The sequence below is a fragment of the Choloepus didactylus genome, chromosome 4 (genome assembly GCF_015220235.1).
Source record: "Choloepus didactylus isolate mChoDid1 chromosome 4, mChoDid1.pri, whole genome shotgun sequence".
Classification (NCBI taxonomy): domain Eukaryota; kingdom Metazoa; phylum Chordata; class Mammalia; order Pilosa; family Megalonychidae; genus Choloepus; species Choloepus didactylus.
Genome location: NC_051310.1, coordinates 178,017,203 through 178,161,381, shown reverse-complemented (window position 1 = coordinate 178,161,381; position 144,179 = coordinate 178,017,203). Strand labels below are relative to the sequence as shown.

General features: G+C 36.3%; 1 pseudogene; it reads left to right on the top strand.

Moving 5' to 3' along the window:
• Positions 1-72,339: 72,339 nt before the first annotated feature.
• On the top strand, positions 72,340-142,594 carry LOC119533019 (annotated as a pseudogene).
• The last annotated feature ends 1,585 nt before the right edge of the window (positions 142,595-144,179 follow it).

Below are 144,179 nucleotides of genomic sequence, written 5' to 3'. Positions count from 1 at the left end.
ATATTGTTTTTTTTAAGGATGTGTGCAGCTTGCTCTCATATGTTCAAAAGACAGAGCAATAGATGATGGATGATAGGGAGGGAGAGACGGAGGGAGGGAGGGAAAGAAAGAAAGAAATGATGGTGTGACAGGATGTTGAAGGTGGTGGATCAGGGTATCAGGGGAGGCTGGTCAGGGTATGCTGGAGTTCTATGTATGGGGTTTGTATTGTTTTTGCAACTGTTCCTGTAAGTTTGAATTTATCTCAAAATAAAATTTCTTATAAAAAAATGAAGGAGAGTTTAAAATATTTACAAATAAACAGACACTACAAGAGTTTGTGAATAGGAGAACACCTCTACAGGAAATACTAAAGGGAGTGCTACAGACAGATAGGAAAAGACAGGAGAGAGAGGTTTAGAGAAATATGTAGAAATGAAGATTAGTAGTAAGGGTAACTAAAAGGGTACCCAGGTTATCAGGAGAAAGAAAGAGGGTAGAGATTTGGCATTTAATGATGAAGGAGTAGAGAATGTTCAACAGGATTGATTGTATAGATCCAGAAATGGATAGCACAATACTATGTGATGGTAGCACAATTTCTTAAGTATACTGAACAAAGATGACTGTAAGTATGGTTGAAAGAGGAAGGTTAGGGGCATGTATAACACCAGAAGGAAAGAGAGGAGATAAAGACTGTGACTGTATAACTTAGTGAAAACTGAAGTGGTCAATGATCATGCTTAAAAGTATAAATATAAGAATGTATTTTTCATCAGGAAGAACAAATGATTGTCAATTTTGCAAGGTGTTGAAAATGGGATGGTATTGGGGAAAAATACAATCTATGAAAACTAGCATCTATAGTTAATGGTAATATTGTAATATGCTTCCATTAATTTTTACAAAGGTAAAATAACAAAGCTAAATATAAATGAAGGGACATAAGAGAGGGGTGTGGGATTCTTGGTGGTGGAGTTGTTGTCTGAACTGTTTATTGGACTTTATTTTTTATTTTTATTTTTTCTTTTATTTATTCATCATTTTTATTCTTTTTCTTTTTTTTTCTTTTTTCTTTTTTCTCCTCTTCCTCTTTCTTTGTGGAAGAAATGGTAATGTCCTCATATAGATTGTGGTGGTGAATGCATAACCATGTGATTATACTGGAAATCACTGATGGTTTACTTAGGAAGGAATATATTGTATGTGAATAAAACTGTTTAAAAAAATAAACTGAGGGATACAAGTTCTGGAAAAATGTGGAGAGAGGGATATACCTATTCATTCTTGGTGGGGAAGTAGCATGGTGGAGCCCATCTGGAGGGAAGTATGGTGGTTCCACAGGAAGCTACATGGTCCCCAAACCCTTTTGGGGGGTAAATATTTGAAAGAACTGAGAGCAGGACATGAATGGACATTTGCACACCAATGTTTTGGTGGCAGTATTCATGATTCGCAATGGATGGAGATGCCTAAGGGTACATTGACTGTGGAATATTGAGTGGCTGCAAGAAGGAATGAAATTGTGAGGTATGCAACTAGGTGAATTGAACTTGAGGAGAGCTTGTTGAGTGAAATGAACCAGAGATGAAAAGACAAACATTATAACACCTGACTAATATGGACTATCTATAATGTGCTAACTCTGAGAATTGAATCTGAGAGCATAGGTTATCAGGGGAAGGCTTATGGTAAGGTTTCCTAGATTGTGATCTATTACAGGAGTTGCATCTATTCCTGAATTGTAATGGTTATTTCTAAATTCTGAGATGCTGAGCTCTTTGTGTATAACCTGGTCAGTCCCTGGAACTTCAGGTATCTGTGTGACACCTGAGACTCAGAGAAAGAGCTTGGCAGTTATGAATGCCAGCATTCCCCCACACAGCAAATGTTAAAGAAGATGAAAAAGAGATCAGACTTCAATTAGATGTATGAACAAAATGAATTTGGTTAGGACTAAGGTAAACCAGACTAAAGGCTAAAGGATAATATTGACAGTGTTTTAAAACTTCAACTTCTGTGTGAGACCAAAGAAAGAATGTTTATTCAGTGCAAAATCTATGTTTTCTGTAGCATACTATACAATTTAACTTGTATGGTCAGTTAGTTCAAGCACTGTAATTACATGGAACTTTGAAAAGGGAGTGAGATATGGTTGGTTTGAACAGGTTAGTGTGAAGCCCTGATACATCTTAAAGTAACCTGGGCAGAGATTAAAAATGTATTTGCCAAGCCCCATTGAGGGACTGGGGGAAATGTGGAAATAATAAACCTCTCCATCTGGGGAATTACTGATAATCTCACAAGCATTGGGGGCTACCAATTAAGAAGGCCAAACCCTCAGTCTTGAGGCTTGCCCTCATAAACTTGATACTGCAAAAGAGAGGCTAAACTTACTTATAATTGTGCCTAAGAGTCACCCCCAGAGAACCTCTTTTGTTGCTCAGATGTGGCCCCTCTCTCTAAGCCAACTCTGCAGGTAAATTCACCCCTCTACATGAGACATGACTCTCAAGAGATTAAATCTCCCTGGCAACATGGGACATGACTCCAGGGGATGAGCTGGGTCTTGGCATCATGGGATTTAAAAAGCCTTCTTGACTAAAACAAGGAAAAGAAATAAAACAAAATAAAGTTCAGTAGCTGAGAGAATTCAAATGTAATCAAGAGGTTATTCTGGAGGTTATTCTTATGTGTTATACACGATATCCCTTTGTAGTTTTTACTGTATTGGGATAGCTGGTAGGAAATACCTGAAACTGTTGAACTGCAAGCCAGTAGCCTTGATTCTTGAAGACAACTGCATAACTGTGTAGCTTACATGATGTGACTGTGTGATTGTGAAAACCTTGTGGCTCACACTCCCTTTATCCAATGTATGGACAGATGAATAGAAAAATGGGATAAAAATTAAATGAATGATTGGATGGGTGATGGGAAGTATGGGGTGTTCTTTTTCACCTTAATTTTTATTCTTTTTTTTTGAGAAATGAAAATGTTCAAACATTCATTGTGGCAATGAATGCAAAACTATATGATGATATTGTGAACAACTGATTGTACACTCTGGATGATCATATGGTATGTGAATGTATCTTAATTAAAAATAGAAAAAAATGTACACAGTAACAAACATTTGAAGAGTTAAATGGGGGTATATTTAAGCACTTTCCATCATATAAAACTGTATTAACTAATTAATCTAATAATCTCACACTGGTCACAGTCTTTCATTACAGTAAAGGGCCCAATGTCAAGTGATCACTATTGTCCACCGTAGAAGCATATACCATTTCAGAAGAGTGGCAGTGGTAAGCATGAGGAGAGCAAAGTAACAAGAGTTGGATAAAAACATTTAGGAGAAGGGGATATATATTAAGATTAGATTAATTCCACTCCAACCCAGCATTGTGTTCCAAAGCCTCAGTCTAGGTAGCAAGCTCCAAACAGCTGAAATTGTTATCAGTTGAAGTAGTTGTCTGTGCTTACAGAGAACTAGTACATATCAGGACAAGTGACTGGTGGTAGATATGGTGATAGATGTTTCTTTGAGGAACGACATCAGTACTCCTTTTGCCTGAAACACCGAGATTCTATGAAAAATAATTGGAAGACACATATGTAAATGTTATATTTGTTTCCCCAAATTTTAATCGAATGAATTGATACCTTCAGAATTTCAATACTTTCTTCTTGAAATCATTCCTCAGGTCTAGAAACTGTTTAATTTGGAAAGCCAAAGAAACTCTGTATTTTCTAAGCAATGTATAGGTATTAAGACAAACTGATAAATATTTATGTAAATTTTGATCCAATAATTTCTTAAGGAAATATGTCTCTGGAGTTAAGGTAATTTGAAGTCATCTATGAAAGCATAGTAAAATATTTTTAAAATGTATAGTAGTTTTTAAAAAAGTTTATATGGAGAATCCAGTCAAATTACCAGTTACACAGTTACATGTGACCTTCATATAATAATGCATAAAATAGTTAGAAAACATGATGAGAGAGTGTAAATGGTTTTTAAGCATCCTGCAGCTGAGGTGTGGTTGCATGCATTTAAGATATTAATCAGAAACTTGTAATAACATTTATTCTAAAACTGCTTTTTTACATTGCCTAAGGAGTTCTAAAACTCATCCAAGCATTAACTAACCTGACATTTTTCCATAGTCATTCTGGATCTGGTAATTTTACAAAAAAGAAAAATGTTTTTTGGACAAACTATTAGAATTTTTCATTTAGAGCATTCATTAATCACAGATAAGGAAAAAGAAATGGCAAATGCAAAATTTAAAAGGAAAAAGAAATACATATAACAAGCGAAGAAAGCCATAGATACCAAAGTTAATGACAATCTTCTATGGAAATACTACAAGCATCTCTATGGAAATATGGATGATTTCCTACAAAATTGGTCAAAGAATTTACAAATCTTGTATACATCTATTACTTCTGTAAAGTTTGGACTTGTTATTAGAGCTCTTCCAATGTATCAGACTTCAGGGCCAGACAGGTTCATAATTTAATTTTCATACACTTAAAAACTGCAATCTCATTTAAAATTTGCAGGTCATATAAAAAGAAGAAAAGTCCAAGTTCATTTTACAAAACTATCAAAACCCTAGAAGTAAAAACAAATACTTATTTAAACCAATATTAATCTATAGGTCAATATCTCTAATCAATTATTTCCTCTTCCATCTACCTCAGCTACTCATTAACATGATCTGCAAATACTCCTAAATTCCACTTCAATTGAAATCCCAATTTCTAAACAAACACTTGCTCAAGAACCCCAACTACAACAGTCCTTTAAACCTACCAGAACCTGTAAATCATTAACCCTACCAACTATATCCTAACCCTCTCAAGCCCCTTCAGTATCTTACTTTTACTGTCTTCCCAGCTCTACTTACATGATAAATCACATTATTTTTACTCTCTGTATTCATCTTTAACTGCTTTTCACTTTATTTTTCTCCCACAGCAAATTATGACTGCTGTTAAATTCATCTCTTTGATCATTTGGTGCCTGAATCCTACATGAACTTAGAGAAATATGCACTGTAAGGCTAACTGGACTCACTTAAATCTCTTGAGCACAAACCTCAGCCAAATCTTTAAAGCTGACCAGCCATCATGCTACATTTCCTTAAATTGTTTATTCTCCCTCTCCTCTGGGGGAATACTTCACAACTGTTCCTCTTTTCTCCAACTTCCATACCTACCCTATATCTTCGCTGTTAGCAAATGACCCTGTTCAAAAGAGAGCTTACATAAAATGTACCACCACGTTTACCCATCTGCTAGTATCCTTAGCCACATACAATGCTTTTCTTCCCTTTGCCTCTTTCTAAGGCTATACACTACTCATGTAGTAGATTATGCCATACCTACTCAAGAGTTGTCAAAGAGGACAAACTGAAGATCACCAGGAACACACCTTCAGTAAAAGTTAGGTTTATTGCCTTGTTGCAGGAAGGGAGAACACACAAGGGACACCTGGAGTATCTAAGTAAGAGGACGTTTGGAGGAACTTCTTATAGGCTTTGTGTTTGTGCTATGTGATTTTGGATGAGCTTAAAGAAGCAGGATCTGTTATGGACTAAGTACTGTCAGGAAGTAAGGGCAATTCAATAAGAGGGTATCTTAATTCTTGTCTAAGAAGCAGGAAAAATGCAGCAGGACTAGGGTTGTCCTTGAAAAGGAGGCAATAGTCACTCATGAGAGCCAGAAGTGGGAGATATTCAGTTAATTTAATAGTTGCATGAAGTCTAGATTCAGTCATCTTTACAAGCGGTCTTTGTTTCTGTCTTGTTCTGCCATTGTCACAGAGTGATACCATCTTTAAAAGATGTTTATGTTTTGTGGAACTTGTTTCTGCTCAGTTGGAAGCCCTATCACTTGGTCGTTGTTAGCTGCCAGCTGACAAGACCAGTTTCTTATTTTTGAATATCTTAGGCCTTGCTTCAGCAATACTTTCCTATCTCCTAATATCACTAATTATCCCCTTCTAGTGGATCATTCCTCATCAAATAAACATTGCTATTATTTTTCTCTTCATGTAAACAAACATTTTTAAAAATCCTGTTTTGACCCCACTTTTCCCTTTAGCTATTGTACCATTACTGTTTTCCACTATAGCTAATTTTACTGAAGGATATATCTATCTTTGCTGTTTTCTAATGTTCTTCTTATTCTTCTTAAGTTCATTCAATTGTTTTCCTCTAATACATCACCGAATTTAGTTTCCTCAATGATCTCTAAATCTATTGGTCATCAATTCCCTTGATCCATCAGCAGTATCTGAAAAACTTGCTCATTCACTATACCTGAAACACTATTTGGTTTCTAAGAATTCAGTCTATGGTTTCCCTCCTACTTTAAAAGTAGCTCCTTTTTAGTTACCATTGCTAGCTCTTCCTCTTCGCTTTGACTACTAACTTTTGGAATACTTCAGGACTTGGTGTTTTAATAGCATTTCTTCTCTACCTACAATTTGCTTTAGAGAATTCTGTTTTATAAATTTAAATATTATTCCTGTGCTGACAAATTTCCTATTCACATCTCCAGCATAATCTTCTTTCCTGAATTTCAGACTCTTTAATCCAACTAGCTATTCAACATCACTCAGATGCTATAATAATTATCATTTTCAGAATTTAACTTCTGATACCTATTTCCCCAAACAAAACAAAACAAAACAAAAAATCCTGCTCACTTCTCAGTCTTCCATATCTCAGTAAAAGGCATACCCCCTTCTAGTTGTTTAGGACAAAAATCTTGGGGTGACCATTAGCATTTATCTTTCTCTTTCAACCTACATCTAATCGACCATTACTATCTGTTTGTATATATTCTGATTCCCATAATGTTTTACCACCTCAACAGTGAACACTCTGGTCCAATCCACCATCATCTCTTTCTTGGATATTCAGAGTAGGGTCCCAGTGGCCCCTCTGGTTGGACTCTTGTCTATTTATAGTCTACTTTCAATATAGTAAAAATCACAGTATTCTTCTCACAACCATCACCTTTGCACTAAGGATACAAGCCAAGGTCCTCTAGATGACATGGAAGGTCCTGTATGATCTGCCCTCTTTCTTCTCATTATCTCCCTGATTTCATTTCCTATTCACTCTCAGCTATACCAGGATACATCAGGTGCTTTCCAACCTCATGGTCATTCACCAGCTTTTCTGTTCCTTGAAGTAGCCATCTCTAAAACCTTATGTTAAAAAAATGAAAGGCTGAGTCAGTGAATGGACAGCGAAGATCAACAAAAGGAATGGACTAATAGAGCACATAAAAGGATATAAAACACTACAAATTCAGCACAGAATAATAAAGATTTGATGTCATGACAGAGAAAAAACACTCACTCACATTTTACAAATAAAGTTTTTTGTCAATACTGTAGTAAATTTAATACTAACATAGACATGTTTTGCAAAATATACACATATACCTGTAATATGTAATTTATTATTATTTATATGGGCATGTATGTATTGTTTGTAAAATTATATAATTTTATCTCATAGAGTGTATTTCATTATTTCAATCAGCCTGGTATTTTTTAAAATATCCTGATTTTTTTTAAAAATACGAAACTTAAATTTGTGTTAAGACTACCCTGACCAAATGCATCAAATAACTTCTACAGTAATTTCACTCTTACCATGCTTAGGAAGATTTTTAAGGTTTATTCTTGCAAACTCAGTGTATTTCTTATCATTAAAAATACTTTGTGTTCCCCTTCATATGTGGATTTCTGAACCAAATTGGACTCTCTTCATTTCCAAAGTCATTTATTATTTTGGAGAAGAATTTGTTTTAGTGAACTCTAAATTACAAAAATTCCACATATGTATATATATATATATGTGGCAATCTCAGTATTTTTAGAACTCAGAAAGACACAAGATGATTATATTCTGAAGACATCAGTTAAATGTATTTTCTTTTAATTAACCTGATACTAAAATAATTAGCAAGATGGAGTACTTGCATTTAATCATCAATGTACAGCATCATAAGTCTTGCTGTTTAGGTAGTTGATTTATTACAAAACACATAGATTGCAACCAAAACTTTCATACTCAAATAAAAATTTCCCTAATACAATGAGCACACCTGGATAGCCACTTTTGCCTATTTCACGAATGATTAATTGGCTGTACAAAAACAAAAGCTCAGAGCTATTAAGGTTCACATTTAAACTCATAGGCAAGTAATTTGAAGTCAAAGAGACTCTTACTTCTCCTTCCTTCTCTGTTTTTCTCATATATTACAATTATGCAGGCTGAACATTTATTGACACTGAAAAATGTTATCCACCCGCTGACAAAACTTCAATGACCATCCATTGTGTGTTCATTTGAATGGGCTCCACAACTAATCATTCATTGTCATAGAAAGCTAAAATTTGACTTTGCATCCCTATTTCCACTATTAACTTCCATGTGCTTAGTATTCATTGAACATATACCACTTATTTCAGTGTTTTCATTTTGCATGTGGAATTACTTAATGGAATTATCTCCTTCTTTTCTGAACCTAACCCCACCTATCCTTGAAGCAGCGTCTAACATATGATTTCTTTCAAGAAGCTCTTTCTTTGTCCTTTGTCCCATTGCCCCTTATTGACAACTCCTTTTTATTTCCATAGAACTACGTTTCACTTCTCTTAAAGCATGTTTCATATTTTGTTATTCATTCCAACTATCAGTGCAATTGTTCCAGTTCACCCTAACTGTACTCTAGCTCTTTGAACAAAGTTACTATATTTTATATATGTTGGCAACACTCATAATAAATGTTTATCAAGACTAACAGTGACACATATTCAAGAACACCAACAAATATCTGGGCAGGAAAAAGATGAATGGACATCAAGTAAATGTTCTGAGTTTCTCACTGTGAAAAAGGATTAACTAGAATTTTTCTTATAATTGATCTATTTTCTATTTTAGAGAAGTTGTGAGTTTACAGAAAAAGTATATACAAATTACAAGATTCCCAAATACCACTCCACAACAACAACTTGTATTAGCTTAGAATATTTGTTACAATTTATGATAGTACATATTTATAATTTTACTGTTAATTAAAGCCCATGGTTTAATTTGGGGTTCACTGTTTGTATAGTGTAGCTCCATGGATTTTTTTTATTTATTTATTCTGTTAATATAAATGCAATCTAGCATTTCCCCTTTTAATCATATTCAGATATAGATTTCAGTGCTGTTAATTGTGTTCACAATGTTGTGCTACCATCACCACCATAGCAGTTTAACATGTTATTACAGTGAAAAAAAAAAAACATTTATATTGGCATCTATAAGAAGGTAGACATTGCCTTAGAAGTGCATTCTGTTAAATTTGTATATTGGTGCTCACAGAAGTAATTTTCTGTGAATTTAGTTCAACAGTTGTAAGCAAATTTGAGTGCTATTACTGTGTCAGAGGTAAAATAAGGGAGGATACAGGGTAGCTGTGCTGGTTTGAATCTATTATGCCCCCACAAAAGCCATGTTCTTTAATGCAGTCTTGTGGGAGCAGACTTATTAGTCTTGATTGGGGTGGGACATTTAATTAGGTTGTTTCCATGGAGATGTGACCCACCCAACTGTAGGTGAGACCTTTTGATTAGATCATTTCCATGGAGGTGTGACGCTGCCCATTCCAGGTGGGTCTGAATTAGATCACTGGTGTCCTTTAAGAGAGCTAAGGAAGAGAACCTGAGAGACACATTTTGGAGAGAAGCTAACATACGTAATCCAGAGTTTGTCCTGGGAGAAGCAAGGAGCCACAAGAGCTGACACAGAGAGAGACACTTAGAGAGAAAGCACTCAGAGACACTTTGGAGACAGCCATTGAATCCAGACATTTGGAGTTGCTAAGCTAAGAGATGAAGCCCAAATTTTGCCCTGAAGAAGCTAAGTGAGAACCCACAGGTGCTTAAAGAGAAGGTCACTGGAATCAAAGGACAAGCAGATGCCATCCACATGCCTTTCCAGCTAACAGAGGTGTTCTGAATGCCATCAGCTATTCTTCAGTGAAGGCATCCTCTTGTTGATGCCTTAATTTGGACATTTTCATGGCCTTAGAACTGTAAATTTGTAACCTAATAAATCCCCTTTATAAAAGCCAGTCTATTTCTGGTATTTTGCATAATGGCAGCATTAGCAAACCAGAATAGTAGCCAAAATGAACCCTGAGGTGACCAGGGTACCATATAATGAAGAATTTAAATAAATTTAAAATTGTTACCAAATTATACATATTTTAAATTTTAATATTTGATACAGATATATACATGAAACACACATATTGCAGAAGTAGGGGGAAAAATATATTAAGTAGCATGACAGACTCTAGAACAGGTTTGATATATTTTTCTTATTTGAGCTTCACAAGAATTCTATGTGAAAGGTATTTTTGCTCCTTTTGCAGATGTGGTAAAAAATAACATACCCAAGGTCACACAAATAAACAGTGACAGAGCCAGGACAAGAACCCTAGTCAAAATCATGCCAAATATCTTCTTGTGATTATCGAAATGCCTGACCTATACCAAGAGTGGCTCCATTTCTTTCAGGTCTCAAGTTGACCACCCCTTAATCAGAGAGATCTCCCTGTCTTTGCTGTTTAATACAATCCTTAACCTCCACCCTAATTGCTGTCTATCTTAGGACCATGTGTCCTTCTTTCACAGTACTTATCACTATCATTATTCTGCTTACTTTTTAGTTATTGTTGTCTATAGCTCTCCATGAAGTATAATATCTATGAGGACAAAGCCTTTTCCTTGATCATTGTCATATTTGCAATGCCTGGACCAGTGATACTCAAAGTGAGGTTTCTAAATCATCAGTATTAGCATCACCTGGGAACTTATTGAAAATGCAAATTCTTGGGCATCACTCCAGACCTACTGAATCAGAATTTCTAGGATTTCTAGAATTTCTTGTTTTATCAAGCCCTCCAGGTGATAGTGATGAACTCTGAAGTTTAAGAATCACTGGTCTTGATTGAAGCATTCCATAAACATATGATGACTAATAAATGTGTATGAAATAATACAAATAACATACAAATTTAAAATTTATACAGCAGAATAAAATAAATGTGACTATATTATGAAAATAACACATAAAATAATATAAAGTTAATAAAACCATTTATATATAATTAATTGAAATGAATGATATAGCCATAGGCTTGCTCGTTTTGTTTATTTCTTTCTCTTTGGCCTCTAGGTATCCTGAGAAAAAGCTCTGACCATTATAAGTTATCAATCCCAACTGGAATAGAAAAAAACTATTTAAACTTTTAAATTCTGTCCTCATTCCTTGTTCTTTGTTTTCTCTTAAACCTCAGGAAATATGGATAGTTACGTGCTGCAGTATAAAGAATGTGAAAAAGCGAATAAGGACTTGCTCTCTGGCCATCCCATAGCTTGGCACTTGAAAGCCCCCTTCCATGAGAAAATTGAAGAATTAGAAAGGAATAACTGTATCTGCCTTCTGGAAACCTAAATTTTGATGAAGGGTAAAATTGATTAAATATCTTGATTCAATAGAGATTTAAATGATTTATGTGGCTCTCTTCTGAAGTAGCAGATTCCCATTAAGACAAAATTAGTTGAATTTCAAATTAATCAAGCAGGTCAATTATAAGACCATAGGATCTGCTGATCAGCCCCATTCTTGAGCAGGAAGTATAATGAAGTTAGTTTTATAAGTGATAAGGAAAATGGTGAAATATTTCAGTTCTGACACACAGAGTCTCGGAGTGCTTTTCTCTGCCAGTGTGTCTTTTCTAAACAATACAATGTTGTGTAATTATTTTCCACTTAAATCAATGCTATAAAAGAGCTTATTCCTCCCACATATGGTATAGGATCTTAGGGTAGAGCCTCAAAATAAAAAAGAATCAATGTGTCAGGATTTTAACCCATGTTTGTTTGTTCCTCAGGAACTGTCTGGCGCAGTAAATTGTAAGCAAAGAAATAACAAAATAAAAGGGAATTCAGAATTTTAATCTTCAATTTTCACAGTGGAATGCAAGGTAACCAGGAAACAGTAATGTAAAGCTCTGAAAGCAGTGACACAGACAGATAATCGCACACTGATGTTCATAGCAACACAATTGCCAAGAGATGGAAACAATCCAAATGTCCTTCAACAGATGAGAGGATAAACAAAATGTGGTATATACACACGATGGAATACTACGCATCAGTAAGAAAGAACGAGGTCATGAAACATATGAAAATATGGATGGATCTTGAAGACATAATGCTGAGTGAAATAAGCCAGGCACAAAAATAGAGATGTTGTATGTTACCACTAAGGTTAACTCTGTGAAAAATGTAAAATAAATGTTTTATAAATTGTAGAATGTAGGGGACCTAGTGATAGACAACAAATAATGAAGGGGGAATGGTAAATCTAATAACAGATAAGTTATGGAAGGCAATCTTAATGTTATGGGGATGACCAGGAATGACTATGGTTTCTTAATTTTTGGGGGATATTGTAGGAATATGGTTGAAGCACTGTAGTTATTTTAGGTTGTTTTTCTTACTCCTTTGTTTTGGTTTTGTTTGAAATGTTTTTTTTTTTTATTGTTTATTTGTTTTTAAAGTTTTTGATAAATAAAGTTAAAAAGTAAAAAATGGGGTCAGTCTCTGGAGGCAGATTATCCAGATACATATACTGATTCTGCAACTTGTCAGTAATATTTTTAAAAGTTACTTTAGCTCTATATGTTTATTTTCCCTCATGCATAAAATAGAAATAGTGTGAGTATCTTTCTTCAAGGTTTCTTGTGAGGTTTAACTAAAGCAATCCACATAAAGCACTTGGAATAATGCTTGTCGCCTAACAAGCCATAATAAAAGTGAACAATTTATTGTTGTCGTGGTGGTGGTTATTACAAAACTGCTATTCTTGACCTCCTAATGGCTTTGAATAAATAGTCAATTATGATGGCAGTCTATTCTGAGCAAAGTAACCTTGAAAATTATTTTTCCAGCTTTTACTATTCCAAGACTTTTTAGAAGAATTCATTTACAGCAAATGAACAATAACTGTTTTTGAGAAAAAGATGCTCCTCTTTTAGAATAAAATTCAAAGAAACTTGGGCCAACTAGAAAATGAAAATAGCACCTTTAGTCCAAATTAAATTGGCCCCATATAATTTAACAATGTTTATTTGTTTCATATCAACCAAAAATATATCCAATGCCTATACTGAATGTATGGTTTTAAATACATAATATAGAAAAGTATATTTTATTTACATTTTATTTGCATGACCATTTAAGGCATAAAATGTATTTCCAAAAACAAAATCCCAAGTTATAGTGTGGTTCATAACAGAAATAGATTAAGAAATAAATTCAAGTAATGATTAAATTATAAAAATGAGGTAGCCTATGTGTCTATTAAAGACATTGATTGTCTATATAGCCCAGTGAAAAATCTCTGTTGACTTGGTAATTCACCTATTGACAAATTCCTTGCAAGGTTTATTCCATAATAAACAAGCAAATTCAATTGCCTTTTTCAATAAAGAAATTATATATAATTATAAGATTCTATGAATGAACCACATTCAAGTTTTCTTGGGTAGTAAAAGAACAAAAAATACTTTAAGACTAAATTTGGTAGCTCTGAGGAATGGAATGAAAACAGCAAACCACTCTGCAAAATATTATGAAAGAAAAATATTAAAACCCCATCAGTCATTATTAAGAGAAAAATAAAAAATATACTGAGACCAATATAAAACTTAAAGGAATAGGTAGAAGATAGACATTTAAATCAATGGTATTCTTTTTTATATTTTTTAACTTCTAAATAAGATACTCATTGGAATCAGTCTGGATTTCACTGTTGTCATAGGTTTGAAAAAGTGCAATGTATACCCTTTTATTGAAGATAAAATTAGAAGTTGATACACGGACATAAATATGGGTGTACATATGTACTGTATTGATATCTACATGTGTGTATCCTATTTTCTCAAGTTCTAGGAATAAAATAGTTTGATGAAGGAAAGGCTAAAACATGGACTTGATTTTTAAGTAAGTTTCAAAGACGGTAAGCATTTTAGCATAGAATATGATACACTACTTAAGTTTCCCTGATTGTACAGGGTGGGATGCACTTTATTACAGAATAGAGACATTTTGGCTATGTGTGAAAAATTTCTTGTTAAATTCTGGAATAATCTCCAAAGAAAGTTATCTGGAAGTCTTAAAAGTTAGTTTATCACTTTTTGAATAATTAGGAAGCAAATCAAGAGAATAGATTATGAAAACTGAAATATTTTCTTTCTTGACACTAATTTTCACAGCTTTTAACATGCTATTATGATATGAAATAGCTTAATTGCATTTTTTTAATTTCACTGTTTTGGTACCTTAATGACATAGCCTTATTTTATCTTTCTGGAGGTAGGTATTAGAAGGATAGGATAACATGCAAACACGACATTATGAAAAGAAAGAAAAAAACAGGTGCTAAAAAATGTTAATGTTCAAATCTCCATCCAAAAAACATTAGGATAAATTTACTTAATGATTTGTCTTAGAGGAAAACAGTCTCCATGCCATGTTCTACATAATTTTATATGATGGTAATGATTTTCATGCATTTAAGGTGTCTTAATGGAATGTTTTTATCATCCTTTGCAAAGCAAAAATTTAAAAAACACTCAGTTTAGTTAATAAGAGTGAGAAAAGAAATACAGCACGTGTGTCCTTTGGCAATAAACTACTTAGTAACCTAAACAGTAATCTCTTGAAAAGAATGTGCTGGAGAGTTTCTGTGTATTTCGGCAATTTCTACATATTTGATTTTTTAAGGGTTTGCTTTCTCCTAAGATCTGTTCTATCTTGGAGGGCTCCCAGTTTGCTGGAATGTGGACCCCCTACCTAACTGCACCAACCAGCACTCTTTTAACATGCCCATATCTCCAACATCATGAATAACCTCAAAACCCCAAAAGGCATGCATCTCCATTTATATCACAGTGACAGTGTCTGAAGAAGTTTGAGAAAATATTTTATTGTAAAAGGTATCATCACAATTTTTCTCTATTTCTAACACCAAATATATTTTCACTGTTCTTAATAGTTTTATTGTCATCTAACATTTGTTTCTCACTAATTCATTTTATTCTTCATCAAACATGTAATTTCTGCATGTACACCCACTCAGTGACCAATTTTTATATTCCTTACATACTGAGCCAAGTGGAGTGGGCTACTGGAGACAATAGGACCTTAGGCCAATTTAAGGATAACACAGAAGTAAATGAGCTTGTTACTTTCTGAAATGCTATACTGCCCATTTTTATACATTGAATATTTTTTTATGTTAGTCCTTGCTAGACTATTTGCAAATTGATAACTTGTAATAGAATGTTTTCATATTCAATTAAATAAATTTAACTGAGCAATTTGCTGTCAATTTTAACACTAATAAGAGGAGAATCTGAATCATTTGTCATAGATTCATGTTCCAAAATGAATAGTCAAACAAATCTACCCACTTACCCTAAATACATTAGAATTGGAAGCAAGACACTTTGGAAAACAGTGATTGCCTCTCAGGGATACCAGAAACAGGCAGAGACACTTTTGTTGGCCTGATATTCATGAGCTGAGGGAAGAAGATGTTACCTCAAGAACAGGTGGACCATGTGGTCCAGAAAACAGGCAAACTCATATACAATTTAGGAAAGTTTTCACATGCTGAGAGAGAGGTGCAGGCACAGAAGAAAAGTGTAACGTATCTAGCATTGCACAGCACAAATAGAAGAAGCAATGGGTTGCATAAAAGAGGGTAGGAGGGAGGAAAAGAGTATTAGAGTTCTAGATAAATGAGAAGAATTCAGATCAAAGATCTGTAATTAGCAGCAGACTAGAATTCCAAGTAGAGCAAATATGGCACAGGAAAAAGTAGAGATTTCTATTTTATCCAGAAGTAATAGATTGCTATTTGATCCAGAACTGATAGATCTGGATATGATTTTCTGAGCTTAATTGTATTTGATTGATCTTCCTTGATCTATCAAACACCAAAGAACTTCTTTCTTGGGGGGGGGGGTTATATATATATAGATAGATAGATAGATAGATAGATAGATACAGCTATATATACACACACATACATATATATACTTACACACACACACATACACATATAAAGTCTATTATTTTTAGGTTATTTTGTTTTTTATTCCAGTGAATTAATATTGTCATGGTATCTTCAAAAAAATTACAGCAGTTATACTAGTTGTGAAGTACTTGGACAGGGGATGTTTTGACAGGAGATTACTTCATCTATCTCAGTACCAACATGGAAACACACACACACACACACACACACACAGAGAACATACACATATATACATACCCACATGGTTTAACCATTCCTACCACTCTCTGGAAGGCAGGCTAGGCACATTGTTTTGTCATCTGTGGGAAAGATGCTGCCTGGAACAGTTATGTTATTCTTTCAAATAATGATTAAAGGTACACCTACTACTGCAAACAATAAGAAAACTTTGATAATTAAATTCCAAATCAAAATACTGCACTTCAAAATTGATTTTTTTCAAAATGATCTAAACTTCTGGATATGGCTTTAAAACATAAAAGTAAAATTTATTTGGGCAACCAAAAAAAAGCAAAGAAACGAGTAGAGAAATTTGATGTAACTGAATTAGCAACAAAATATGTGAAGTCCAAAGATACATTGCTTTACTATCCTTCAAAGAACTTTATTTAATACTTATTTCATATCTACTTGTACTATGTATCATGCAAAGTTCAGGGGATACAATGATGATAAAGATTCATAGGATTTCTTCTCTCATTAATCTTATGGCCTAAATAAGAATGAGAGAATCACTAGAATAGTTTTCTAAGTATCTCTGTAGGGGAAGTAGATGGTGCAATTAAGAGCAATGTCAATTCAGTATGAAATGCCTAGATATTTTACAGTCATATTGCAACACTGGGGGACAACTTTCAATGAGACTTCTGTTTAAGATGATGGAATGGACAAATGGAAAGAACCTGTGTATTGTACACAGTTGAGTACAATACTACATTTCATATTTGTTTAAGCCAGACTGAAATGGAGTAGATTTTTACTAATCTGAGCTCACAATGTATATGTTTACACACATTTAAGAAATAAATTCAGAATTTTCAGAACAAAAACTAGGGAGAATTTGTATACATTGCAAAAATGATTTTTTATGCCATTGAGTTATCCAATTAATGATATATTTAACCAAACTCATTATATATACTTATATATTTAAATATGACTCCTCATAAAATCATTAAAGGGTGATACGCCAGGAAAGATTATGAAACTATAATCTTTCAAAACCATTTCAGTTCTATTTGAGAAATAATCTTTTAATAAGAACATATTAAATTGTCAAAAAGAGAAATTGCATAAAATGTAAATTATCCTCCTTTATTTCTTTGATTTGAGTCCAGCTACTTAGGTTTGCAGAGAAAAGCTGATGTAAATGAGAAAAGCCTTTCCACAAATACTAGTTCAAATAAGGGTAGCTTTCTTTATCCAGTAATGCTAAACAATTATCATGAGAAAAATGTTCAAGCATCTACAGTGGAACAGGAATAATACTGTAAAGCCTAAATGAAAGAAGCCTATTTCTTTTCAAAAAGCATACAGAAGAGTGAAAAGAAAAAAGCAAACAGTAATAGGAGGAAAGCCATAGATCAGTTTCCCAGTCTCACTATGAAGTGTTTGACAAAAGAACAAGTTATCTGTAAAAAGCATTTTTCATGTCTCATCTCTTTTCTCATCTATAAATTGTTAGGATAGCTGTAAATGATAGGGCTTTTGCAGAAAGCAATAAATGCAAAAGTATTTAGAACAATATATGATGCAAAGCAATGACTATTTGTTGAGGATTTAATGAATCAAGCAATATCCATTTTTCATCTTTCCTATCAGAAACATGGCTTATTTTAGGGTACCCATATCCCCCCGCTGCTCACCTTTGATCATTTGCTTCCGAGAAGACTATTCCCATTCTTAATCTCATGGGAAGATTTCTGATTGATCTAAGGAAACTTCTATTTCCCCTGCCAACAACTGGTATAGCTATGAGTGGAGGACACAATTATGGCCAATAAGATGTCAGTGTGATTCTGGGAAAAGTTTGCTCACTCTTAAGAGGAAACTCTGGAAATGATTGCTTCTGAGCAATGTCAATTCAGTATGAAATGCCTAGATATTTTACAGTCATATTGCAACACTGGGGGATACAACTTTTAATGAGACTTCTGTTGAAGATGATGGAATGGACAAATGGAAAGAACCTGTGTATTGTACACAGTTGAGTACAATACTACATTTCATATTTGTTTAAGCCAGACTGAAATGGAGTAGATTTTTACCAATCTGAGCTCACAAACAATTGAAGTAATGCATTAATATAAAATGCCTACAATGCACATGAAAAATTATAGCCACATATAGCAGGCAGATTTTATAGCCTTCACATAAATCACACATATTCATACTGGGATGCCATAATCCTTAAAAGAATAGTATTACTAAAACTATTTAAAATGTTTATCCATTTTAAATATATTCAGTTCATAGTGTGGAAACTTCTTTTTTTTTTTAAACTTTACTTATCAAAACTTCTTTAAAAGTTCAAAAAAACCCTATTGGAAATAATTCTCCCTTACCTCTAAACAGCATAATTCTAGCTTTTGTTTTTGTTTTTGTTTTTTTAATCTAAAAATGAATTATTATCATTGAATGTGATCTTTTTAAATAAGGAAGCATTGGGACTTCTGATTGAGAACTGTATGGACTGGATCTAAACTGTGCAATACAGACCTCAGATAATTTATGGCTAGAAAAAAAAGCACTAGGCCTCTTGATCAGGACATGAACTGCACTAGGACTAACTTAAATCTATGCAAGTAGCAGGCCTAACAAAGCAGTGGGACAGAAAAAGTGAAATGTGCTTTTTCTTTCTTTCAGGGTTCTGTTTCATGGAATTCTCTTGGATGATTTCTACCTGTTCCCTCTCTTGTGCATGTTAACTGACACTCAGTTTTCCTTTGAGAGACTGTACTAGAGGCTACTCATTCTCCAACCCTACACATTCTTCCAGAGCAGAATACAGGATTAGTGTCTTCTCCACTTCCCAGTTCTACTTCTGAATGATTATTTCTCTACCCCTTTGGAAACTTCTGATTTGAGACTTCACTTCAGTAAAGATGAAGTAGCTCACTATAAGTCAAAGCTCCCAGTGAAAACAGCTAGAAAAGCTGCATATAATTACAAAAACAATAACTAAATAGCTCAATACATGGGAGAGACTCTGAGGCTACCAGAACCTGAGAGGACAGAATCCTGAAGAACAGGGAACCATGCAAAGGTGAGTCAACATTCTGTAGCCATTGTTTCCCCTCACAGCATTCTCCAATTCTGGGCATGAGGCAAGCAGCTGAGGATCTGGGCAATGAGCCCAGGGAGAAGGATTATACTAAGAGGCAGAGAAAACAGCAGAGCTTTTGGCAGTGGCACAGGGCAAAGAAGACAAAAACGAGAGCTTTGAAAGGTCAGGATCATGGTGGAAAGGGAAGAGAGGACAACTGTGCACAATATCCAAATGATTTTCCAGTATTGAATTCTGAAGCTGCATGAGGCACAAAGCTAAAAAGCCAAAGAGAAAGGCATTAATGAGCAAAGTAAAAATTTTGGCAGTCTTGTGATACTAGGGAGTCAAATAAAAGAGTTCAGTCAGATTTTTTGTAGATGTTCTTTATTAAGTCAGGAAAGTTCCCCTGTATTCCTAGTTTTCTGAGAGTTGTTACCACGAATGGGTGTTGAATTTTGTCAAATGCTTTTTCATGAGGTTTTTCTTGTGTAGCATGTTAATATAGTAGATTACATTTTAAAATATTCAAATATGGATCCAGCCTTACATCCTTGGAGTAAACCTTACTTGGTCTTAACAGAACTCTTGATATATTAATGAATTTAACGTGTAATATTTTGCTGAGGATGTTTTCATCTATACTCATTAGGGATATTTGTTCATAGTTTTCTTTCTTTTTTTTTTTTTTTGTATTGTTTTTGCCTGGTTTTGGTATCAGGGATATAGTGACATCATAAAATGAGTGGGCAGTGTTCCCTTTTCTTGGATTTCCTGGAAGAGATTGTAGAGAATTTATAAGGAAATCTTTAAATATTTGGTAGAATTATCATGTGAAGCTGCCTGGGCCTGGATGTTTCATTTTCAAGATTAAATTATGACTCCAATTTCTTTAGTAGGTATAATGCTATTGAAGTGCTCTTTTTCCAATTGAGTGAGTTAAAGTAATTTTTGCTTGTCAAGGAATTGGTCCATTTCAGCTAAGTTGACAAATTATATTGTGGAGTTGTTTGTGGCATACCCTTATTATCTTTTTCATGTCTATTTTATCTGTAATGATATTCTCTGTTTCATTCCTGATATTGGTGATTTGTGTCTTCTATTCTGTTCTTGTGTTAGTCTTGCTAGGGGTTTGTGAATTTTACTGATTTTTTAAATAACCAGTGTTTCATTTCACTGATTTTTCTCAATTGTTTCTCTGTTTTCAATTTCATTTACTTGATTTCTGCTCTTTATTATTACTTACATTTCCTTTTAGATTTCATCTTAGCCCTTGGGCTATACAGAAATATGTTTAGATTGCAAGAATTTCTAGATCTTCCTGTTATTTTTCTGTTATTGATTTCTACTATGATTCTATTTGGTCAGAAAACACACTGTGTAATTTCAATTCTTTTAAATTTGTTGAGGTTTGTTTTATGGCTTAGGATATGGTCTATCTAGGCAAATATTCTATAGGTGCTTAAAAATATATCTATATTCTGTTTGGTAGAGTGGTCTATAAATGTCTATTAGATCCTGTTCGTTGATGGTTGTAAGGTCTTCAGTATCCTTGCTGATTTTCTGTATAGTAGTTATGTCAGTTGCTGAAAGAGGCGTGTTGAAGTCTCCAGGCCTCATTGTGAATTGTCTATTTTTTCATTTGGTTTTATCAGTTTTTGTCCACATATTTTCAGCTTTCTTTTCAATACATACACATTTAGGATTGCTATATCTTCTTGATGGATTGACCGTTTAATCATTATGTAATCTCCCTCTGTGTCCCTGGTAATCTTCTTTGTTCGGAAGTCTAAGTCATCTGATATTAATATAGCCATTGCTTTTTTTTGATTAATGTTTACATGGTATATCTTATTAATATAGTCATTGCTTTCTTTTGATTAATGTTTACATGGTATATCTTTTTGTATTTTTTTACTTTTAACCAACCTATGTCATCATATTTGAAGACAGTAGATAGGCTACAGTTGGGTCATGTTTTGTTTATATTTTTAATCTAATCTATCAATCTCTGCCTTTTAATTTGTATATTTAGACCATATACACTTTCTGTAATTAATGATATGTTAGGGCTTAAGTCTGCCATTTTTTTTAATGTTTGTTTCCATGAAATTTTTTTTTAATTAAATTCAGTTTTATTGAAATACATTCACACACCATACAATCATCCATGATATACAATCCACTGTCCACAGTATGATAACATAGTTATGCGTTCATCACCACAATCTATCTCTGAACATTTTCCTTACATCAGAAAGAACCAGAACAAGAATAAAAAATAAAAGTGAAAAAAGAACACCCAAATCATCCCCCCATCCCACCCCATTTGTCCTTTAGTTTTTATCCCCATTCCTCCACTCATCCATACACTAGATAAAGGGGGTGTGATCCACAGGGTCTTCACAATCACACTGTCACCCCTTGTAATCTACATTATTATATAATTGTCTTCAGGAGTCCAGACTGCTGGGTTGGAGTTTGGTAGTTTCAGGTATTTACTTCTAGCTATTCCAATACATTAAAGCCTAAGAGGTGTTATCTATATAGTGCATAAGAATGTCCACCAGAGTGACCTCTCAACTCCATTTGGAATCTCTCAGCCACTGAAACTATTTCGTCTCATTTTGCATCCTCCTTTTGGTCAAGAAGATACTCTCAGTCCCACGATGCCGGATCCACATTCATCCCCGGGAGTCATACTCTGCGTTGCCAGGGAGATTTACACTCCTGGGAGTTGGGTCCCACGTAGGGGGGAGGGCAGCGAGTTCACCTGTCGAGATGGCTCAGTTAGAGAGAGAGAGGGCCACATCTGAGCAACAAAGAGGTACTCAGGGGGAGACTCTTAGGCACCATTACATACAACTTTAGACTCTCCTTTGTGGTAATGAGCTTCATAAGGGCAAGTCCCTTGCTCGAGGGCTCAGCACATCAAACCGCCAGTCACAATGTTTGTGACAACATCAACACCAGTCCAGGTGAGGATGTCCAACACATCTGCACCTTCCCGCAGATCCCCCAGAATTTTGTTTCTGTTTCTTCTTCCTCCATTATAATGGGCAACTTGAATATATTTTGGAATGCAATTTTGATTTATCTATAATGTTTCTGAATGTATCTTTCTTTATAGATGTTTTAATGGTTCTAGGAATTACAGTACACATACATACCTTATCACAATCTACTGCTGTAAATATTTTGCTAGTTTGAATGGCATGTAGAAACCTACCTCCCTTTACTCTCTTCACCATCCTCCATTTGTAATATAAATGTCTGAAATATTTTGGATACATACACAGAATATCATCTTAGACAATGCTATAATTTTTGCTTCTGTCATAAAGCAAAATTTAAAACTTAAGAGGAAAAGAGAATCTATCCTATTTGCTCATATTCTTACTTTTCCTCTTGTTCTTTATATCTGGTGAGAAACAGGATGCCATAGAAGTAATGTTCCTATATCCCTGGCTGATTTCAAGATCTTTTTCTACATATTTGTTTTTCAAAAGTTTCTTTATGATGTGTCTTGACTTGGATTTCTTTGGCTTTTTTTTCTTTTTGGGCTTCACTCAGTTTTTTGCATGTTTAGGTTTATATGTTTTGCCAAATTTGGGGAAATTCCAACTGTTTATTCTAGCACATTTTTGGCCTCATTCTTTTTATCTACTCTTTCTGGTACTTCAGTGACATGAATATTAGATCTTTTGTTGCTGTCCTACAAGTCCCTGAGTCTCTGTTTTTGTTGGTGTTGTTTGTATGTTTGTTCATTTTGTTTCACTCTATTTTCTCTCTGATTTCTAAGATTGGGTAACTTCTGTTCTTTTATGTTCAAATTCTCTAATTATTTCCTTTTTCCTCTCCATTATGCTGTTGAGCCCAATCACTGCATTTCTTTTTCTTATTGTTTTTCAGTTCTAAAATATCCAGTTGGTTCCTTTTTTTTTTTTTTTCCTTGCTGAGACTTTCTATTTTCATTTTTCACATTTGATTTTTTTCTATTTTTATTTTTTTCAATTGCTTTGATATTGCCAGTTGAGGTATTTTTACTAAAGCTGCTTTAAAATCTTTGTCAGATATACTAATATATGTGTTTTCTTGGTATGGTTATCTGTTCAGTGCCTCTACACATTAAAATTGAGATTTCCTAATTTGCGGTGTTTTGAGATTTCTATTGCATCCTGGACACTTTGGGTATTAAATTATATGACTTTGGATTTTATTTAAATATTCTGTTTTAGCAGGCCTCTTCTGACACTATCCTGTTGGGTGGAAGGGACTCTGCCTGTTTATGGTAGAAGGGGTGGTAGAAGTCCAGGACCCCTTCTTACTGCTGGGCTTGGGTGGAAGGAAGTTCAGGTTCCCAACTACTGTTTTACAGACACCAACCTGGAGAATGGGGAGAAGCACCCCATGTGGTTTTCAAAGACACTGAGTTGGGAGAGTGTCTTCATTACCCCATGAAGGAAATGAAAGTAGTCTCCTCTGACTTCACTCAAACAGGCAGGTGAAGAGTACCTCTTTGCTAAGGAGTGGTAGTGGAAATCCAGGATCCCTACGTGATGGATGCTGACACTTTGGGGATGGGTCTCATTACCACCCATACAGGATAAAGGCCATGGAGCCCCACTCAGCCTTCTCTGACACTGTACCAGTGGGCAGGAAAGGCATGTCAGGGTACAGCTGGGTGAGAATCAATGTCCTTGCTCTCCATTTGTTCCTGGCTTATGGAGATGGAAATGCATTTGTTTTGTGGTGTTTTGCTGTAATAGAGCTGTTATTGTTTAAATTATTTCTGTCTTGCTAGGTTGCATATTTCCTAGTTGTTTTGCTCTAGAGAGAGGCTTTTGTGGGGTTTATTTTCTCTGTATGTGTGGGCATTTCTAAGTTGTCAGCTTCTCCAGCACCAAGTTCAGGAAATAAGTGGCAAAAGGAAAACACAGGAAACTGACTGCCATGTTATTCTGTGGGTCAAAATGTCCCTAATTGTGCTGCTTCCTTTGGCTCCCTTCTTCTCTCCAACATTCATTGTTATGTTTTTACGTAGAATGTCCAGGGATTTTACCTCGGCAGATATTTAGTGGAAGAACAGAGAGAAGTGTTTCTACACCATTTTGTCAGGAATAAGAAGTTCTTTAACTGTTTTTAGCATCTGTTTTGATATATCATATTTTTAGAGAAATGTGTGAATCCTCACCCATTTATTTCAATATATTAGCAAAAATATATTCATAATATCATGCTATATTCTTATAAAAATATCTACAATACCTATATTGATGTCTTCCTTTTCATTCCTGACACTATTTTTTCTTTTCATTTTTAATTTTACTTCATCAATCTGATGGAGGTTTGTTAATTTTATAATTCTTTTCAAACCAGAAACCTTTTTTGGTTCCTGCCTCATATATGTTTATCTTCTATTTCATTGATTCTAATACTTATCTTTATTTTCTTCCTTATACTTCCTTTGGACATTTTTGTATTCTTTGTCCAATGCTTAAGATGACTGCCCAATTAATTAACTTCCAACCTATTCTTTCCTATGTGCATTTATGGCTATAAATTACTTTCTAAGTGATTTTTAAACAGTTTTATTGTGATATATTCACATATTGTACAATCCATCCAAAGTGTACAATCAATGGCTTTTAGGATAATTACAGTTGCGTATTCATCACCACAATCAATTTTAGAACATTTTCATTACCCCAAAAAGAAAAACCTCATACCCCTTAGCAATTACTTCTAATCCCTATATCCTTTCTCAGCCCTACATAACCACTAATCTAACTCTGTCTCTATAGATTTATTTACATTTACATTTTATATAAATGGAATCAAACAATATGTAGTACTTCGTGTCTGATTTCTTTCACTTAGAATATTTCATTTTAAATTATTGTTACTTTTTAATTAGAGAAGTCACAGGTGTACAGAAAGGTCATGTAAAAAAATACATTTCCATATACACCCCTACTGATGACACATTGCATTAGTGTGATACCTTTGTTACAACTGATGAAAGAATATTAAAATATTATTAAAATATTATTAAAATATTACTATTAACTCTACTCCATAGTTTACATTAGGTGATTTTTCCCATATACCATCCTATTATTAACTTATTGCAATAGTGTTATTCATTTATTATATTTCATGAAAGAACATTCTTATATTTATACTATTAATCACAGTCTATTGTCCACAACAGGGTTTACTGTGTGATACAGTCTGATGTTTTACCATTGAACATTTCTTCATTAACATACATGACCAAAAACTTCCCTTTTCAACTACATTCACAAACATAATTCAGCACTATTAATTATACTCACAATAATGTACTATCATCACAAATATCCATTTCAAAATATTTATAATAAACCTAAAGAGAAATTCTGCACAAATTAAACATCAGCTCCCTGTCAGCTACCCCCATTATATCTCCTGGTAACCTCATTTGAGATTCTAACTCTATGAGTTTGCTTATTATGATTAGTATATATCAGTGAGAGCATACATTTGTCCTTTTGTGTGTGGCTTATTTCACTCAATGTAATGCCTTCAAGGTTCATCCATGTTGTCACAAAAAATGACTGTTCCTATGTCTCCACATCCTCCTCAACACTTGTAGTTTTCTGTTTTATTGATAGTGGTCATTCAAGGTGTGAAATGATATCTCATTCTAATTTTGATTTACATTTCCCTAATAGCTAGTGATGTTGAGCATCTTTTCCTGTGCTTTTGAGCCATTTGTATTTTCTCTTTGGAGAAATGTCTATTCAAGTATTTTGGCCATGTATTAATTGGGTTGTTTGTCTTCTTATTGTTGAATTGTGGGATTTATTTCTATATTCTGGATATTAAACACCTATTGGATATGTGGTTTCCAAATATTTTCTCCCATTGAATAGGTTGCCTTTTCACTTTCTTGACAAAATCCCTTGAGCCACAAAAGTTGCCTTCCACAAGATCTTGAAGATGCTTCCCCACATTTTATTGTAGGAGTTTTATAGGGATGGTTTTTATTTAGGTCCTTGATTCATTTTGAGTTAATTTTTGTGTAAGGTGTGAGACGGGGGTCCTCTTTCATTCTTTTGCATATGGATATCCAGTTCTCACAGCACCATTTGTTGAAGAAACTGTTCTGTCCCAGTTGAGTGGACTTGGCAGCTTTGTCAAATACAAATGGCCATAGATGTAAGGGTGTATTTCTGAACTCTCAATTTTATTCCATTGGCAAATATATCTATTTTTATGCCAGTACCATGTTGTTTTCACCACTGTAGCTATGTAATATGATTTAAAGTCAGGAAGTGTGAGTCCTCCAACTTCATTCTTCTTTTTCAAGATGTATTTGGCTTTTCAGGGCCCCTTACCCTTACAAATAAATTTGATATTTAGTTTTTCATTATCTGCAGAAGAGGCTGTTGGAATTTTGATTGGGATTACATTGAATCTGTAAATCAATTTTGGTGGAATTTACGTCTTAACGATATTTATTCTTCCAATCCATTAACATGGAATAACCTGTTTATTTGGGTCTTCTTTTATTTCTTTGAGCAATGTTTTGTAGTTTTATATATATAGGTCCTTTACATTATCTGTTAAATTTATTCCTAGATATTTGATTCTTTTAGTTGCTATTGTAAATGGAATTTTTCTCCTTGATTTCCTCCTCATATTGCTGATTACTAGTGTATAGAAGAATTACTGATTTTTTTCATGTGGTTCTTGTATACCACCACTTTGCTGAACTCGTTTATTACCTCTAGTAGCTTTGTTGTAGACATTTTGGGACTTTGCATGTGTGTAGGATCAAGTCATCTGAAAGTAGTGAAAGTTTTACTTCTTCCTTTCCAGTTTGGCTGCCTTTTATTTCTTTTGCTTTTCTAACTGCCTTAGATAGAACTTCTGGCATACTGTTGAAAAACAGAGGTGACAGTCTTGTTCCAGATCTTAGAGGGAAAGCTTTCAGTTTTTCACCATTGAGTACAATGTTAACTGTGGGTTTTTCATATATTCCCTTTATCATGTTGAGGAAGTTTACTTCTACTGATATCTTTTGAAGTGTTTTTGTCAAGAAGGGATGTTACTCCCCTATGTGGGACCTGACTCGAAGGGGTGGAAATCTCTCTGGCAATGCAGGATGTGATTCCCAGGGATGAAACTGGACCCAGCATTATGGTATTGAGAACACCTTCTTGACAAAAAGGGGGATGTGAAATGTAATTAAGTTTCAGTGGCTGAGAGATTTCAAATGGAGTTGAAAGTCACTCTAGTGGACATTCTTATGCACTATATAGATAACACTTTTTAGGTTTTAATGTATTGGAATAGCTAGAAGTAAATATCTGAAACTATAGAACTCCAACCCAGTAGCTTTGACTCTTGAAGAAGATTGTATAACAATGTTGTTTACAAGGGGTGACAGAGTGATTGTAAAAACCTTGTGGATCACACTCTTTTTATCCAGTGTATGGATGAATGAGTAGAAAAACAGAGACAAAAAGTAAATGAAAAATAGGGTGGGATGGGGGGATGGTTTGAGTGTTCTTTTTTACTTTTATTTTTTATTCGTATTCTGATTCTTTCTGGTGTAAAGAAGATGTTCAAAAATAGATTGGGGTGATGAATGCATAACTATATGATGGTACTGTTAACAGTTGATTGTTCACCATGGATGACTGTATGGTATGTGGATATATCTCAATAAAACTGAATTTAATTTAAAAAAAAAGAAACTAAAAAAAATAAAAGAAAGGCTGCTAGATTTTGTCAAGTGCCTTTTCTGTGTCAATTGAGAAAATCATGTGTTTTTCCCCTTTCAATTTGTAAATGCAGTGCATTACTTTAATTTATTTTCTTGTTTTGAATCATCTTTGTATTCCTGGAATAAAACCCATTTAACCATGATGTATAATTCTTTTGATATTCTGTTGGATTTGATTTGCATACATTTTGTTGAAGATTTTTGCATCTATATTCGTTAGAGACATTGTTCTATAATTTTCCGTAGTATCTTTGTGTGGCTTTGGTATTAGGTGATGCTAGCTTCATAGAATAAGTTAAATAGTGTTTCCACCATTAAAATTTTTGGAAGAGTTTGAAGAGCATTGCTATTAATTCTTCTTGGAATAATTGGTAGAATTCTGTGAAGCCATTCGGTCCTGGGATTTTCTTTTTCTGAGAGGTTTTTGATGACCAATTCAATCTCTTTACTTGTAACTTGTCTGTTGAGGTCTTCTTTTTCTTCAAGAGTCAGTGTTGGTTGTTTGCATGTTTCTAGGAATTTGTCCATGTCATCTAAGTTATCTAATTTGTTGACATAAAGCTGTTCATAGTATCCTCTTATGATCCTTTTTACTTCTGTGGGGTCAGTAGTAATGTCCCCCTTCTCATTTCTGATTTTATTTTTTTAAAGTTTCCCTCTTTTTTTCTTTGACAATCTAGCTAAGGGATTGCCAATTTCATTGATTTTCTCAAAGAATCAACTGTTTGCTTTTTAGATTCTATTATTTTTAAGCTCAATTTCATTTATTTCTGCTCTAATCTTTGCTTTTTCTTTCCTTCTGATTGCTTTGGGATTAGTTTGATGTCCTTCTCATTCCTCCAGGTGTGTAGTTAGGTCTTTGACTTTAGCTTTTTCTTCTTTTTAAGTGTAGGTGTTTAGGGCTATAAATTTCCATCTTGGCAATACCTTTGCTGCATCCCGTAAGTTTTGATTGATGTGTTCTCATTTTCATTCATCCCAAGTTATTTACAGATTTATCTTGCAATCTCTTTGACCCACTCTTTCAGTTTGCCAAAGCTGCCAGAATGCAAAATACCAGAAATGGATTGGATTTTACAATGGAGGTTTATTAGTTTAGATATTTACAGTTCTAAGGCCATGAAAATGTCCCAGTTAAGGCATCAACAGACTGATACCTTCTCTGAAAAAAAGGCTGATGGTATCTGGGGTTCCTCTGGCTCTGCTGAATCTTCTTTCCTGGGTTTCATTGCTTTCAGCTTCTGATTCCGGTGCCTTTCTCTTGAATATCTGTAGGTTCTCATTTGGCTTCTCCCATGGCAAACTTTGGGCTGCATCTCTTAGCTTAGCATCTCCAAATGTCCTTTTGTCTTCATCTCCAAGCATCTGGATCTGTGTCAGCTCTGAACTCTTGTTCTCTCTCCCTGAGCTTTCTTAAGGACTCCAGTAACTAATCAAGATCCACTTTGGGCAGAGTCCATGGAAATAATATAATCAAAGGCCCCAACCACAATTGGGTGGGTCATATCTCCATGGAAACAACCTAATCAAAAGATCCCACCCACAATAGGTCTGTCCCCACAAGGGTGGATTAAAAGAATATAGTCTTTTATGGAGGACATAACAGATTCAAACAAACACAACCACTGATTGTCTAAGCATGTGTTGTCTAACCTTTATATAATTCAGAATGTTCCAGTTCTCTGCATGTTATTGATTTCCAGCTTCATTCCTTTATGATCAGAGAAAGTGCTTTAATTTTGATCTTTTAAAATGTATTTAAACTTGTTTTTTGAACTAACCTATGGTCTATGCTGGAGAATGATCCAGGAGCACTTGAGAAGAATGTATATCCTGCACTTTGGCAGTGCAATGTTTTATATATGTGTTAAGCCTCATTCATTTATCATTTTGCATTTAAAGTATATTTTGTCTGTTATTAGTGTAGCTACCTCAGCTCTTTTTTGGTTACTGTTAATGTAGAATATCTTTTTCCAATCTTTCACTTCAAATCTACTTATGTCTTTCAAATTCTTCTTTGTGCTCACCCAGTGTCTTAATATCCTTGATATCTTTAGCCATATTTACCTGCATCTCCTTGAATTAATTTAGGACATTTGTTTGATGATCTTCAATTAGTTGTTCCAAATTCTGTAGCTTCTTCTAAGTTTGAAATTGTTTCTTTGACTGGACCATATCTTCCTGTTCCTTAGTATGGCTTGTCACTTTTCACTGATGTTTAGGCATCTGGTTATCTTGATGAGTTTACTCTGAAGGTCAGTTTCTCTCTCTTGCTCAGGGTTTTATTGTTGATTGGCTTTGTGTTAAGACTCTTCTTTGACACTTGCTTCAACATAGTGTAGATATTTAGAATTCTCCATATTTAATTCATCAGATTTTTCTCATCTCTTCATCTGATTCTTGCCCTATTTATGATACAATTTTTGAGATTGCACTATTTGTACAATTGTTTCATCCCCAGGAGAAAGCTACCTTTCCTTGGCTCTTTCTTTGGGAATCTTGTTCTGTTCTGTTTGTTTTTATTTTACCTCTATAGTTTTGTTTGTTTGTTTGTTTGTTTTTTAACATTTCTCCCATTGCCTCTAGCTGCTTTTGCCTGAAGGGCAAATTCTAGGAAGAGGGTCATCCCGGGGAGAACTTTCCCAAGTCAGTATTTTCAAGACAAAACACAACCAGGAACCCATGAAGGGGGCATACACCAGCTCCTAAAATCTCTGGGAAGAGGGTCAGGAAAGATGCCAAAACCCTTTTTGACAACTTCCTGAAGCTGTGCTTTCCTGGCCTGCCAAGTAGTTGGTGCTCTTCAGCAAACTCTTACCCACAGTTCTATGGATGCACTGTATATTCAAACCTCCACCAATCCACCCCATCAGGGCAGGATTGAAACAGTGGCTGCTTCTGTGCCTTTCTTGTGTGGGCTGAAACAGCAGCTCAGAGCCAGGACCCAGCAATCAAAATTCACCAATCAAAAGCCATTATCAGTGCTCAGCTGTGCCTGTACTCTGTTCTTCAGGAAGAGGATTTCCATTACTTCTCTGTCAACAAGAGTCAACCAGGGACTAAACCCTAAAGTGGCCCACCTTGAGAGTCAAGTATGGGCATTGGCAGACACCAGAAAGTGACCTACTGAAAGTTCTTCACCACAGTTTCTGAGCCTCTTCCTCCTGTTCTTCCCTGGGTGCTGTACCATGTTCTTCTGGCCTCCACAGTCACAGAAAAGTTGTTTCACACCATTTCTGCCTGCCAACTAGCTGTTTTTGAGGAGAAATGAGTCCTGGAGCTCCCTACCCTGCCATCTTCCCAGGAAGCCCCCTGCCAACTCTCTAAGTGATTTTAACCTCTACTATCTTGATGACTTTATAGGAAATAAAAGCATGAGGTAGTGGGAGTTCTCCAATTTTATTTCTCATTTTCAAAAATTTTTGGTTACTTTAGTTTATTTGATTTTCTGAATAATGTATAGAATCAAGATTTAGATCAGTAGTGCAGTAAATCTATCAAGAATTGGAGTGATTTCCAATCTTGTTAATTTTGAGTTTTTGGAATGGTGAATAAAATATATCTATAAATTTATTTAAATTTTCCTGATCTCATCAGTACTTATAATTTTCAGCATACAAATCTTCCACATATGTGTTTATGTTTTTAGTCCAATTTAAAATTGTAGTTTTTGTTTTCATTTTCCAATTGTTTGTTGCTAGTATATAGAAATATATTTAGTTTTTATATATTGACCATGCTAAACTCACTTGTTAGATCTGTAGACCTTTTGTATATGCTTTAGGATTTTCTAGTTGACAATCATATGATCTGTAAAATATTTTCATTTCTTCCAAAGTGAATGGCTTTTATTTCTTTTACTTGCATTATTGTACTGGGTAGGAACTTCAATGTATGATTGATACAGTGAGAGCAAACAGGTATACTTTGTTCCTGCTATTAGAAAGAAAAATCAGTTTTTCACCATTAACTATGTAATAACTGTCACTTTTTATTTTATTACATTTATTCATTTTTAATTGTGGTAATACAATTTACACAAAATCATTTTAACCATTTTAAGTGGACAATTATTTGGCAGTAGGTACAATGACAATGCTGTGTAACATTCACCACTTTCTTCAGACTATTTTCATCATCCTAAACCAAAACTCATTTGGCAATAACTATTTTCTTTTATTCCTAGTTTGCTGAGATTTTCTTTAATCAGTCAATAAGGTGTATTGAATTTTGTCATCTTTTTCTACATTTATTGATGAAACTTTTTTTTTTTTCTGTTTTAGGCCGAGGTTGCTGTTGTGTTACATTGAATTGCTTACAAAGAGTGAATCAACTTTGCATTGCCTTGATTAACTCGCATATTCATGATCTACTTTCCTTTTAAATCCTTTGATCTGTTAAATTTTTTGAGGATTTCTGTGTCTATGATCATGAAGGATGTTGGACTTCAGTTTTCTTTTCTTGTGATTCCTCTTGGATACTATTTTTAATCCTTTAGAAATGGCCAAGTAATATAATTAAATAATTACCCAATGTAAGTAATATAAACTTAATTATTTTGCTAATTGGAGAAATCAATTTTATCCAGAAACTTCCTCAATATGATAAAGGGCATATATGCAAAACCACACAGCCAGTATAGTACTCAATGGTGAGAGAATGAAAACCTTCCCCCTAAGATCAGGAATGAAACAAGGATGCCCACTGTCACCTCTATTTTTCAACATTGTGCTAGAAGTTATAGCCAGAGCAATTCATCAAGACAAAGAAATAAAAAGCATCCAGATTGGAAAGAAAGAAACAAAACTCTCATTGTTTGCAGATGATATGATCTTATACTTGGAAAACCCTGATAAATTGATGACAAACCTATTTGAGCTAGTAAACAAATTCAGCAAATTGGCAGGATATAAGATTAATGTGCATAAGTCAGTAATGTTCCTATACAGTAGAAATGACATAACTGAAGAGAAACTCAAGATAAAGATTCTATTCTCAATAGCAACTAAAAAAAAATTAAGAACCTAGGAATAAACTTAACCAAGGATGTAAAAGACCTCTACACAGAAAATTATATAACTCTATTAAAAGAAATAAAAGGGACCTAAAGAGATGGAGAGATATTCCACATTCATGGTAGGAAGGCTAAACACCATTAAGATGTCAATCCTACCCAAACTGATCTATAGATTCAATGCAATTCCAATCAAAATTCCAGCAATCTACTTTGCAGACTTGGAAAAGTTAGTCATCAAATTTATTTGGAAGGGAAAGATGCCTCAAATTGTTAAAAATATTCTAAAAAAGAAAAACAAAGTGGGAGGACTTATACCACCTGACTTTGAAGACTAGTATAAAGCTACAATAGTCAAAACAGAATCGTATTGGCACAAAGATAAACAGAGTGATCAATGGAATTAAATTAAGAATTTGGAAATTGACCACCAGTTATATGGTTGACCGAACAGGCCCCAAATTCCACTGAACTGGGACATAACTGCCTCTTCAACAAATGGGACTGGGAGAACTGGATATCTATATCCAAAAGAATGAAGGAGGACACCTACCTCACACCCTATACATGGATCAAAGGTCTCAATATAAGAGACAGTACCATAAAAATCCTAAAAGATAATGTAGGGAAAATCTTCAAGACCTAGCATTAGGAGGTCACTTCTTAGATCTTAAACCTAAAGCACAAGCAACAAAACAAAAAATAGATAAATGGAAACTCCTCAGAATTAAGTTTCTCTGCCTCAAAGGAATTTTTCAAAAAGGTAAAGAGGCAGCCAACTCAATGGGAGAAAATATTTGGAAACCATGTATCTGATAAAAGACTGATATCTTGTATATATAAATAAATCTTACAACTCAATGACAATAGTACAAACAACCCAATTATAAAATGGGCAAAAGATATGAAAAGACATTTATCTGACAAATGACTAAAAAACACATGAAAAAAATGTTCATCTTCGCTAGCTATTAGGGAGATGCAAAGCAAGACACAATGAAGTATCATCTCACATCAATAGGAATGGCTGCCATTAAACAAACAAGAAACTACAAATGCTGGAGAGGATGTGGGGAAATTGGGACTCATTCATTACTGGTGGGACTGTATGGTTCAGGCACTCTGGAAGACAGTTTGGCAGTTCCTCAGAAAACTAGATATTGAGTTACCCTATGATCCAGCAATTTCACTTCTCAGTATTTACTCAGAGGATCTGAGAGCAGTGACAAGAACAGATATTTGCACATTGATGTTTAGCATTGCCCACAATTGCCAAGAGAAGGAAACAACCTAAATGTTCTTCATCAGATGAGTGGACAGACAAAATGTGTTATATACACATGATGGAATACTGCACAGCAATAAAAAGGAATGAGGTTGTGAAACATATGAAAACATGGATTAATCTTGAAGACATAATGCTGAGTGAAATAAGTCAGACACAAAAGGAGAGATACTGTATGTTACCATTAATGTGAACTCTGTGGAAAATGCAAAATAAGTGTCTTATATTGTAGGATATAGGGGACCTAGAGACAGACAGCAGCTAGTAGAGGAGGAACTGAAAAGATACTGAGGGTGATCTTAATGATATGGGAATGCTCAGGTGTGACTATGGTTTGTTAATTTTCTTTTGATATGGTAGGAGTATAGTGGAAGGAATGAAGTTATCTCAGGATATTTGTTTTTCCCATTGCTTTGCTTTGTTTGGTCTGGATTTTTTTTTTTAAGTTGATAAAGTTAAAAAATAACTTGTCCTCATAGGTATATTTTTTATATTTCTTGAGCAAATGATATGAAAAATTACGATCCTAAAATATGTCTCATTTTGACAAATATTATACTGGTAATCCTAGATTATAAATCGATAAAGATAACTTTCACCTTAACACTGGGTATAAGTTTATTCTATATTTAAACTAATTTCTGTGTCAGTATGAAAACAAAGAAGCAAAATCTAATTCATTTCTATCAAAAGATTTTCAAAACAACTCTTTTAAAAATAAACATCAAATTCTAACTTTAAAATTGCTACCATGATTTTAGAAAAAATAGAACTATGAAATAATTTCAGTGATAAAACTGCTATTTAAGCACATTCAATATATCAAAATATTTTAAAATGCCTACAACATTCAGGACTCTATGAGATATATAATGAATAATAATTTGTTTCTGCCTTAAAAGATTATATTAAATCATGTTTATTCCTCATACACATTACCTGCATCCATTTCTCTATCTGTCCATTTCTGTACTAACATCACTCATATAAATGTCTGCAATAGCTTTCTGACAGGCTCCACTGGTTCACTATTATCTATTCTTCATACAGTAGTGTCCTAGTTTGCTGATGCTGCTGGAATGCAAAATATCAGAGATGGATTGGCTTTTATAAAAGGGGGTTTATTTGGTTCCACAGTTACAGTCTTAAGGTCATAAAGTGTCCAAGGTAACACATCAGCAATCGAGTACCTTCACTGGAGGATGGCCAATGGTGTCTGGAAAACCTCTTTAGCCAGGAAGGCACGTGGCTGGCGTCTGCTCCAAAGTTCTGGTTTCAAAACGGCTTTCTCCCAGGACGTTCCTCTCTAGGCTGCAGTTCCTCAAAAATGTCACTCTTAGTTTCACTTGGGATATTCATCCTCTCTCAGCTTCTCTGGAGCAAGAGTCTGCTTTCAACAACCATCTTCAAACTGTCTCTCATCTGCAGCTCCTGTGCTTTCTTCAAAGTGTCCCTCTTGGCTGTAGCTCCTCCTCAAAACATCACTCACAGCTGCAGCTGCACTGAGTTTCTTCTGCTTGTCAGCCCATTTATATGCCTCCACTGATCAAGGCCCACCCTGAATGGGTGGGGCCACACCTCCATGGAAATATCAGAGTTATCACTTATAGTTGGGTGGGGCACATTTCCATGCAAACAACCTAATCCAAACATTCTGACTTAATCCCCACTAATATGTCTGCCCCATGAGATTGCATCAAAGAATATGGCTTTTTCTGGTGGACATAATACATTCAAACCAGCACAAGTAGTAAGAATATTCTTAAAAAAAGTAGGAATTCAGCTTATGTCACTTCTTTGACTCTTTGACCTAATCCTAGGAAAGGTTTCATATTTTATTTAAATTAAAATCCAATATCTTACCCCTATTTCACACTCCATACAAAAATCAACTCTAAATGGATCTAAGTCCTTAATATAAGAGCTAGAACTATCAAACTTCTAAAGGAAAATGTAGGGAAGCATCTTCAGGAACTTGTGTTAGGCAGTGGTACTCAGACTTTGCACCCAAAGTACAAGCAATGTAACAAAAAATAGATAAATGGGACCTCATCAAAGTAAAATATAAAAAAAATCATTCCTCAAAGGACTTTATTTTGAATGTAAAAAGACAACTTACATAATAGGAGAAAATATTTTGAAACCACATATCCAGTGAAGTACTAATATGTAGAATATATAAAGAAATCCTTCAACTTACAAGAAAAAGACAATCCATTTTATTTTTATTTTTTTGCCATTAAAAATTTACTGTGATAGTATATATACTACATAACATTTCCTATTTTACCCACTTTCAAGTATACAATTCAGTGGTGTTACTTACAGTCACAATGTGGTGCTACCATCATAACGATCCATTACTAAAACTTTTTCATCACCCCAAATACAAATTCTGTACCATTAAACATTAACTCTCCTTTCCCCACCCCAGCCCTGTTTCACCACCCATTTTGAGCCCATGAGGGAGATATCTTCCACACACCAAGGATGTCAGAGTGAAAGGCCTTAGTCTGGGTGACCTCATTGAGTCACTGCACCAATCCTGATAGCTCCTATTGCCAGCTTCCATATGTGAATTAATGAAGCCTTTTTTATTTAAGCCACTTTGGTTGGATATATTGTTGCTTGAAGCTGAATCCATCCTAACTGAAAGAGCTGCCCCCTATAAGAATCACCACTAGATAAGCACGTGGCTACCTGAACAAAAATTGAGTTCCATGAGCCAAGAAAGATTAGGAATAACTGTAGGATAGGACCACTTCAGGTCTTCTGGAGACATTTCATATTTCTGTCTTCCTAGTATACCTTGCTTTTGGAGAAATGCTCCTCCTGAACTTCAAGTGATCCTGGAGAGCTGTCAATCACAGTGTTACACCCCCTCACTACAGGGGCAGGCACTATAGTCCAGAGATGAGCCAATCAGACTTTATCTCCTGAGAATTCAAACCTTGTATGGAGACATGGGACAGGAACTTCCAAGATGATGGGCATTCTGGAGGACCAGCTAGAGGTGTTGGGTGTTCAGGAGCGGGGAATGGAAAATCTTCAGGGCTATTCAGAGCAACTGCTTTGTGCCAGGCACTTCTTGGGTATGACCAAGCCTGGGAAACAAGCATGACTCTTCCCCATTTTATGGTTGAAGAAACAATGCTCAGATGGATTAGGTAACTTGTCCCAGGTTGCACAGCTAGACAAGGGTAGGACCTGAAATTTTCCTCCTTTTTAAAGCCCCTTCAGCCTCAACTCTATCCACCTCTTCTGTGATGTACTACTCAGAACTTCAGGAATGGAGGTTTATTCCTCTGGCTGCTGGGAACCATTTTATTTTTTAATAAAAACTGGGCAAAAGACTTGAACAGACATTTCTCCAAAGATATACAAATGGACAGAAGCACATGCAAACATGCTCAACATCATTAGTCATCAGGGGAATGCAAATCAAAACCACAATGAGAAACCGTTTCACATCTATTAGAATGGTAGTTATTTTCTTTAAACAATGAAAAGAAAAAAACAGGTGTTGGAGAGGATACAGAGAAATAGGAACACTCATTCTTTGCTGGGGGCAATTTAAAATGCTGCAGCTGCTCTGGAAGACACTTTGGCAGATCCTCAGAAAGCTAAGTGTAGAACTGCCATGTCACTCAGCAATGCCACTTCTGGGTATGTACTCGAAGAATTGAAAGCAGAGGCTTGAACAGATATTTGCACACCATTGTTCATAGCAGCATTATTCACAATTGTCAAAAGATGGAAGCAACCAAATTGTCCATTGACTGATGAATGGATAAATAAAATGTGTATATGTGCAATGGAATATTGTTCAGCCATAAAAGGAATAAAGTCTTGATGTATGTGACAATCAGGTTGAAAATTGAAGACATCGTGTTCAGTGAAATAAGCCAAGCACAAAAGAACAAATATTGTATGATCTCTCTGATTTGAAACAATTAGAATAAGCAAATTCATAGAGTCAGAATCTATAATATAGATTACAAGCTGATGGGGTAGGAATAGGGACTGAGAATTTAGGGCTTAAAATGTACAGGATTCATATTTGGAATGTTGGAAATGTTTTTGTAATGGATGGTGGTGATGGTAGCACAACATTGTGAATGCAACTAACAGCACTGAAATAGATATCTGAATATGATTAAAAGTGTGAATGTCAGATTGTATATATGGTAACAGAATAACTTTAGACATCTCATGGAACTAGACTACACAAACAGTGAACCCTAAGTTAAACTATGAACTTTAATTAATTGCATAATTATTTAAAATGTGTTATTATCAGCTGTAACAAACGTTCCACATCAATGCAGGGTGTTGGTGGTGGGATGGTGTTCAGAAATGCTGTGCTTTATGCATGGTTGTTCCGTAAACCCTCAACTTCTCTAATAAAGGGGGAAATAACAATTTTCTTCTTAAAATGTAAATTTTAAAATGTAAATTTTTTCTTAGGCTTAATTCCCTAACAAACTCCCTTTCCTTCTATTTCTCCCACAAGCCAAGACTCTTTCTTAGGGCATTATGACCTGCTCTTCTCTCTGCCTGGAACACTCTGGTCCCTGATATTTTCATGTCTGGCAGCTATCTGACATTCAGGCACCACTCCAAATGTCTTCTCCTCAGAGAAGAAATATAATTTGATCCTTTGAGTCACCCACTATAACATAGAATGTGTATTATATGTATAACTGTCAACACTTTAAATAATTTTGTTCATTTATTTGTTTAATTACTTAAATTTTTATCCTTCTTTACTGATTGTTTCCCCCTGTTGTATTCTTAGCAATAAAGCAGTTTCTGGTGTGTGATTAATGCTCAGTAAATAGGAAATGAAAGGATTATGCATAGTAAAGAAACTGTACAGAAAATTGTAAAACAAGGCAGTGTTATAAATACAAAAACCTAAAAGTATGATCAAATCACAATAGCATACTGCTTAAAAGTATGTGCTCTGGAAACAGACGGACAGGGTTTAGGGTTCTAACACTTAATAACTGTGATCCTCAACAAATTAATCAAATTACAGTGCCTTGTTAATAGTTGGCAAGAAAATGACCATAGATGCATGAATTTATCTCTGAATTCTCAATTTTATTCCATTGTTCTATATATCTGTCCTTATGCCAGTACCACACTGTTTCAGTTACAGCAGCATTGTAGTAAGTTTTAAAATTGAGAGACATTCATCCTCCAACTTTGCTCTTCTTTTTCATGATTGTTTTTACTATTCATGTCCCTTTGTAATTCTGTATGAATCTGTGAATCGTCTTCTCCATGTCTGCCAAAAAGGCAGAACAATATTGAGACTTTCTATTCATGAAATAGAAAATTTTTCCATTTATTTATGTCTTAAATTTATTAAGCAATGTTTTTTAGTTTTTAGTGCACAAGTCTTTCACCTCCTTTGTCAGATTTACTCCATAGGTTTTTTATTACTATAGAGGCTATTATAAATATAATTGATTTTTAATTTCCTTTTTTGGGTTGTATGCTTCCTTTATAGGATTTACTGAAATTGAGTGTAAGTTTCCATAATCTCCTGCATAAACAGATGCTTTTGAATGCCATAATTTTCCAAAGAAACTCTTAACAGCGTTTCCTGCCTGGTTTTAGGTTGTCTATTGTGTCTCAACTGTACTCTTTTGCCCCAAGTAAACCTTTGACTATTGTCCAGACTTCTGACAAAGTTTTCTCTGACAGCTTCTGCTTGTTTTTCAATATTGCTGTGGAGAGACAGGGGCTTAAAAATGCCTAGTTTTCCATCTTGATGACCTCATTCACCTCATAAAGTTTTGAGGATTAAATGGGATCTTTACATATAAAGAGATAGAACATTGACTTGTATGTAATAAAACTTCCATAAGGCAAGTCATTATTAGCATCACATTATTAATTTAGTGTTATTATTAGCACCATTTTTATTAGAAGTAGTGTTATTAAGGAATGGAGAGTTTGGTGTTGGGCTTAAGTAAATTGAAAGTTTCATAGAGATTTTGGCATTTGATATTGCTTATATCATTAGTGTATATCTCTCTAAATATCCATATATCTGTATCTCTATAGTGATATATATATTTATGCATCTATTTATTTATAATATGTTACAGGATACAAAATGCTCCACAATTAAAAAAATCTTTAATCATATCAACTTTACTCATATAAATTCTAAGAACTAAAAATGAAAATATAAATCCATAGTCCATAATCATTCTATCTGATATCCAAAAGGGTTTAAAAAGCACACAACATAATTGAAATCAGAATACAGGTAAATATTATATTTATGTCTTTGCTAACTTTGGAATCTTGGGCAAGTGACTTGGGCACTAAGATGCTTAGTTTCTGCATCACAAAAAGAAAATATACTAATAGCAATAACCACAAGACTACAGTGAAGACTTAATATAAGGTGTAGTTTTGTAAAAACTCACATATTGTAGAATGACTGACCAAGTAGTGACTTGGAAATAGTTTTAGAGATTTAAATATGTACTGAACTTTTAGTAGCAGATAAAATTCAGTGAAATATTTAATCTCTTTTATAATAACTGACAGATTACCTATGAAATAACTTACTACAAATGCTATCACATCACTTTGTTACACATTAGTATTGCAAAAAGAAGAAGGGAATTACAAAGAAAGACAGAGACACACAGAAAGAATATATGGGCTAAGAAAGGTGAGAGGGAGGCATTTCCAAGTTTGTTCTTGGGATAGATAGATGAAGATAACCCAGCATATCATAATTGCTCAATACATATTTATTGCAAAAAATATATGAATTTATTTTGTCCTAATATTAGTAGGAAAACCTCTGTTATCTTAATAAACATGGATAACTTAGAAAAAGAAAGCAATTTGGACTGGTCTGTGTTATCCATTAAAGGATATCCATTCCCTTTTGAATTGGAAAAGGCTTATGTTTCAAACCATCCATGTTGAAAACAAACTATATTTGCATTCTGCTTTTAGGTGGACCAAAGTAATGGTAATATTCTAATTGAATATCTTTATGTGTCTAATGGAAAACACAATAGTTAACTTTGGAATCATAGATGGTAAACACCACTAAGCAAAATGCATGTTTAAAGGTACAATATATTAAGCAATGCATCCTGGCATAATTGAAAAAGCTATGGTTTTATAATTGAATAAACTGTATACTTATTCAATGTAACAATATGGATATTTTCTGGATTTGTTTTAGTTTGGTTATTAGCACTAACATAGTTGAATTCTGTCTACTGAAGATTATAGTGTTGCACAGATATGACTTCATTCATTCTGATTATGCTTATTTAAAGTAAAGTAAACAATACCACTTAACAGTTTTATACAGTTCAAGATCAGTACCATGTTCCTCAGTTGAAAGTTCACATGGTCCAATAAAGAATGGTTTTATAATATCCAATATTAATTTGAATGATTTTCAGGAAAATAATTGGACTATTTGGAGAGTTAAAACCCTAAAATGCAAAAAATATTCTCTAGAACCATATACACAGCATCTCTACAACAAAATAATTATAATACAGATTATTTCTATTACCTTGGCAGTCATAAAGTGGATTGATAGTATGAAGAAATAACATTATAACTCTTAATTGTTTTTTCTTCTAATTCCATCAGCTTGTACTTTCTAGAAAATTCTTAAAATTGTGACAAAAGCTCACATCATTCCTGTTTTTAATTGGTATCTTTCCCAGAGGACATTAAAATTGGAAGGTGTCTTATTCTTCAGAAGCTGTATAAATGAGATCACCTCATCCCCATTGCCATGTCCACTCCAATCCTTCAAGTTTTCAGAGGGACCAAAGGTAAAGTTTCCCTTAACCAATAAAACCACCTACTTCATCCAAGAAGAAGTTACAAGAGGTCTGGGACTCCCTTGAAACATACAGTTGATGTTTTTCCATGTTTTTTCTAACATACATTCTTTCAGAACTCATTTTGAGGTTCCACCACTGGGAAAATTCTTTAAGGAAAAAATTATTTGTATAGCATCCTCATCCTTAGAGCCCTGCTCCATGGTTCACGATACGCACCAGTTTCCCAACACCTCAGTGCTGTTGGTTCAGCACAGTCCTCCTCACAAGGTACCTTCTAGAGGAAATGTTTTAACCAGAAGGAGGGACTTCTCTAAATGTAATGGTGTGTTTGTCAAATTGGCAAATTATTTTAAAATTGTCTCTCAAAAACCATCACACAGGTGACCATCCACTCCACCTATAGATTAGCACTCAGTTGCATAAAGGGTTAAGTTCCCAAAAAAAGAGGCAATAGCCATTCATAAATCTTAAGCATACTTGAATCAGACTCTGAATTCTAACTTTACTCTTTTCATGATTCAGTTATTCATAGACCAAAGGGAAAAACTAGGTGGATTTTAATATGTTTAAAATATCACAAGTTTATAGATGATTAAATTGCCTTAAGTACCCTTAGCCAGCACAGGTAGTTTTAAATGGGAGTGTCAAGTTTCAGTCAAGATCTGTACAAGCCCAAAGTCTAATGAACTACTCTATAGTTTCATATAATTTTCAGATATTCAGTAAATATTTGTGGAAAGGTATTTAAAGAGAGGTAGAAGGGCCCCGGCTTTGGAGTCAGGCTGCCTGGATCTGTATCCTGACTATGCCACTCACAGGCTATGTGGTCTTGAACACTATATTAGACTGAGCCATATGGAATTGCTGATATATAGAATTTTTTGATTTACAAAAATGACAATATCATATGGCTCGACCTGCTAAAATCTATTTTATAGATTTCCTCATCTATAAAAAATATAGGCTAAATTGAAAAATAAGAAAACAAAGCAAGTCCATATCTATAACAGAATCCTGACTTTTTATTAGAAGTCTTTGTAAGTTAATTTGGAATAAAACATGTTCAAGAAAAGGGACACAGCTGGGGTAAATAGCATGCAAAAAATATTTATGTGAAGGTAATTATTTTCCATTAATGCTGATAGTGCAGGTCAAAATGAGTATGACTTTGGACTTCAGCTATTGCTAAGGAAAAATCCTTTTCACCCTACATTTTGATGTGATTAGGAAATTTCTCCTATCTTAATTATAATGATTATGATCTGATTCTACCATATAGAGAAAATAACCCTCATTGGTATTTCGTCTATTGCTCTATTTGCCAGATTTCACTGTAAGTCTCCTTCTGCAACCATCTTATTATACTTGAACTGAAAAACATTAATCCCCCAAATCAAAAAAATAACACTTTCAGCTATAAAATATCAAAATGCTTTTAAAGTATACATGCAAAGCTGGCAATCTGAAACAATTATAATCAATGCCTTGTCTTTTATGACATGATGATGAACTAGATGATTAAACAAGAAAATTATTTGGTAGAAAAACTTTCTATATAAAAAGTTTTTTTTTTTTTTAAGGTGATATAACCTTATATGCCAAAGCTTTTTGCAAGAAAATTTTATCCCCACTTGGAAACTGAATGTTTACTATTGAAGTAAAATTCACTGAACTGTTATGAATCTCCATCCAGCTTCATTTTCTGGAAATTATAATCCCATATGACATACAAATATTTGAGCACAATGGTGGCAGTTTTGGACATATACCTTAAAAAGTAAGACTAATAATCATAAGCTATCATGCCTTATTTCAAGCATTGACCTAAGAACACTACCTGCATTACCATTTAATTCTCCTTTAAAACCATAGGACATACCTGTTATTGTTATCACCATTGTACAGATGAGGAAATTGAGGACACAAATGATTAAATATTAGGTTGAGTTATATGATACTGTCATTTTTATGTGTTCAAGATCACATAACCTGCAAGCGGCAGTCAGGATGCAGAACCATGCAGCCATGCAGCCTGGCTCCAAACCCAGGGCTCTTCTGCCTCTCTTTGAATACTTTCCACAAATATTTACTGAATATCTGAAATCTTTAAAGAAACTATAAGACAGTTCATTAGACTTTGGACTTATTCAGATGTTAGTTGAAATCTTGACAGGCCATTCAAAAACCATAAGCATTTAGGAAAATTACTGTACTTCTGATCTCAATTACATCATCAATAAATTAGGAATGAAAATGCCTACTGAGTAGGTCTCTGGTAAGAATTGAAATTATTTTATAATGCAAATAGAAGAAAGAGTATAAGAAGGCCAGTTCATTTTACAAAGCTAGTGTAATCTTAATTCTAGTACCAAATAAGTACAATACAAAGCAAAGTAAATAATCCCAATTCACCTTTAAAGTAAAACCCAAAAATTCTAAATAAAATGTTAGCCAACCTTATCCAGCACTGTTCTCAAAAATATTATATTGGGATCAAATAGTTTTATCTTTAAAATGCAATGACTGTCAACATCAGAATATTTAATGATAATTTACCACATTAAGCAAATTAAAGGTAAAAATCATAGGATCATCTCAATTGTTGGAGAAAAAGTGTTTTATATGCTTCAAAACATATTTGTGATGAAATGTCTCAACAAATTACAAATAGAAAGGAACCTTCCTAACTTGATAAAAGTATTTTACTAAACGATAATACAGAAAACATACGATGTCCTCTATAATCACTACTACTTAAATAGCACCATTTTCCCTGAGCAGTGATACTAGAAAATAAAATACATAAATGTGTGAACACTGGAAAATAAAATAACATTCTCTTTACAAATGATATGAAAACCTTTAGGAAATTCACATCTGATAGATTCATTATTGATAAAAAAAAAAGTTCTGCAAGAATGCTGGAAATAAAATCAACTCACAAAATCTAATAGTACCTCTCTACATCATCAATAATCAGGTAGAAAAAGCATTCAGAATATCAGCCACAGAGATCTTAAATGACTTTCAAACTCTAAAAATGACATAAAACTTGAAGTAATATTATAAGGAGGCTAACTGTCCCCAAATTACACTATAAGTTCAGTGCAATTCCTTCAATATTGCAGTCTGATTTTTTTAAGGAACTCAATAAATCTACTATAAAACTGTTCAAAAGAATAAATATCCACAAATAGCTATGTTAACCTTAAAAAATAAAGAGTAAAAAGAGGAATTGCTCTACCAGACATTAAATGTACTATGAAGTCATAGTAATAAACATTTATAGTATGGAGAACAAACAAAAAATTAGCTAACAGAACCAATAGGGAATTCAGAGAAGGATAAAAGTGATCCCACAATTCAATAACAAATGTACAGACTGGAAATGCTATTTGGAAAACTGACTCATTACAAGATGATAGATAAAACTGCATCCCTATCTACCACTACATACAGGAGTACACTATATATTGATCATAATATCTGGATAAAGATTTTTTAAACAAATATTAAAATATATAAATTATTTTTAAAACAGAAATGTTATTGTCATTATTTATGTTCAATTAGAGAACTTCAAAAATTTGCAGAGAGAAGACAATAGAATAAATTATTTTCAAAGTAAGAGATTAATATCCATAATATATAAGGATAGTCTGCCAATAAAAATGAAAAAGACAGCATTTCCAGTGGAAAAAAAAGGGACAAACTATAAATAGTAAAGCACAGAAGAGAATCCTCTTAATAAAAAAGTAAGAAGATATGAAGAGGGGCTCAAAAATCTTTATTCAGAGTAAAGCATGTTAAAAAAAACTAAACAACAATGGGATATCACTTTGTACCTGTGAGACAGATTAAAGTCAAAACACTGGGCAATGTGTAGTGTCGGCAGGATGAAATGCCACAGAAACTCTTCTGGTCCTCTAGCGGAAGTGAATACTGGGCTGTCATTCTGTAGAACAATTTGAAACTACTTGGTGAAATTAAATATAAGCATGTCCTACATCCCAGCAATTGTGCACCATGACATATCTCCCCCCACCCGAAATTCCTAAATGGCATTGAAAGAGGACATAATCTAAGATATTAGTTACAATACTATTGTGGTAGTAGGCTGTTGGAACATACTGGATATTAATCACTGAAAGAGTAGACAATTTGTACACAGTGAATCATGCAGCAGTTAGAGGCAACAGATTGGTTGAACACATAGCAAACACAGATGGATATTTAAAATATGGGGCTAGGTTAAAAATAGCAAAACATAAATTTAAAAGTACATATACATATACAAACAATACTTACTTGTAAGGACATATCCCAGGAAAATGATGCATATTAAACATATTAGAATGGTTGCCTGTGTGCAAAGAGATTAGAATTGGAGTGCAGGGGGGAAAGGATTATTAAAGAGAGAGAGTTTGCACAAACCAATAGAAATAGTGAACCATTGACTGAAGAATGTGATTAAGTCAACCCTCTGCCTTTTAGGTCCAAAAGGAGGAAATATGATAATGTATATACAGAAACTAGTACGGTGCTAAACCTGTATGAAGTGCTTAATAAATAAGAAACAGAATTGATGAAGTATCACAAGCTAGGAGGTAGTAAAGATGAATTATATTCTATTTCTGCTTCAAACTGATACATGTACTGTAAATCCTGCTTGATTTTCTACAACAGAATCCTTTGTGACTAACTGAGACCTTGTAATTTTGTGGGAGTAGTGATTGATTTCTGGCTTATAAAAGGTTAGCAAAAATGATGTATGCCAGATCCAGGACTGGATTTTAAAAATCCCTCATTAGATCTCCTCATTCTTTCTTTCTCTATCCTCAGTAAGAAGACAGAGGAGTCGTGATATTTATAAGATGGTATATCAAATTAGTGGAAGGATTGGGTCCCTTTATGAAAGTAAAGACAGAGATGCCAGTCTAACGTACACTGAATTGTGATGCAGGCATGCGTGATTACTAAATTGAAATATTGTTATTTAGTTATTTTTTTGTTATTGTTGTTGAAACAGTTAGCTAACTCTGATACCTGTATCAAAAGAACATGCAGTTTAGAGTTTGGAAGAGAAAATGCCATGTGTTCATCAAAACTTTCATTTTCCTCTTGGCCTCGCACACACAAAAAATATAGTTACAGCTTAACTAGTATTAAAATGAGACCATATTACTCAATCTAACCAAAGGAATATGGATAAAAGTGCTTTACATGACTTCCAGACCTGGATTCTAAAATCGCTTATGAGTTCCCCCACTTTTTCTTTCTTCCTTAACCTATACGCTAGATGCAAAAGAACCATTGCAGGGTTTTGAAGATCTACTAGATATAATGAGACTACTAGAAGGTCATTGACAATCTACAGGATGAAATCACCACTTCTGTGGTGAAAGGCCATTCACCCACTCTCACATGGATTGTGATGTGAGTTATTATCTGAGCCAATAAAATTTAGGAAGCTATTGTTACCCCTGCAGAGCCTAGTCTACCTAATTAATGTGGCAAGGGGGAGAAGCCATATAAAAAAATCATGTGATAATTAAATAAATAAATATTAAATTGAAATATAATTATGCAGGTGAAACACACAGCAGAGAAATTTGGACCACAGAGACCAAGTAACACATTATGAACTTAGTAGTATTTGAGTTGCAGCTTAAAGAATGGTTAGGCTTTAGAGTTCATGGATCTCAAAAAGTTTTAATTCAAGGTAACAGATTTTGTGATGTATGTAAGTATTGCAAGTTTATGGTGAAAAAAAGAAATAGAAAATACGCTAATGTAACATTAGCATGCAAAATTAGTGTAAGTTCAATATAGTAAAAAAATGCCTGGAAAATATGATTTATTCTCATCATGGCAAACCTATTTAAACAATTTTGATTTATTGTCATTGTTTTGGTTATCTATTTGCTGCAAAACAAACTACTCTAAAATGTATTGGTTAAAATAAACCATTTTATTTTTATCATAATTTAGTGAGTTGGGAATTCACGAAGCACTTGGCTTGTCGGATCATCTCTGATCAGCCTGGTGTCAGATGGGACAGCTCAGGCTGGGTTTACACTTCTAAGATGGCACTTTCACTCAAATGTCTTGTGCCTTGATGATCTCATTCTCCACCCTCTCTTTTCTTTCTCTTGGCTTGGGAATTTTATAGCATGGTAATCCCAAGGTAGTTACATTTCCTTCACAACAATTGGCTTTTGAAAGACAGAAAGTGTAGAATTGCAGTCCAGTTAAAAGTTTAATCAGGGGGCTAGCACAGCATCAAATCCATGTTTGATTGGCCAAAGCTGCCACACATGCCAGATTCAAGGGGATGAATAAAGAGATTACTTCTTAATATGGTAATGCCAAGGTCACATTGCAAAACAGCCTATGTGGTGGGAGGTACTGTTATAGCCATTTCTGGAAAATGGCCATTAATGGAGAAAACACTAAAATTTTCTGAGGAATTAGAAACATCAGAGTACTTATGTTTTATGACTAAAAATTCTGGTCAATTGTGACAATTAGACTTGAGGCAAAAGAGATAAAGGGAAGGAAGGAAAGAAGTTGGAGAGAGGGAGAGAGGGAGGATGAGAGAGGGAAAGGGAAAGAGAAAGGAAAGGAAAGAGGCTATTACAATATATTCCAGATGTTATGTGATAAAGGTCTAGTTTGAAAAAGTTGAATAAGCATTCATTGAGCAAGAATTTGTTGCTAGATCAGATGTGAAGAAGTTGGAGAAGTTGCAGATAATTTAAATTGTGTTTTATGGTCTCGATAATGAAAAGAATGGAAATTCAGTTGATTGATGTACGGGACCCTTGGGAAAGAACAAGTTTGTTGGGTCTGAAGTACTATTTGAGCAAAGTATGTTGCTGTCAAATTGTGCAATGGGAAATGTATGTCCAAATCTCCTAACTAGAGACTTAGAGATGAAAGTCATCAGTAAAGACGTAACAGCCAAAGTCATTAGACTAGAAAAAATCACCCCTGGGTAGAGTAGTGGGAAAAAAGGTGTGCCAGTTTGAATGTATTGTGTCCCCCAAATGCCATTATCTTTGTGGTCTTGTGGGACAGACGTTTTGGTGCTGGTTAGATTTGCTTGGAATGTGCCCCACCCAGCTGTGGGTGATGACCTTGGTGGGATACTCCCATGGAGGTGTGACCCCACCCATTCAGGGAGGGCCTTGATCAGTGGAGCCATATAAAACATGCTGACTCAAAGAGACGGAATGGAGTGCAGCTGTGAGTGACATTTTGAAGAGGAGCAAGCTTGCTAGAGAGGAACGTCCTGGGGGAAAGCCATTTTGAAACCAGAACTTTGGAGCAGACGCCAGCCACGTGCCTTCCCAGCTAACAGAGGTTTTCCGGACGCCGTTGGCCATCCTCCAGTGAAGGTACCCGATTACTGATGTGTTACCTTGGACACTTTATGGCCTTAAGACTGTAACTGTGTAGCTAAATAAACCCCCTTTTTATAAAAGCCAATCCATCTCTGGTGTTTTGCATTCCGCAGCATTAGCAAACTAGAACAAAAGGCAAGGCCCGAGGACAAAGTAATAACTAACATACCTTTCTCAGCCTCTACCTTGAATAGAGGATTTGACATTCTTTATGTCCTACGGGTGTTAATTAATTTGGAAATCAATTAGTTTTGGCTCCACAAACTGTTTTAGTTCTTTATATACATTCCAAAAGTTTACTTATATAAAATCACTCCTAAATTTTCTCAAAGAACATTGTAAACCCTTACCTTCCAATGGCTATTATTTTTTAATCCAAGGTCTTTTAACTTTATAGGCTTGATATTAGAACATCATTATTTTTTTGAAACTTTATCAAAAAATGAAAAAAAAAAAAGCTTTCCAAAAAAAAAAAAAAAACAAAGCAAAGGAATAGGAAAACCAAATATCCTGAAATAACTTCATTGCTTCCAATATGTTCCTACCACACTGCAAGAAAATTAATGAACCGTAGTCAATCCTGAACATTCCCATATCAGTAAGATTATCCTCAATATCTTATCTGTTCTTATTAGATTGTCGTTCTCCCTTCACTAGCTACTGTCTATCTCTAGATCCCCTATAGTCTACAATATAAGACACCTTTTTTTTTACATTTTTCTCAGAGTTCACATTAATGGTAACATACAATGTCTCTTCTTTTGTATCTGACTAATTTCACTCAACTTTATGTCCTCAAGGTTCATTCACATTGTCATATGCTTCATGACCTTGTTCCTTCTCTCTGCTGCACAGTATTCCATCATATGTAAGTACCCCATTTGTATGTACATCAAATGATGTAGGACATTTAGGTTGTTTCCATCTTTTGTCAATTGTGAGCAATGCTGTTATGAACATAGATTTGCCATGATGAGAACAAATCATGTTTATAGACAAATGTTCAAACAATCCTGCATATCCTAAAATAACCATACCAAAATAAGCAAATGCCATGAGACCAACAAGAGAAAATCATAAAATATATGAAGAAACCAGAAGATATGGACAACCCAAACAACCAAATACAAAAGCCAGAGGAGACACAGAACTTGGAGCAATTAATCAAAGAAGTATACAAATCTCCAAAACAACTTCAGTGAGATGGCTAAGGACATAAAAGACATCAAGAAGACCCTAGAAGAGCACAAAAAATTTGAAAGAGTAAGTTAAAAGACAGCAGATTTTATGGAAAAAAAAAGATACTGTTAATTAAAAATATACTTGAGACACATAACAGCAGATTTGAAGAAGCAGAAGAAGGAATAAGCAAACTAAAGGACAGGGCATTGGAATGCGGAAGCACAAAAGAGCAAATGGAGGGACTCCCAAGAAGATGGCAGATTAGGAGAGACACAGCAAAATTCTCCTCCATGAAAAATGCTAAAGGACAGAAAGTGTTCCAGAACAGCAGTTCCAGGGGTTCACCTGATGGAGGAATATCTAGACCACATAGTGAGTACATAGCTGGAGAAGCCAAAAGACTATTTAAGACCAGTGAGTGTTTGGCCCAGAACACTGACAAGGAATGGGTGGTTGAAGTTGACAGATGAGAATAGAGGGAAGAAGCTTTCCATGCCCCATGCACATACCTCCGTACCCAGCTGGGTGATAATCCTTCACAGACCTGCAGACAAGAGCCCCCATCTCAGGGACTGGTGGTTGGAACAGGCAGATGAGCACAGAAGCAGTCAGCTATCCACACCTTATGTAACCATCTTGGCAGTTGGCAGGGGAGATAACCATTCAAACCACCACAGATGCCAAGCTGAGGGCTGGCCACTGAGCATGGAACAAGTAGCTTTCTAAACCTCATTCTTCAGTTGGCTAGAGACTTCACAGCTCTGAGGATTAAAGTTCCCTTGAGGGAATTAGGAGTTCAGTGGACTTGTGATGGCATCCACTCTTCTTCCTTGGAAGCCCATGGTGTGCACAGCCTAGAGGAAATGGTGCCACACAGAAGTGCCAGGAGCCCTCCCCCAATCCCAGGGATGCACAGGTGCATGGCAGACAGGGGCTGTGGGACATTTGAGCTGGAAGGTGGAATGCACAGCTCTGCAGACCCAGAGTACTCCACCTACAGCCCAGGGAATAGCTGGGATGACTGTGTCCTGGAGCAGACTCACTACCAAACTCTTCAGGGCAAGCCCCCCACCCACAGGGCTGGCAGTCCCCAGTGCACATGGAAAATTGGTGCACTGATTGGATTTCCACTTGGTTCGGATCCCACTCAGTGAAGAAATGAAGTTGGGGGAGAACTTGTTTGAGGGTAAGAGGTGGCTCAATATTGCCATATGCTGGTAGGACTGGGAAAGTACACTCCACCAAGCAAAATCTCTGCCAAATTATAGATAAATATTCAAATAATCCTGAAAACCCTAAAAGAACCCTATCAAGGTAAACAAATGCCAACAGGCCAATAACAACAGAAAATCATAAAGCATACAAAGAAACCAAAATATATGGATGACTCAAACATCCAAATTAAAAAGCCAGAAGAGACACAGAAATTGGAGGAATTAATCAAAGAAGTATATACAGAAACTTCAGTGTCATGTCTAAGGATATAAACGACATCAAGAACACCCTAGAATAGCATAACAAAGAATTTTCAAAAGTAAAAAATGATGGATCTTAAGGAAATATATTTTTTTTTATCAGATAAAAAATATTCCTGAGACATGTAACAGCAGATTTGAAGAGGCAGAGGAAAGAATTAGTGAACTTGAGGACAGATGATGGAATGTGGAAGCACAAAAGAATGAATGTGGAAAAAAAACTGAAAAATTTGAAATGGATCTCAGGGAAATGATGGTCAGCATGAAGCACACAACATAAGATTCATTGGTGTTCCAGAACATCAAGAGAAAAGGGGTAGGAAGAGTATTTGAAGACATTGTTGGCGAAAACTGCCCAACCCTTCTAAATGACATAAATATGCAAATCAAAGATGCCCAATGAACTCCAAATAGAATAAATCCAAATAAACCCACTCTGAGACATATTCTGATCAGATTGTCAAATGCTGAAGAGAAGCAGAAAGTTCTGAAAGCAGCAAGAAAGAAGTGATTCACCACATACAAGGATAACAACATAAGACTAAGTTCTGACTACTCTGTGAGCATCTTTGGAGGTGAGAAGGCAGTGGTATGACATATTTAAAATTCTGAAAGAAAAAAAATGTTAACTAAATATTCTTTATCCAGCAACACTCTCCTTCAAAATGGAGGGAGAGCTTAAAATTTTCACAGATAAGCAAATGGTAAGAGAGTGCGTTAACAAGGGACTTGCCCTACAAGAAATACTAAGGGGACCTCTACTGGCTAAGAAAAAATGGAGAGGCCTGGAGAATGGCACAGAACTGAAGAGCAGTAGTAAAGGTAACTTAAATCAAATAAGAGGAGAGAGGGAAAAATAGATCTGACAACTAAAAACTAAAGGTTAAAATGGCTGATTCAAGATCTGTCTTCACAGTAATAACATTGAATATGAATGGATTAAAGTCCCCAATAAAAAGATATGGATTGGCAGAATGGATTTTAAAAATATGAATGATCAATATGCTGTTTACAGGAAACTTGGACCCAATGACACAAAGTGATTGAGAGTGAAAGGATGGAAAAAATATCCCCCCCCTCAGCTACAGCCAAAAGAAAGCAACAGTAGCAATATTAGTTTCAGGTAAAATAGGCTTTAAATGCAAGGATGTCAAATGAGACAAGAAAAAACACTATATTCTAATAAAAGGAAATATTCACCAAGAAGAAATAACCATAAATGTTTATGCACCCAATCAAGGTACTCCAAAGTACTTGAGACAAACATTGTCAAAACTAAAGAAAGCAATAGATGTTTCCCCAATAATCATGGCAGACATCAATACACTACTCTCTCCTATAGACAGAACAACCCGACAGAGGACCAATAAGGAAATTGAGAACCTAAACAATGTGATAAACAAATTAGATTTTACAGATGTATATATAAAGCTTTATATTCCCAAATTACCAAGATATAAATTGTTCTCTAGGGTTCATGGAACTTTCTCCAGGATAGATCATATGCTGGGGCATAAAACAACCCTCAATAAATTTAAAAAGATTGAAATTGTTCAAATCACATTCTCTGACCACAATGGAATGCAACTAGAAGTCAACAATCATCAAAGATCTAGAACAGTCACAACTATCTGGAGGTTAAACAACACATTCCTAAGCAATCAGTAAGTCAAAGGAGAAATTGCAAGAGAAATTGCTAAATATCCAGAGATGAATGAAAATGAGTTCACAACCTATCAAAACTTATGAGATGCAGCAAAGGTGGTATGGGGGGGATTTATAGCTCTAAATGCATACATTAAAAAGGAAGAAAGAGATAAAATCAAAGAACTAAAGGAAGTACTAAAGAAGCTAGAGAATGATCAGCAAACTAATCCTAAAGCAAGTAGAAAAAAGGAAATAATAAGGATTAAAGCAGAAATAAATGATATGGAGAAAAACAATAGAGAGAATAAATAAAACTAAAATTTTGTTCTTTGTGAAGATCAAAAGGATTGAAAAACCCTTAGCTAGACTAACAAACTGAAAAAGAGAGAAGACCCAAATATACAAAATAATAAATGAGAGGGGGGACATTACTGCAGATCCCAAAGAGGTTAAAAAAATCATGAGGATACTATGAACAATGCTATGCCAACAAACTAGACAATTTACAGAATATGGATAATTTCCTGGAAGAACATGAACAGCTTAAATTCACCTGAGAAGAAACAGAAGACCTCAACAAACCAATCACAATTAAAAAGGTCCAATCAGTCATCAAAAAGCTTCCTACAAATAAAAGTCCAGGGAGAGATGTCTTCAGAGGGGAATTTTACCAAACTTTCCAAAAAAACTGACACCATTCCTACTCAAACTCTTTCAAAAAATTGAAGAAAATGGAACACTACCTAACTCATTTCCTGAAGCCAACATCACTCTAATACTAAAACAGACAAAGACGTCACAAGAAAGGAAAACTACAGGCCAAACTCCCTAATTAATATAGACACAAAGTTCTCAACAAAATACTTGCAAATTGAATCCAAAGACACATTAAAAAAATCATACACCATGACCAAGTGGGGTTCTTCCCAGGCATGCAATGGTGATTCAACATAAGAAAATCAATGTAATACAACACATTAACAAACGAAAAGGGAAAAATCAAATGATAATCTCAATAGATTTTGGAAAAGCATTCAACAAAATTCAGCATTCTTTTTTTATAAAAATACTTCAAAAGGTAGGAATTGAAGGAAACTTCCTCAATATGATAAAGGGCATATGTGAAAAAACCACAGCCAGGATAGTACTCAATGTTGAGAGACTGAAAGTCTTCCCCCTAAGATCAAGAACCAGACAAGGATGCCCGCTGTCACTACTAGTATTCAACATTGTGCTGGAAGTGCTAGCCAGAGCAATCCAGCAAGACAAAGAAATAAAAGGCATCCAAATTGGAAAAGGAAGAAGTAAAACTGTCATTATCTGCAGATAATATCTTATATTTAGAAAATCCTGAGAAATGGATGACACAGTTACTTGAGCTAATAAATTCAGCAAAGTGTTGAGATACAAGATTAGCGCACCTAGGTCAGTAATGTTCCTATATACTAGAAATGACCTAACTAAAGAGACAGTCAAGAAAGTTTCCATTCACAACAGCAACTAAAAAAATCAGGTACCTAGGAATAAACTTAACAAGGATGTGAAAGACCTATACATAGAAAATTACATAATTTTAGTAAAAGAAATAGAAGAGGACCTAAAAAGACAGAAAGATAGTCCATGTTCACGGATAGGAAGGCTAAATGTTGTTAAGATGTCAATCCTACCCAAACTAACCTACAGATTCAATGCAATTCCAATCAAAATTCCAACAACCTACTTTGAAGACTTGGAAAAGCTAGACATCAAATTTATTTTGGAAGGGAAAGGGGCTTCAAATTGCTTTAAACTTACAAAAAAAAAAAAAAAAAAAACCAAAGTGGGAGGACTTACAGTTTCTGACTTTTAAGCATTCTATAAAGCCATAGTAGTCAAAACAGCATAGAATTGTCACAAAGATAGATATATTGATCAGTGGAATTGAATTGAGAATTTGAATTAGACTCCCAGATCTATGGTCAACTGTTCTTTGATAAGGCCCCAAATCCAAACTGGGACAGAACAGTCTCTTCAACAAATGAGAAAGGGAAAACTGGATATACACATTCAAAAGAATGAACAAGGACCTCTACCTCACACCTCATACAAAAATTAACTCATAGTGGATCAAAAACCTCAGCATAAGAGACAATGCCGTAAAACTCCTACAGAAGATAATCTAGGGAAACACCTCCAAGACCTAGTATTAGGAGGTAATTTCTTAGACCTTACATCCAAAGCACAAGCAACAAAAGAAAAAATAGATAATTGGGAATTCCTCAAAATCTAAATCTTCTATACCTCAGAGGAATTTGTCAAAAAATTGAAGAGACAGCCAACTCAATGGGAGAAAATATTTGGAAACCATTAATCTGATAAGAGACTGATAATCTTGCATATATAAACAAATCATACAACTCAATGACAATAGTACACTTATAAAAATGGACAAAAGATATGAAAGGCATTTCTGCAAGTAAGAAGTACAAATGGCAAAAAACACATGAAAAAAAAGTTCATATTCACTAGCTATTAGGGAAATGCAAATCAAACTACAATGAGATATCATCTTATACCAATAAGAATGGAAGCCATTAAGCAAACAGGAAACTAAAATGCTGGAGAGGATGTGGAAAAATTGGGACTCTTATTCATTGCTAGTGAGATTGTATAATGGTACAGCCACTGTGGAAGGCAATTTAATAGTTCCTTAGAAAACTAGATATTGAGCTACCCCATGATCTGGCAATTTCACTTCTCAGTATATACCCAGAAGATCTGAAAGCAGTGACATGAATAGACATCTGTACACCAATATTCATAGTGGCATTCTTTAAAATTGCCAAGAGATGGAAACAATCCAAGTGTCCTTCAACAGATGTGTGGATAAACAAAAAATGGATGAAACTTGAGGATATAATGCTGAGCAAAATAAGCCAGACAGAAAAGGAGAGATATTGTATGTTATCACTAATGTGAACTCCATGAGCAATGTAAAGTAAGTGTCTTATGATGTAGAATATATTGGACCTACTGATAGAAGCTAGTGAAGGAGGAATGATAATCTAATATGCACAAACATGATAATGAGGGTGAACTTAATGGTGTGGGAATGGACAGGTGTGATTATGGCTCATTAATGGGATTATAAGTATCAGTGCCACATTGAAGGCAAATAAAATTTAAAAGAAAAAAGTATAAACTTGAACATTCTGAATAAATACAAAAATGAAAATACATTAATTACAGCTCTGGAAAAGAGAATCAATACCACTAACAAGCAGTGAGGAGAATCTGCATCCAGAATATAAGCTGCTCAAAACCCTAAAGGAAAGCCAACAAAATGCAGGTTTCAGCCCTTCCATCCCTTGCAAAACACTGGAGCCAGGGACTCTGTAATCAAAACCTGTATTCCCAGCCATTCTGAGGTGAGCTAAGGAAGTACTGTGTACTCCATTTTCCTGTACTGTTCAAATTATAAATCTGATAGGTCAAATATTACAAAGCATATGACAAAAAATTTAAACAGCTATAAAGAAAGGAGCAAACTCAACACTCAGCCCATGAAATAAAAGAGTAAACCAGAAAACAGGAGAGATTTTTAAATAATTTTAATTACTAATTAATTTCCTAAAAGACTTTTAAAAGCTACCATATCCATGAAGTGGATGTCTTTTTTGAAGAAAAAATATATTACTCATCTAACTATTGTTTGAGCAGGATCATTAATATAGCTGAAAGTTAAAAAATAAAATGAGTAACCAAAGTCAAGGCCAAGGTAAGGAATTCTCTTAGGATGAAGAAGAAAACAACAAGGATATGGAAATATGAAATAAATGTTAGAAATGTAAAACACTGCCTAAATTTCCAACATACATCTTAATAGGAAATCCTAAAAGAAAGAAAACACAAAAGATAAAGGACAGAAAATAAAGAAGTAATTTAAAAATATAACTTTTTAAAAGACTGAGAGAACCTATTAAAATCAAATAAGAATATTGATAAACAATCTTCACCTTTGGCATATCCAGGAGAAATTTTTGAACTCCAAAGATAAAGAGAAAACCCAAAGTTTTGTTTCCAACTGCCTACTTTAAAAGATATAGTGGTTACTTTAATCAGTATTTATGTAGATAAATAAAAAAACATGAGAAAATCAATTAATGGAACACATCACATTAATAGAATGAATGAATGAAAAAATGCATTATCATCCCATTTGATTCAGGAAAGGCATTTGACAAAATCCAGCACCTCTTCTTGGTAAAAACACTTAGAACACTAGGAATAGAAGAAAACTTCCCCAACATGGTAAAGGGCATATATGAATAGCCCACAGCTAACATCCTACTTAATGGTGAAAGACTGAAAGCTTTCTCTCTAAGACCAAGAACAAATCAAGTATACATATTATTACCACTATTATAAAATATTGTACTGGAAGTTTTGGCCAGAACAATTAGGCAAGAAACAGAAATTAAAGGCACCCCAATGGAAAAGAAGTAAAACTTTCCCTATTTGCAGATAATATGATCCTACATACAGAAAATCCTGAAAAATCCACAACAAAGCTCCCAGAGCTAATAAATGAATTTAGCAAAGTGGCAGGATACAAGATCTATGCTGTAGATTCATTAATGAGTATATAAATGAGCAATAAACAGTTGGAAGAAGGAGTCAAGAAAATAATTCAATTCACAATAGCAACTAAAAGAATCAAGTATGTAGGGATAAATCTAATCAAAGATGTAAAAGACTTGTACATACAAAACTACAAACCATTGCTAAAAGAAGTCAAAGAAGACCTAAATAAATGGAAGGGTGTGGAAAGCCGCCTCCCGAATCGGGCCTAGCGTATGCGCTGCAGCCTGCTCTAGAGTTACCCCCGCCCATCGAGTGAGCCAAGATGGCGCCTGCATCCTGTTTCCGCATAGTGACGCATGTATCCGCCACCCGCTCCTACCAATCGAAATCCTGTATACGCGATACTAGCCTAGAAGCTTATTGGTTGTTAATTGTGTATAAAAGGTCTTACCCGGACGGGGTAGGGTGAGACAGCCCACAAGGAGCCGTGCCTGACGGCCACATCGAGGCTGCTCTCCCACGAGGCGCCGTGCCCCGTGTGGGAACCAGTAACACAGAATGTTCATCTAGCTGTAGTAAAGGGCTTGCTTTCACAACTGCCGTGTGGTTCGAGTCGTGATTCATGACCAGGTTAGTTCGCGCAGTCTGCATCTCTCTCTCTCCTTCCCTGTTTCCCCTCGCCGGCCGGGAACCGGGGACCGAGCGGGGCAGCGCCGGACAAGTGGTGGCCCGTACGGGGAAGCTCCTCCTCCTGCCTCGCTCTCGACGGTCCCTCTGTGAGGAGAGCAGCGCTGCGCGTCGAGCTTACGGCGGACTTCCCGCTCCTGATCAACGCGAGAAGGTGAGTGCGTCTTATTACATGATAGTTAGGGCCCGTGGGTTTTCAGGTGACCCCGGGGGACTCGGAAGAGCTCTCCGAGTGACTGAAGTATAGTGCCGACTGCAATCATGGGGCAGTCCGGAAGTTCACCTCTCTTAGCTCCCTTAAAGAACCTTTTGAAACAACGGGGTATCTCGGTCAGGAAAAGCTCCCTTCAGCGTTTTCTTGATGATGTTGATACTTTTGCCCCTTGCATGCCATTCGACAACACAGGATCCGATCAAATTCGTGCGTCCCCCGGCTCAGCAGGACTGGACCTCTGTGCCACCTCCAGACTCGTACTAACCCCCTCCATGGGTGTCCAGTTAGTAGGGACCTCCTTCAAGGGGCCCTTACCGGCTGGTACTGTAGGGCTCATATTGGGAAGAGCATCCACGGCCCTGAAAGGATTAACAGTTATACCAGGACTTGTAGATTCAGATTTCACAGGCCGTGCCCAAGTTATGGTTCAATCTCAGCGGGGCACCTTAGTCATTGCAGAAGGTGATAAGCTGGCGCAGCTCCTGCTCTTACCCAGCTTACATGCAGTCTTTCCAAGCAGAATCAGACAGAGAGGGGAAAAAGGGTTCGGATCCAGTGGAGCGATTTTTGAGGGACTCCATATGTCCCTGGAGTCTCGACCTATGCTAACCATTAAGGTGCAAGGCAGATCTTTCTTGGGCCTGCTCGATACAGGGGCCGATCGGTCTATCATAAGACAACAAGAATGGCCCCCCACCTGGCCAACGAGCAGGGCGGAAGAGCCCATTAGAGGAATAGGCCAAATTTCAGCGCCCATGCTCAGTGCAGCTGCCCTTCATTGGGCCGATGAAGAAGGACACCAAGGCAGTTTCCAGCCTTATGTATTAGCCCTGCCTGTGTCTTTGTGGGGAAGAGACATTCTGACCCAAATGGACGTTACTTTAATTAGCGGCTACTCCCCAACCTCTAAGCGACTGCTAAAAGAAATGGGGTATACCCCCGGCAAGGGTTTAGGAGCTTCACTGCACGGACGTGCGGAGCCTATACAAGCTGCCCCCAAGTCTGACAGACGAGGCTTGGGTTTTTCATAGGGGCCACTGAGGAGAGATTCCCACCCACACCTATAAAACTAAAATGGAAAACCGAGGCTCCGGTGTGGGTGCCTCAGTGGCCCTTGCCACAGGAAAAACTTGCAGCGTTGCACGCCCTAGTATCAGAACAACTAGAAAAGGGCCATATCGCCCCTTCCACGTCACCGTGGAACACCCCTATATTCGTAATAAAAAAGAAATCTGGTAAATGGAGACTGCTACATGATCTAAGAGCTATTAACGATTGCATGGAGCCTTTAGGGCCCGTTCAGATGGGACTGCCCCTCCTCTCGGCATTACCGGAGCACTGGTCGATTTTCATCATAGATCTGAAAGATTGCTTCTTTTCTATTCCGCTCCACCCTGAAGACACCCCTAAGTTTGCCTTTACTGTGCCCTCTAGTAATCAAGAGGAGCCCTGTCAACGCTTTGAATGGACAGTCCTGCCCCAAGGCATGGCTAATAGTCCTACCATGTGCCAGCTGTATGTCGCTGCGAAGCTAGCTAGCACTCGGCAGCAGTTCCCTCAAGTGAAAATCATCCATTATATGGATGACATTCTCTTAGCCCATAGAGACACAGATCTTCTTAAAACAGTTTTGTCACATTTAGTCCTTAGTCTTAGAGAAGCTAACCTAGAGATTGCCCCTGAAAAAATCCAAATGACTGACATTACTACTTTCCTGGGGGCGAAAGTCGCACCCACTCATGTTTCCCCCCAAAAGGTGTCTCTCAGGCTAGACAATATACACACTCTCAATGATCTACAAAAACTCATGGGGGATATCAATTGGATCCGTCCATACCTAAAAATACCCAATGTCAAACTAACACCTTTGTTCGACCTGTTGAAGGGGGATTCTAATATAAACTCACCTCGAAGCTTCACTCCAGAGGCAAGGCGAGCACTATGCCAGGTGGAACAGGCGCTCAGTGGCGCTGCATTGAAGAGAATAGACCCTGATGAGCCTTTTGAAGCCTGCGTGCTGCCGACAGAATTACAGCCCACTGCGGTACTGTGGCAGCGGGGGCCGCTGCTCTGGGTCCACCCTGGAGTTTCCCCCAAAAAAGTCCTAGAGCACTATCCTACAGCGGTTGCAGACTTGGCCCTAGAATGCATTAAAAGGGCTGTGCAGCATTTCGGTCAGCAGCCCAAAAATCTCAGGGTGCCTTATTCTTCCCAGCAGCTTGAGATACTCACCGGATGCATAGATCAATGGGCCATTCTCCGGTGTACATTTCTTGGTCCCATTAACAATCAGTTCCCTAAGGCTCCTCTCTTGCAGTTTGTCACCCGGCACCCAGTGATTTTTCCCAAAGTAACCTCTCCTAGGCCACTAGCAGGCGCCCCCACCGTATACACGGACGGCTCCAGCTCTGGAACAGGGGCGTATTGTGTGGAGGGGGACACTCCTAAAACAGTGCTCTTCCAACCACAAAAGCCTCAATGGGTAGAACTGCAGGTTATCATTGCAGTCCTGGAAAGCCTTTCCGAGCCCTTAAATGTCGTCTCGGATTCTGCTTATGTTGTGAACTCTGTACAAATTTTAGAAACGGTGGGCATTGTTAAACATTCCTCTACAGTAAGGACGTTCTTTGCCAAACTACAGGAGGTTATATGGACCAGGCAACACCCTTTTTACATAACCCATATTAGAGCCCACACAGGTTTGCCTGGCCCTATGGCCCAGGGGAACCATAGCGCAGATGTAGCCACTCGACAGCTGCACATCTTTCCGACGCTGGTACCGTATCAACAAGCCCGAGAATTCCATGCCAAGTTTCACATCAATGCAGGTACCCTAGCTAAGCGGTTCAGCATACCACGTGCAGCTGCTCGAGATATTGTCCGAGCCTGCAACAATTGTGCAGAGCAGAGAGCAGTCCCCTCGGTTGGGGTCAACCCTAGGGGTCTCACCCCAGGGGATACTTGGCAGATGGATGTCACTCATCATTCAGAGTATGGTAAGATCAAGTACTTACATGTGTCGGTGGACACATGCTCCCAAGTTTTATTTGCCTCTGCTGAACCAGGAGAAAGAGTCTCCCACGTCATTGCACACTGCCTTGCTGCATGGGCAGCTTGGGGTAAGCCAAAGACGTTAAAGACGGATAACGGGCCTGCCTACACTAGTAAATCCTTCCAAAAATTTTGTGACAACATGGATGTCCAATTAAAACATGGCATCCCCTATAACCCTCAGGGGCAAGGAATCATTGAAAGAGCGCACAGATCTCTCAAAGACTTGCTTAAAAAACAGAAAGAGGGTATAGGCCACGGCCTGTCCCCAAAAGCTCGACTGTCTGTAGCCTTGCTCACATATAATTTTTTAAACGAAAATTCACAAGGAATGACACCTGCCCTGCAACACACCACCCCGAGTCCTCCGCATAGAGGTCTAGTCCGTTGGAAGGATGTCCTGTCGGGGCAGTGGAAAGGCCCTGACCCGGTGCTCAGCTGGGCCAGAGGCTCTGTTTGTGTTTTTCCCCAGGAACCAGGACGTCAACCAGTGTGGGTTCCGGAAAGACTGGTGAGAACCGTGACATCACCTGAAGAAGCCAAGGAACAGCTGTCAGAAACGCCAACGAATATACAACCTGAACCATTAGACCAAGCCTCCGACCCTGCTGATGATGGCGACGACCGACAAGACGATAATAGTAGGACTGACCACCCCGCGGTTGCCCAAAAAGAGGATCGGTAACTCTGTTCTTTGCTCTCCTATAGCAATCCTTCTAATCTGCCTTTTTAACTATATTTCCTCCACAAGCTTCAACGAGTCCTTCCCCCTCACCAATGACACACTGATCCTCTCTTTTGCTAACCTCTCTGTCAAGGTTGTCAACACCACAGTTGCGGCGAATGCTACTTGTGAAACTGGTAATGGCGAGTTAAGTAAGGGAGTCTTGCTTGAATTTCTTAACGTTACAGGGAAGAGCCGCCAGTCTTGTGAAGGGATCTTGAGTAAAAAGGAGACTCAAAGGTGCCTTTTCCTTCCAGGGCTTGCTCCTACAGTCTGCAAACCGTTCCAAAGACCCGGATGCCTCGCCGCCCCGCTATCCTAGTGTATCGCCCAAGTTATGTCTGGCTCCCCGTCAAGGCAACCGACTGGGTTGGCCCTGTTTCTCAAGTTGTTTCACTTAACAATATCCCCTTCTCTAAGTCTAGGCGTCCAAGAGGCATAAAAGAATGGCTATCGAATGCTGCCAGTGTAGCTTCCTCTTTGTTTGTCCCAACGATCGGGCAGGCTGTGCTACAAGCATGGACAGATCGGCAGCTCGCCATAACGATGGAAACGGTAAATGGCTTGGTCAACCTTACCCGAGACGTGCTACGCCGCCACAATCAGATGCTGAACTTAAATTTCCAGGCCATTCAGAAACTCCAAGCGGAGATAGATGAACTTGGACTGGAAATAGATGGACTCTGGAGAGTGCTTCAGCAAACATGTGACACCCGGTGGCTTACGGTTAAACTCTGTGTCACTCCTGTCAGGGCCAACGTGACCGGAAGCATTTCCAGAGTCTCTGATTGGCTGAAAAGGTCATATTTTCCTGAATTTGTTAATCTCTCCCAACAGGTGGAATCTAGTTTAGACACAATTGGGGGGATCAAGTTAAAACCCGTTAAAGTCGATCTCTCCGGGTTAGGCGAGGTTCTACAGAAACTATTGCACAGTGTTTCTTCCTGGTTCTCTTGGCCCAATTTAACTAATTGGATCCTCATTGCAGTGGGATTATTGGTGGGATTAGTCGTTGTTAAATGTTTGCTAGAACGCCTGTTTCAAGCGCAGCAGCAATTGCGTGTTACCACTATGATGGCTATGACTCCCACCTCTGTTACCCCCGATAGTGACCGATTTATTAACCATACCCCTTCCTGGTCGCCTCAGGTGGGGCGCTTTGGAGCAAAATTTGTAGCGAATCGCATGGCTGTTTCTCGGGTGTAAAAGGCGACACCAGTAGTCATAATTTTGTCTCAGGTGGGTCTCTAGGGCAGAGTCCTAGTTGTGGCCAGACTGGACCCTAGCCATTGCACAGAGACACCTAGTGACACCCCCGACTCTGGTTACTGCTGTTCCTGCCCCCGTCGTTGTTCCCCAGTTGCCAGGCAAAGCACTGCAGGGAGAGTCACGTTGCTTCCAGCTTACGGACTCTCCGGTCTCCATATGACGTGAGCATTCTGGTTGGTGCTAGAGGCTCCGCCGCTGGATGGCTGAGGCCTAGTCCAGACTCCCCAAAGCACCAAAGAGGTTGTGAACCATTTGGGTTCACGGGAGCACGCTCATCACTGGAGACACTGGGTCAAAAATAAATAAGAAAGGGGGAGATGTGGAAAGCCGCCTCCCGAATCGGGCCTAGCGTATGCGCTGCAGCCTGCTCTAGAGTTACCCCCGCCCATCGAGTGAGCCAAGATGGCGCCTGCATCCTGTTTCCGCATAGTGACGCATGTATCCGCCACCCGCTCCTACCAATCGAAATCCTGTATACGCGATACTAGCCTAGAAGCTTATTGGTTGTTAATTGTGTATAAAAGGTCTTACCCGGACGGGGTAGGGTGAGACAGCCCACAAGGAGCCGTGCCTGACGGCCACATCGAGGCTGCTCTCCCACGAGGCGCCGTGCCCCGTGTGGGAACCAGTAACACAGAATGTTCATCTAGCTGTAGTAAAGGGCTTGCTTTCACAACTGCCGTGTGGTTCGAGTCGTGATTCATGACCAGGTTAGTTCGCGCAGTCTGCATCTCTCTCTCTCCTTCCCTGTTTCCCCTCGCCGGCCGGGAACCGGGGACCGAGCGGGGCAGCGCCGGACAGAAGGGCATTCCTTGTTCAGGGATTGGAAGTTTAAATATCATTAAGATGTCAATCCTATGCAAAGCAATATATGAATTCAATGCAATCCCAATGAAATTTCTAACAACAATCTTTGCAGAAATGGAAAAGTCAATCATCAAATTAACATGAAAGGATAAGGGGCCTGAAAAGCTAAAGCCATGTTGAAAAAGAAGAATGAAGTTGGAGGACTCACACTTCCCTATATCAAAACTCATTACAAAGCCACATACATTATTCAAAAACAAAACAAAACAAAACAAAAAAACAGAAAGACATATAGACCAATGGAATAAAATTGAGAGCTCAGAAATCAATCCTCATTTTTATAACCAATTGATTTTTGACAAGGAAGAAAAGACCACTCAGTTAGGAAAGAATAGTCTCTTCAACAAATGGTGCTGGGAAAATAGGATCTCCATTTGCAAATAAAAAGGAACCCTACCTCACACCGTCAAATTCATAATGGATCAAAGACCTAAATATAAGAGCTAGAACTATCAAACTTCTGGAGGAAAATATAGGGAAGCATACTTAAAGCCTTGTGTAGGCAATGGTTTCTTAGACTTTACACCCAAGCATAAGCAACAAAACTAAAAAATAGATAAATATGACCTCATCAAAATTAAAACAAACAAACAAACAAAAAACTTTTGCACCTCAAAGCACTTTACCATGAAAGTAAATGAGATACTACAGAATGGGAGAAAATGTTTGGGAACCACATATCTGATAAAGGTTTAATATCCAGAATATATAAAGAAATCCTTCAACTTAACAGCAAAAAGAGAAACAGCTCAATTAAAAAATGGGCAAAATCCTTGCATAGACATTTCGCTGAAGAAGATATACAAATGGCCAGAAAGCACATGAAAAATTGTTCAGCATAATTAGGCATCAGGGAAATGCAAATCGAGTACACAATGAGAACATTTCACACCCATTAGAATGGCTGCTATGAATAAAAAAAAAAAAACAGAAATAAAAACAGGAATTTACAAATGTGGGAGAAGATGCAGAGAAATAGAAATACTCATTTATTGCTGGTGGCTGTGTAAGACAGTTTGACAGTTCCTCAGAAAGCTAAGTACAGAACTACTAGGTGTATACCGAAAAGGATTGAAAGCAGGGACTTGAACAGATATTTGTGCACTGATGTTCATAGTGGCATTATTTACAATTTCCAAAAGATGGAAGTAAACAAAGTGTCCATAAATGGATGAATGAATAAACCAAATGTGATATATACCTACAATGGAATATTATTCAAGCTAAAAATAGAATAATCAAATGGCTCAGCAATTCCATTCCTATGTATATACCACAAAAACTTAAAAACAGGGACTCAAACATTTGTCCACCAATATTCATATCAGCATTATCTACAAGAGTCAAAATTTAAAAGTAGCATTTATCCATCAACAGATGAATGGATAAAAAAGTGTGATAAAAAGTGTGATATATGTATATATATATCTACATATACATGTATATATATATGTGTGTGTGTATATATATATATATATATTCAATGGAATATTATTCAGCCCTATAAAGGAACAAAGTTCTGAAATATGCTAAAACATGGATGAACCTTGAGGACATTATATTTAGTGAAGAAAGCCAGACAAAAAAGGACACATGTTATATCATTTCACCTTTATGATATAAATGAAATTGGCAAATAGTTATAAACAGAGAGTTGATTATAGGTTACCAGGGACTGGGATATATTACCAGTGTGATGGGTAAAGATTTTCCATTTGAGATGATGAAAAAGTTCTGGTAATGGATAGTGGTGTTGGTAGCACAATATTGTGAATTAATTAATATCATTGAATTGTACACACAGATAATTATAATAAAAATTTTTATTTCATATATGTTACCACAATTAAAATATAACAAAAAACACTATCCATTATATGGTATTGGTGACTGAATCATATTCCCCAGAAAAGGCATATTCAAGTTCTAACCCCTGGTCCTCCGTATATGAGTCCATGTGTAAATAGCTTTGAAGATGTTCTTAGTTAAAGTGTAGACAAAGTGAATCAGGTGGGCCTTAGTCCAATATGACTGAAGACCTTATAAGCAAAGGACACTGGACAAGTAAGCATAAACCAGAGTAGGAGACAGGAAAAGATAGATACCTATGTGATGGAGAACTGTTGGAAAACCATTTTCAGAACACTGCAGACTGGAGAAAACCTGACCTTGCTGACACCTTTACTGGAATTCTAGCCTCAAAAACTATGAGCCAATAAATTCTGACTGTCTAAGTCAAAGAGTGTATTGTATTTGTCATAGCAACCCTGAAAACTAGGACATATGGGGATTTTAATAATTTCAATATTTTTCAATTTCAAATATTGCTGCAATAAATAACCTTAGGCACATATGTATTCATATTTTCGGGGGTGTTCCAGTTTGCTAATGTTGCCATTATGCAAAATACCAGAAATGGATTGGCTTTTATAAACGGGGTTTATTTGGTTACAAATTTACAGTCTGAAGGCTGTGAAAATGTCCAAATTAAGGCATCAACACAAGTATACCTTCAGTGAAGAAAGACCAATGGCATCTGGAAAACCTCTGTTAGCTGGGAAAGCATGTGGCTGGTGTATGCTGATCCTGAATTGTGTTCTAGCTCCTCTCTCAGCTTCTGTGTGCTCTTCAAAATGTTGCTCTTGGGGCATTCTGTCCACTCTTAGTTTCTCCAGAGCAAACTCGGAGCTAATATCTCCAAAGTGTCAGCAAAAGTCTGCTTTCAACAGCTATCTCCAAAATGTCTCTTTAAGCTGCAGCAGCAAGCTCCTTCAGTCTGATCTCTTATACAGGACTCCAATGATTAAATGAAGACCCACACTGATTGGGTATCCCAGCCCTTAACTACCCCCCCCCCCCATTTCCCCAATTCCTTGCTTGCCTATAGATGCCTTGATTTTTTCATTTGGCAGCCCAGGGCCACACCTCCATGGAAAGAATCTAATCAAAGGTTTTATCCACTGTTGGGTGAGTCACATCTCCTTGGAAACAAACTAATCCAAAGATTCCAACCAAATCAACACTAACATGTCTGCCCCTAGAAGACTGTATCGAAGAACATGGCATATTGAGGGGCATAATACATCCAAACAGGAACAAAGTGGCATCTTTTTTTTTTTTTTCCAGCATGCAGTCAGCATATTTTATTTAGGTTTATAAGCCACTGGAATTTTTGTTTGTTCACAGCACAATGTTTTACTTTGTTTTGTTTTTTCTTTTTATTAAAGTTGTGAGTTTACAGAAAAAATCATGCATAAAATACAGAATTCCCATATAACATCCTATTATTAACACCTTGCGTTGGTATAGTACATTTGTTACAATTGATGAGAGCACATTTTTATAATTGTACTATTAACTAAAATCCATCATTTAACTAAGGGCTCACTATTTGTATTGTGTGGTTCCATGGATTTAAAAAAAAAAAAAGAAACTTATTCTAGTACTATATAGACAACCTAAAATTTCTCCTTTTCACCACTTTCAAATACAAAATTCAGTTGTTAATATTGTTCACAATGTTGTGTTACCATCATCACCGCCCATTATTCCATAAACTATACTTCACAATAGATTCCTAGAAATGAAATTTCTCTGTCAAAAGGAAAGTATGTATGCTGATTTTTTAGGTATTGCCAAATTCCCCTCCAGAAGGGTTGCTGGGAAATTCATGGACTGGCTTAGCAGCCATCTCCAAGCCCTCAACTACATCCCTTATTTCCCCAATTCCTTGTTTGCCTATAGATGCCTTGATGTTTCCATTCTTCAGCCCAGGGAAGGCATTAGATTTCAACTGTGAAAAACAAGATAGCCAGAAATGGAACAACCCGACCATAAGTTGAATGCCAAACTAGAAGCAAGCAGCCCAAGCCGCTTGCCAGGATGTGAACTCTGCACAAAGTTGCTTGATACATGCTTTTTGATCCATGGCAGGACTCCCTCTCCCTGGAGTGTATAAAAACACAGCACTAGGGTAGCACAAGGTCCCTCATCTCCAGCAAATCAGGGCATGCAGAGTTGTCATCCACTGATATTGACCTGAGCAGTTGACCTCTCTGGGGTAGCAGCCAAAGCGGGACCTCTTTCCCTGCTCTTTTGGGCTATTTGTTCTGTGTAAATAATAAAGTGGCCATTTATTGCAAATCTCTGTTGCCTGCATCTATTTGCTTAATGTACTGTATAGCTCACACCACAGAATTTTGGTGCAGCATGGAGGGCACACGGGAAAATATGAAGTAGGCCAATATTTTGATGGCTCTTTTTATCCCTGTTGAATTCCTTTTCTACATCAGCATTTTGGGCTGATGTGAAAAAGCCGTAGGACTCATGGCTCTGTGGGCTAAACTAAAGGGTTGGCTCCACCTCATTAGCCTGGGTAGAGGTACCAGCCCATGGCTGGGGGACATAGGGTGTATTGCCTCCATCCTTTGAGAGTAGAACAACAAGTGGGATTTTGAGAATCCCTCCATAAATGTCCAGGGGTGGTTAGCATGTTCCATGCTGAGGTCAATATAGTTGGGGCTTCCACTACCTGTCATACATGCCCTGGCTCATGGCATTACAGCCATACTCATTCAGAAACCAGGCATAATCTCTCTCAGGCCACTCAGACTACTCTTGAGGTTAGTGTGAGGCTGGCAAATATTCAAGAGACTATAATAACTGAAGATATGGCCCCACGGTTGAAAGCCAAAACTCATACAAGGAAATATGGGATATGAAAGATAGGTATGGACAGAAACCTGGAAAGGATTTTCTCTTGTAGTCATCCCAACCTGACAGTGAGGGTGCCACTATCACCCCAACCAACCAGACTGATCTTGGCTGCCACATATCCAACCCTGTCCTCTAACAAACTCAGCCCATTGGAGTTAATGGATGAAGGGATGCGGGTGGGTAAGGAGCAGTTGATGTTGTAGCTGCTGTCACTCCATGGCTATAGCCTCTATTTGACTGGATCCTTCAGGGAGCCAGAAAAGTATATCCCACTCTGGGTGATGGCCCCCAAATTCCAGCTAAGCCTTGGAGTAATGAAGAGGAAGCTATAGTCATGCTATGAAAACTGGTTGTTGGCACGGGGATATTCCACACCCAACAGAGGCATTTATCCCACACCGAATTCCCATTTTCTGGCAGGACATTAATGATTTTACTAGAACACCCTTCTCTCCCCGCCCCCCAAATGGGGCAACAAGCTAGTTCTCCTTACCCCAGGGCTTCCTCTGCAAGATGTTATTGAGTGCCCTGCCTGGGGCAGGGGCCGCCCATGTTAGAAGGGTAGAGACCATGGTAATTGACAGAGGATCCAAACCATCAGGTGGCAGTATCTGTCTGTTAACTCAACAAATCCTGAAGCCCACTAAATGGGTCAATGCTGACCCTTCCTCTTGGGGCCCCCACTCACTGAGCTATGTTTTTGCGTCTGTTAGAGCAAGGGGTCCTAAAGGATACCACAGATAGGCTCTCCAATGGAGAACTTTGGGGAAAATATAAACTAAAAGGATGGCCATGGGCTAGACAGGGACAATCTGCCCTCACCAACCCCTATTCACCAATTCTCAGATACCGGCAATAGAAGAGGAAGGGGATTCTTAAGATTTCATGTCTCTCCCATTTGGCCCCAAATAAGGAATCTGGCCTCTAAGAAGAATCATTCTATCCAGACTGTACTAAATAGAAAATAGCCTAGGTGTGGGGACAAGGGCCCTGTCCAGCCCCCAAGAAATTTAAGATCATTTTCCCCAGCGTATGTAGAATTTGGGGGCAGTGAACAAACCTTATGGTGCTTTTGGATACAGGCACCCAAATCACTATTATTCTAGGAGAGGCATAGGGGAAAAGGTGAAAAATAGTGCTGGGGGTTTTGAGCATTCCATGCAGATATGGGGACAGAATTTTACCACTATCCAGTGGGTTGGTTCCTTTGGCTCTTTGAATACCCCTGTCGTCATGTTTCCCACACAGAAATGTATTACAGTGATTGACAACCTACACTGCCACACAACTCAGCAACAGTTATGGTATATGCCCTCCCTTCCTACAGAATTCTGGCCATCATGTTTGGATGAGGGATAGACTGCACCCCCCCCACCATGTGCTCCTGTCTCCTCACCTCAATGCCCAATAGCAGCAATACCTCCTCCCTGGTGGGGAAAATGATGTTACTATACTCATAAGGGTTTCTATCTGTGGGTGTCCTCTGCTCTACCATCTCTGCCTATAGTAGCCCATGAAAGAGATAAGTGGTGACAGCAGCTGACTATAGACTATTAGCACTTAACTGCATAAGTGTCCCATTTGGCATCTGTAATACCAGCTATCATGACTTTCACAGAAGTCATATGGCCTCCACCAGCATTTGGAACACAGCCATTGACCTGGGAAATAACTTGTTCTCCACCTCTCTTTGAAAGAGGATCAAGATCAATTCACTTTCCTGTAGCAAGTCCTACAGCATACTTAACCATTCTGCCACAGGGTTATTTAAACTCCCTCACTTTCTGTCATCAATGGGTAGGACAGGATTTGAGAAAACTGCCCCTGCTCAAAGGACTCCAAGTATTCCATTACATTGATGGTATCATGTTGGTGGACCAGAGTAAGGAGCAAACCATGAAGGATTGTATGCATTGCTAACTAGGCCTCAGCAGTCCAGTTCGATCATAAATCCTGATAAGATACAAGGCCCTACCCAGCAAGTCAGCTTTTTATGCAACATATGGGCTGAAATCCAGTGCTGGATCATGACCTGGTATGGGAAAATTACTGTACCTGAAGTCACTACCTCCAAAATGGTGACCCAGTAATTTATTGGGCTATTTGCATATTGAGACACCAGCATATTCCAATTCTCAGTATCTTCCTAGCACTCTTATATCCAGTAATGCCGCAGAAAGCAGGTACTTTCCACTGGGGAATTGAAGAGGAGCAGACCCTGCAAGAGGTAAAAACGGACAGAGTGGATCTGTTTAAGTTAGAGGTTTCTGCCATGTGCGTCTATGCAGACTGTTCCCTCTGGCAGAAGGAGGGAGCAACAGGAATTAGCAGATCTCTGGGATTTTGTACCAAGAAATTCCCAGATGCAGTACAGTGTTACTCCCCCTTCAAGAGGCAATTTCTGTTGTGCTTTTGGGCCCTGGTGGAAACAGGAAAGATTACTGAGAGCTCCCAGTTCCTCCTGAGGCCAGAAGTCACCATCTGTTCTGGGTTCTGGCTTACCAGAACACTCAACCAGGCAGTGCCAAACACAGAGCATCATCAAATGAAAGTGGTATGTTCAGGAAAAAGCTTGCCTGGGCCCCCAGGGAGTGACACACTTGCATGAGCAGGTGGTTTACGCCCCCTCAACAATGATCCTGTTGCAACACCAGATGAGGGCCCTGAAAAATGGCCTGATACCCATGGAAATAGATGGATCTTCCATGTTGCCAACCACCCACAGGTGGCTGACATTGTGTAGAACTTGTAGTTTGTAGTTTGGCATCTACACCCTGACTACTCTCTTACTGGATGGACTGTCCACCTTAATTGGGCCCTCTGGAGGATGAACTCAGCAGTTTCCCCAAAAGAGAACTGTGGCCTAATCCCCCTTCCTAGAACAGGGAGGGGACAAAGGTGGGAGAGGAACCCAGGCTTTGCTGCACGTCTGCCATTACATCCATCAAGATGAGTATTGGCCATGAAGTAGGGAACAAGGACATACCACTAGACTCTCCTTTCTAGACTCTGTCAGGGGATCATCCCACTTTTTATCACATTGCACCCTCCACACAATTCCTAGGATGGTGGAATAACCCAGATCATGATGGCAGCAGGGAATCTGACCATCTGCTGCATCTTCATCAGACTCCTTTCTGCCTCTCCCCTCTTTACCAAGTCATAACTTTAGGGAGCCCTTTATTCACATCATATATGTTTGCTCTGCACTCTTCTTCTCCACATCCTTGGGCAGTAATACTGGCAGTAAAGCTCACTTATCTTTGTGCTAGCATCCCTGAGATGAGCAGTGACTCTCTAGGGAAAGACTGTGTCATTGGACAGTGATGGAAAAACACACCTTTGGGTTTCTGACTGTCCCCTTGAAAATTCATAACCAATCTGAGACTTCTAATTGTATTGCTCCCTTCAATTTATTATCACAAGCAAAATGTGATTTACCTGAGGAGATCCACGATTCTGGATTTGCTTCCTTCAGCAGATCATTATTGCCCTGACTGGGAGTAATGACCAATGAACACGTGATACACAATCTATCAGCTACCTCCACAAGGCTTTTAGGCTCAAGAAAAATCATTAGACTCTCTAGCCAAAGCAGTGCTTGATTATCACATTGCTTTAGACTTCTTCCTAGCCCAACAAGGATGCATATATGGTATTAGTAACCCCTCCTGTTAAATGTGGGCTAATACCTCTGGGGAGGTGGAGTGGGAAGTGACTCAAATCCAACAGCAAGCCCACTGGCTGTTACATGTACAAACAGATTCTATGTGGGACCTCTTCAGCTGGCTTCTGGGGAGCTGGAGGGTATGGATGTGATCATTATGCCACACAGTTCTGATAACCTTGTTTAGAGTAATGGTATACCTAGGAATCCTCAAAGCCCTGCTAATGTGCTGTAGCCACTGTTGTTTCCAGACTTTTACTGTCAACATTGTTGAAAGTTACAGGCCAATAGATGACCCAACTCTGCTTGTGTGCCCAAGGTGAGAGGTGGGCTTGTGATGTGGAAGCTAATGTGAAGAGGTGGCTAGGCCTGGTCAAGAGACCGAGAGGTAGACTGCTGGGGAAGTCACAGACATGCTCAATAGCCATCTCCCAGCCCTCCCTACTTACCACCCCTGCCTATTTTCCCTCTGGCTTGCTTGCACACAGATGTTTTGATGCTTTCATTTTGCAGCCCAGGGAAGACATTAGGTCTCAACAGTGAAAAACAAGCTTTTGAAATGGAAAAGCCTGACCATAATTTGAACCCGAAACTGTGAGCAAGCAGCCTCAACTGCTTGTCAGGGTGTGAACTCAGCACAAAGGTTGCCTCATACATGCTTTTTTATCTGTGGCTGGGACCCCACCACCTGGAATGTATAAAAACCCATATTTGGGTAGCACAGGGTCCCTCATCTCTGACTCAAAGTGAAGTGTGCAGAGCTGCCATCTACCAACCCTGACCTGAGCAGTTTGCTTCTCTGGGACACTGGCTATGATGGGACCTCTTCCCCTGCCCTTTGGACCCTTTGTGCTGTGTAAGTAATAAAACAGTTATTTGTTGAGAATCTCTGTTGTGCTTGTGCCTGTGTTCCTATGGTGCCCTGTACAGCAGCTCACACCATAAGAGTTGTACTGTTTTATATTCACTCTGGCAATATATGAGGCAGCCTGTCTCTTTAACAAAATATTTTTTCCATGTTTTTAACAGTCACCTATTTTGTATGTCAGAACTGATATCTCTGTGTTGTTTTGATTTGCATTTCTCTAATTATGAGTGAATTTGAACACTTTTTCAGATGCTATGAGCCACTTTTATATCTTTCTTTAAATTGTATTTTCATGTATTTTGTTCATTTTTGTCTCTATTTTGTTTTATCCTTAATTCTTCCATTTTTAGAATCTGTTATATATTAGTGAAATTAGTCTTCTAACTGGCATATGTTGGAAATATTTTTTTCAGTTAATCAGATGTCTCTTGCCTTTGTTTTAGGTGATTTTTTTGTTTACATAATGTATTTTTTTTTATTTTGATGTCATCCATTTATCAATCTTTTCTCAAAATATTTGGGTTTGTGTTAAAGAGTCATTCAACCATGTTTTCTAGTACCTGTACATGTTCTTTTATTCTTAATTTAGATTCCTTATGAAGTTGGAATTTATTCTTGTGTATGCTATGAAGTATGGATCTACTTTTAGCTTTTTCTAAATGGCTGCCCAGTTTTCCTAGCACTATTTATTACAAAGTACATCTTTGTTCATGTGATATGAGTTGCTAAATTTATCATACACAAAATTTCCATATATGTCCTGAGAGTTTATGAAAGGCAAACCCATCAACTAATAAACAAGAGCCAGAGGGAAACCACTTTTCTAATCTTGGATAAGTATATATTAAAAGTGTTAAGATATGTTAAGAGTGGAAGAACTATAGTTATTTGTTTTCCAATGTCTCCTTGTTTCTAACCTCAGAGAAAGGTGCACTTTTACTCTCAATAGGTATTTCCTCTTGTTTACATGATATTAGTATTTAGAGCAAACAGCAGCTGATCTTACTGTGCTCACCTGTACTATAGTTCTGAACATATAGCAATTTGAACTGCAAGATTTATTGTTTGGAATGGAGCACAATGCGCATAAATGGACCTTTTAGAGAATAAAAGAGCATAATATTCTCACTTCGTTAGCTTCAAGGTATCTAAATTATGTTTTCACCATCCAAAATTAGGGATTTAAGACCATGTCTACACATGCAGCTAAAGTAAATGAATTAATCAAACATTGGATAATCTAAATAAAAAAGGAATTTTGCCTTAAACAGATAGTTATTCTGAGCGGTTCTTGGCAAAATCCACGTTTTCTAATCACTTTACCACTTTCAGTCATAAAGGAGTTAAATATGTCTATGGAAATGGTTAATTTTATATGTTAAATCTTTATTCTTAATTTATATATTTGTTTGCATTATTGTTAGAACAGTTGTTTGCATTTATGCTGAATTTTATAAAATGTGTTAAGAGGGAGAATATATTCAAAATGACCTAGGCATAATATAAATTAAAAAAATACTCTACCATTTCCAAGCACTTACCTCAACAAAAGGTATGAACTAACATTTCAAAATGACCTCAATCTTTAGGAACATTATATCCAGATGAATGAGAAAAAAACTTGCACACAAAATAATTTTAAACTGTTATAAAGTAGTATGTAAATAAATACTTAATATGTTTTCACAGTAAATGATCAATAGGTGATTTTAAAGGAATTAATGCATATACAAATTAAATATAAATGTATTTTTTGACTTAAAGACATGTTATCTAAATTCAGAGATTAGCACAGATTGGAGGTAATTAAGTTTTAGAATGTCAAAATTGAGATATGCCTATAAGCATATGGAAATTGTTTTAATCATCTCAACTATATACTCACTCTATTGGGAATATAGAAAACATTCTATAAAAGGTAACACTGATCCTTTGAAAATAAAGTATATTCATATGTATTTTCAAAACACAATATATTCGTCTATGTTAAAATTACATTTCAGTATGGCTAAATAGCTTTTGATAATTTTATTATGGTCATATATTCTTTTCCATCACTTTTCATAACACAGTAATCAAGGATATGTTTTATTTTATAGCACATTATGTTTTCAGTAAAGAAAGAATAAAAAGAAAGTATATTTCACTGACCTGAGAAGTTTAACTATGTAAGACATAAGTATTTTGCTCATAAGTAGCTAATGTTAGCTTAACTAACAGCCTTTTGAAAATAATATCTGGGGAAAACATCACAGCTGAAAGTGGCATTTTTGCCAGCTATTAGAAAAGTTGCAAATAGTTATCAGGAAGTTTCCACATGCCACTGCCAAACCAAACAAATAGAATATTTGCAGCATTGCAATTCTTCCTGAGTAGAGACAACCAATTTGAATGAGTGGAGAAACTAACTGAATTCATGATGAAGCCAGAGTATGTCTCTTGAAGTGGAAATGAAAGACTGGATTAGTTCTGAGATGCAGAAAGAATGGTTAAAGGCTGTGTATTAGTTACTTACTGCTGTATAAAAATATTTCCAAAATAGGTTCTTAAATAAGCAATAAACTTGTATCATCACAGAGTTTCTCTGGGTTCAGAATTCAGAAACAGCTGAGCTAGGTGATTCTGGGACAGGTTCTCTCCTGAATTTGTAGTATCGATATAAGACCAGGCTACAGTTACTGAAAGGCTTACCTCAGGTTAGAGGATCCATTTCCAAGATCATTCACTCAGATGACTGGCAAGTTGATGCTGGCTGTTGTCAGGAGAACTTAGATACTGTCATTTGAACCTCTCCACGGGGCTTCTTGAGTGTTTTTACTACATGGCAGCTGGCCTCCTCTAGAACAAAAGATCCACCAGAGAAAAGGGAAGAAGCCACAACATCTACTTTGATCTTGCATCAGAAATCATACTCCTTCATTTCTTCAATATGCTATTAGTTACATAGGCCAGCACTATGTATTTTGAGTGGTGACTAAGAGTGGTATGGAAAAAAGCAGAAAGGAATCAATGAGGTCTTTTAGACGCTAGCTACTGTAGGTTGGGTCTCCAAAAAATCAATATGTTGTAAATTCCAAATATAAAATAAACCTGAAACAATACTCTTTTTATCATTGTTTTAATTAAAGGTAGATCATCACAGAGCAAATGCTTAATGATATGGTATATCTTTGGAATGTTAAGATGGTGAGACTAAAAAAAATGAACGTGTAAGATTTCTATTTCAATTAATTGCATGCTTAAAGTCTACTGATTTTAAACATATACTGTCTAGGAGTAATAATTTTGCTCACTTAGATATACATACATTGCCTCTATATGTCATAGCTACCTATATGCCTCTATATCATAGCTGCCTACTAGACTAGAACGTCTATGAAGGCAAGTCCTTTGCCATTCACTACTGCATTGCTGATAGCACCTACACATGGCTTTGCATAGAAGGTGTTCAGAAAATGTTGAATTTTATTTTTAAAGGGTTAGGGATAAATCTTCTGAGAACAAATATATTAATACTCATGCTTGTCTTGCTTAAATATATAAGGCATCCAATAGTGTGCACATGCAGATGCACAATATAAACAATATCTCCATGCTTGGCTTTTGTTTTTTCAACCTGAACCATGCTGGTCAACCAGCATGACCCCTAACCATGATATGATTCATCTCCACCCTGGCCGAAACCAACCGAGCCCCCTTCGACCTCACCGAAGGAGAGTCGGAATTAGTATCTGGCTTCAATGTAGCAGGCCCCTTTGCCCTATTTTTCCTAGCCGAATATGCCAATATCATCTTAATAAACGCCTTCACCGCCACCCTATTTTTCAGCGCATTCCACAACCCCCTCCTCCCAGAACGTCACACAATCAATTTTACCACCGAAACCCTAATCCTAACCACCATATTCCTGTGAATCCAAGCATCCTACCCACGATTCCACTATGACCAACTAATACATCTACTATGAAAAGTCTCCTCCCACTCACTCTGGCCATGTGCATATATATGACATGTAGCCATACCCATCTCATTTGCGAGCATCCCTCCACAAACATAAGAAATATGTCTGACAAAAGAATTACTTTGATAGAGTAAACAATACAGGTTATAGCCCTCTTATTTCTAGAAATACAGGAATCGAACCCATACCTGAGAATTCAAAATTCTCCGAGCTTCCACATTACACCACATTCTAATAGTAAGGTCAGCTAATCAAGCTATCCGGCCCATACCCCGAAAATGTTGGTTTACACCCTTCCCGTACTAATCAACCCCATAACCCTTGGCATTATCGTACTAACACTATTCTCAGGAACAATAATTACAATATTTAGCTCCCACTGATTTCTAGTCTGAGTAGGTTTAGAAATCAACATATTCTAACTTTATTGTTTGACTACCTTAAACACGTTTTACACCGGTGAATATTAATTTGGGTTAATCGTATGGCCGCGGTGGCTGGCACGAAATTTACCAACCCTTAGATATTAGCATAACGAAGTCAAACTTTCATTTATTACTTAATTTTTATCACTGCTGTTTCTCGTGGGGGTGTGGTTGAGCAAGGTGTTGTGAGCTACATGGGTTTGTGAGCTTGATACCTGCTCCTCTTGGTCTGGTGGACCTGAAGGGCATTCTCACTGGGGCGTGGATGCTTGCATGTGTAAGTTTGCTAAGAACTAATAATAAGGTCAGGATCAAAGCTGTAAGTAAGCAAAGTAAGACTTGTGCTAAGCAAATTATGGAGTTGGAAAAATTATTCTTCATTGCATTGAACTCCTCAAAATCACGGTTCATTTTTCCTTTCATGGTAATCTCTCTCTTTAACTGGACTTAGAATTCATCTAAGGTGAAGAATTGTTTTGGCTTAGAGTCTTCCTAATATCGAGTAGTATGTCTTTCATCAAAGCCTGAAAGGATCTGACAGATCTATTTTGTAGGCCTTTTGCATTCTCAGGGGGCTCTTTTTTTCTTCCCCAGGGGTGATTTTTCCTCTTCAGATTCTCAGTATTCTCTTTTCTATAGCTACCTCCTTTGAACATGAAGAAACACTGTCATTCTATCTGTCATGTTCACTTGTTAATTGATGGATTTTTCTTTGAAATAAAATACTTGCTGCCAATGTATTACCTAAACCAGACATTGCACTTCAAATGTTTCTTCTCTGTGTGGTAAATCTGATAGAATCCTTTTAAGCATTCCTGACAGCCAGGGGAAATTATTAAAAAGGGTTTCTCAGAGGTATTTTCAAGCCAGAAGGCAAACACTGGGAAATGGCTTAGCTTGGGCTGCAGGAAGACCATCCTGGTAGCTTACACAGCTTGAAGGACTGAAGTCCCAAGTTTGTCAAATGCCAGGAATTCCCAACCCTGTTGTCTATCTTGCACAAGTGTGTCTGGAAAGTACCCTCCATGCATATCCTGTCATGACTTTCACACATTTCTACTTTGCAAGATGAGGGTGGCAATACTTTGCTCTCCTTTCTTTTGACCAAAGATTATTTTTTAATGATAATGTGATTCTTCAAGGTGCCTCTGCCTCTTTTCTAATCATACTGATACATTTTTCTTAGCTGTCTTCATTTCTTCCATTTCTGTTAATAATGCTTTCACAACAAAACACTTTGTTGTGATGTAATGTATGCTCATTCTCAATAGAAGAAATAGCTCCAGATAAATTATGAGAATAAGTTGTAAATTACAAAAATTATTGAGGACTGGAGAATTTTTTGTTTCTATACAAATACAAAAATGATCAAATTATAATGTGGTGTTATGTAAATAAAAAATTCCAAAGGGTTTTAAGAGACCATACAATTTCATAGCTGAACTTAGGGTTCATCTAAGGTGAAGAAATGAATACCCAGATAATGTAAATGAGTTGCCCAAGTGTACGTAGCTAAATGTGAGCAGCATTAGGGCTTCACACAAGACAAATCAGTGCTCGTTAGAGTGATCTAAGATTTCATTTTGTAGGCTACAGATGAATTTGGACAGGTAGAGCAGAAGACCAGAAAAGGGAAGGCTAGAATGATGAGCCATTGAGTCAGAAACTATGAGAAAATAGACTTTGGCTACTGCCTTAGTCGGGCTAGATGTTATCAAACAGCAAACTGAGGGTACGCTATATACCAAGCTCTTAGCTTGGTTCCTATGTCCTCAGAGTTTTCAGTCTAATAGGACATACAGAAAACCCAGAGACATAGTTGATCAAAATACCATCTGGCATTACAACAAATGATAAAAATAACATGACAAGAAAAAAAATGAAGAAAATATTTATGACAAATTATTAGAAGATTTTGAAGGGCAATTTTTGCTTATACAAACTGAATTATCACAGCATCCAAAGTAAGACATTCAAAGAAAGAAAAACAGTATCAAGCATATTATCAAGAGTTCTGTTAAAATAGCCTATGCCTTTTTTTAACTTGAATGTGAGAAAAGTTGCAATCTGATAAACATTTTCCTAGGCACTCCACATTTTAAAGTATATAATTCATAGTAAGTCTGGTGTAACTTGACCACTGCTGGACCACTACTTGATCATGAATGTCTCCCAGTTCAGATCTATTAGTGTGGTGAGCAATACCCAACACTGGGTAGGTCTTAGCACCATTCCTGGAAGTTGTATTCCTACCATGCAGTGCATGTTGCCCATCCTTAAGCTGTTTGGAGGTTGTTCATTAGGGCACTTGCACAATGAATGATTGATAATTTCACGTCTACAGACTTAGATAGATTATTATCTACATTATTGGACAGTGCAGTTCTGGAGACATCAAAGGCATTAAAACCTAGGATAATTGTTTCCAAAATGTGGTCTGGGTACCCTAAGGCTCTCTGATAAATTTCCAGAATGCTACAAGTCAGTAATTTATAATAATACTAAGGGGTTATTTTCTCTTTTCAGTTTCATACATTAGAGCTTTTCAGAGGCTACATGGCATGTGATATGCAACAAAATGCATGTAGCAATAGATTTGAGAACCCAGCTATATTTTCTTAAGTCAAATATTAAAGGGATGTGAAGACATATAAGATATCTTCTACTTTTTGAGAAAATAGTTATATTTTATAGAAATATTTATGGATGTGTTGTGTCAAGATAAATATTAGATACATTTTAAATACTCAGTTTTAATTTCTAATATGCAAAATATCAATAGATACAGCTCACATAAACAAATTCTCTTGGGGAGCTGCTTTACCTTCCTAAGCTGCTCAAGTAAATACCATGAAATGGGTCTAATTGAAACAATTGGAATTTATTAGTTTATAGTTTTGAGACTAAAAGAAAATCCAAATCAAGACACCTTCAAGGTGATCCTTCCTCTCCACAGACAGCAATCCTTGGTCTATAGTTTGGCACATGGCAAGGCAAATGGCGGCAACTCCTGGTCTCTCCTTTTTCTTCAGGGTTCTGTGGATGTTCAACTCTGGCTGCTCCATCTGTGGCTTTCTCTCTCTTGGTCTTAATTTCATTCTCTTATAAAAAGATTCCAGAAATAAAATTAAGACTATGCTGATTGGGCTGTGCCACACCTTAACTGAAGTAGCTTCATCAAAATGTCCTACATATAATGAGTTCACACTCACAGAAATAGACTAGATGTAAGAAAATGATTTTCTTAGGTCAATATAGTTCCAAACCACCACAGGACCTCAATACTTTTCAAGAGTATAATGGAGTTCTGAGACCCAAAATTTGAGAACTGATGGACTAGAAAACCTAATGATTCCACTGCTTATTTTATTGAAAGAAGATAATTACTTACATACTTAATAGTGTTTGTGATTCTTTTGTATTGGATGATCCCTTGAGTATGACAGGTAATGATCCAAACATTTTTTAATGTTTTCCATAGCAATCAGTAATAAACATCTCCTTGTGGGTCAGATCATATCTTGAAAAAGAACTCTTTTCCCATAACACTCAGGCCTCTCTGGAGGATTTTTGACCCTCATGTTTAAACACTATAAATGAAATGATTTGTTATCACCAGTAAATTATCTGACAATAGAATGTCACGTTTTAATGAGCAAAAGTTAATGCATACTAATTTTAGATATTACAGACAGGACTATATTATCTACGGACAGAACACCATGGTATGCAATATTTTGTACTGCGTGTTCCTGTGCAACCAACAAAATTTTCTAACTGCTGCCATCATGGGCCAGAAACACAACACCCTATTTGTGCCAGTTTTTATATATTATGTCCCCCAAAAGCCATGTTCTTTAGTGCAATCTTGTGGGGGGAGATTTATTAGTCTTTTGATTAGGGTGGAAACTTTTGATTGAGTGTTTCCATGGAGATGTGACTCACCCAACTGTGGGTGATATTTTTGATTAGATTATTCCCATTGGGGTGTGGTCCTGCCCATTGTGGGCCTTGATGAGTTCACTTGAGTATTTAAGAGAGAAGCTAAGAGCTAACACAGACACAGATGCTTGCTGATGCTTAGAGACTCTTAGAGATGCTCGGAGATAAGGACTAAAGGACATCTGGAGATGCTAAGCTGAGAAATAAAGTCCTGAGTTTGCCCTAGAGAAGCTAAGAGAAGACCCCCCAGATACTTAGAGAGAAATGCCCTGGGATAAAGAAGCAACAATGCATGGAAGCCTAGAGAGAGGAGCTAAAGCAAATGCCCAGAGACATTGTGGAGAAACACATTTTGAAACACAACCCAGGAGCAAATGACTGACAGGTGCCAGCCATATGAGCTGACAGAGGTGTTTCAGACACCATCAGGCATTCTTCAGTGAAGGTATCATCTTGTTGATGCCTTAATTTGGACACTTAGAACTGTAAACTGGTAACTTAATAAATTCCCTTTATAAAAGCCAATCCATTTCTGGTATTGTGCATAATGGCAGCATTAGTAAACCGGAACACTGTTTTATCATGGCCTCCATTCCCTCCTAAATGATCTGAAGTTATTCTGCATGGAATATTTCCTGAATCAGCACCAATTGCTTCTGCCGCATATTTATGAGGTACCAAATCACCTCATGAAATACCACCTTAATGAATTAAATGTTCTACTTTTCCTAGAAAAAAATCATTTGCCTGTGGTTGAAGCTCACACTGCTCTCTAAACAACTCACTTCCACTACTATCTGCAGCTCTGAATATTACCGTGGTGTCTATGGTCAGCAGGAGTTTCAGGTTATAAAATACATGGCTCTTGTTGATTTATCTTGTGGAGAGCCTCTAGACTTCCTTACTGGCTCCTTACCCCTTACTAAGTTTTCTTTACTGGACAACCTTTCTGGTACCACACTTCCCTTAAATCTGAGCAAGAGGAGCCCCTGCTGTGGGCCCTGAAGTATAGAAAGTGTTATTTTGGGCCTTCTACAGCCAACTCATCTCTGCCATGGGAGAAACTGATGAAAGTCTAGGGATGCATCCACCCAGAGAACACGTCCCTCACTTCTAGACCAAACATTACCCGGGACCCCAAAATTCTTTTCTCAAGAAGTCCAACCTTGTTTCTGCTGTAGCCTCTTCTCTGGATATTTCCTCCTAAATTGTTAGGATATAGCATCTCCCTTTAGTCTTTCAATGTGGCACCTCAGTGTGTAAAAGTGTCTGGTGGTTCGGCAGTCCCTCAGGTTTTAAGTGTCTCTGAAAACTTTGTCCAGTGTCTCTGGGCATTATTTACAGGGGTCTTTTGGTAAATGTAGGAAAACATTATTATTTAACCTGTTGGCAAAACAAATTTCAATTTATCCCAAATAGAACATTTACTCAATCAGGACTTTGATTTCTGGACATGCCATTTGTTATGGATTCAATTGTGTCCCCCCAAAAGATATGTTCAAGTCCTAACCCATGGTCCCATAAATGGGACCCTATCTGGAAATAGGATCTTTGAAGATGTTATTAGTTAAGATGAGGCCAAACTGCATTACAGTGGACCCTAAATAGAATTTGGATGACTGGAGTCTTTATAAGAAGAGGGAATTTGGACACACACAGACAAGAGAAGATGACCATGTGACAGAGACAGAGATTAAGCCACAAGCCCCAAGAACCCCATGGATTGCCTGCAAGCCACTGCCAGAGCTCTATATACACTTCAGCAGAGAAAGCAAGGTCATGCTGACACCTTGTTTTTGTACTTCTAATCTCTAGAACTGTGACACAGTGAATTTCTGTTGTTTTAAGCCATCTGATTGTGATATTTTGTTATGGCTGTCCTACGAAACTAAGATACCATAGGAAAAGCGCTAGTATTATGGAGTATCCATGGTCTCTACTGGAAAATTCCTGATTCATCAAAATATCTCCCAGATTCTTTGTAGTCATTTTATGGAGGTATGAACTTCATAGCTATACTAGAGTCTCTACTAGAAGATAATGGTCAACACCAGTGGTAACTTGGCAAGCCTTATGGAGCTTCAACTCACCCTCCCCAAGGTGAAGCTCATAGTTTTCTGATTCCCACTGTCTTTACCAGGGCAGCAGGAATTTCAAATCACCCCTTCATATTTAACTCTCCCCGATGCATGAAAATGTGAGTGTAGGTCAGGGTTCTAACTCCATCCACTCTACCCTGTTTTGTTTTGTTTTGTCTTTATGTTGTTTTAACCTCAACTTGCTTCCGTGCTTCAATTTGAATAAGATCTGGGTGTCTTGTCCTTTCCGTGTGTTGATGTTGGCCACCATTTTCCTGTCTCTGGGCAACTAATGTAAGCATGTGTTTGATCTTCAACCTTGTGTCATCTATTTCTGGTATAGCCATAATGCTGAAAAAAAAAAAAACTCTCATAAAACTGGAAGTCCTTTTATCTCTTTTCTACTGGGTAGGGAAAAACAAGTTTCCACAGAAATTTCTGCCCTGCTGAAAACTTGTTCTAAATTCAGCAACCAGTCGAGCACAGGTGCAAAAGCCTTCCCAGCTCTCACCCCATGTTCCTACTTGAAGGATCTAGCTCTGCATTATCCAGCTGTGTCTCTCAATCTCTGAGACAGTTTATTCTTTTATCTTTCACCAAAGCTTTCCCCAAGGGTGTTCAGTCTGTTGTCCAAATTTTTTCTTTCCCCAGCATACAACTCAACCCCCTGAAAAATGCCTGAACTTCTTGTGATATCATCATCATTTAACTCAGAGGTCTTTCATTCCCCAGGTAAAACTCTACATTTCTTTCACATTTCATATTATATAATAGGCATAAATGAACCACTTCCAGGAACACTATTCCTGCTACATTCTCGGATGAGCTCTTTTCTCACACTATGAAGACTGGGTCCTTTCACTGTACTTGAAACATTCATTTTTGACATTATACTCCCCCAGTGGCTCCATCTCCTACAGCAAAGGGGTGCCCACTATAAATGCTGCTTGTGCTGCCTGACTCCACTCTTGGGCACAATCCACTGATAGTTTAGAAGTTCTCCTTGACTGGGTCTGACAGTATACTTTGATTTTACCAAGGTGGATACCGTGCCATAGTTCAAAAATCACTGATAATAAATCCTTGCCTATGGCTCTAAATTAAGAGTTTAAAGTTAAACTATATATAAAACTTGCTACTAAAGAAACATGCCAACACATGAAGCAAAGAGGATGTTTTCATAATAATAATATTATTAAACACTAATATTTGGATATCATGTGCCATCACTACTTAAGCACTTTTTTTAATTCATTAAGCTTTACGGCATCTTATGAGTTAGATACTATTATTTATCTAGGTTTAAAGTTAGGAACTGAGGTACAGAAATGTTAAATAATCTGCCCAGTTACTGAGCTGGGAAATAGTAAAAACAGGACTGCAAAAAGTGTTTTCTAAGGATTTGCCTAATAGTTCAAATTAAATGCCACCCACACAAGACCATTAAAGAATCTGTCACCTCATCCCCTCTCCCTCTCATATGATTCTACTTCTTAACTTGCCTCAAATCCCAGAGTCCCTGCTGCCAGGTAGTTCATTTCATCCATCTTTCATTTGTTTCCTTGATATAGGTGTTTATAGACAGATACTATAAATGTGTCTTTTCTTCAGCATTTTCCTTGTATGATTTTAAGCTTTCTTTAATTTCTTTTACACTGACTGGGAAGCCTGTTTTTCCCAAGGAAAATCCATCATGTCATTACCGAAGTTATTTAAGAGACTTTTGACGGCACTTCTCTGCCCAAGCCATCTGACATTCCCTTGTCGTCTGACTTCCCTTACTTCTCCAGCCTCATGTGTCACCCATCCCATCATCCCAACAACACTGAGCCACATCTCACCTTCCTTGTCTCCTACCCCTCACAAGCTGACCCAGACTTTCTTTAAACCACAGCTCAGAAGTCATGATCCCTAGACCTGCCTCCCATGTTCCCACTACTTACTGAGGGGCTATTACCATTTAATTTCCTCCATGTATGGGGACGGCATTTTGTATGTTCCCCTGCAGCACATATCACATTGTTCCATAATAATCTGCTTCCTTGTTTGAGGTTTCCACAAGCTTGTCTCCTTCTCTGAGGACATATTTATGTCTGTCTTGTTCAGCACCCCCATCAAGGCCTGACACATGGCATGCCCTCAAAATATATTTGTGGAATGAATGCATAAATAATTATTTAATGAATAATTCTTTAAATAGGCTCTATGGAAGGAGAAAAATGTCAACCTTGGAGTGGCAACCTATATTATTTTGCCATTTCCAAGGCTGGACAATCAATTATCGATATGAAGTACTGAAGTAGAAGGAAGAAGGATTATTACTCAGGAGACAAAATCAAATTTGCTGCCTTGTGGAAAGTAAGAAGAGTAGAAAAGATCTTCCAGGCAAGGTTAAGAGAAAAGAGATTTCCCCTGTAACTGAACATTTGTATAGAAATTGTGTTTGATAGGCATAGGAGGACAGAGAGTGAGAGAAGAGCGGGAGAGGGAAAACTAAGGGAAAGGAGGAAAGAGAGGAAGAAACACATGACAAGAAAAGAATGACAAGTGGGAGTTGGAAGGAAGGAAGGAGTGAGGGGATGAGGGAACAAGGGAAGGAAGGAAGGAAATGGGGAGGGAATGAGGAATTAAAGCAAAAGTTCTGTGGTTACAATGGGTGACAGATACAGGTGTATATTAGAATGAGGTACTGTATTAGCCTGAAAAACACAATAACTAGGACTTATCATTTAGGAGAAGAGTGATTTGTCCAGCAGAAACTAGTCAATATGTTTGTTTTTTATAAGGGGGTCTGACGTTGAGCACAAGTAAGCACTACAATGACACCCCTCTCAAAGGCACTGTGAGTGTTCATTGAACCAACAAATACTTGTTAAGTGCTTTCTGTGAGCTATAAATGAAACTGAAGAAGAAGGATATAATCCCTTTTAATTGTATTTACAGTCCAGTCAGGGAGTGAGAGATAGGAACTAATCATAATGTTTTAGGGGCTGTGTTTTGTTCTTTACATGCATTTTATTCACTTAATTCTCAAAACAACCCATCAAGGCCAGAGCTCTTATTGCATTCATTTTAAAGAGGAGGAAAAGGAGGCTTAAAAGTATAAATACTTACTCCTTGGTTGCAGGACTCAGTAAGGCTAGGAGTTTACTCTTTATTTGAGTTTATGCTTTATTTGATAAATACCAAATATTATTTGATAAACATATATTATTTGATAAATACTTTATTTGCATGAGTTCCAGCCATGAATATTGTTTTCACCCACAGGGAATTCTAATATGCAGATAATTTTGAAAATCATTGGTATAGGCTGAGTTTATAATTAACCCAATATTTCTTTCTAGCTAGGACTCAAGACCAAGCCTTTTCAAGCCCTAAAACAACAAAGGACATCAATAATGGAACACTCTAGGTTGCTCATTGGACATATTCATTGGATGTATTCCTATTGTTTGTTTAAGGTTTCATGATATTTTGGTGCACCTGTTTAATAAATTTGCACTAAACGAATGCTACTGAAAGAGGAAAAGAATGCTAGACAATGGATGGTGTATTTCTCTTGGTTTCTATGAGAAGACTTGCACCAAGTTAAGGCTAACATTCACATGCACTAACCTTCCTCCTTCATGCCATAGTAACATCTTACACAAGGCACACTTATGACATGTGTACAGACTTACTCTTTCTATGCTGTCACCTCCCTCCATCCAACAGGATAGTGTAATTGCATAACTTCCATGTCGTCTTCATTCCCGGATTTTAAATAAAAAGCTTCAAGTGATAAGTTTGCAAGGTAATAACTTTAGTCTCCTCACAATAGTATGCTTTAAAAGATCAGGACATAATGCTATTTCTGTTGCATAAAATAAAAGAGTAAAGTGAAACTTGACAGACTTCAGAGAAGTAAAAAACAAACAAAAAAAAGAATGGCGTACATTTTAAACAATGCCATTTTTTTTTACCCATCTCTTCCACACTTGAGGTTTTGGTTATGCGTCATTTTCTCATCTGCCACAACATCAATAAATCATTAGTGACTGAAGAAAATTAGGGAGTCAAGTTTTACAGCTGGAGAACTACTAAAAATTCACTCGTTCACTCACTTCACTAAGGGGAGACATAATTGATTTTGCCTGTGAACTTTGAAGCAGAGCTGGGGAGACGAAGAAGAATATAAATGTGACAAAATTGTCTTCTTTGAACCTTTCTGACCTAATGAGGCTACACTGTTATTTTGATAGATGCCTAAAGCTTTATAGTTAGTTGTTATTTGAAATATGCCCCCTTCAAACTTAAATTCCTATTCTTTCCATTTCTACCTTATTTTCTATAATAACAGAATAAATATCAATAAGGGTTTGTTAGCTATTCTTGTAAATTTTTTTAAATTTTACTTTATATACTATTATTCTTAAATAAATTACTTCTAAGTTTTTTTAAGAAAATCATGTAGTTACTTAAAATTTTAAAATAGTATTTCGAAGATTTCTATTCAGTTACAGCAGATTAAGCTTACAGTGGCCTCCCATCATATACTTCACCACAATACATTACAGCAAAGTGTAAAAAGAACATATAAAGTCACAAAAGCAAAGAGGATAGGAGAGGAGGCAATATAGACAAGAGATTTCAGCAGCTATTTGAAAGATCGAAAAGAGAAGAGTGGAGTGAAATTTAGTTAGGAGAGTAGAAGAAACTACTATTTAAATCCTTACAAGGAAGAAATAAAAAATAATTCAATTAACATACAGGACCCTGGACTTGAAGTTTCCAGCAATGAAGATGTAAATAAGGTGCAGGCCTGAAATGAGAGTGGTGGGTTAAAAATTTTATGCCAAAAGGAAGAACACCAAGGTGCTAGGCCCTTATCATTCTTCTAGAAAAGTCACCACCCCACCCCCAGGAAATATAATCTTTATACTCAAAAGAAATTAAGAGGGGCTTTAAAGTGGAGAACAAGGGCAGAGCAGAGGGTAGGAGTGAGCCACAGTATTGAAAAAATTGGGAATTAACTGAATGTTTAAAGAGCTGAGAAGCATTCACTGCAGAGCTGTGCAGTTCCCACCAGACTGGGGATCAGGTCAGTATCTGTTAGAAGTAGAGCTGGCTTTATGGATGTGTGACATATGCACTCTCATAGGGCCCACACTTAAGAGGGTCATTCTCTTAGTATAATGCTCTTCAGTTGCTGTCTTGAAATCCTTTTTTTTTTTTTTAACAAGACGCATCCCTCATTATCAAGGGAACATATACCGATGAAACCCTTTGCCAACTTAAAAAAAAAAGACAATTAATTTAGAAGAGATGGAGGCCCTCTAAAGCTTGCTAAATTACTTACCTTCCTCCTAAATTGAATCCCCAAATTATGAATCTTCTCTACATCTGCCATGGTCTTTAATGCAATCTCCAGCCACTTCTTAAACAATACGTTGTGACATTCCCCTCAAGATTGGTAAAAAACTCCACTTTCAGTTGCAGCATTTGGAAAAATCTTTGCCATTTGCTTTCTGTCATCCTCTATAGGCTTCATTTGCAAACATTAAACTGAATGAGATGTTTCATATTTTTCAAAGTGAACTTTAACCAAATAACTGGAGTGGAATGAAATTCCTCCATGTTTTCAACTTCACAGTTCAGTATCTGCCATGAAAAATCAGGTGGCCTGTTGTGCACTTTGTTGTGCTTCAGTTGAGGGTATCAAACTGTTCAGAACATGCAAATGAAATTCCCCTCAGGATTGTGTTTTCTTGCACTTGGTTTTAAAAAGATGACAATGAAGATATAATGTAAAACCTTGTCACAGAAATGTCAGGGAAATTCATTTTTTTTCCTCACTAACCTCTGGATATGCTTTGAAAGTAGAATAAATTTCATTTAAAAGAAAATCATTAAAAGTTCAAGCTGCAATATCAGAGTGGAGAAAAGCCTGACTCCATTTAAAAATCAAGAAAAATGAATTCAACTTCTTTTGCTTTAAAATATATCTAAATTAAATTCTTCTTATTTGTTGAAAATTCTACTAGTCACTAGTCAGCCACCATCAGAATCATCAAAAAATAAAATAGGAGTTTAAAGGTCTAGTGTTAGACTCACTTTCTCTTTTTGAGCACCTGAAAACATCTCATCTGCAGTTTTGCATACAAAAGCTGGGTAGCTCTCACCCAGCTGCCACATCATCCCGGTGCTGTGTAGTATCTCAAAGCCAAAGCAAGGGATGAACAAGAATATAAAGCATCAACAAAGGGAACCCTGGACAACAGCATCTTGAGAACTGGGCAAGAAGCAGATGCGAGTTGTATCTGGCCAGATCTGCCTTGTGAAGTTTCAACATGTTTCAATGCAAAGCCAAGAGTGGAACAGAGAAGACAGAGACCTGGTAGACATCAAGGGGCCTCACAAATATGTCAAGGGCCCACAACATGCAAAGTAGCATAGTCTATACAACTGTAGACCAATATGAACAGTACAGTACCTTGAAATCAGATCTTCATATTGGAAATCATCTAGCAGTACTGCTTAACTGTCATATAAATAGGCATAGTTATATCAACAGACATCAGAAAAAGTCAAACATAATGAGAAAATTTTGTTTTTACCATTTTAATTGTCGTGGAAGCATATTTAAACTGGGGATTTACATTGATGATTTTGTACATGATATTAAATTACCAAAGCTAAGCATCAATAATAGGGAGGTATAAGGGGAATGAGATTTTTTTTTTCAAGAATAAGTGAGAATGTTCTCATATTGATGGTGGTGATGAACACATAACTATGTGATTACACCAAGAGGCACTGACTGCATTTAGGTGGATTGTATGGTGTGTGAATAAAGTGCCTAAAATATACTGCAAAAATTGTTTTATTTCTGAACTTATACATACTTAGAAAGATAATCAAAGATGTAATATGCATCAAAACTTCCCCCACCACCAAAATAACAACAAAAAGTAAACACATAGCAATAGCACATGTAGTAATTTACATTTAATCCACCATAGTTACTACCAAGAAAATAAGAAATTAAATTTGCATTGAAAAAATATATGTATATCACAAGATGTTTTTGGAATGTGTAAAAATTGAAATCTTTCTTATTAAACAAGTTTTATTTCTAAAATATATTAAAAAATATTGACTAACAAGTTAACCAGTTAATGTTAAAGACTATTCTACCCTATAAGAAGAAGCACTGAATTAAAAAATATATATATATATATATGACTAGGTATCTTTTGGGGCCATAAGAGTCCTGATGCAATAAATCAGAAAAGGCTCACCCAATGGCTTTCTTTTAATATTCCACTACATCCTAATATAGTATGACTCTATTCTAATACAGTGCCATTGCAGCTGTGGTGTACTGGGAATTCATTCTACTACTTATTAACTATGTGACTCAGGCAAACCATTTAATCTCTCTCAATCTATGATAAATGGGGACACTGGAAGCTTATGTCATCCTGTTGAGTATAGAACTAAATGTAAATGGTAATAAGCTACATAAAGCCTCTCAGCCTAGCATAAAGTAGGTGATGAAAAAAATTCACCTAGTTTAAACCTTTTTTGTGTTGGTGTGAAATGAGAAGGCAACATTCAGTGATGCAAAAGTGAACTGGCAATAGGGAGGCAATCAAAAAGTGTAGCAGTCTTCATTACAATGTATATCATTTTTTCATAAGATATGTTCACTGCCTTCAAGTAATGAGGAACAGAAAGTATATATGCTTAAAATTAATGAGCAATAATAGCCAATGCATAATAGTCAAAAATTGCATATACTATAGAAATTCAGAGGAAAAAACTTTCGGTTTGAGTTAGAATAATTAAAGCAAGATCCAAAAGCATGGGTTACTCAAGTATGATAACTATCAATTTCAGAACATTTTATGAGTTCCAAAATGTAGGTTCCATCATTAACCATAGCTGCCAGGACTAAAATCCTGAAATTTAAAGGAATTCTTCCATGCAAATAATTTATATCTGAGTCACTACAAAATTGGCAGCTACTAAGTGCTTTCTATATGTCTACACATGTGATGCTTCTCAAAAAATTTCAATGAATTATTCAGTTTAGATTACTTCATAAGTGGCATAGAATCCAAAGCTATGTATGAACAGATGGTGTAAGTGCAGAGAAGCTAGGAAGCAGAAAATGTATTTTTTGAATTAATCAAGTTTTGTTTGAAGATGTGAAATATATCTCATTTACTTCCAACTATGAGTTCATCCTTTGAAGATTCTGACTCTAAAGTGTGACTTTTTGCTAAGATATATCTTATGTTTTCCCTTTGCCTGCTTTCAAATATTAGTTATTATTCTTTTCCATGTGAGTTATAGATTAAGTTGGGAGAGTGGCATCATATTAAAAAATATCGACTACTGTTAGTATGTCCTTTTCCTAATATTTATTACTGTTGCTATTTACCAAACTTCAACGGGTGACAAATTTGTGTTCCCTGAAAGAAACACTGAAGTCTTGTCTTTATACAAAATCTTAATCTTTTGAGCCCTCAGGATCAATACAAAAATGTTAGTTAAAAATAATCATTATTCTTTGCATAAGATTTTTAGGAATTGATGTATTATTAAATTTAATTCAGGGACAGGATCAGAAGAATACTTTTCACAACATATATATTTATTAGGATTTGAAAAGTTTCTAGATAGTCAGAAGAGATGAGGAAGGAGTGATGAGCTAAGTCTCCACCACAGTTGACCTTTTCCCTGTGCAGAGAGAAAGGATGCCCTGACATGTAAACAAATTCTTGTGATACAGGAGAGACCTCTGACAGCCAACATTTTTGTCTCTCTGTCTAGAGAAGGTGTTTCCACAGAGTAGGAAAAGTCAAGCCTTGGTAAAAGGCCTGCTTCCATGCAAAGACGTGCCCCTTCTTGCTGAAATATCCTGCAGGTATCCACTGAAGGGAAAGCAAGTCATGGAACATTCTCCTAGAAGAGCCCACCCAGCTCACTAAACTCCACAGTAACCTATTAGACCTCTATCCAGAAACAGCTCATTTTAGAGGCTCACTCTAGGAGAACCATCAAATTTGATGACAGTCTACTTGCAGTCCCATCAGGGAATGGTCGACAAGGCTAATAAATCTAACAGTCCCCACAGTGCTCTTTGGGTAAGGAAGGAGAGTATAAGAGAGAGATCCAAATCTCACTCTATCTAGGGCTGCTGAAAGGATGGTCTTTTGGAGGCATTCATGAAATAAGGAAAGCAAACAAAAAACAGGAAACAGAAATAAAAAGTAGATGGATAAGAATAGCCTATCAGAAGGAATCAAACAAAGAAATGGCTAAAGAGAAAGTGAGAACAATAAGAAATTTCTAATTTTTCTTCTCAAATATCTGAATATTAAGAACATGAGAAAAATAGGTATCTTAAGAACAGAGAAGGTATATAGAAAAAATGTATTTTTAATTCATATATATATGAATAAGTATATATATACACTATTTATATATGCATGTGTTATACACACACAAGTATATAACCAAATTATTAAAATTAGAGGAAATGAATAATAGAATGAGCACAGCTAAAAGACAGATAAGCAATTGTGAAGACCATTTTAGAAATATTTTAAACATATAATAGAGAAAAAATAAGAGACCTGAAAGATGCAGAAAATGTTATATTAAATGAATTTCCAATAAAAGGCAAAAAAAATTGACCAGAAGAAATTTCATAATAAAAAGCTAAGAGAATAAATGTTATCTTAGCAGAAAGAAAAAAATTAAAATAAAAAACAAAAAACACAACTCTAAGCTTCAGGTAGAATAAGCTTACTCAAGAACCAGCCAGAGTTCAGAAGCAATGAAGGAAGAAATAAAATAAAATAAAATATAAAATAAATATGCATATACAATGGAAAATATCAACTGGTATCATGATAAAGAGAAGTTAAGTACACAAATTACTATGATGGTAAAATTCTCATCCCCCTCAAATTATTAGTAATTATTTCTATAGGTAATTAATTATCACTGCTGGATATTATATTGTTTATTAATCATGTTATCTCTTTGCTTATATTAAGACATTAAATATAATTATGGTATGATAAATAGCATTATATTAAACAATTTATGTTGCCTAAATATATTAACATAAAATACTATATTAATTTATATTAATGATCATAGGAATAATTTCATATTCTTCACAACCATCTGTGAAAAATTATGATCCCCATAATTGAAGATATCAAGAGTTAGTGAAGGTAAATCCTAAACCCAAGTTTACATAGGCTTGAAACTAGATCTGCTTGGATCTAAAGAATAAGATTCATATGTTTATGTGTATTATTCTTCTAAACAGTTCATTTTAAATTTAAGAGAAGTAGTTAAAGCAATACTCAAAGGACAAGTCTAAGTCCTACTTTTTTTTTTTAATTTTAATGCAAGTGGTGTTGAATTTCAACTGTTAATAGAGAAAAAACATATATAGTAAATGAGAAGTGAATTGACAAACAGTGCCAAAAGTTTGCTCTTTTTTAGTGACAAATATAATACACAATATTCAGGTTAGACTTCCCATTAAAAAATAGTGGGAACATATGTGCAAAATGTTAAACATAAGAAAGATTTAGCCTCCTAAAAATAAGAATATAAATGTACCTATTTTCTAAAATTTATTTAAGGAGAAGAAGAAAGAACACTTAAAAGAGCAATGTTTTAATAGTTTCTAGATTTGTTATCAAAGGTAAAACAACTATTATAGAATCATGGAATGAATATTATATAAAAATATTTAAAATTGGCTTTTCTTAATTTAATTAATAATGATGCGCAAACTGTAATGCAAAAACAAATGTACAAAACAGTAAATATAATAATAAAATTTCTCTGAATGAAGTTAATGAGAAAAGTGTAACACTTATGTGAGGGATACCATTAAACTTTACTGAAAGAAAAGATTACCAGAGGCAAAGAGGGGGCATTTTATGATTATAAAGTTGAATCCGTCAGGGAAAATAAGAATTATACTCTATATGCAACTATCAACAGAGCTACAAAATGCATAAAACAAAACCTGATATCGTTAAAAGCAAAAATAACACAATTCAGCAACATTAGTTAAAGACAAATATACCATTTTCAATAATGAATGGAACACTAAGCAAATTATCACTGAGGATAAAGAAGACTTGAAAAACATTATAATCCAACTAGGTAAACCTAAGTGGCAACTAATGAACATTCTTCCCAAAAAAGAGCACAAATCTTCTCAAGCATATATGGAACATTTTCCAGCATATGGTAAATTTAGACCATAAAACAAGGGTCCATAAATTTAAAAAGACTGAAATAATACAAAGTGTGTTCTATGTCCAAAATGGAATTAGATTATAAATCGCAAAAAGGAAAAATTTGTGAAAACCACAAATATGTGGGAATTAAATAACACAGCCCTACATAAACATTGCATCAAAGAATAAATCACTTGGGGAATTAGAAAATACTTTGAGATGAATGATAACAAAAATGCAGTGTACACAGACTTAAAGAATGAAGATAAAGCAGTTCTTAGATGGAAAATAAGGCTGTGCACATCTATATTGAAAAAGAAGAAAAATCTTTCATCTATAACCTAGTTTTCTATTTTGAGAGTCTAAAGAAAGAAGAGCCAATTAAACTGTAAAGAAGCAGAATGAAAGAGATAATAAAAATTAGAACAGAAGTTAATAGAGAATAGAAAAACAACACAAAAAAAATCAACAAACCCAAAAGTTGATTACTGAAAATTAAAAATTGACAAACTTTTAGCCAGAGAAATGAGAGAAGAACCAGATTATCAAAACAGGAATTAATGAGAGGACATCAAAACTGACTTTACAGAAGTAAAATTGTCATAAGAAAATGCTAAGAACAACCGTTATATGAACAAATCAGGTGATTTAGATTAAATGGGCAATTTCCTAAAAAGACACAAATTTGAAGAAAATGAAAAATTTGAATAAACCTGTAGAGATTGAATTACCAGGTTAAGAATTCTCACAAAGAAAAGCCCAGACATAGACAGCTTAAATATTTAAAGAAGTAACATCAATCCTTACAAATACATTACAAGAAAATAAAAATGCAGAACAATATCCCTTATAAATGTAGACACAAAAATCCTGAAAAAAATCTAACAAAACAAATCAAGCAACATATGAAATGGATAATACACTATAGCTGAGTAGGATTTATTTCAGAATTGCAAGGTTCTTTAATATTAAAAAATAAATCAATGTAACACACTATAATAATAGAATCAAGTACAAAAGTACATTATCTCAATAGATGCAGAAAACTATTTAAGAAAATCCAACACTTTTCTATAAAACAAGCAACAAACAAGGAATAGAAAGGAATTTCCACAGCATGATAGAAGGCATCTACAAAACAAACCCCACAAATGAAATCATACATGATAATGAAAGGCAGAATTCTTTCACCCTACTGTGAGGAACAAGAGAAGAATATCTGCTCTCATTATTTTATGTAAGATTATACTGGAAGTTCAAGATAACACAATAAGCCAAGGAAAAGATATAATAGGCATGCAAATTGGAAAGGAAGAAGCAAAATATATCCTTTTTGGCTGATGACATGGTCTTGTGTGTAGACAATCCTAATGAATCCAATAAAAAAAGCCATTATAAGTTCAGCAAGGTTGAATAATACAAATCAATACATAGAAACAATTGCATTTCTTAAATTTCATTTTATTGAGATTGTTCACATACCATACAATTATCCAAAGATCCAAAGTGTGCAATCATTTGCCCACACCATCATACAGCTGTGCATCCATCACCACAATTAACTTTTTTTTCAATTTTTAGAACATTTTCATTAGTCAAGAAAAGAAATAAAGACCAAAAAAAGAAGGAAACTCAAATCCTCCCATACCCCTAACCACAGCCCCTCCATTATTGACTCATAGTATTGGTATAGTACATTTGTTAGTGCTGATGAAAGAATGTTAAAATACTACTAACTGTAGTATATAGTTTTCAAGAGGTATATTTTTCCCTATATGTCCCTCTATTATTAACTTCTGGTCATAGTATCATACATTTCTTCCAGTTCATGAAAGAGATTTCTAATATTTGTACAGTTAATCATGGACATTGCCCACCACAAGATTCACTGTTTTATACATTCTGCTCTTTTAGCCTACAACTTCCCTTCTGGTGACATACATGACTCTGAGCTTCCCCTTTCCACCACATTCACACACCATTCAGCACTGTTAGTTATTCACACAGTGTGCTACCATCATCTCTGTCCATTTCCAAACATTTAGGTTCAACCTAGTTGAACATTCTGCTCACAATAAGCAACCACTCCGCATTCTTTAGCCACATTCTATATCCTGGTACCTTATATTTCATGTCTAGGAGTTTGCATACTAAAATTAGGTCATATCAGTGAGACCCTGCAATATTTGTTCTTAAATGTCTGCCTTATTTCACTCAATATAGTGCCCTCAAGGTTACTTTGTCAACCCACTTTTAAGAAAGTTTTGTTCATACACCACATTCCATTCTAACTAAACAACTGATGGTTCCCTGTAGTCATGTATTTATGTATTCACCACCATCACCACTGTCTATATAAGGACATTTCCATTTTTTCTACAAAGAAGGAGGAAGAGTCAAAGAAGGTAGAGACCTGAAAGAAAAAGTAAAAAGAAGGGGGGGGGAATAACATGACAGCTAGGAATCAACAAAAGGAGAGACAGAATTAAACTAAAGTAGAATAAAGAGTCAGATAACATCGCCAATGCCAATAGTACCACACCCCTCCATTATGTCCCCCTCTTACATGCATTTAGCTTTGGTTATATTGCCTCTCTTACATTAGAGGAAGTATAATACAGTGTTTCTAACTATAGCCTCTAGTTTGCATTGATTGTATTTTTCCCCCAATGCCATCCTATTTTTAACACCTCAAAAGGTTGATGTTCATTTATTCTCCCTCATGCAAAAACATATTTATACATTTTATAACAATTTTGAGCACTCTAGGTTTCTGAGTTATACAGTTCCAGTATTTATCTTTCCTCTTTCCTTCTGGTGTCCCAATGCTCCTAACCTTCCTCTTTCAACCATACTCACAGTCATCTTTGTTCAATGTACTTACATTGCTGTGCTACCATCACCCAAGACTGTATTCCAAACCTCTCACTCCTGTCTTTTCCTTTCTTGCTGTAGTGCTCCCTTTAGTGTTTCCTGTAGAACAGGTTTCTTTTTCATAAACTCTCTGTTTGTTAGAGAATATTTTAAACTCTCCCTCATATTTGAAGGACAGTTTTGCCAGATATAGGATTCTTGGTTGGTGGTTTTTCTCTTTCAGTATCTTAAATATATTACACCACTTCCTTCATGCCTCCATGGTTTTTACTGAGAAATCCACACATAGTCTTATCAAGCTTCCTTTGCATGTGATGGATCACTTTTCTCTTGCTTCTTTCAGGATTCTCTCTTTGTCTTTGATGTTTGATAATCGGATTAAGTGTCTTGGCATAGGCATATTCAGATCTACTCTGCTTGGGCTATGCTGCGCTTCTGGGATATGTAATTTTCTGTCTCTCATAAGAGATGGGAAATTTTCATTGATTATTTGCTCTATTATTGTTTGTACCCCTTTTCCCTTCTCTTCTCCTTTGGGGGCACTCATGACACATATATTCATGCTCTTCATGTTTTCATTCAATTCCCTGAGATGCTGCTCATATTTTTCCATTCTCTTCCCTATCTGTTCTCTTGTGTGTAGGATTTCAGGTGTCTTTTTCTCCAGTTCCTGAGTGTTTTCTTCGCCTCTTGAGATCTGCTGTTTTATGTCTCCATTGTGTCTTTCTTCTCTTGCATTGTGCCTTTCATTTCCATGGATTCTGCCAGTTGTTTTTCCAAACTTTTGATTTCTACCTTATGCTTGCCCAGTGTTTTCATTATACCTTTCATCTCTTTTGCCATATCTTCCCTAAGCTTTTTGAATTGATTTAGCATTAGTTGTTTGAATTCCTGTATCTCAGTTCAAGTGTAAGTTTGTTCCTCTGACTGGGTCATATCTTATCTTTGTTTTTCTTAGTGTAAGCTGTAGTTTTCTGTTGTCTAGACATCTGGTTTCCTTGGTACCCCAATCAGGTTTTCCCAGACCAGAATGGGCTCTGGTCTCAGAAGGGGGCAATATTCAGTATCAAGTTTCCTTGAGGGTGTGTCTTAGAAGATGACACACTCTGGTGAGGCCTCTAGCCACTGTGTTTTTCCTAACCTGTTCAGCAGGTGGCACCTGTCAGCCTGTCACTCGTGACTGGTGTAAAGAGGTGTGGCCTCTTAGTTTCTCTTTTGGCTGTTTCCCCCCAGGCTCTCGGGTCTGGTTCTGAATATAAGGTCAGTAGTAGAGCTGGGCACTACTTCCTTCCTCTTAAGGAAGATATACTTCCTAGGGAGTTGTCATCTGCATTTAAATAGGTTCTTTGTCTCTCTGAATCTGTTGTCTCCACATTTGTCTGGGTCAGAGTGCTGTGCACTGAAAATGGCTGAGGCTTTCTCCACTGAGCCACTCAGGTTGAGTGAGAGAAAAGGGGATAGAAAGCCCCTTTTCAGGGCCAGCCCCCCCCCCCCCCCACCATTTCACCCATAAGCCAGAGATGGCACATGGTTGTCTGGGCTCCCCCTTCCAGGACAGAGAAGTCTTCTGGCTCTTTAAGTTCAGTTGTCACTAAAAGCCTCTGTCTGCTTGTTGTGGATTTGTAGCTTGTATTGAGCAGTCCACATTTGTTAATTAAAACCCCAGATGGAGCTGGACTGCAGTTTATTTGCTTGTTCAGAGAGTGCTGCTTTCTACTACAGTGAAGTTTTGCAGTTCAGGCTGCTGTGCGGGAAGGGGTCTCCTGGCACAGTTCTGCAGTTTTTACTTACAGATTTTATGTTATGATCTCAGGAATTCTTCCCAATCCAGGTTGATGTACCATGTGTGGATAGTAACAGTTGTCCCCCAGCAGTTATTGCAGATTATTTACTAGTTGTTCCTGGTTGTTTATTAGTTGTTCCGGGGGACTAATTAACTTCCACTCTTCTCTGTGCCTCCATCTTCTTCCTTCTCTCAATTGTATTTTTATGCACCAGCAATGAACAATCTGAAATTGAAATAAATAAATTTCACTTATAATAACATCAAAAAGAATACAATAATAAAGAATAAATTTGACAAAAGGATTGTGTGACTTTTACATTGAAAATTTCAAAGAAAAATAAAGAAGACCTTAATATATAGAAAAGTATCCTGTGTTCATGGATGAGAGGACTTACTATTGTTAACATGACAACACTCCCCAAAATGAACTATAGATTCAATCCAAACCCTATCAACATTTCAGCTGCTGATCCTAAAATTCACATGGATATGCAAGGGACAAAAAGAGTCAACACAAACCAAAAAAAAAATCAACAAAATCTTGTATGACTCATACTTCTCAATTTCAAAACTTATTGCAAAGCTGCAGTAATCAAAACAGTGTGGTGCAGGCCTAAGGGCAGTCATAGAGATCAATGGAATAGATTTGAGGGTCCATAAATAAACCCTTATGTTTATGGTTTAATAATTTTTCACAAAAATGTCAAGATAATTCATTAGGTAAAGAACGATCTTCCAACAAATGGCCCTGGGACTTCTGGATATTTACATTCCAAAGGATGAAGATCAACCTCTACTTCACACTCTACACAAAATTTACAAAAAATGTCACAAAGATCTAAATGTAAGATTTACAAACATGAGACTCTTACAAGAAAACATAGACGTAAATCTTCAAGACCCTGGACTAGGCAACAGTTTCCAACTTATGCCACCACAAGCACCCACTAGAAATAGATAAAATGGACTTCATATATATTTTACAAACTTTAAGCTATAAATGACATTATCCAGAAATTGAATGCCAACCCACAGATTTGGAGAAAGTATTTGTAAATCATGAATCTGACAAGGAGCCTGTGCCTATATTATATTAAAAAGTCTTACATAATTCAATAATAAAAGACAGATAATCCAATTACAATGGACAATGAATTTTTGTAGACATTTTCCCAAATATACACAAATAGCTAATAAGCATATGAAAGCTTGTTTGACATCATTAGTCCTTAGGGAATTGCCAATCAATACCACAATGATGTATCAGTTCACACATACTAGAATGGTTATCATAAAAAAGACAGATAAGAACAAGAATTGGTGAGCATGTGGAGAAATTGGATCCCTTATACACTGCTTGTGGGAACATAAAATGATGCAGATGCTTTGCAACACAGTCTGGCAGTTCCTCTAAATGTTAAGCATAGAGTTACCATATGAATCAGCAATTCCACTCCTAGTTTTTAACCCACTCATAAAGGTCTATCCACATACCTCTAGTCCAGACCTCTTTGCACCGGCTTTCCAATCATCTTCCTTCCAAGTTCCTGACCATTCAGCCAAATGACTGGCCATAGCCCATGAATCAGTACATAAATATACATCCAGGCATTTCTCCTTCCAAGCAAAATGAACAACCACATGCACTGTTCAAAATCATGCCTACTGGGAGAATTTCCCCTCACTGCTCTCCTTTAGGGATGTCCCAGAAAGGGGATGCAGTGCTGAAGCTCTCCACTTTTGGGTGGTACATGTATATCCTGTAGAGCCATCTGTAAAGCAGGACTGAGTTTTCTCTGCTGCAGTCAACTGATTTTAAGGAAGCCCCCAAGAGGCCATAGCTGTGGGCTGGGAAAGAGAAGGTAATGTGGAAGGATTGGGGGCCATGGGCATTTGGGTACTTTCTCATGTAACTTACTTGTGCCTAGAGGAACTGCATGAGCCATATCTCATATATAACACTTCCATTTTAGGGTGGAATGATGCTGTTCATGCATGACTTTATGGGTTGATGAATCAGATAACACCCAGTTCATAATAGGCAATTCAGGTCTCATGGTAACATAGCAGCCCATGGTTAAGTGTTTGGTCTCTACTAAGGCACAGTAGCAGGCCAAAAGCTGTTTCTCAAAAGGAGAGTAGTTATCTGCAGAAGATGGTAGGGCTTTGCTCCAAAATCTTAAGGGTATGTCCTGTGATTCTCCTATAGGGGCCTGCCAAAGCATCTCTATTTGCTACTGACTCTTCTAGCACCATTGAATCTGCTTGATCTTACAGCCCAAGTGGAAGAGAAGCTTGCAGAGCAGGCTGGACCTAATATAGAACCTCCTCTTCTTCTGATTTCCACTCAAAACTAGCAGCTTTTTGGATCATTCAGTAAATGGAGAAAGTCGCACATACAAATCAGGAATATGTTGTCTCCAAAATACAAAGTGGCCAAACTAGGCATTGTGACTCTCTAGGTCATAGGAAGGGCCAGATGCAACAGGCCCACACCATTGGACACCCAGAAACTTCACTAAGGTGAAAAGACCCTGAATTTTGGTTGGATTTATTTCCCACCCTCTGGCATGCAAATATATTATCAATAGTCTAGAGTATTTGCTACTTCTTGCTCACTGGGCCCAATCAATATTATACCATCTGTATAATGTACCAGCATAATGTGTTGTGAAAGGGAGTAACAATCAAGCTCCCAGCAGACTAGATTATGACACAGGACTGGAGATATACATATGACATATCCTTGAGGTAAGATAGTGAAGGTGCATTGCTGTTAGGGTGTCAAGTACACATTTATCTGGAGCTAAGAAATGGCTCATGCAACTGTGGGGATGGGTAAGTCTGAATAAATTCCATAGGGCAGGCCACAAACTGGGCACCCCAATGAAGATTTTCAATGAATTCCACATGAGAAGCTGGCTGTCAGATATGGAGACGGAAATTCTTCCTTCTGACTGCTGGAATTATTGTTTCTGCTTTTAAAGTTTATTAGTTGTTTGTAGATGCAATCAGTCATAGACACAATCAACTTACTGATGACTTAAATCCATGAAATGTCCTCTTAATAGCAATCATGCCAGTGCTTGCTGAATGAAAAACCTGGACACCGTAAGCTAGCCAAGTTCACAGATGAACTTAACCATCACAGTGTACATTGCAAAAATTTCTTTCATAATAATTGTTGTTATGCAAACATAGCCATAGACATAAAAAAAATCACTATCCCTCTGTCTCGGATGTGAAAAGGCAAAAAAGTGTTATTGCTCTCCCTCCTTCTCTAATCTTTATTACATAGAATTAATGTAATGGTGTTCATCTAGGAAAAAATAGTCTCCTGTAGATTTAGGGAGACTGATTTCTTGTAATGTGATACCTTGACATTCATGAAGTACAAATTTTATCTTGATAAAAGAGATATTTGTATAAGCAGTCATGAAAACTGTATGGCTAGACAGAAAGAAATGGAAATAAACAAAAAAAAAGAGAACTGCACTTTAGGTTTAAGCACAATCAAGGAAAATTATCTGAAATCCAGATTTTTTTTTGTTTGCTTTAACTTGATTTCTTAAAATTTTCAAAATGTTCTTGATATTCTGCCTCTCTTATAAAGCAAGAGAAGTCCATTAGCCAAGTTCCCATTCAACATACAATCTATTTTAAGAAAAATACGTTTCAGTTTCATCAACACTACTCCAACATATTTAAATTACTTGGTAGTAAAGGAAAGAAAGCCAGTGCTCATAACTTGAGGATGATTTTATCATCTAAAAGAACACTGTTGACTAAAAGCTAAAATATTTCTTAAATATGGCCATTCCTGAGGAGGAAAATTGTATAACTATGTATACAATTGTATAACATATGTATAATTGTATAACACATGTATAACTATGCACATTTCCATTTAAAACCTTGACCAAATGTTAATCTTTTCATATAGTAAAAAAATTAATGTCATGCATAGCTTACATAAAATATACTCCATACTACAAAAACATAAAGATTAAAATTAAGTATTTCATATAGAGGCAAACATCATTTTATTGTGCTTTGCTTTATTGTATTCTGCAGATATGGAGATTTTTATAATTTGAAGGTTTATGGCAACCCTGCATTGAGCAAGTCTTATCAGCTCCATTTTTTCCAATATTATGGACTCATTTTTCTATATGTCACATTTTGGTAATTCTCAGAATATTTCAAACTTTTTCATTATTTTATACTTAATATACACTTGACAGACTACAGTATGGTGTATACATAAATTTTACATGCAAGGGGAAACCAAAATTTGTGTGACTCACTTTATTATGCTATTTGCTTTATTGCAGTAGTCTGGAATCAAACCCACAATTTCTCCAAGGTATGCCTGTAAGCAAAATCATACCATATTTATCTTTTTGTGTCTGGATGGTAGCACATATTGTGCATGTAATAAATAGACCTGAATTGCACACTTAAAAGTGGTTAAAATGGGAAATTTTGTGCTACATATATTTTACTACAGTAAAGTTTTTAAAAATTATTGTGCAATTCACCACCACAATCTGTTTGAGAACATTCTCATTGCTCTGAAAAAAAATAGCTGTGCCATACTTACTTGAGTATGCAGCTTGTTTATATATTTAGGCATCATATCCTTTTGGGGGTCCTCTTATAGTCTACTTTTATTGAGTGTGGAAATCTTAGCAATTAAGAGTTAGAGAATCTGGAGACAACTTCTAATTCACTTGTGTCATGACTTTAGATAAATCATTTAAACACCTCTAATCCTCCCCTGTAAAAGTGAAGATATAATAATAATACCTTCCTTTTTAAGTGAGATAATAAGGTGCTTGACACACTGCCTAATCTGATAGTTGCCCAATGCTATTAAATCATCACCACCAGAAGCTATTTGAAGGCAAAAATGGTGCATTTTTTTAAAATTCAGTTTTATTGAGATATATTCACATGCCATACAATCATCCATGGTGTACAATCAACTGTTCACAGTACCATCATATAGTTGCGCATTCATCGCCCCAATCTATTTTTGAACATACTCCTTATAACAGAAAAAATCAGAATAAGAATAAAAAATTAAAATAAAATGAACACCCAAATCATCCCCCATCTCTATATATCTATATATTTATATTTCTATATATCTATATAGTGTGTAAGAATGTCCACCAGAGTGACCTCTTGACTCCATTTGAAATCTCTCAACCACTGAAGCTTTATTTCATTTCATTTTGCTTCCCCCTTTTGGTCAAGAAGATGTTCTTAATCCCATGATGCTGGGTCTAGATTCATCCCCAGGAGTCATATCCTGTGTTGCCAGGGAGATTTACACCCCTGGAAGTGAGGTCCCACGTAGCGGGGAGAGCAGTGAGATCACCTGCCAAGGTGGCTTAGTTAGAGAGAGAGGGCCACATCTGAGCAACAGAGAGGCACTCAAGGGGAGACTCTTAGGCACAATTATAAGCAGGCTTGGCCTCTTCTTTGCAGTAACAAGCTTCATAGGGGCAAGCCCCAAGACAGAGGGCTCAGCATGTCAAGCCATCAGTCCCCAAAGTTTGTGAGAACATCAGCATCAATCCAGGTGAGGAAGTCCAACACCTCTACATCCTCCCCCAGCTCCTCATGGGGGCCCCAAATATATATTTTCATTCTCTGCCCAAATTACTTTGGGATTGTGTTCCTATTTCACTCTAACCTATACAGACCTACCATATCTCACTTCCTACTCAAAGTTCCATGTAATTGTGGTGTTTGAACAAACTGACTGTAGAAGTTGAATTATTTAGAAAATATAGATCCTACACCAAATAAACATTTCTTCCCTTGGTCTCACATGGAAGTTGAAGTTTTAACACACAGTCAGTTTCAACCCTTACCCTTTGGCCTGATTTGCGCTAGTCATAACCAGATCTGCTTCATTCGTATCTCTAATTGAAGTCTGGGCTCTTTTTCAGCATTTTTTTTAAATAGTTGTTGTATGTGTTAATACTGACATTCATATCTGCCAAGCTCTAGCTCTGAGTTGCAGGTGTCACACAGATACCCAATGTTCCAGAGACCCCCATATCTCACTCAATGAGCATCAGATAAATGAAGATATCTCCAATTGAAGATTATCTCCAACATTAATGTTTTTTGCTTAGATTCCAACAGGTTTTGTTCATATTGGGCTCCTTATTTTTGTATTGGTGATTTTGGTGATTTAGCATGGAAATAATTCAGGAGAATTTTTAGCCTGCTCTGACAAAATTTCATAACCTTTCTACCAAAGTAAATCAGTTACTTTGGTGGATTGCTCTTTACACTTACAATATAATTAATTAAAGAAACACTAATTATATTTCATGTTTTACCTAGTTATCATTTCATGGGAAATTATGGTTTAATTCATTGTAGTTAAATTTCATTCTGTAGCTTTATATATTTTTCCCAGGATTTTGTCTTTACCCAAGATTTCCAGCATCCACATGATGACATTCTTTCTTGGATCATAACCAATTATTTTGAGACTAATCCTTTATCCAAAATTATTTCATAGAAATGGACTTGACTTTTCACTTTCTTTTTTCACCCACTGTTGGCAAAATACTTAATTTAACCATAAGCCAAGTTTTTATTCTACAATGAAATCTATTATAATTCTCAAAAAACTCAATTAACAGAACATGGTAAACATCCTTATATCTCTTTATATTTTAGGTTGACTGGCAAATGTTGTTATTTCATGTGACCCTGTATTGAAATTTTCTATTTTGTTAGATATGTGGTTTATGGCCAGAGTCATCTGTATGCCAATAACAAGCTTAAATCTCTAATTTTTCATTTCGTATAAATACTTTGTAAGAGCAATTTCAAGAAAAAATGTGTACTTAGATAGCGCCCATTTAAAAAATAACAACAGGTATTGGAAATGCATTATAAACCTCACATTGTGTTAAACTGCATAACTAAATTATATTTGTTAAGCTTTTGTTTATTGTTATGAAGAGCCATATCAGAGTAAGTAAATGAGGTGCACGGCTGACCAATTGGAGGGTGGGTACAATGTTACTCATCTTAAGTTCTCTGAGTGTGAACACTTTAAAATTTTGATAGTATATAAAATGAGGTAATACAAACAAATTTTGTGTTTGGTAAGTGGTGTTTGTAATATGCAAACTTTCACAATTTTATGGCAAGTCAATATTTTTAATTTGTTGGGAACTTCAAAAAATGAAAACAGTCCAGATTTTGGTTGATATCTGTAAGGCTTTAGAGCTAGGAATTGTGTAGGTTGTAAAGCTACAAGAGAAGAAAAGAAACCCAGCAAAGCCTAAGAACATCACCTGAGTCCCAACAAATCCAATAATGGAAAATAAACCAGTTTTAAGAAGAATACAAACAATGGTGGAGAATAGTGATTGTTCACATCAAGGTTTCCAAGACAGCTCAGGTATAGTAAATGATACACATGAAAGAGGAACCGAATCTTTGTTTTTCACTATTCAACATGAACAATCCTGACAGAGCAGAGTATTAAAATCATCCATATTATATGCGACTTCCCCTACAACCAACAGGCACCCAGCCATCGAAGGCAGCCTTTATATCCAACACTGACTAACCTGGGATCCATTCAGTTGTTGCCAGAATAGGATAATCAAACAGAAAAGGCCAGGTGACTTTGTTATTAAATATAATCTGTTGGATAGACTATGCTTCTGTGCAAGCAATAGAGAGAAAGCTTGGTCTAGTATCATTGTTCCTCCTGAATAACAAGCCTTATAGTAGAACTCCACTATATAAAAATCTCTGATGAAAAAATAATTTTTCACATTAAAGACTGCTCTTTTAAAACAGGAAGAAATTATCAAGGAATTGTAGAATTGAAAAAAGAAATATTTGAAAAATTTTGTTGTAGAACTTCATTTCATATATGAGTACTACCACATACTCATTCAGAGAGCATGTGGTGCATGTGATCTGTTAAATGCCAACTCATTTCCGTGCATATGTGGATGTGGTTACCACCTCTGCTTGTAGTCTAGACTGTCCCTCCTTACTCACTACTTCTTCCCATCTCAATTTTTGAATTACATCTTATTCTTTATTAAAGATTTAATTGGACACCACCATCTCCAGGAAATTTGGCAATATAGGAACTAAACATAATGAATTACTAAATAAACATACAATGTAAGTATATATAAAGGAATGTATATATAATTTTATATAAAATTGAATAAGGCATGCCTCTAACATCAAAATTTAACTTGACATAGTTAAGTATTTAAGGAATATTTACTTGGTCCTATGACAATGTAGTTACAGCATCATTCCTTTAATGTACAAGTGCTACATATTGTTTATTTGGGTACAAATAAAATTTTATATAAAATAATAACAGTTTAAGATATATTACATTCATACTCCTTGAAATTAATGTCAACCAATTTTCAGATTATTATGTGTGGTGAATTAAAATAATATATGGCTTTTTCACACTATCATGATGCTTCAGCACCTCTAAGTTGGTAATGACACAAGGGGCTTTGCATTATCATGATGCCTCAGCTTCTTAGACCCTATTATTAAGTCCTTAAGTGAACTTCCTGACACCTTCTTATACATGGTAAGCAGCTCTTCTCTCCCCTCTTCCTCATATCTTACCTCAATCTCCTCTCTTGCTTGAGCAACTGCTTCAGCTCCACCTCTATAACCCTATAAAGGCATAGTCCTCAGATCCACTGTTCACCCCTTGCTCTCCATCTGCTTGATTGAACCCATGCTCCTTATGTGTTTCCTCATGTGACCCTGTGAGGTATGCCACTTCTCTCTGTTCTACAACCTGTAAGTACTAAGAACTTTTCTTTCAAACATATCTGGTGTCATCAGTCCTTGCTGCATCTATGTTTATAAAGAATCTTTCATCACACTATGACATGTAAATGAAAAGGAAACATGATTTGTTTTATACACGTTTGTTCAGGAATACATTCATCCATTCAATAAATATTTGTTACCACCTATTAATTGTTATTTGCTATACACTGTGACAGAAGTTAGGGAAATACTTTTTGTTTATAATAAAAATAAAGAACTGGAGCAAACAACAATTTAATTCAAAATAAACAACTTAATATAGGACCATTTTTTTCTTATCAGTAGTGTGTCAAAATTTGTTATTCAACTAATCCCCCAATTCTTTTTTTCATGTAGATTTCATGTAGATTTGATGATAGAAGAAAGGATTTCTCTCTGTAGTTTTCCATTGCTAATTTCTGGGCCATAAAGGCTTTTTATGATAATATCGAACATATACAAAAATGATGATGAGGTATAATTTAAAGGTTAAAGGAGAATTGATCCAGTAATTATAGCAATAATCATAATAACAATATCAATAATGAGCAATAACAATAACACCATTGATAATAATGGTAAATAATATCCATACTCACCAAGTGCTTATTTAGAACAAGAAATGAGCTAATGAAGAGACATGAATTATCTCATTTAATCTTCATAACCCAGCTTTTCATTTTATATTTAGAGACTATGTACTTATGTTTACACATGCATATATGGATATGGAAAGAAATATATTCATTTTCCTCTCCCTGTTTACCATATCAAAGCCCTTTTCTTCCTTACATAGTTTTTTCTCATGGAAGAGACACAGTGCACCATATTTCTTAATAAATTATCTCTGGCTCATACTTAGACATTAATCACCAGGGACACATACAGGAAAAAGTGCCATACCAATCACATCATATATCTCACTGAAAGTATTGAACTTTTAGTATTTTAATGGTGGATGACAACAGCTAAGAGAGAAAAGGTCATCATTAAAAAAAAAAAAAGATTCCAAATTGACGTTTCCATTGCTCATAGAATAACCTGGATTCAATAATAATACAGTAAATTTAATCTCACAAAAAGATTACACAAATATACCAGATATAAGTTATAAGAAAATGCTCTAATGTATGCAATTACCATTGTAGCAATATTTTTTTTATTAAATTCAGTTTTATTGAAATACATTCACACACCATACAATTATTCATGGTATACAATCCACTGTCCACAGTATGGTAACATAGTTATGCGTTCATCACCACAATCTATCTCTGAACATTTTCCTTACATCAGAAAGAACCAGAGCAAGAATAAAAAATGAAAGTGAAAAAAGAACACCCAAATCATCCCACCATCCCACCCCATTTGTCCTTTAGTTTTTATCCCCATTCCTCCATTCATCCATACACTAGATAAAGGGGATGTGATCCACAAGGTCTTCACAATCACACTGTCACCCCTTGTAATCTACATTATTTTATAATTGTCTTCAGGAGTCCAGGCTGCTGGGTTGGAGTTTGGCAGTTTCAGGTATTTACTTCTAGCTATTCCAATACATTAAAACCTAAGAGGTGTTATCTATATAGTGCATAAGAATGTCCACCAGAGTGACCTCTCGACTCCATTTGAAGTCTCTCAGCCACTGAAACTATTTCATCTCATTTTGCATCCCCCTTTTGGTCAAGAAGATACTTTCAGTCCCACGATGCCGGGTCCACATTCATCCCCGGGAGTCATATTCTGCATTGCCAGGGAGATTTACACCCCTGGGAGTCGGGTCCCACGTAGGCGGGAGGGCAGTGAGTTCACCTGTCGAGATGGCTCAGTTAGAGAGAGAGAGGGCCACATCTGAGCAACAAAGAGGCACTCAGGGGGAGACTCTTAGGCACAATTATATGCAAGTTTAGACTCTCCTTTGCAGTAACAAGCTTCATAAGGGCAAGTCCCATGGTCGAGGGCTCAGCACATCAAACCGCCAGTCCCAATGTTTGTGACAACATCAACACCAGTCCAGGTGAGGATGTCCAACACATCCTCACCTTCCCCCAGATCTTTGGGGCTGGGGAGGGGGAGGCTGTAAATATGTTTTTTATTATCTGCCCAAATTACTCTGGTATGTGTCACTATTTCACTCCAGCCTATACTAACCTACCGTATCTCACTTCCTATTCAAAGTTCCATGCAATTGTGGTGTTTGAACAAATCAACTGTGGAGCTGTACCATTTAGAAAATTAGATCCTGTACCAAATAGATATCTCTTTCCTTGGTCTCATATGGAAGTTGAAGTTTTAGAACACAATGAGTTTCAACCTTTACCTTTGGCCTGGCTTGCCCTGGTCTTAACCAGACCTGCTTCATTCATATCACTAATTGAAGTCTGGGCTCTTTTCCAGCTTTTTTTTTTTTTTTTTTTGACAGTGGCTGTATGCACTAATACTGACATTCATATCTGCCGAGCTCTAGCTCTGAGTTTCAGGTGTCTCAGAGATATGCATTGTTCCAGAGACCAATCAGGTTATACGCTAGGGGATCAGCATCTCAAAGTTTAGAGATAGGCATTACAATTCAGGGATAGAGTTAACTGCTGTAAGAGCTTGCAATCTAGGGACTATTACAATTATTATGTCCATGTTAGGCTATGTTCTAAGATTCAATTCTGAGTTTACACATTGTAGTTAGTCCATATTGGTGAGGCATTGAAGTGTTTGCCTTTATTTCTGGTGTACTTCACTCAAATACTGTGTACAGGATCCATTCACCTCATTGTGTGTCTCACAGCTTCACTCCTTCTTGTAGTTGCTCAATGTTCCACTGTATGCATACACCACAGTACACCATTCCATTTGTAGCAATATTTTAACAGCAACAATTAATTCAACACTAAATAAAGCCAAAATGCCAATTCCATTTAGGAGAAAAAGAAGAGACAAGAATTCAGGGGAAGTTTTTTGTTATAAATTTTCTCTGGAAAAATATTTGAAGTAAACATTGAACTTATTTTGCCTCATGTTTATCAATATAGAAATGCTCGTGAATATTTCGTGTTCATTCATTCACTTTGTTCATTCCACAAATATATCTTTTATTCCAAAGGTCTGCTGGACCCATGTCAAGAGAGGTGTCCCCACTGGTGAGCAAATATAGATCTGTCCCTGTATTAAAGTCTAAATTCTTATGAGAAGAGATAGACATTAATCAAACAATGTTAATATAACATAACATTAAAAATATGACAAGTACTACCTATGTAAGGTATATGACACTAAGAGACTGTAAAATAGGAGAGAGTCACCTGGACTAGGTAGTTAGGAAAGGCTTCCCTAAGGAAGTAGTTTTCAAACTGAGATTTGCACGTTGTGTTTTCCAGGTAAAAGCACAGGTTAAAATTTTTCTCTAAAGAAGAAGTGTAATGTGCATAGGTTATGACACTAGGGAAATTTATGATCAGAAGGACCTCAGGGAAGTCTGGTGTTTCTTAAGAAGAGAAAATAAGGGTTAACTAGAGGAGCAGGAGAATGAAGATTCTGGGCCACATTAAAGATTATTAAAAACAATGGAAGTGCTTAATGTACTAACATAATCTGAAGAAAGCAAGGCTGATGAAGATAGTCCATTTAGGATGTGATAAGCAAGAGGATGGAGAATAAATATGAAGAGAAATGGACAGAATGGAGATAATTTAGTGGGTGAAATGGGCATGGTGAATGTTTTGAAATGTGGTAAATGTGATTGAGATGTCAGGGATGATTCCTAAGTTTTCTGGACACAAGACCTACGGTAGTACCATTCATCAAGCTAGAAAAAATTGAAGGGAAAGATTTTGAATTAGGTTTTAGCATTTGAGTTTCAGGTTACTTATGAGACAGGTGAGAGAAGATATCAAGTAAGTGCTTAGAGACACCTAGATCTACATATGTGAACACAGGAGAGAAGCCTGGCTTCTGTACATAAATGTGAATTTTTAAATAATTTATCATAATTGAAGCTTTAGAATAATAATAAAAGGAGGTATAAGCTGTCTTTGACAAACTCTGACTTTGGCCTACAAGAGGATGTTGAGTAAACAAAGAAAACAGCTGTACTGATTGGAGGGAAAACTAGATAAGTAGTATGCTATACATCCAAAGTATTAAGATGTTTTAATGACTTGAGAATGTTCAATGGCACAAATGCTCCTAAGAGGTCAAGTATGATGAAGACTGATAATTTTTCTTTTAACTTTGTGTTAAGGGGAAGTTCCACATCAGATTAGGATTTAGAAGATCATGAAAGACTATTCCATATTGTAACAAGAAAATCCTTGCTAAATTAAATGTAATATTTTTTTCAAAAGCCATTGAAGAAGGATGTATGCAAAGAACTTTAAATGAACAAAATTCCAGACAGGGCCATGCCATTTGAGGTTAGCAAGGAGATACAGCTTACTTATCTATTCTGGGTACAGGCAAACAGAAGAATGGACCTTTTCTGATGAGACATTCATGGAATTAGGAGAAAGCAGACACACTTTTAATGATAATGTGTGTAAACATGGTGGCCTGGAGTCTGGAAGGACCACAAAAGAAAAACCTAACCCCCCACATGAAAATTTTCCCACATGAAAATTTTATTGTGTAAGCAGAGGTAAGAATGAGCTAAAAATAAAAGAAATACCATAGTCACATAATGTCTTAAATTCTGGGTCCCTGATAGGTTTAATCTGGAGTAAACTAAAACTATTTAATTTATAACCTAGCACCTATCAGTTTTAACTTTTGTTCCTGATAGGATCAAAGAGATCAGCCACTCCAGGTAAAGCAGGAAGTCGTGGGATGAGGAAAGAAATAATTGTAATCTCATTTGATGCCAAAGATAAAGTGAAGCTATTTAAAACTGTGATCCAATACTATCTCCTAGTAAGATTTCAATGATCAATTCATCATCCTATCTGCATAGCAGCTGAAAAAGCACGAAAAATCACAGGAAAACTAAACAAATTTAAAAAGATATTTTCTAGTTCAGTCTTCACCATTTTAAATATAAAATGGCTAGCATAATTTACATGGCATGAAAAAAGCAAGAAAATATAGCACATATTCAAGAAAAAAAAATGGTTCATGGAGGCAGACCCACAGAAGAACCCAATGGTGAAATTAACAGAAAGGAAGTTTAAAGTAAATATTGTCAACATGTCAAACATTTAGAAGAACAGAAGAAGAGAAGGGGAGATATCAAAGATTTTAAGCAGACATATGGAAGTTCTGTAAAAGAACCAAATAGGAAATTCTAGAACTGAAAGATACAACATCAGAAATCAAGTATTCAGTGAACGGATTCAACAGCAAACTGGAAAGAGCAGATGAAAATATTAAAGGAATTGGTCAATAAAAAATACATTGAAGCAGACAGATAAACACTCTATTTTAGTGAATTGGCCTCCTGAAAAGATAGGAAAGAAAGAATGAGTCAGAAGAAATATTTGAAGAGGTATTGGCTGAAAATTTTGGAAAGTTGTGAAAGACATCAATCCACAGATCTAGGAAAATCATCATATCATATTCAAACTTCTGAAAACTAAAGATACATTATATTCACAAGAACAAGTGTAAGAATGATGAGTGAATTCTCAATAAAAGAGTAGAATAGCATTGTAAAAGTGGCAAAAAATAAAAATGTATCAATCTAGAGTTCTATATATGGCAAAATTTTCATTCAAAAATTAAGACAAAATAAAGACATTTGCAGAAAATTAAAAGGTTAGTTAATTTATATCCAGTAAGATCACACTATAAGACATACTAAAGGAAATCCTTTTGCTTAAGGGAAATAATACCAGATTAAAAATCCAGGTCTGAAGGAAAGAAGGAAGAATACCAGATACGGCAAATTGTGGATTTATAATGAAGACTTTCCCCCTTAATAACCTTAAAAGACTATTGAATTTTCAAGGCAAAAACATTAAGTATGTATTATGGGATTTATAACACAAGAAGAAATTAAATATAATAGCACAAAGGACAAGATAGGGCAAAAGGAATTATTTCCTTGTATGCATCTGTTTATACATGAAGTGGTAACAAACTGATTTCGGTTAGTCTATGAAGAATTAAGAAAGCATATTATAGTCCTTAGAAAATACACAAAACAAGGAACAAGCCAATATGTAGCTAAAAAGCCAATAGGGGACATACAATGTAACACTAAAATTTACCAAAGAGTTCAGAAATGGAGGAACAAAGAAAACAAAAAAAAAAAACAGATGAGGCAAATAGACAGCAAACAGCAAAATGGTGGGCTTACCCAATCAAATGTAATAGGAAGGTGTGGAATTTAGTTAGTCCCCTAGAGCAACTAGTAAATAACCAGCAACAACTAGAAAATAGTCTGGAACAACTGATGGGGGGATATCTGTGACCTGAAAATATTGTACACAATATTGTGACTGGACAATATTGTACAGTCAGGAATGGGTGGAATGGCTGAGATTGCAGCATAGAACTGTAAGTAAAGGTCCTGAAGCTGTGGAGATGGCACCCCTCCCCTACCAGCAGGGTCAGCTGAGTTGAAAAACATTGCTGTGGGATAAAGAAGCAGTCCCTGCTGGGAGCAAGAGAATGTAGCCCAACCAAGCTCCAATGCAGCTTCAATTAACAAATGTGGACTACTGAATACAGAGATAAACCCAAAGAAAGCAGGAAAAGAACCCAGGGGTTTACCCTGGCAGAGAAGAGGCAACATTGACAGAAAATATATATATATATAAATAAATAAAGAGACTTTTTGGAGTCTGCTGAGCTCAGAATGCTGGAAAAGGGTTGTGTCCCAAGAAAAGGGGCACACAGAACTGGGTACCAACTCCTGGCTGGGGACTGGCTCTGGAAAGGGAACTTCTTGCTTTTTTTCCTTTTTTCTCTTTCTCATTCTAAGTAGTTCAGTACAGAAAGCCTCAGGCATTTTCAATTGTCAGCACTGACCCAGGCAAGGGTGGAGTTAAGATAGTCAGAGAGTCAAAGGAAAAACTCAATTATAGGAGACAGTTCCCTAAAGGGCTTATCTCCCCTAAGAAAAAAAGGGGGGCAGGGCCCAGCTCAAATGGTGGTCCCCCCTCAGAGAACTCAGACCCCAGGGCCTGGGGGTAAGGAAAAAATTAAACAGAAACAGCTTAAGCTTGGCTGCTTGGCTTCTAACACCCTCTGTCCCTGGCAAGGACAAGGTCCACTGAGAATTAATTACATTGCACCTCATTATGCAAGTGAGGAGTTGTGGGCTGACAAGTGCCACCTGCTGGGCAGGATAAGAAGGGTAGAGTCTAGAAGCCTCACAGGAAAGTCTGGCAATCTTCTGGATCTCATGCTTAAGGAAACCTGATACTGAATACAGCCTCCTCCTGAGACTCAGGCCTGTCTGGTCTGGGAAAATTGGATTGGGATTATCAAGGAAACCAGATTCCTAGCCAACAGTAAATCACAGATCACACTAGGATGAGTGAAGACATGGCCCAGTCAAAGGAAGAAACTTGCACATCAACTGAGATACAGGAATTGAAACAGCTAATTATTAATCAAACAAATCTCCTAAATCAATTCAGAAATCAAACCAATGAGTTGAGGGAAGATATGGCTAAAGAGATGAAGGATATAAAGAAGATATTGGGCAAAATAAGGAAGAACTCAAAAGTTTGAAAAAAATTAGAACTAATGGGAATGAAGGGCACAATGGAAGAGATGAAAAACACAATGGAGACACACAACAGCAGATTTGAAGAAGCAGAAGAAAGGATTCATGAACTGGAGAACAGGACTTCTAAAATCCTATGCAGAAAAGAACAGATAGGAAAAAGAATGGAAAAATATGAGCAGAGTCACAGGGAACTGAAGGACAAGATGCAGCAAACTAGTATACATGCTATGGGTGTCCCAGAAGGAAAAGACAAGGGAAAGGGAGCAGAAAGAATAATGGAGGAAATAACCATTGAAAATTTCATGTTATGAAAGGCAAAATTACACTGTACCCCAAACAGAATAGATCTGAGTAAACTAACTCCAAGATACATGATAATCAGATTATCAAATGTCAAAGACAGAAAGAATTCTGAAAGCAGCAAGAGAAAAGTGATACATAACATACAAAGGAAGCTCAGTAGGACTATGTGCAGATTTCTCAACAGAAATCATGGAAGTGAGAAGGCAATGGTGTGATATATTCAAGACATTGAAAGAGAAAACTGCCAACCAAGAATTCTATATCCAGCAAAACTGCCCTTCAAAAATGAGGGCGAGTTTAAAATATTTTCAGACAAACGGATACTAGGAGAGTATGTGAACAAGATACCTGCTCTACCAGAAATATTAAAGGGAGTACTACAGGCTGATAGGAAAAGACAGGTGAGAGAGGTTTGGAAAAGAATGTAGAAATGAAGACTATCAGTAAGGGTAAAAAGAGAGAGAGAGGAAAAAATAAAAATAAAATAAGATATGACATATAAAATCCAAAACACAAAAAGGTAGACAGTAGACATTATGTTGAGTGAAATTAGCCAGAAACAAAAGGACAGATACTGTATGGTCTCATGGACTAACATTAATGAGTGAAATTTGAGAGCTGAGAATACAGGTTATCAGGAGACAGAAAGAGGTTAGAGATCAGGCATTTGATGCTGAAAGAATACAGAAGGTTAAATAGGATTGATTGTATAGATCCAGCATAATGGATAGCATAATAGTGGATATTATAATAGTGGATAACATAATAGTGTATGATGTTAACACAATATTGTAAGTTCTCTGAACAAAGATGAGTGTGCATACAGTTGAAAGAAGAAGGCTAAGGGCATGTATGACACCAGAAGGAAGATAGAAGATAAAAACTGGGATGTATAACTTAGAGAAACCTAGAGTGGTCAATCATGGTGATTAAATGTACAAATATAAGAATGTTTTTAAATGAGGGAGAATAAATGAATGTCAATATTGCAAGGTGTTGAAAATTCAATGGTATAGGGGAAAAATGCAATTGATGCAAACTAGAGTCTATAATTAATGGTAACTGTACCAGTTTGTATATAATATGTCCCCCAGAAAAAGCCATGTTCTTTGATGCAGTCTTGTGGGGGCAGATGTATTAGTGTTGGTTAGATTGGAATTCTTTGATTGAATGTTTATGTGGAGATGTGACTCAATCAAATGTGAGTAAAACATTTGATTGGATAATTTCCATGGATGTGTTACCCCACCTATTCAGTGTGGGTGTTTATTAGATCACTGGAGTCATATAAAGAAGTTCACAGACAGAAGGACCCCAGAGCAGCTAAGAATGACATTCTGGAGAGCAACTGAGAGTGACATTTTGGAGGAGCTGCAGCTAAGGGTGTACAAAACACACCAAAAGCAACATTTCAGAGAATGTCATTTTGAAACACAACCTGGGAGGAAAGAAATGCCAACCATGTGCCTTCTGAGCTAACAGAGGTTTTCTGTAGACCAATGGCCTTTCTCCAGTGAAGGTACCTTGTTGTTGATGCCTTACTTTGGACATTTTATAGCATTAAGACTGTAACTGCGTAACCAAATAAACCCTCTTTATAAAAGTCAATCCATTCCTGGTATTTTGCATTCCAGCAGCATTAGCAAAACGGAACAGTAACATTGTAAGATGCTTCCATTAACTGTAACAAAGGCAATATACCAAAGCTAAATGTCTGCAAAAGGGGGATATAAGGGAGTGATTTTGGATTCTCGGTGGTGATGATATTGTCTGACCTTTTCATTGTAGTTTATTTTTATTTGTCTTCTATTTTTGTATTTTTTCATTATTTTTTCCTCCTTTTCCTCTTTCTTTGGGGAAGAGATGGAAATGTCCTCATATAGATGGTGGTGGGGAATGCATAATTATGTGATTATACTAGTAATCATTGATTGTTTTCTTAGTATGGATTGTATGGTGTGTGAATAAAACTGCTTAAAAAATAAACAGAGGGAAAAAAGTGCTGGAGAAAATGTGAAAAGGGGCATGTACCTATTCCCTGTTGGTAGGGGAGTAGAATGGCACAGCCCAGCTGGAAGGCAGTGTGCTGGTTCCACAGGAAGCTAACTATGGGGTTGCCATATGTTCCTGCAACCCCTTTATTGGGTATACACTTGGAAGAACTGAGAACAGGGACATAAGTGGACATTGCACACTGGTGTTATGGCAACCATATTCATGATTTGCAATGGATGGAGGTGACCTAAGGGTACAGTGACTGATAAATGAAATGGTGAACTGTGGTGTATATATATGTAATGGAATACCAAGCAGTGGCAAGAAGAAATGAAGTTGTGAGGTATACACTTAAGTGAATGGACCTTGAAGACCATATGTTGAGTGAAATAAGCAAGAATCAAAAAGGCAAACATCATAATGCCTCACTAATACGGGCTAACTGTAACTGCAAACTCTGAGAATTGAATTTGAGAGCATAGTTTAACAGGGGAAAGCTTATGGCAAAGGTTCCTAGAATGTAAGTTCTTACAGCAACTCATCTGTTCATGAGTTGTAGTGGTTACCTCTAAATTCTGAGATGCTGAGCTGTTTGTGTATAATCTGTTCAGTCCCTGTAACTTCAGGTATCTGTGTGACTCCTTAAACTCAGAGCCAGAGTTTAGCAGCTATGAATATCAGCATTACTCCATACAGCAAATGTTGAAAAAGTTGAAAAAGAGATCAGACTTCAATTAGAGATATGAACTAAGTGGACTTGATTAGAACTAAAGTAAACCAGACTAAAGGGGAAATGATGATATTGACTGTGTTTTAAAACCTCTACTTCTGTGTAAAACCAAACAAAGAGATGTTGATATGGTGCAAAATCTATAGCTTCTGTAGCATGCTACATAATTTAACTTGAATGGTTAGTTTATTCAAACACCATAAATACATGGAAACTTGGACAGGGAGTGAGATCTGGTTGTTTTGTACAGGATACTGCGAAGTCCTGATATGTCCCAGAGTAATTTGGGCAGAGAATAAAAAAGTACTTGTAAAGCCCTCTTGAGAACTGGGGAAAATGTGGAAATATTAAACTTCCCCACCTGGGGAATTCCTGATATTCTCACAAAAATTGGGGACAAGTGCTCGATCTTGGGGCTTGCCCTTATGAAGCTTGTTACTGCAAAGTAGAGGCTAAGCCTGCTTAAAATTGTGTCTAAGAGTCATCCCCAGATAACCTCTTTTGTTGCTCAGATGTGGCCTGTATCTCTCTAAGCCCACTCAGCAGGTAAACTCACTGCCCTCGCCCACTACCTGGGACATGACTCCCAGATGTGTAAATCTCCCTGGCAATGTGGGACATGACTTCTGGGGATGAGCCTGGGCCCAGCATGGTGGGATTGAGAAAGCCTTCCTGACCAAAAGAGGGAAAAGAAATGAAACAAAATAAAGTTTCAGTGACTGAGAGATCTCAAATAGAGTCAAGAGCTCATTCTGGAGGTTATTCTTATGCATTACATAGATATCCTTTTTAGTTTTTAGTGTACAAGAATAACTAGAAGGAAATACCTGAAACTGTTAAACTGCAATCCAGTATCCTTGATTTTTGAAGACAGTCATATAACTATATAGCTTATATAGTGTGACTGTGTGATTGTGAAAACCTTGTGTCTCACACTCCCTTTATCCAGTTTCTGGACAGATAAGTAGAAAAAAGGGGGACAAAAATTAAATGAATAATAGAGGGTAAAAGGGAGTGTGAGGTGTTTTGGGTGTTCTTTTTTACTTTTATTTTAATTTTTATTCTATTCTTATTTTTTGAAGTAATGAAAATGTGCAAAAATTGATTGTGGTGATGAATGCACAACTATGTGATGATACTGTGAACAACTGATTGTACACTTTGGATGACTGTATGGTATGCAAACATATCTCAATAAAATTGCATTAAAAATATAAAGGGACTGATCACTTTAAAATCAAAGATCGTTGGAATGAATAAAAACCAAGACTATTAAATGCTCACGTACATTCTTTAAATATAAAACACAGGTTTAAAGTCAAGCAATAACAAAAGATATGCCATGGAAATATTAATCATAAGGGAATTGGTGAGACTATATTAATAGTAAGCAAGGTGTATTACAAGAGATAAAGAGGAACATTTCACAATAATAATTAGTAATTAATTAGGAAGATGGAACAATCTTAAATGTGTACACCTAATAACAGAGCTTCAAACTCTATAAAACTAAAGTTTAACCAAAAGAGAAATAGAGAAATCCATGCTGACACAATTGGGTAAATCTGAAACTGTTTTTTCAATAACTGATTGAAAGTATAGACAAAAATTCAGTAGGGACATACAATTTAGTGACTGGAGACAATTATTGAAGGTAAAGAGAGAATTTTTTGGTGTAGTGATGGTGGCAGGAATTGGCATATGGTTTCTTTAAATAATTTAGTGATACATTAATCATCTGAAAGATCTCCACTTGTTTTCATCTTCTGTGTTCTAACCTGCTATTTTGCCACATTAAAGACAAAAGCCAGCTTGGAAAATTCCTGTGATTGCAAGATAACACTAGTTGTCCCTGTAGACCGGGACACAAGAAAGGTAACTCACAAGTAAGCCTCTGAGGTAGACAAATCATCCAAAAGCTTAAAGAAAACATGTTACCTTATAAACTCAATGTAACTCTATGGGAAACCTGTCAATGAGCTCACATTTTCAAAATAACCTGAAAAAAATAGAGAGTGAATTACTTTCAGGGCAATAAAGATGTTCCAACATTGGCAGCTCAAAAAGTGAGGACAAAGAATAACGTCACAGTCTACTAAGAGAGCAATTTATCAATAATCACTAATATTAGTACATGTAAACAGAAAAAAAAGGAGTTTTGAGAAAGCAGGAATAGCCATAATAAGAAATAGAAAATTCAGTAGTCCAAGAGGCATATTAGGTCAAGAACTGGGCAGACAACAAAAGACACTGATTGTAGGAATTGAAATGTTGATCAAATATTCTCTCTTAAAAGATAGAAAAGATTAATTAGGATTTACCCATGACTTAGAGAAAATTCACTTGAATATTATCATTTGTTTTTGATCCAAATCAATGCCCACATTACTTCCTGCTTGCTTATTCAATTTCTCCAGTACCATAATGCTGGGAAAGCAGATGCTATGCATATTAAACAGTCCAGTCACTGAAAAGGACTATCTGCCTTGGACATTTAGCAAATTGGCATTCTGCTTCAAGTACTGGTCTTACGTAAATTATGTTAACAGAAATCTTTCTTTGTGTGACTGCTCATATGTGAGTGACTCAATAAGTTTTATGGATCTATGCACATGAGCATTAGACCCTGAACATGCTAAACCAAGACGCTAAACCAAGAACTCTCTTTGTAACCAGTCTTTTTTGATGATGCTCCAATGATGCAATATGCACTTTCCTTAAATTTTTCATTGGAGAGACACCTAAGGAACAATATAAATGATCAGTATAAGTCTCTCAAGAAACTCTCAAGGATACAAATATACAAATTCTGAAAATTAAGCTAGGCTTGCAAGGAGACAAGAAGGGAAATGTGGGGAAAGAGGCAGCTGGGAATGTAACACTTACTTTTCTGTTGTCTTCTTCCTTGAGGAAAACATTCTTCAAATTGAAATGTGTATAAAGAATACTGAAAAAAGTAAGTGAAACAGAGTGTGTAAGTTGGTATAAATGAGTTAAACTTTTATGGATTTATGGAATTCTATCCCAGGGTACTGAGAAATCTCTCAAATAAGATTTCCAAAATACTACCATTAATCTCTGACAAATCATAGAAAACATGAAAGTGACAAATGTAAATGAAACTTCAATTAAAATTGTGAGAGGGATGGATGCTAAGAAAACCATTCTGGTAACCATGGAAAAAAGCTGAAAATTTAAATTTATTAAAGGGGGGGGGGCTTTTGAACATAAAAGAACACTGAGTTATTATTAAAAGTTAGAATGAGATTACTAAAAACAAGTCATAAATACTTTTTTTTCTTGTGTCCTGTGTTCTAGTCTGCTAAGCTGCTGAAAGCAGGTACCTTGAAATGAGTTGGTTTTTAACAGTGGGGATTTATTAGCTTACAAGCTTACAATTCTGAGGCCATGAAAATGTCCCAAATCAAGCCATCATCAAGACAATTCCTTCATTTCCTTCTGAAAACTGTCTGCTGATGATCCTGGACTCCTCTTGTCATGTGGCAAGGCACGTGGTGGTGTCTGCTGGTCTCTCCCTTCTTTTCTGGGTTTCATTGTGTTCAGCTTCTTATTTCCCTGGCTTTCTCTCTCTTTATCTGAATTCCATTCTCTGATAAAGGACTCCAATAAGAGGGTGGCAGCCAGACTTTAGGCTCTAACCTCCTCAGTCATCCTAGTGGTGGCCAGACTCTCTGCAATTGCCAGACATCTGAGAAACCTGGGGGAACACTCTTCCTGAACAATAGGGTGAGATAGCCCACCCTCTCCAAGCTCAAGGGCATACTCACCCTTTCCACATACATGGGTGAGTCTGCTCTCTTGGCAAAAGAAGATGTCTACAGTCCAGACCTCAGCTTTGGTGGTTCTGCCTTTGAAGTCATTTTTCCTTCAATCTGTCCCTTTTATGTCCTTCTTAGTCCAGGCTGGCAGTGTTTCCATTCATATGGATCTTGGAAAAAAACTTGTGGGTTTCGCATGTAGTGCAGAAGGGTCAAAGTCAGAAGACAAAAGAATTTTCCACAAACCATTCTGGATTACTGTATTTCTAATCCTGACTTGCACTGAAATGGTTGACTGAATTCCATGTTCAGTTAAACCCTCACATAGAGGGCTGTGCTATGGGGATTCACTTTTCAGAGGCTCAAAATTTTCCAGTCCATCAATTTCTGGTTTCTTTGTGTTCAGGAGTTTAATTCTCAGCTTATCCTTTTGCTCTTGCATTTTACTATAAGCTGCAAGGAGAAACTAGGCCACACTTTCCACATCTAGTTTGGAAATCTCAGCTAAATGTCCAAGCTCACTACTTTCAAATTCTGCCTTATATCCAACATCAGTATTCAATTTTGCAAAGTTCTTTTCTACTTTAAAACAAGGATCACCTTTCTTCCAGTTGGCAATGACACAGTCATCATTTCTGTCTAAGACCTATCGGAAGTACCTTTAGGTTCCATATTTCTACCAATGGTCTCTTCAAAGCAGTCTAGGGTTTTCCTACCAAGTACCTCACAATTCTTCCAGAATCTACCCCTTATGCATTTTTAAAACCATTCCCACATTTTTGGTATTTGCAATAGCAGCACCCCCACTTTACCAGTATGAAAATCTGTTCAGTTTGTTAAGCTGCTGAAAGAAGATACCATAAAATGTGTTGGCTTTTAATATTGGGAATTTATTAGCTTACAAGCTTACAGTTCTGAGGCCATGAAAATGTCCAAATCCAAGCATCATCAAGACGATTCCTTCTTCCTGGCTGTGGCCCTTCCTGGACTCCTCTGTCATGTGGTAAGGCACAAGGAGGCATCTGCTGGTCTTTCCCTTCTCTTCTCGGTTTTGTTGTTTTCAGCTTCTTGCTTCTGTGGCTTTCTCTCTCTTTGTGTGAATGCCATTCTCTTACAAAGGAATCCAGCAAGAGGATGATGACCCACCCTGATTTAGGTGGGTAACAACTTAAGATCCTACTCACCAAAAGAACCTACTTACAATGTGTCCACACCCACAGGAATGAATTAACTTTAAGAACATTCTTTTCTAGGGTACATACAGCTTCAAACCATCACACCCTGTTATTAGACTTGACTATTTAGGAAAATATGGTACATTTGATATACAGTTCAACAAGAAGTTCAGCAAAGTCTATTTTGACAATTCACAACCCTTCCATGCCCATAAACAATGTCCGATTAGAACTTGGATTGCTGAGTAGGCTGTTAAATGGAAAGTACATGTGAATCAATATTTACAATAATCTGGGCCATTTTGTGTGCATTTCTCAAAACAAATCATCAATTGGTATGTATATTAGTGCCTTGAGTGTTTGTTTAATGAGAATCCAGTCTTGAGGGGAGGTCTACACACGTTTATCTTCATGAAAAAAAAATCTGATCTTACAATACTTAGCACTAAAGTTGGAACCAAGGTAGATTGCCATAGATAAATGCTACCATATATGTTTTATAGACAGTCACTTATCAACTTCCCTGTCTACTTATTGCAGCTTGACTTCTATTGGACAGCATCAACAATTCACAGCCTCATAAGACTCTTTATTAAGAATATTTAAATTGAAGACTTTAAAATAAAAATAAAAACGAACCCACTTTTTGGATGGATGGACCAAAAAAAATAAGAATAGACTCAATTGCTCCATCTTCCATGCCCATATCCTTGGCCTGAGAATAAAAAAATTCATTGTTCTGTGTTTGCTTTACTGTTGGAATGATATGGCTCTGTTATAGATGAATGTGGATATGGATATGAATATTTGGATAGCTATGGCCTCCAACTCCTGCTGCCTATTTTTCTAGGAGGATCAGAGCCAGAACTCAAGCATCCATTCACTGAGTGTGGGATTAAGGCCAATAGAATTTAAACATTGTCAGGATTCTGAAATTTATAATTTCTCTAGACAGTCTGCATCAAATGAGATCTGATTTCTTACTGCTTCCTGTTCATCAAGGTTGTTATTTTAGGTGTGTGTGTATGTGTGTGTGTGTGTGTATTGTAGAAGGGGGGGAATAAAGTGTGAAGTTGTGGTAGTACTGAGTTAGGTGTGGTTCAGGAGAGACTAGGTTTTCTCAACTGGACTATTTCCTTCTAAGCTCACTATCATAAGACAGAAGTCTAACTACCCTTGGCTCAAATACCTAAATTCTATAGGGTCCGTCAGTGTACTAAAGCAGGACTTTTTGGTGTCTGCATCGTACCACACAATATTGTATATTGAAGTTAAAACCTACATACTACCTAAATTCAATATTAGTATGGCATTAGTCTCAATTTATACAAATATAGGAAACAACTAATATAAAGTGCTTCAACATTTTCCCCAATTACAAAATTAAATAATCACAAAGAAAATTTTTCAACTATCTTCATTTCTAATTTCAATTGATATTTGTGTAATTAGGTAAAGTGATGACTACTAAACTGGCCATAAATAAATGTTGATATGGAATTACTGACAATTTTCATCATAGTAGAAAGTCTAGAGCTATATCTTCTTCCATTTCAGTAATGGCTTGCATTAAAATATTCAAAGCAAGTTCAGAAAATGTGTGAGTTATATGAATTTTGGATGCATGGTGACAGAATCATGTTCCAAGATCTTGACAGTCTCAAATGATAGGCCAAATCTAACAAGACAGATTTAATCAAAATAATTATAAGGTTACTCAAGAGCTATCTTATGTCCAAAAATCTAATTGCACAAAAATGATTAGAAAGAAATGTGGCTTAGCAATAAAAAATATTGAAGAAAATTTTAAAGCAGCCTAAGAGTTTCATTTGATAATCACCATTATCAGTTAGCAATGTTATGAGGTGGACATAAAAGCAAATTTCATCTTTTTTTCTACATTTATTAAACATATCTCTATAAATTCATAATTCTCTAATAGCCTGTTCTGGTCAAACCATATCTAGGATATTTCTTTAATTTTAGAGTCCTCCTTTATAAGATGATTTAAGACAAAAATGAAACACATTCAGATATACATGTTCGATTAATAAATTTATAAGGCTTGAAAAATATTACAAAATAGGTAAAAATTTCTGGATCTTTATTTGAAATGGAAGTATTTATGTAGATAAGTTTCTAATATAGAATAACCTCCAAACAGACTAATGGCTAAAAGCAGCAAGGATTTTTAACTTCTTGTAAGGTAAAAAGGTGATGAGCAAATATGAGCAAATATCTGTAGAATGCTTATTTACCAGCTAGGTGCTATGTGGGAATTGAACCTTAGAACAGTTAAGCTACTTTACTTACATCACACAGAGTGAATGCTTGATTTAGTTATCAACCCCAGATTTGACCATCTCTGAAGTGTTTGATAATTCCAATTAACCTTTTCCCTATTATGGAAAATTTTTCTTTCTGATGGATCCATGGGTGAAATGAGCCAGCTCAGAAGGCAATGTGTTTTGAACCACTGGAAGTGTTTAATAATGGGGTGAAAAACCATTTGCAATTTAATGAATTCTACTAAAAATATCTTTTCCCTAATTTATCATCTTTACAAATGCAGTGTTTCCTTTAGTAAGTGTGCTTTAGGCAACATTATAAAGCTATGGCTCTTTGAAGATTTTATAAATTTGTCATAACTGGATGAAAAGCTCCATTTAGCCAGAGCAAGTATCTACAGGGAAAGCCCCCCAGTAGACTTGCCTCACTACTAACCTACTAACTAAGAATATAGACTGAGAAAACACACACATACTAAACAACAGAATTCAGAACCCTCATCACAGAAGATTATTTATGTATTTTTACATATACACACATGCACACATACATATATGCATGTGTGTATATAGGTGTATATGTAATATATATAACATAGGTGTTCATTAGTATCCCTGGATGTTTTCTAATTTTTTATTATAATCACAGTCTTATAGATTAATATGTGCCACATACTGAACTTATTGTAATTTATATAATATCACAACAATCCTTTGAAGCCCATTTGACAGATGAGTTTACTGAAGTATAGAGACACTGAGTTACTTGTCGAAGGTTACACAAATAGAGAGTGCCCAAGACAGAATTTAAACCAGTAAGTCTTATTTCTAAATTCATGTTCTTAACCACTAAGCAATAGTGCTGTTCACAATTATCTATCAAAATAATCAAAATAACAAGTAACTTATATAAACATCATTTTTTAAATTTTAGCTCTCATCATGTCAGTATCAAAAAGGCCTAGAAAATTTAATATATGTATTATAAACATTTCTGGAGTAATATAACTAAATTTGGATAAATGCCAAGGCTATTGTTTTCAATTTTCAGCCTTAAGCCATGTGGTCCAGAACAAAGTCTAGGTGAGTGAACCTCATCTGTAAAATGGGTATAATTTCTGCTAACTTTTCTTAGAAAAATAGAATGAGATAAGATGTGCTAAACTGAAATACACAAGTCTTTACAATATGTTAGGCACTGAACTACATACTAGAGAGTTAGCACCAGGAATAATATAAGGTATCTGCCTACAAGATCCATATTGTCTATTTGAGTAGATTCAGTGTAAAAATATTGCAACTCAATGTTGTGTATGTTCTATAAAAATACAGATAGAGAACAGAGTGGTTTAGGAAAAGCATGTCAGGCAGATGCAGCAAGAAATGGTCCAGTGAAATGTTGGCAAGGTGTCAGCTGAGTAAGATTTTGAAACATGGATATTAGAAATTAATTGGGATTTCATGTACAAGGGGAAGAAGGAATCATTTTTTAAAAACATGAAGAAATGAAACAGCTGAGTGAGCAATGGAAACTATATATAGTATAATTTTGGTGTAAAGAATGAGGGTAGAGTTGTGTGGGACATGAGCCTGCAGAGACTTGAAGAGCCAGGTCCTGCAAGATTATGCAGCATATAAAAAGGTACTCATATTCTGTCCTGTGGCAAATGAGTATCCATATGCATTGCAAACAGGAGAATGATTTGAGGATCACTCTGGTGGCAGTGGTGAGTATTGGCTGGAAGTAGGGATGGGAGGGAGGAAGCCAGGGATAGAGGTAGTGAGAAGAGCTATATTACAATATGAGATATTTTGAGAGCATAAACAAAAATACTCATGGCAAAGATAGAATGGATAGGAGATGAGGAAATGTAAGGAGTTCTGGAAAATCAGTTGGGGGGGAAAGGGTGAATGGTGGCATCACAAAAGAAGTTTTCTGGCTTGAATTGAGTAATTGAAGGGCTAGTGGTACAACTAAACAATTCAAATGCAGGGCAAATAATTGCTTTGTGAGATGAAAAAAGACAAGCAAAGTATTGGAGTTTGAGATGCCTTGTGCCATATATTAAAGGTTTGAACTTAGGAGTCTGACACTCAGGGGATAGAAAAATTTTCAGTGCTTTTGAATTTGTGGTTGATATTTTAAAGCTAATCAAGTTATTGTAACCACCCAGGAAAAGCAACTGAATGAGAAGAATGCAGGAAGTCCTTTGACAAATACAAATTTATATGACAAAGGTGTTGATGTTAATATTAGACCTGTGCACAGCAGGGTTGATAACAGAAGGGGTGACTAATCCTTGACTCCTTTGCCAGAGATGATACAATATAGTAATGATAATAAAGAGCAAATTTTCACTTATGTCACAGATTGAACAGCATGACAAGACAGGTAATTTGTCTTGTTCAGACTCAGGCTTACCCTAGGGTTAGTATGGTAGAAATTGGCACTAAATTACTATCAGATTTGGGTCAAGGAAATGTCCTGAGCTCTGTTTTAGGGAAGCAATTCACTGGAAATTTGTAAATGGCCTGGAGAATCATTTTTGTTTTTTTTTCACTTTACAGATTAGACATGAAAAGAAGAGATATTTTTCTATTAGAACTACTTTATCCTGAAGCTTTCTTCTATCAAATTAATGCCTCAAGAACATCTCTTTTCAATCTATAAAGATTAATTAGGAAATGTCCAACTGATGCAGAATTGGTCTGAGACTATACAAGTAGACAACACTGTAGGAACCTAGCCATTAATACCTCGTAGAATAAAGCTATTCATTCTTATAAAAGAAAAAGGAAAAGAAAATTAACCTCTGAAGTACTTAAAAAATCCTTTGATGGACCAATGTAAACCACACGTTCATCAGATTTACTAACTGACATTCTGCAAACTTTATGATCTTTAAAGAGAATGCCTTTAATTCTTCTTGCAACTGTGCTAAAAGATCTCCCACTATTTTAATTAAACAACTTCACTTTTGTAGTTGAAAGATGTGTTCTTTACCAATCATTCAACAAAGCATGTGTTTAGTTCCTTAAGCTTAGCACTGTTTTACCTCTTGCAGCAACTATAGAACAGACAAATGACACAACCCTTAGATAGGATATGTCTAAAGTTAAATAAAAAATAAAACTGTATATGATCAATACTATATGCTATTGATAGGCAAAATCAATTCCATAAGCATTCAGAGGAAAAACTTCAAAAACAACTAGAATAGCCAGAAAAGCTTTCTGTAGGAGATAGAAATCGGGAAAGGTTTGCATAATGTAATGAGAAGAAAAGAAGAGGAAATCCCAGATAACAACTTGATCAAAGTTTGGTTCAGATATCAGATTATGGTGGGTTTTGAAAACCACACTAAGGTATTTGTAGTTAATGCAGTAAAATGTTCCCATTTCTCAGTTTAATTTTCTGAATATTCTACTTGCTTCAAGTTACTTCTACAAAGAACTTGATTTGACTCCCCTAAAGAATACAGTACAAATTCCTCTCCATGACATGCAAAATTCCCCTGACATCTAGGTTTTGCTTACTTGTGTCAGTTTTCCAGGACTTCTATAATAAAATACTACAGAACTAGTTGGTTTAAACAGTAGGAATTTCCTGCCTCACAGTTATTGGAGGCTAGAAATCAAAATCAATGTATCATCAGCACGCCATGCTTTCTCCAAAATCTGTGGGTTTCAGTGGTGGCTCAGTCTCTGCTTCTGTCACATAATGATCTATCTTCTTCTGTCTCATCCTCTGGATTCTACATCTGCATCCAAATTTCATTTGCTTATAAGGACTCCAGTAATATTGGATTAAAGTCCACCTGATTCAATTTGGCCTCATCTTAACAGGATCTTCAGATTCTATTTGCAAATGAGTTTACCTCTACAGGACCAAGATTAGGACATAAACATGTCTTGTGAGGGACATAATTCAACCCCCAACAATCTCTAAACCCTATCCATATAGACCCATCAATAAATAATTTATTTATAACATCCTCAAACATATGCCCATGAGTATATTCAATACATTGCTCAAGATGTCACTCTATCTTGGATATCCTTCTTGATATTTTTAATCTATAAAAATTATAATTCTTTATAAAGTTTCTAATGCCACCTTAATGGCAAAAATTTCCTTGTCCACAAATTACAGCTATTTACTTCCTGTGATATACATATGTGTGTGTACATGTGTACCTATATCTCTAATATAGCTCTTGATAATTCAGCTCTGTAATGCAACTGGGAATGAGTGTATGCTAATTTCCTTTTCTATATTTATAAATACATCACTTATTTAAATAATTTTATATAGCCACATAATGATTAACACAATTATTTTTTCCATGAGAAAAAAGAAATATTTATTTCAATTCATATACATATATATATATATACATTAAATATTTGATTAATTTATTTTAATTATGAATTGAATTAATGGTACCTTTGTTCCATAATAGATTAAAAACAAGCCTATTTGGACTTGAACAGTGGGTCTGATTATGGTGATAACTTATATAGATAAATCCATGATGACTCATATAGATAGGAAGATACCACAGTTCATGCTCCCTTTTCCTTAGTAGACAGTTAATGACAGTAAGTGGTTTCAGAAAATAGTACATTTCCCAGTAACTTTGATATCTTGGTCTGGCTGTGTGACTTGTTCTTGCCCAAAGAATATGTATGGAATTGATGTGTACTACTCCCTGGCTAAGATTTTAGAGGCAGATATCTCTTTTCTATTGTCTCCTTTTTACTTCCACTGGTTGGCAACTGAGATAAACAGTGTCTTGTTTATCTGATCACAAACCTGGGACCAGAGCATCCTCCCATGGAGAAAATATGCCTGTCAAATTCAAACACTCATATTGAATCGTTATGTGCTTAACAAATAAACTTGCATTGTGTGAAGGCACTGAAATTTTGGGGTATATTAGTTATAATACTGTAAAGTAGCCAGCATTTCCCTAACTAATGTTCTTGGAAGACATGCAAACAAACACACAGTTAGAAAGTTTTAGTTTCTTAATATCAAAAAAGTGCTATTTTCACACCTTTAGCACCAGATGCAAGGGATTATTCATTTATATAAGAAACCAATAAGGGAAAAAATTTAAATAAATTTCTGCCAATGAACAAATTACTGTTATTCATAGCATGTAAAAGGTGAAGGAAATTTATAAGTGGAAAAGGAAAAGAGATTTTAAAATGTGTTTTTTCAAAACTCCTCATTTTATAAGTGAGGAAAAATCACACAGAGATGTGAATTGTCTTACTTATCCAACAACATATAGGTCTTCAATTAACCCATGCATATGCACGTGTTATAAGGTTGTATGATACAATCTAATTTGGGAAGTGTGATGGTTAGAAGCTTTGTGTACCCCAGAAAAACATGTTCTTAAAGTTAATCTATTCCTGTGAATGTGAATCTATTGAAAATAGGACTTTTGATGAGGCTACTTTAGGTAAGGTGTGACCTGCCTCAATCAGGATGGGACTCTTACTTGAGTCCTTTATAAATGGAATGAATCCAGAGAGAGTGGGGAAAAAAGCCATGGAAGCAAAAACCTGAAAGAATGAAACCCAGAAGAGAAGGGAGAGAGAGATTAGCAGACAACACCATGTGACTTGCCATGTGCCAGAGGAGCCAAGGATCGCTAGCAGCCAGTCTTTAGGAAGAAAGCATTGCCTTGATGATGCCTTGATTTGGACATTTTCCTGGCCTCAAACTGTTAGGTAATAAATTCCCATCACTTAAGCCAAACCATTTCATGGTATCTGCTTTGAGCAGTGTAGGAAACTAAAACAAGGAGCTTCACAATTACACATAATTCTCTGCTCTTTCCCCTTCTCTTCTAAATATGCCATAATAAAAAAGTGCGTATCTTCTCATTAAGTCTGTGAAAAATCCATTAAAAAGTGACTTTATATTGCAAAAAAATAAAATATAATAGTATCAAATTATAAATTGTTCAAGCTGTAGCCTCAGAGAATGCATTTTAGGGGAGTGGGTCACAAAGTCCTCAGCTAGTTTCAAGTTACTTATCATATTTAATAGCTAAAAGCAAATTTATCTGAGTTTCTTTAAAATTACTTTGATTTATATCAAAACTATGTTATTCATAATTTTAACAACCAACAGGAGCTATAAATACAGAATTTGTGAAATATCATTTGAAAATTAGATGATCTGAAGTAATTAATAAAATAATGAAAAGTAAAGAAAAATACTAATGTACAACCATGCTGATGAAATTATCTTAACTGAGAACTTAGAGGCAAGCCTTGTATTTCTATTAAATTCTAAGAGTCTCATAAAGAAACTATTTTCAGCCACAAAACTTCATCTTCAACTAATTAAATTCAAATAACATTGTTTTTGGAGACTTGAAGCTAATTGTGGATGTCCTATACTCTAATCAATTTGTTTTTGTTTGCTTGAAAACATATGCTTTGAAAGTTAATGTAAAAATATGAAGTAACTTTAGAACACCTGAGTGATCTCCTTTCTGTCTCAAATGATCCTGACTGCCTTCTGCCCCACTCTGAAGAGAGGCAGAGTTATCATTAAATCAACAGTGCATTCAGATAGCCCTGTTAGAATTCTGATTGGCATTTATGAAAACAATATGGTTTATCTGTAAAAAGCCAAAGATACTTCAAGATGTGGAGGGTCAAATGGACTAAGATTAGTCTACAGAATAGGACAATTGTAAGATATGTCTTCTATTTACCTAAAGGTAAACAAAACTCTGGCCTTCATTGGCAATGTCCCCATCAAAGAGCAACTGCAACAGAGAATGATAGTGAAGCTTATTTGAAATCTTTGGTCAATTATGGCAGATGCAATATGTACAGAAATAGCATTCTAGGGAATTAATGACCAGTGACTGTACCCTAAGGAATAGAGACCTAGGCACAGTTTTGAATCCAGTAAGATCCAGTGATAGTCCCCCAAAAAGCAGCAGTGTTAGCCTCAGAGGCAGAGGGAATAGCAATAAATATCTAGGAGGCAAGTGTCAAGATCCATGTTGGCTATAATCCCAGTGGCATAGGCATGGATTCAGAGACTTTTTAAATGGTGGGTAACAGGGATCCAAGAATATCACTGGCTAATCTTGTAGTCAACGTTAAGAGTCACGAGGGTAGAGACAGCAAAGTGATTCCAATGTGGTTATGTCTTGGCTGTGAAAATAATGTAGAGGAGCAACAGTATAGCAGAAGATAAGTAAGGGTAAAAGCTTCTTGAAAGTGCTGATAAAAATAGCATTGAACATAAAAATAAGTTGCTGCTACTACAAATGTGGCCAGAAGTGGGAACTATCTAGAAAATGACACTGGTCTAGTGGGATAGAATTCCATGTTTGTACTAAAAGCAACTCATCAGATCAGAAGGGAACCATTATATTTCTTCCAAGCCTTTAAATGAAAACCTCTACACAAAGGATTAATGAGAACCAGGAAGATATATAAGCCTCAATAATATATTTATGAGCCTCTGAGCCAAAATAAAATTATTACAGCTAGTTATCAGAATACGCCAGACACAAATCTCTATTTCCTATCTTCCAAAACAGTGCCGTTTCAAGTATATGATACCTCCCCTTACTTTCCTTGATCTTAGTTCTGAGGAAATATTTTTTACAAAGGAAGTAGAGATAATATCAGCTCTTCCGTAGAATCAAATGGGGGAAAGATACGCAAATTTTTCAACCCCATAAACTTGCCTCCCTTATTCACATTAGCTTTCCAGAAGGGAAAATTAAAAGAAAAAAGTATTTTTGGTTAAAAAAAAAAAGGTATATTGCACAATACACCATTCTTTCCAAAGAAAAATCTAATTGCAATTTCTTAAACTGAATTGCTCAATTTGCAATCACCATTATTTTTAGTTTTCCCTTTAGAGCCAATCTGAAGAATTAAGTCATCTATGGAAACACTATATGTATTTTTTACAATTGGAGTACCTTTAAAAAGTTATATTGAGGCAACAGAAAATCGTTTACAAAAGAGAAAGAATGATAAGTTTAATATGCCAAAGAAAAAATAATTATCAAAAATCATTGATACATTCTGTTTCAGATAGTATGTAAATAATATTTCAGGACTTAATTCTCAATATTTATGTTTAACATTTCTTGGGATTTCTTTGTCATTAAATTTTTTATTCATATTTCTTATAATAACATATATTTTCCTAATCATATTTTTGTTTTATTTATGTGTCTTCATTTTTGTATACCCTAATAGTTATATGCTTTCATGGACACTCTGTGACCTTATTCTTCTGTTTTGTTCTATAAATCATCTCTTATGCTCAAGTGCTGAATGGCATTTACCCCTTTATGAGAAAAGCCCTTACACTTTTGGAAAACTGTTTTTTTAAATTAATAGTCATTTGAAAATTTAAATTAAATATAATTACTAGTTAGGTTGTCTTGACACACAATACTTTTTATTACATGGAGTTTTGCTAAAATTATTTATATATGTTTACCAATATTTATTATAACATAATATATAATAAAATATAGAAATATAATATATAGTAATATATTTATATATTACTATAATTCTATGGAGCTAAAACAAATATAATAGAATAGGTTGACTTAACATCAGGAATTTATTGACTCACTGTTTAGGGGACTGGAAGGATTGCTTCCTCTAGGAGTGGGTATCTTTTGACTGGCCAATTTCTCTGGGGTTCTGTGGCTTTTCTGTCACATGGCAATGCATATGGTGAGTCTTCTTTCTCCTCTGGGTTCTGTGACTTCTGGCTTTGGGTATTCCCCAAGGCTTCTCTCTCCAAGTCTGATTTTCTTTGCTTAAAAAGACATCCATCATACTGGATGAAGACCCACTCTCGTTCAGCTTGGGCACACCTTAACTAACAAAATCCTCAAAGGTCCTATTTACAAATGGGTTCACACCCACAGGACCAGAGGTTAGGACATGAATATGCCTTTTGTTGCAGACATGATTCAATTCCCAACAGTACACCTTCTGGACCCCAAAAGGATGTGTTCTCTCCAAATACAAACTGCATTCACTCCATCACAACATTCTAAAGGCCTTAAGCCATTTTAGAACAATGCTATATTCAAAATCTCATCAGCATAAGTTATGGATATGGTCCACCTTGGAGCAAAATTCCTTTCCTTCTGTGGACCTGTGAAACCTAGAAAACAAGTTATCTGTCCCAATATGAACGGTGGAATAGGCATAGGATAAACATTCCTGTTCCAGAATGAAGAAATTGGACAGAAAACAAGGTGACAGGTACCAAAAAAGTCTGAAACAAAGCCAATGATGTTTTGTCCTCTGGGCCTAGTGGAGTGGCAGCCCCAAACCTTCCAAGTTCTTGCACAGAGGTCTTGCCCTCCTCAAACACTGGGGCATAGTCTCCACCCTCTCTGAGCATCAGGTTGGTGTCCAGGCTCTCCTTGAGTGGACGAGACAGATGGCTTTGCCCCTCCCAAATGCAGGGAGTTGAGTCTGCCCTTTCTACATATGTGGGTGGGCCTGCTCTTCTTGGCTCAAGGAGATCTTTTTGGTCCAGAACTTTGCTTCTATGGTTGTGTCCTTGAAGTCATTCTTCCTTCAATTCATCCCTTTCTGTCCTTTTCAGTCCAGGCTGGCAGTGATTCTGCTCATGCAAATTTTGCAAAAAATTTGTCAGTTGAGTGTAGTTCAAGGGGGTCTAAGCCATCAGACAATAAAACTTTCCACAGGTCCTTCCTCATTAACTGCTTTTCCAATGGTGACTTCCTCTGAGATGCCTGACTGAATCCATGTTCAGCCTCATTCTATTTAGCAAAGCATTGTTCATTTAACCCCTCACATGAAGCACTGTCGTCTGTAGACTCACTCCTAAAAACCTGGGGAGGTACCTGATAAGAGCCGCTCTGGCCCTAATCTCAGAGAACTGATCTATAATGGCTCAGAATTTTCCAAGTCATCAATTGCTGGTTCCTTGATGCTTTAGAGTTAGATTCTTTTCTTTTCCCTTTTCTCTCTCATTTTACTATAAGTTGCAGGAAGGAACCATGCTGCATGTTCCACACTTAGCTTGGAGATCTCCTCAGCTAAACATCCAAGTTCATCGCTTTCAAGGTCCACTTTCAATATGATATTAAAACACAATTTCACCAAGTTCTCTGTCACATTAAAAAAGGAAACACCTTTCCTCCAGTTTCCAATAATGCATTCATCATTTCCTTCTAAGGCCCATCAGAAATACCTTAACATTCATATTTCTACCGACAGGCTCGTAAAAACAAACTCACCTTTTTCTGTCAATAACCTCATAATTCTTCCAGCCTCTACCCCTTACTCAATTCCAAAGTTATTTCCACATTTTCAAGTATTTTCCACAGTAGCACCCCACTTTCTGGTACTGTTTTAGTTTCCTAGCTGCTAAAACAAATACCATACAATGGGTTGACTTAACAGTAGAAATTTCCATGTGCATGGGGTAAGAAGCTAGAAAGTGTGCTTCCTCCAGTGGTCAGTACTTTCCACTGGTGGGCAATCTTTGGGATTCCTTGACTTTTCCATCACATGGCAATGCACATGATGGTGTCTTCTCCTTTCTCCTCCAGGTTCTGTGACTTCCAGCTTCTGGCTGCTTCCTGTAGCTTCTGTCTCCGTGTTCAATTTCCTTTGTTTGTGAGGACTTCAGCCATGTTGGGTTAAAGCCCACTCTCATTCAGTTTGGGTACATCTTAGCTAATAACACCTTCAAAACTCCTATTTTCAAATGGTTTCAAACCTACAGGACCAGGGGTTGGGACCTGAACATAGCTTTTGTGGGGTACATGATTCAATCACCAGCAAATACTATTTGATAAGAAAAACAAATTTGTTTAACCTTAATGATAGAAACAATATACAATCAGATAGTGGTTTCTTTTTTACTTAAGAAATATCTATCATGTGAAACATATCTGTAATTTGATTAGTATGTTTATGTTTTGGGTTCCTTCTTAACATTATTAGAGGTGAATCAAAAACATATATGATAATCAATTCTGCAGTTATCATCTCATTGCTAATCTTGTTTTTCTACACCCATGTTCATTTATACTCCTTCTTAGGTAAGATCATATGCTGTAGATAATATAAAATAATAAGTAAAAATAGTCATCTCAAAGGGCTTGCAACTAACTATTAAAGTTCTACTTCAAATCAGTTCAGAAGAAAGTGAAATAAATGAATTAAAGATCAAAAGAAAATGAGTGTGCTGGAAAAAACTTGTTTCATGAAAATTGTTTCATAAGGCATCTACTCTGAAAGTTTCAGTGACCCAGACTGTGCCAGTTTGAATGTATTGTGCCCCCCAAACGCCATTATCTTTGATGTAGTCTTGTGGGGCAGACGTTTTGGCACTGATTAGATTTGCTTGGAATGGTGATGACTCTGATGAGATATTCCCATGGATGCATGGCCCCACCCATTCAGGGTGGGCCTTGATCAGTGGAGCCATATAAATGAGCTGACTCAAAGAGAAGGAACTCAGTACAGCTGTGAGTGACATTTTGAAGAGGAGCAAGCTTGCTAGAGAGGAACGTCCTGGGAGAAAGCCATTTTGAAACCAGAACTTTGGAGCAGACATCAGCCACGTGCCTTCCCAGCTAACAGAGGTTTTCCGGACGCCATTGGCCATCCTCCAGTGAAGGTACCCAATTACTGATGTGTTACCTTGGACACTTTATGGCCTTAAGACTGTAACTGTGTAGCCAAATAAACCCCCTTTTTATAAAAGCCAATCCATCTCTGGTGTTTTGCATTCTGCAGCATTAGCAAACTAGAACACAGAGTTCCACATCAACTCACCTATTCCAAGCTTGGTGGATTGAATTGAGGATTAATTTGTTGGGAGACTTCATTTTTTTTTTTTTCTGAATCTAAGCTACCTCTGGCAAATCAATTCACCTTTGTCCAATATGAGTTTCCCCTACTACTGTCCTTAATTTCAAATATTCAAGACTTAAAAAAATACTTTTCAACTCATGAAATACAGCAAGTTGCCAGTATTTTTTTTAATCTTGCAATATTGCTTTCAGTCTTGAAAGTTCCCTGTCCACACTTTTCTTATTATCTGTGGCATTTTGCTATTTTTTGGGAACTAACCATATATTTGAAATGATCCAGGTTTCATAGCTATATTGATCTCCTAACAAGTCTCAAAGAACCCACATTTTCATTTCAAATAGAATAAAGGTACATGCTTTATTATTTAAAATGTGATTTTGGAACCGATCCTAAAGTCTGGACTGGTGATGTGTTATTTTAATAGGGTATACTAAAAAATATTGTGTGAAGTAAAGGAGAGAATGGAGAGGATACTGTTCAGATAGATCCATGTTTGCTGTGACTTGTCTTGAAGATGTAATATTTTGACCATTTCTATATTTACTGAGGATTTTATATGCCACACATGGTTAATATTGAATTGGAATGAGAATGGGGATGTTGGAGAGAATTTAGTAAAGTGTGAAAATATCAGAACTTAAAAAAAATCTTTGTGCACTCCTCCCTGTCTGAGTCTTCTTTGGACCAAGATATTATCAAACTCTGACATCAAAGGTTAGGACTATGGAGCAAATTATACTTATGAAGATTCTGCTCATCAAATTTTCTGTCTTAATTTACCTTAATCAAGGGCATAGTACACTTTCTCTATGGAATTAATATTATACATATTTATATACACATACAAAATAAAAGTGACTTGGTCAAATAGACTGTTGCAAAAGGCCAAGTTTGCCTGACTTTTCATAGGTTTCACTATCTTGTATCCTTGGAGCCTCTGTCCCAAGAACTGAAACAAGGATGTGGGTTGCCAAGCTAGATACAAGTGACTGTTTTTTCTCCCTCTCAGCTGGAAACTTCCCATTTTTTAAGGGGATGGTATTTGAATTTAGTAGAAAAATACTGTGATATTGAATTCACCAAATATTAAAGGAAATCAATCTTTTTCCATAGTCATAGAAAATCTCTTTCTTATTCTAATAATAATGATCTATGATTTACTGGCAATTTATAATTAGATCAAGTGGACTTGCCAATTGTCCAAATGGACATGTATACATAAACATACACAGGACTTTTCAGTCTTTTGTCTTGTCCTGTCAGCTTTCCCCAAAACAACAGAAATCTTTGTAAAATAAACTTTAGCAAATATTCATAGATATGGAGGGAAATCAGGATATTTTCACAGCTCAAATGAAACTGCTATCACAGGCTGAAGAGAGAGTATAAGCAAATATATGGGCAATAGAAAGTTCATTGTGGTTTAATACATAGAGACATAATTTAGTGACTGGAAGGTAGGTGTTATACAAGTACATGAAGACTGTTTAGGTCGGTGGATCCTAAATAATTAAAGACCTTTCCTTTTATGATAATTCAACATAATTTATGATAATATGAATTTTCCTATCTAGATAAAAAAGATTAAAAGGAAAGGGATAAACTTTAACCTCTGTGTGAGAACAAGGGAAGAGATATTTATTTGGTGCAGGAAATATATCTTCTGCTGCACAGTAACTACTTTAACTTGTATAATCAGTTTATTCAAACACCAGAATTATATGGATCTTTGATAGGAAGTGAGATCTGGTAGTTTTGTACAGGTTAGTGTGAAATAGCAATACATCTCAAAGTAATTTGGGCAGAGAATTAAATGTATTTGCAGGGACCCCCTGAGGAGCTGGGGAAAAATGCGGAAATGGTGGCCATCCCCACCTGGGTTATTACTGATATTCTAACCAACACTAAGGACTGACAGTTTGGTATGCTGAGCCCTCAATCTTGGGGCTCATAAGGTTCCCCATTGTGAACCTTGTTACTGCAAAGGAGAAGCTAAGTCTACTTATAATTGTGCTTGAGAGTCTCCCTCAGAGAACCTCTTTTTTGCTCAGATGTGGCACTCTCTCTCTCTCTAATCTGACTCTGCTGGTGAACTCTATGCCCTCCCCTCTAAGTGGGACCCAACTCCCAAGTGTGTAAATCTCCCTGGCAGTGCAGGATATGACTAGCAGGGATGAACCTGGACCCAGCATCTTGGGATTGAGAAAATCTTCTTTACCAGAAGGGGGAAGCAAAATGAAACAAAATAAAGTTTCAGTGGCTGAGAGATTTCAAATGGAGTTGAGAGGTCACTCTGGAGGGTGTTCTTATGCATTGTGTAACTAGGTTTTAATGTATTGGAATAGCTAGAAGGAAATACTTGAAACTGTGAGAATTGGCTTCCTGAAGATAAAGGAAAAATATCTGAGAGCGCCAAACTAGAAAACTCAGCACATGTGGAAGAGGGCTTTGATGTTCTTGATTGCAAAAAAATGACAGTGAGTGACTCTAAAGAGTAAAGCGTTGAGGAAAATGATGGTAAAATCACACAAGCCTCCCTATCCCAAGAAAGTGAGGACTTTTCTCAGCCATCAACTTCTAGTAGCATCATTTATAGCAGTCAAGAAGATGTCAAAGAATTTGAGAGGGAAGAAACACAAGATCAAGAAGAAAGTGTGCCATCTAGTTTTTCCCTTAATGCCACTGAACCTTGTGTGATTTGCCAAGGTCGACCTAAAAATGGTTGCATTGTCCATGGCAAAACAGGACATCTTATGGCATGTTTTACATGTGCAAAGAAGCTAAAAAAACGAAATAAGCCCTGTCCAGTATGTAGGCAACCAATTCAAATGATTGTGCTAACTTATTTCCCCTATATGACTTGTCTATAAAAGTAGAATTCTATATTTCTAACTATATAACCCTAAACATTTAAATAGTTATTTTGGCAACATGAAATTAATTTTTATTTTTTTACGTATATCAAAGTGAGAAAGTCCATGTAGATTTCTTGGTCCATGTAGCTTTCTTCTCTTTAGTGTGATTTACCTACTTGGAGAGGAGGTGGAGGTTAGTGAATATTCATTTCCTTTTAGGAAAATTTCACTTCTGTTTATATTTTATGTTTGGGTTTTAATGTAATTTGAATTGAATATATAGCTCATCTTTTATCCCTACCCCTCATATTTTAAATAATTTCCATTTTCTCTTAAATGAGAAGGGGTTTTTTTTGTTTTGTTTTGTTTTTAATAGGACATTTAAATGTAACTTATTTAGTACCTTTCTTGTAAGGAGATAAAGTTTGTGTGAAAGATTTAATTTTTGAATTTTAGATACTCATAAACCTTCTGATCCTTAGTTTCTCTGTTCTTTCAGAGCCTCTTGAAGTATTCTTCATGGGTGAAAAAGAAATTGGTGGTTACATTTGGTGCTATAGAAGTAGAAATGGCCGATTTACTCTCCAACCTCTTTGGTATAGTAAGGGATAGGTGTTGATAATGCTGTCCATTGAGAAGTCTTTGAAGAACAGCCATCATTTACCCACAGGACAACTTCTTTTGAAGCTCTGTAGTAGAATGTGGTGTTGTCCTGGGATGGGGGTGGGGAGTGCAATCTGATATTATGATTTCAGGATATACTGGGAATTGATTGTTTCCCTTAAATGAAAAACAATTTAGGACACTTTGAAGTACCTCTAGGGCTGGGTTACACTATCTCCATTAGTTGCCTAGGTTTCACACCTTTGCTTTAAGGCCAGTTTTACAAACTAGTGAATTCAGAAAGATAAATTCAGAGATTAGATAAACAGAAGAACTGTTTATTTTTAAAGCAGCTGGTAATATCGACTTTTCTTTAAATTATCCAGAAATTACATATCACTTTCCTTCAAGAATGGCAGGGTCACAGGATTCTAAAACATCTCTCAAACTCGAGATTAAGTTGTTGACTTACATTTATATAGAAGACTTGAGTAAAATCGTATGACTAGCCAAACCTTGAGATAGGTGGAATTGAGTTTTGATTTAAGGTCCCAGTGTTTTTCTCCTAGGTGTGACAATTCGAGAACCATAAAATCAACTGAACTATGAGTTTAGAATAAAACTGAGGGATAATTTTACACAGCAACTTTGTGTCTGTTACTAGCAGTAGATTGTTATAGACAGACTTTATAAAAACAACACGCAGATGCAACTTACCCATATATACATATATATATATATGTATATATATATATAAAAGTAGGAAACAAATGACTGAAGGTGTCTACTTGAGCCAGAGCTATTCTCAAATACAGTAAAGCTAATTAATTTGGAATTTATGCTATTTCAGCTAGAACTAAGCAGAATATATCCTTTCTAAGGAGAGTTAGTAGTATAAGATAATTTAATGAACATTCAGAGTATATGTGTGCAGTGATGATGCTGTTTACAAAACAAATCTGTGCAAATGGACTCTCATTCTAAATGCCTATTACTAATGTAGTATTGATTG